General features: G+C 44.8%; 1 protein-coding gene across 3 annotated transcripts; it reads right to left on the reverse strand.

The window, feature by feature from the left end:
• Positions 1 to 26,065: 26,065 nt before the first annotated feature.
• On the reverse strand, positions 26,066 to 113,811 carry LOC143767607 (uncharacterized). 3 transcript variants are annotated; one of them, XM_077256036.1, is made up of 7 exons: positions 113,743 to 113,811; positions 112,570 to 112,719; positions 32,767 to 32,946; positions 32,560 to 32,683; positions 32,379 to 32,476; positions 32,092 to 32,182; positions 26,066 to 30,377 (listed from the first exon to the last, which is right to left on the reverse strand). In XM_077256036.1, exons 2-7 carry the CDS (start codon positions 112,645 to 112,647, stop codon positions 29,356 to 29,358), a joined length of 1,593 nt encoding a protein of 530 aa, XP_077112151.1. In that variant the 5' UTR covers positions 112,648 to 112,719; positions 113,743 to 113,811; the 3' UTR covers positions 26,066 to 29,355. The 3 variants fall into 3 exon arrangements, with proteins under 3 accessions (XP_077112151.1, XP_077112152.1, XP_077112153.1); XM_077256037.1 differs by lacking the exons at positions 112,570 to 112,719; positions 113,743 to 113,811 and adding an exon at positions 49,613 to 52,277; XM_077256038.1 differs by lacking the exons at positions 112,570 to 112,719; positions 113,743 to 113,811 and adding an exon at positions 49,649 to 52,276.
• Positions 113,812 to 144,179: the final 30,368 nt, after the last annotated feature.

Here is a 144,179-nt window from a genome sequence, read left to right on the forward strand (position 1 = left end):
GCATAAATGTCACCAAGGTGTGCTCTCTTACAGTACCACGGCAATGGTGTCATGCCTGTACCGGAGCAGAGAAAATAAATCACATCACGCGATTTATAAATTTAGCAGCCTGTACCCCATCTCTGGGCACTATGTGAGCAGGCGCATACACGCTGCGTGTGCATAATACCGACATGCACACTGATAGTTGCCAGGCAACCCCATACACTACCACCTGGATACCATTTCTTGGCATCTACCCCTATGAATAACAGATAAGATCACTGCACAGTAGACCAGCTCCAGGCTAGTATCAGCACCTCTGGGTATACAGCCTAGCACCCACTAAGTGTGTAATAATTATAGGGGATAATTCAGTAGACTCTTTGCGTGAAACAAGACAACAGGACACAGTTTTATAAGTGGTAAAGTTTATATTATCACATGGTGATTCAAACAGGTGCAGAGAGAAACTCAAGTCCACAACACTTGGTGCAAATGATAAACGCAGCTTAGCAGTCAATAGGAAATTTCACAGGTAGATGCAAACAAACAGAAAGTCTATGAAGCACAGTTATTCTTGAGGAATCTTGAATAGATCCTTGACTTAGTCCAGACACAGATAGATATGCTATAAGGCAGTTAAAATCATAACTTAGCTCAACCAGGGAGGCCCGGTTAATAGTCTCAGGTTTTGCAGAGCAGCAAACAGCTTACATTTCAGTAGTGTAGCGTCGGGTGGTTTCGTCAAAATCAATCTGACAGGTGGGCCCGCCCTTATCAGAGTGTATCAAAGTGTGTAACCCCTCCTCCCCTCCCTTTCAGCCAGCTGTCCCTCCTTGTCTGGCTTTCCCTTTTGATACAGTTTGATATTGTTAATTTGATAATGTATTTTATCCTGGTATATTATGTATGTCTCTATCAAAAGACTACTCAGTCATTATATGTTGTATTAAGTGTACTCTTATTTGCAAGTGTTGCTCAGGGATCTGACCACTGCACATTTAGAATGAACTAGAATATCGTGTTCCATCATCATCCTTCAGGAGCGCATATTGCTGGGAAAAACATTCACAAAGTGTTATCGCCTATGAAAGCACTGTTCAGTGCGCTCATCAGTTCCCAGATCTCTGCAGCAAACTGAGTGGAAAGAGGAATGGAGTGATCCATGGATTGGATCTATACACAGTATATCAAGACACCAAAAAGGTGAGTGGATTCACACTGAGTACACACCTTTGGAAACTAACTACTACACTTAGAAGTCTGCGCTTCCCATTTCTCTCCCTATAATCCCCTCTTGTTTTACATTTAGAATGAAGCAACGACAGCATCATTTTTCAGCATGTCCAGTGGTTGTGTTATGTGTGATAAGGGGCTACATGCTCGGGGTGGTTAACAGATAAAATGCAGATAAAATAGCCACAAGCACAGAGATGCCACACCCTGTACAGATAATGTCCATGCAAGGTGCGGCCAGCTAACCACAGTCAGACTTTGCACTGTTAGCTAATTCTCAACACTGCATGATAGTATAATTCTCAATATTATGAAAAAATTACAGCCACTGTATGAGTTTTAAAAGACTTTATTAAAGTATGTATCAGGCACAATACATTGTATGTGGATTTCAGCATGATATAAAATAACATACAGCAAGGGGCGATGTGCTGCTCAGGGAGCTGACCACTACACATTTAGAATGAAACAGCGATAGCATAATTTTTCAGTGTGTCCAGGGGTTGTGTTATGTGTGATAAGGGGCTACACGCCACACCCTGTACAGATAATGTCCATGCAAAGTGCGGCCAGCTAACCACAGTCACACTTTGCAATGTTAGCTAAATCTCAATACAACTGTGCACAAAGACACATACATTTTTGATGAAAAAGATGACAAGTGTTATAACGGTTCTTTAAAGTTGCTAATTTTGATGCCACAAAATCTGATATGATTCTATCATTTCTTTGCAAGTCAGAAGTGAAATGTTGTAAAAGCTTCTTGAATGGTAACCCGAGCGCTAAATGGTGCAAAACATACATGCAATAATGTCCGCATACACGAGTATACATATCTTGGATTTGGGCGACTTGATAACAATACGAGTCACAATTCTTGTTCAGGAATGTCACAAAATCGCGTGGGAAGATAATATTGTCCGCACGAAACCCATAACTATCAAAAAATATGCCCGTCTTATCATCGCAGAGTACGATTAATACCCAGTGGCATCCAGCTTGATTCGCCGGGTCTGTATTCACGATATATGCCGCGGGTCTCTGAGTCACTCTTTCTTCCGGAAGCAAATCACACGGAAACACACTGGCGAATATGTGGTCTGTATAAAGATCGGCCTTCAGTATCGCTGTAAGCTGCAAACTGTCCATTGTTAATTAAAATCGTACAAGATCTCACGCCTATTACTAATTTCCAGAATGGTGTGGTTGACTGCAAAAACAATCATATTTATCGTGTGGGGTGTCGCTAGCGCAAAGGGGACTTCAGCACGTAGGTTACCTGTTTTAATGAGCGAGAAATGGCCTCCAGGCTCTTGATCAGGCGATAAATCAAAAGCAAATAGAGTGAATCCAGCCATAAATTCTTCACGATCTATCGCCATGGCACAATCAGCCTTTTGCTTACCAGATACATGGGCAAGCGCCATATACTCTCTGATGGCTAAATCATCATTAAAATTAGGATTATAAGGTCTCGTGGGTATCTGCTGGCCGTCCAGATATAAAGCGGCGTGGTTGACGTGGTAGTGGTGGAATTGCAGGGGGTTTTTCGAGTAAGAACCGATGAAGGCCTCATTATCTACAAACCCCAATATAACAGTTTTTGGTATCTGGCCTAGGAAGAGGTTCTCGTGGTTTGTGATCCGTGTCCCTGCGGCAATACTGTACACTTTCAGGCCTGTTCGGTCAATAGCGTACTTGGCGGTTGCAGATAGGAGGGCCTGGCTGTGGCCGATTCAGACAGCCGGAGATACCTGCACTCTTTTCACATAGAGAGCCGCTTGCGAGATTTGCACCTTCAGCGGCTCGGCTTCTGCTGACATGAGGCAGAAAGCATCCTTATTTATTGTTAACTTAACCTTAAGGTCAAGACCATTCAATATTAACTTTGGTTGATTAAATATATTCCCAAAAATGGGCCCCAAGAGGTCGATGGGCTTTGAGCGAGAAGCTGCATTGGCTCTTTTGATAAACCCTGCATTTGCGCCATCCAAGCTCCGGTCATTATGATGGCCCGCAGTGTCTTTATAGAACAAACCGGCTGTAAATTGTGATGACAGCGTCTGCGAGCTGTAATTTAAAAGGGTCTCTATGTACACTCTATAGCTGTAGTGTTTGTCCGATTGTGAGATAAGTCAATTTCCCCGAGTAATATCAACCTGGTTAAAAAGGGTGGCTAGAGGATAGTTTATGAGAGCCACACGGGAGCCATCGGCAACAGCCATATTATCTTGCTTCACGATGCAACAGCTTATGTACAGCAGCGTGTTGTTCAGATCATAATAATAATCGCCGCTCCCAGATATGAAAAATTCCAACGGCCCATTGTCTGACAGAGCCGCAACCGGTTGTACTTCTACAAATAGAGATTTCTCTATACTTGTTTGTGTCGGAGGTACGTCAAAAATATCCAGTTCAGATTTTGCGCACTCTACAGAAGCGTCATGCAGGAAAGCCATGATAACTGATTAGAAGATGTCGTCCGCAGAACGTCTTACTCGTTTCTGACGGGGGCGTCTCTTGGTGGTAGTTTTATTCATGAGCATCGGCGGTAAAGGCGGGCAAGCGCGCCTTTCTTTTTTGTGCTTTTTTTAGCGACATAAATTATCCCAGATCTGTCTTGCTGTCGTTGTGTATTTATCCATTTCATAAGGGCCGTTGAGGCAGTTGTGACGGCGTCCGTCGCGATGTTCCGGACCGCCGTCTTTATGTGTGGTTTTACTAATTCTAGGCCTTTTCTGAAAAGCGGCACGGCGCGGCAAAATAAGCCTTTAAATATCCCGGCCAGGCCAGAGCCATACATGTACTCGCTCCCGCGGAACCCCTCTAGCCCGTGCCCCGACTGGGCAGTATAGTAGCGGGCATAAACAGCGGGATCTCCATACAACCTTTGAGACACCATTTTATTGTGTCAATACTGTCGCGGTCTAAAATGTAATCGCATTATACACTTCTCGTATCTGAATTTAACCGGCGTACCCTGGTCCGACATGACTGTAATGTTTATGGAGTCAAAGTATTGTTTGCACAGCGGTATGTAATCGGGACGTGAATAGCGCACCATGACAATATCGTTATCATCGCCGCTAACTTCTACGGTTTGTAACAGTTGAACGTAACTGTCCCCTACAAGCTGATGTTGAATTATATCACTGTATACAAAAAGCGAATAAAAAACAGCCTTTGAATCGGGGTAAAAGCGGTGATTCCATGGCTTTAAAGCAACGGGTGAGTCATCGACGGTCTGTAGGCCGAAAATAAATTTTAGCTTAGTACCCAGAGCAAACTGTATAGGGGCTGGGTCGGGCAGGATCACCTCTCGCCGTAGCTCATCATACCGTATTCTGTAGGCAGGCGTGGATAAATTCAGCACTTCTATTCCGGCATTGACCACGCCAACCAGCTTATGAATGTTCGAGTAAAACCCTGATTTTATGTGATAATGTTCTAACGGATCGTTGTGTTTAGCCGCGTAGAAGTTCCCTTCAAAAGCCTCAAACGTGTTCCACGTATGGGGGTACTGTATTTCCGTTAACGCCACTTCATAAGCGTCTGAAAGTTGAACGGCCCTCGCTTGGTATTGTAGCTCAATATGGTGTTATCGGGGTAGATTTTGATTGAGGAATTGCTGGGTAATGTGATGAAAAACGAGCCAGCTTCCATGGCTATATATCTGTCAACTCCTAAGCCGGGATCCAACTATTGAATTTTTCGGGGTACCCCAGCCATTTGACAAAGTAGTGACTCACACCCCTGACACGTTTTTTTTTCAAAATCTTTTCTACTCTGTAGACACGATTCTCATTCATAGGTATTTTTTGCAGCTCTTCCTCATAAAATGACCCCTCTACAGCGTCGTCGGCTAAATCACAAATTTTATAAAGAGGTTTATGAAATTTATTGGAGACGCCGGTAATTAAAAAAATCTCTTCGCTGTACGTTTTCTCATAGGACTTGCAGAATGTTCCCTTATAGCGGGAAATTCTGACATGATCTCCAACTTTTAAAGACGGTTTAATCGGTTTATTAGTAACAGTAGAACTGTAAATATTGTGACAGATTTGCATCGCGTTTTGCGAACTCACTTCAGCAGGGCTACAGCGTATGGTTGAGTGATAAGTATTGTTGTAGCTATGCACCAAATCCGGTAAAATATCAATATACCTAAAGGTATTATGCTTCGTAAGATAGCGCCACATAGAGTTTTTAATGTGCGATTAAAGCGCTCCACCATAGCTGCCTTCACATCATTGTTGGTAAAAAAGTGGTGAATATTATGCATATTACATAGATGCTTGAGTTCTGAATTTATAAATTCTTTGCCGCGGTCCGTCTGCAATTTCCTCGGTATGCGCTTATCATTTTGAAATATTAATTCGAACGATCTGGCTACACTCTCACCGGTCTTGTTTGATAAGGCCACGCACCATGCGTATCTCGATAGAGTATCAATCACCGTCATGATGTAATTTACATTATCATTTTCCCTTGAATATTCAATTAAACTTACGAGATCCGCTTGCCACTGCGCATCAATGTCCGAGATGTAAATTTTATTTGTCAAAAATCGTTTTCTAACAGGCTTGTGCAGAGTGTAGGCATCTTGTTTATTCAACCAGGCAGTTACATTAGTTTTCTTTATTCCGTGGTCTCTTGTCTCTCTAAATAATTTGTCAATTCCGCAGAATGACCCGGGGGCTTTAGGTGTAAAATATCGTTTTTCTAATATGTGATCACAGGTATTAGAAGCCATGATTGAATAAATGATTGTGTCTCGATAATCAACAACAGCCTGCTTCTTTCAGAAATTCAGCTGTATACAATTTCAAGTTTTAATCCGGCTATATCATGCTTGAGTTAATACAAGCAATAATTGTCTGTATGGGTGTGTTCTGGGTGTTAACAGAAGGCGTGTGGCGGGGCGTAACTGGGTGTTTCTGGGTGTTAACAGAAGGGCTGATTTCTGCCAGACAGAATAAATACAGCTGTCTGTACCACCACTACACCAAACATCCACCAGAAGTCAGACCAGACTAACAGCAGAGCTATTCTAAATGTAAGTATATACAGAGTGCCGCATTATTCTATTTTGTCTTATTATTCGCAAGTGGCTAATTATATTTAACTATGCATCTCTAAAACCATAATTAAGGATGTTATTTGTTTAATAATTAGTATTATACTGATAGTTAGCTGCATTATTTGTTGTAATAATTTAACCGCATATTTATTATGACATAATTTGTGTAATACAGTAGTTAATAGCTGTTAATACACCCTAATTAGCGTATTCACCGCTTACTTATTACATATGTTTTGCATGACAGGCATATTTATACAGTAGGTGCAAATTTAGTTGCGCTGTATAATATATTTTAACTGTATAACCCGTATTTATCGTAAAATTAATATAGAAAGACTTATCCGTATTACCTATGATTTGCTTAGTATAAACATATTTATACACTAGGCGCAAATTTATACACTAGGCGCAAATTTATTTGTTGGGGTATATAAATGAGTTTGTCTGTTGTGTAAAATTAATATAGATAGCACAAAAATTTACACAGATAGTTTATTTTAGATAGAATCCCAAAATTTTTCGGCTTTTTCCGACCTAGTTGAGGAATCGCTATTAGGTATGTTTCAAGCTTTATATAAACGCATCAGTTAGTGTACCATTCTAAGTAAGAGCTGTTTTGTATATTATTTTTATATTGTTTTATTCTTTCTTGTTTAAGATGAACTTATCAGGACCATCCCCGATGATTTTTTAAACAGCCTCAGCGTGCCTGCTCTGGAATGTGATACAGCTGGAGCTGAGTATAGTAACACTAATGAAGCTGACGCAGCGGTGTGGGATTTGGCGCAAGACATCATAGGTGCGTTGTGTGTCTGTGTGTATATATATATCTTTTAAGTATTTAGACGTGTAAATATATATTAATTCTTTACAGATGTCGACCTGAATATCTTTTAAGTATTTAGACGTGTAAATATATATTAATTCTTTACAGATGTCGACCTGATTCCAGAATCAATTACCTCAGAACACAATCAGATGTCCGCTGAAGACCTGTGGTACCAGACCCCCACACCGAGAAACAGCCCTGTTTCTAGAACCCCTAAAAAACCGCGAGGGCCAGCGAGCAAGAAAGGAAAAGGTAGCAATCGTATGAAAACGCGTTTTTGCACAACCGCTCTGAGAAAATCCAAAGTCCTATATCTTTATTTATAGCTTGTAAACTGAAGCCTAGAAGAATTTTCACAAAAGAGAATATACCGCTGCTAGTGGAGAACCTCACAGAAGCTCCAGAAGCCGCCACGGCAATCATCCACCCCACATCGCTAGTCCGTAAGTGTATATTTTGATATACATGCACAATCTCTGTACAATCAATGATACACATGCTTCTCCAATGAGATCCTAGTTCCACACATATCTGACACATGTATAATCTTTCCTGCAGCTAAAATCAAAGTCATGAGAAAAACACCTCCAGCACCTTTACAGCCGCTACAGCTCTCCAAGAATGGCGCTATACCAGTGTGGACGGCAATACAGACGGCTAATGGAGTTGTTAGAACACCCCCGGTATCGCCGATCTGTGTGGTGCAGGGCGTAGGAAACCCTGTACCGGTGGACCATCGTGAAATACTCCATTCAAGTGCTGGACAGCCATCGACCAGCCATGTGAACGACCCACCGCGATTATGGCCAGAAGTAGTAGAGGCACCCCGAAAACATAAGCGAAAAACAAAGCATATTACAGAGCTACCAACCACATCTAGCGCCGTGGGTACCACAGCTCCGCTGACTGGTGAAGCACTTGATCGCGCGATTGATCAGCTCGCTGATGGTAAGCAATCATCCGTAGAACCGCTCATTATACGTATGGCCCACACTATGCAACCGCCAGCGGCATGTCTAACTGTACCTGCTAATTCCTCTGTGGCCGGCTCCTCAGGAGCCTCTAATTTGGGTGGCACATCTCATGTCTGTGTATCTAACTCTGTTAATGTTAAGAAACGGTTAAAGAGGTCGTTACCATCGACTGTTAAGGCGTGTAAAAAGCCAAGGATTCAGGCGGCATCTACAAATCTGCTGCATGAATCCATCGGCTGGGGCACCGCTGAAATGCCTGTGTTTCAGGAACAGTTCAGCCGCTACTTACGCTACAAACTTTGGGTCCCCAAAATAATGTTTTTTTGTGATACTTTTGAAAAATTATTATCAACACTAATCCCAACACATGCTAATAAGGCCGAACTATATGCACTCCGGAATCTGCAGCTGGATGGCGAGACAACATCTGCAGCTAGCCCATTATGACTGGATATGATCGGCTACGGCCTGCATAAACCACCTAAATCAACACTATCCAGGTATAATAGGGCTAGAGTTATAAAGAGGACTCTAAAATTGTTGGCCAGCGCTAAACGCGCGCTATGAACTAGGAGACGTCGTGGTGTCACGTGTCCTTCAATAGCTCTACAGACTCCCCAGTTATCGTCACAAGAGTCAGATCACCATTCACTTAGCCATGATAACTCTGCAAATGTCCTGCATGCATCTACACAAAATTCACAAGCCTCAAACGCTGGCTTTGTCGCTGGTGGTGATGTGTTGTACCCCGATCATACAGTATTTTTACAACGCATCTATCATCATCAAAGGGCTCTCCACAATTTCAACGGTCATATACATACAAATCATTTTAGATTTGTAAATTTGGAGTTAAGGTTTGAAGGTAGCGATACTTTAGACCCTATTTTCACTACAAAACAAACCAGGGAAGATTTTAATTCTGAATCTTTTTTAAATGCTGTTGCCAGCACACTTCAAAGTAACGCTGAATGCATATCATCCAATTTGCTAAAGCTAGTCGTCACCATCATTAAAAACCGATGCGGTGGTGTAAAACAAAAAAGGCGCTTGAAATCTATAGCGAGAAGTCGGATCATTAAACAAAAGAGGCAATGGCTGTATGATTTTAACAATTACACGACAAATCTGTGTTTGGCTACTAGTGTGTGCGCCCTGATGGATGACACGGATGTCACTGATGCTGTTTTACTGAGCCAGTCTAAAAACATACACACAGCACTGGGCATCCCTGATGATCAATTTGTGAGTTTTAGTGACATCCCGGCATTTGAAAAATATTTGGGGATCACCACTGTACTATAGTCAGGGTGATTGGCGTTACTTTCAGAGCGCCAATACAGCTAATGGTAAAACCGTATTTATATTGTTCCATGATAATCACTACTACGGTATCAAAAATATGAAGGGTTTTATCTGTGCTGATTACTTCTGTGAGCTATGCAATTCAGTGTTTCATCACAAGAACAAGCATTCCTGTCAGTATTTTTGTAAAGCCTGTCAGAGAGAGGATTGTGTAGAAAGCTGTGCTGACCAACAGCCCAGGTGCCCTGTTTGCAGAGTTTATTGCCGCTCGAGCGAGTGCTTGGATTATCACACACAATTGGCTGTAGGCGACCCAGCATTCTGCAGGCTTAAAACATTTTGTGATAAATGCAACTTTTTTGTTCTCAGAAATAGCGAAACTGTGCATAAATGTGATGGTTTGCGCTGTCCTGTATGCCGCATCCGTATAAATTTGATGCCCATCTTTGTTACATGCGTAAGTATGTAGCACAGGATGAATCAGATTGTTATATCTTTTATGATTTTGAATGTATGCAGGAGACAGGCATGCACATCTCGAATTACATTTATGCTACAACGCTGTATGGTCACCCCTCCTGGGAGTTTGGGGGTGATACATGTACACATGCTTTGTACAGTTCTTTACAAGTGGCAAATTTTCGACACGCATGCGAGATCTATAGAGAGCGTATTATGCAAATGACACAGAAAAATGTCAAAAAATACTGTAAGTTTCAAAAGCAAACGATTGTAGTGAGCAGATGTGTTGATCCTTTTCAGCTCCTCACCCTGGCCTCGGTGTGTATGGCAATGTACCAATTTAAATTCCTTCCAAAAAAGACCATCGCCATTTTGCCTGGTGATAATTATCACAAGGCAAAAAAGCACTATTCGTCACCCGCTATACAGTGGCTCATGTATGTAGCCCACTCCGAGAACATCGACATACAGCACGCTTTGAGAGGCGGCGAAAAACAGGTCAGGAAATATTTTCTAGATGGTTATGCCTATGTTAACAGCCAACACACAGCCTTTGAATTTCAGGGTTATTTTTACCACGGTTGTCCCATGTGCTATAATGAAAATGACACGAATAAGGTCACAAACACGTCCTACGGACAGTTATATTACACCTTTTTAGCTAAAAAGCATTACTTACAGTGCTGTGGGTACACAGTAAGAGTTTAAAACAGGTAACCTACGTGTTGAAGTCCGCTTTGCCCTAGCGACACCCCACACGATAAATATGATTGTTTTTGCAGTCAACCACTCCATTCTGGAAATTAATCATAGGCGTGAGATCTTGTACAATTTTAATTAAGTAACGATGGACAGTCTGCAGCTTACAGCGATACTGAAGGCCGATCATTATACAGACCGCATATTCGCCGGTGTGTTTCCGTGTGATTTGCTTCCGGAAGAAAGAGTGACTCAGAGACCCGCGGCATATATCGTGAATACAGACCCGGCGAATCAAGCTGGACGCCATTGGGTATTAATCGTACTCTGCGATGATAAGACGGGCATATTTTTTGATAGTTATGGGTTTCGTGCGGACAATATTATCTTCCCACGCGATTTTGTGACATTCCTGAACAAGAATTGTGACTCGTATTGTTATCAAGACGCCCAAATCCAAGATATGTATAGTCGTGTATGCGGACATTATTGCATATATGTTTGGCACCATTTAGCGCTCGGGTTACCATTCAAGAAGCTTTTACAACATTTCACTTCTGACTTGCAAAGAAATGATAGAATCGTATCAGATTTTGTGGCATCAAAATTAGCAACTTTAAAGAACCGTTATATCACTCGTCATCTTTTTCACCAAAAATGTATGTGTCTTTGTGCACAGTTGTATTGAGATTTAGCTAACATTGCAAAGTGTGACTGTGGTTAGCTGGCCGCACTTTGCATGGACATTATCTGTACAGGGTGTGGCGTGTAGCCCCTTATCACACATAACACAACCCCTGGACACGCTGAAAAATTATGCTATCGCTGTTTCATTCTAAATGTGTAGTGGTCAGCTCCCTGAGCAACACATCGCCCCTTGCTGTATGTTATTGTATATCATGCTGAAATCCACATACAATGTATTGTGTCTGATGCATACTTTAATGAGTCTTTTAAAACTCATACAGTGGCTGTAATTTTTTCATAATATTGAGAATTATACTATCATGCAGTGTTGAGAATTAGCTAACACTGCAAAGTCTGACTGTGGTTAGCTGGCCGCACCTTGCATGGACATTATCTGTACAGAGTGTGGCATCTCTGTGCTTGTGGCTATTTTATCTGTATTTTATCTGTTAACCACCCCGAGCATGTAGCCCCTTATCACACATAACACAACCACTGGACACGCTGAAAAATTATGCTGTCGTTGCTTCATTCTAAATGTGCAGTGGTCAGCTCCCTGAGCAACACTTGCAAATAAGAGTACACTTAATACAACATATAATGACCGAGTAGTCTTTTGATAGAGACATACATAATATACCAGGATAAAATACATGATCAAATTAACAATATCAAACTGTATCAAAAGGGAAAGCCAGAAAAGGAGGGACAGCTGGCTGACAGGGAGGGGAGGAGGGGTTACACACTTTGATACACTCTGATAGGGGCAGGCCCACCTGTCAAATTGAGTTTGACGAAACCACCCGACGCTACACTACTCATGTCCAGCAAATGCAGATGGAAGTAACACGAGCAGCAGATGAAGGAGGATTACTGAACACTGGTGTATGCAGCAGGAACTCTGAGCAGAGTGGTAGAAACTCCAACACAGGTTCACAGGAGCAGATGCAGGTGCAAGGCCAGGGAGTAATCAGGAACTGGATGCAAAGCAGAATAATCTAGCACAGACTGAAGGCTGGGGTGGAGTTTTATAGCAGGAAGACAAGTGCACATGAGACCAAAGACACCATGTTGGAAAAGGGCAGTAATGCACAAAAGGTAAAAAATGTTCAGAGTCCTGACATTACTCCCTCCTTAGAAGCGGCCTCAGGACGATCCTGGACCTGGTTTCTCAGGGAATCTCTGATGAAAACGAGAAATCTTCTATTGGGCATTGATGTTTTCCACAGGTTCCCAAGAGTCTTCCTCAGGGGGATATCCCTGCCATCTTATCAGATATTGGAGCCGATTCCTGCGAATCCTGGAATTAATAATTTCCTCCACCACAAATTGTTCTTGCCCATCAATCACCACAAGCTGCAGAGGTGGCACAACACGTCCCTGTAAGGTATTAGGAGATACAGGCTTTAGTAAAGATACATGAAAAACTGGGTGTACCTTCATTATCCTAGGCAGCTTCAGCCGGCAGGCCACAGAGCTCACAATACCGTTGATCTTGAAAGGGCCAATGAATTTCTGTCCAAGTTTTTGTGAAGGAACGTTTAACTTCAGATTCTTAGTTGCTAACCACACGGAATCTCCTACCTTGAACATGGGTGCAGGTTTACGGAATCTATCAGCCGATCTCTTATAACGTTCTTGAGCCGTGGTCAGGGATTCCTTCAGAACCTCCAGATTTTGTCTCATCGCAGTCAGCCTTTCCTCCTCTGCTGGAACCAGAGAAATAACTGGAGACCTAGGTAAAATACACGGATGATAACCCAGATTGGCAAATAAAGGTGTAAATTTAGAGGAGGCGCTCTAAGAATTATTGTATGAAAATTCGGCTAATGGCAACAACTCCAACCAATCATCCTGGAGATGACTGACATAGCGTCTTGGATATTGTTCCAGCGTCTGGTTGGTACGCTCAGTCTGACCATTTGTCTGGGGATGGTAAGCAGAAGAGAGACAGACATTAATATTGAGTGCAGAGCAAAACCCCTTCCAGAATCTTGAAGTGAACTGTACTCCACGGTCAGAGATGATCTCATCCAGCACCCCATGCAACCAAAAGACATTCTGTATAACCAAGTTCACTGTATCTTTAGCTGAGGGGAGGCCAGCTACTGAACAAAATGAGCAGCTTTAGTCAGGCGATCAACTACCACCATGATTGTATTCATGCCCCCCGATGTAGGCAGCTCCACAATAAAGTCCATTGATATAGACCCCCAAGGGCGGGACGGAACAGGTAATGGTTGTAGAAGACCCGTAGGTGCCACATGAGGAGTCTTGTAACGGGCACATATCTCGCAAGAGAGAACATAGTCCTTGGTATCCTTCAGGCAAGTTGGCCACCAGAAGAATCGGCTCAGGAACTCTTGTGTCTTCTGTACCCCCCTGTGACCAGCCAACTTGGAGTCATGTACCAACTTGAGGATCTGCAGACTTACGACCTCCGGGACGTGGATACGTCGATCTCTGAACCACATGCCACCCTTAAAGACAAGATTAATATCCACAGGTGGGTTGGCCAGAAATACATCACCTTCATAGGCCTCCCTGCACTCCTTCCACAAGTCCTGATCGTGGATAACTCCGATGAAATTGGCATCAGATAGAATGGTCTTGGAAGGGGATCCAGGTACGGAATCCGCAGCATGGATTCGGGATAAAGCATCAGCCTTCCCATTACGATAACCTGGATGGTACAAGATAACAAAGTAAAATTGATTTAAAAATAAGTTCCAACGAGCCTGACGAGGAGAAAGACATCTAGTGGATCTAAGGAACTCTAGATTGCGATGGTCAGTTAGCACTATGATCTGTTGTGCAGCTCCTTGCAGATGATGCCTCCATTCTTTGAAAGCCGCAATAATAGCCAGCAATTCCTTGTCTCCAATGTCGTAATTCTTCTCTGCTGAGGTTAGTCTACGGGAAAAGAAAGCACAAGAATGTAGCAGACTCTTCTCTCCAGTTCTTTGGGAGAGAATAGCCTCCAAAGCATTATCAGAAGCGTCCACTTCCACAATGAAAGGATGTGTTGGATCTGGGTGTAAAAACAGCGGTGCTGATGTGAAACAGATCTTCAGCCGATCAAAAGCCTCTTGAGCCTGTGATGACCACTTAAAGGGTTTTTCCTTCTTTGTCAAGGAAGTAATGGGATGGACAATATCAGAAAAATTTCAAATGAAGCGTCTGTAGAAATTTGCAAAACCAATAAAACGTTGGACCTCCTTAACGTTCTTGGGTGTCAGCCAGTCAAGGATAGCCTGAATCTTACCAGATTCCATGTTCAACCCCTGGGGAGAGATGATATAACCCAAAAACTGTATCTCAGAACGATGGAACTCGCATTTCTCCGGCTTGATATACAGTTGGTTCTCTTTCAGACGTCTTAAAACAGTTTTGACATGTTCTTCATGTTCCTGTAAAGAGTCAGAAAAGATTAGTATATCATCCAAATAGATCACCACAAACTGGTCCAACAAATCTCTGAAGATGTCATTAACAAGGTGTTGAAATGCTGCAGGGGCGTTACAAAGCCCGAAGGGCATCACAAGAGATTCAAAGTGTCCATACCGGCATCTGAATGCTGTCTTCCACTCATCCCCTGGATGAATACGCACCAAATTATAAGCCCCACGAAGATCCAGCTTAGAGAACACCTTAGCATGGCGGACTCTTTCCAGTAATTCGGGAATCAGAGGCAAGGGGTAACGGTTTCGTACGGTTACCTTATTGAGTTCCCGATAGTCAACACAGGGTCTCAGGGTCCCATCCTTCTTTTTTACAAAAAAATGGGTGCCCCTGCTGGTGAGAAAGAAGAACGTATGAAGCCTTTGGCCAGATTTTCATCAATATACTCCTTTAAGGCTTGAAGCTCAGGTGCCGCCAAAGGGTATACGTGACCAAAAGGAATATCTGCCCCAGGAAGCAACTCAATGGAACACTCATAATGCCTGTGTGGAGGAAGCTGATCTGCATTCTTCTTGTCACAGAGGTCAGAGAACTCTTTTTATGCTGGAGGTAAAGAAAATACCTGTACATGTGGTTCCGTAGCCGTGGACTCACGGACAGCTTCTGTTAAAGCTGAGTTGCTCCTTGTTGGAAAGATAGTCTCCTTTGTCTCCCAGTTGATAATTGGGTTCTGAGAACGCAACCAAGGAATGCCTAAAATCACAGGAAAATGAGAAGAAATTAGCAAGAAAGAAAGTTGCTCACGATGATTAGGCTCCAACAAAATTTCAAGGGGTGCGGTCTCCTGATCCACAGGCCCAGAGATTAAAGGTGACCCATCCACTGTTTCCATGGTAAATGGAGAGGCTCTTTGCTGAATTTTAATACCATGTTCCTTGGCAAATGCAATATCCATGAAATTCCCACCTGCACCAGAGTCAATCATAGCTGAACTGGAAATCCACTGTCCTGAACACAGGATCTGAATAGGAAGAGAACAGTGAGAGTTCTTTTCCTTCAGCTCCTTGGGAGGTGAAGTCATAGAAAGTGAATGGAATACAGCATTTAAAGGCAGGCTACATTCAGAGATGTCAGATTCATCATCACAGTTGTCATACTCCCCTATTGCTGCTAGCACCTTGTTAGGCTGTCTAGGACACTTAGGACAATTGATCAAAAAGTGGTCAGACTGGCCGCAGTAGAAACATAGACTTTCACGAAGGTGATGCTCCCAGCGCTCATTGATCTTGCGTCTCTGATCGGAATCAATTTGCATGGGCACCTCCTCCACTTCCCGAGATGTTTTACCTGCAGGCTCTTTGGAATGAAGGGAAAAGTTAGAAATACGGTTATATGCAGCAAATTTCTCCTGCCTATGCTCAGTAAGGCGAATGTCTATGCGCACACAATGCTGTATAAATGTCTCTAGTTCTTGTTGTGACTCCGAGCGAGCTAGTTCATCTTTTATAATACCAGACAGACCCCTTTTAAAAATAGGCAATTGTGCATAACTTTCCCAATTGGTATCTACCGCCAATCTCCTGAATTCAGTGGCATACTCAATAACAGAAAGTTTACCCTGGCGTAAAGACAACAAAGCAGATTCAGCGGTTGCACGGCGATTAGGGTCATCAAACATTAATGCCATAGCGGCCAAGAAATCATCCAAGTCATTTAACTGTGGGTCACGACTCAATCATCGGATTCGCCCAGGCGAGCGCTCGTGAGGTCAGTAGCATTATTACACACAATACTTTGGATCTATCAGTAGGAAAACGGTCAGCATGCACATCAAAATATAGCATACATTGATTCACAAAGCCACGAAATTTGTCACGATTACCATTAAATCTGAATGGGGGCAACTTAGGTGGGCTAACTGGTGGCGGTTGCCCAGAGGGTAAAGTCACTTGTGCAGCTATTTGCGTGCTTATGTCCTGAAAAGCCCATCCATACTGGGACTCTATGCCAGCAAGTTTGTTTTCCTGGGCTGCCATGCGATTGCTTAAGTCCTGCAAAGTTTGTACAAACACTTGTTGATTGTATTCAAAGCTTCCAAACTTCTTTTGCAGACCATCCACATCTTTTTGCAGTGATCTAGTTATGGAAAACACCTGCTCTAATTTGCTCTCTGCAGTCATTGTTCCAGCAGTCTCCTTTTTTTTATGGCTAGATTATCCTGTAAAAATTATAGAGGATAATTCAAGAGACTCTTTGCGTGGAACAAGACACAGTTTTATAAGTGGTAAAGTTTATATTATCACACGGTGATTCAAACAGGTGCAGAGAGAAACTCAAGTCCACAACACTTGGTGCAAATAATAAACGCAGCTTAGCAGTCAATAGGAAACTTCAGAGGTAGATGCAAACAAACAGAAAGTCTATGAAGCACAGTTATTCTTGAGAAAACTTGAATAGATCCTTGACTTAGTCCAGACACAGATAGATATGCTATAAGGCAGTTCAAATCATAACTTAGCTCAATCAGGGAGGCCTGGCTAATAGTCTCAGGTTTTGCAGAGCAGCAAACAGCTTAAATGTCCAGCAAATGCAGATGGAAGTAACACGAGCAGCAGATGAAGGAGGATTACTGGAGACTTGTGTATGCAGCAGGAAGTCTAAGCAGAGTGGCAGAATCTCCAACACAGGTTCACAGGAGCAGATGCAGGTGCAAGGCCAGGGAGTAATCAGGAACTGGATGCAAAGCAGAATAATCTAGCACAGACTGAAGACTGGGGTGGAGTTTTATAGCAGGAAGACAAGTGCACATGAGACCAACGACGCCATGTTGGAAAAGGGCAGTAATGCACAAAAAGTAAAAAATGTTCAGAGTCCTGACAAAGTGATAAGGGATCTATTGGGGATGTAACCAGCCGTTTATTATGGCACCAAGGGCCAAGAACTGTGGGTTATATGTTGATCAGGTTCTTCATCCCTTCGTCACCTCCATCCCGTCATACTTGAGAGATACTTCTGATTTATTACTCAAGTTGGAAGGAGTGCATTTGGGGCAGAATTGTTATGATCCCAGTGGTAGAGGATCTCTGGTATTCCGGCAAGGTCAACAAAAAACATAAGAACTGCTCTAGGGAGGTGGAAACTGGGCTAACCGCATACCTGATCCTAACACAACAACTAGAAGTAGCCGGTGAACATGCCTACGTTGATTCTAGACGTCTCGAGACAGCCGGAGAAGTGATTACCCCTAGAGGGAAAAATAAGACCTCACTTGCCTCCAGAGAAATTGAACCCCAAAGATATAGAAAGCCCCCAACAAATAATAACGGTGAGGCAAGAGGAAAACACAAACGTAGAGATGAACTAGATTCAGCAAAGTGAGGCCCACTAGTCTAGATAGGCATGAAATAGAAAGTGAACTATGCGGTCAGCAGAAAACCCTGCAAAAACATCCACGCTGAATATTTCAAGAACCCCCACACCGACTGACGGTGCGGAGAGGGAATATCAGCACCCTAGAGCTTCCAGCGAGCCAGAAAATCACATATCAAGCAAGCTGGACAAAAACACTGAAAAATGCAAATGATCCAAAGTATTCAAAACGGACTTAGCTTTTCTTGCATGAGACAGACGGAAAGGAATCAGGAGGAAACCTTATAGGACTGGATACAACAATGCCAGGCAAGAGACTGAGTCCAGAGGAGACCTAAATAGGGAACACCCGCTGCTTAATGACCCAGCTGGAGCCCAGGCCTGCAACAAGACATGCCTAACACAGTACCGTCAGTGACCACCAGAGGGAGCCCAGAAACACAGTTCACAACACAGAATGCTTGGTTGGCTTCCATCGATATTGAAGCACTGTACAGCAGTATCCCGCATCAAACAGGGATCAAAGGGGTGAGACACTTTTTACAACAAAGATCGGATACTTGCTGGGAGCACGATTTTGTGCTTACATTACTACAGTATATTCTTACCCATAATGCATTCAATTTTGATGGGAAACACTTCCACCAGCTCAGGGGCACTGCGATGGGGTGTCCCTGTGCCCCATCATATGCCAATATGTTCCTGGGCTCGTGGGATGAGACCATCGTTTTTGGAGGTGACGATAGGTGGTGGCACGAGTATATATCTATCTGGTATAGATATATTGATGACGGTTTTGTGGTGTGGATGGGTTCCAAGGAGGAATTTGAAAAATTCATGATACATCTGAATGTGAATGATGTGGGTCTGAGATTTACCTCTTAAATCAAATATGAAGAACTGGCATTCCTGGATCTGAGAATTGTGAAAGAGGCAAATGGGGGGTTGCTACAAGCATTTATAGGAAACCCACGAGCACCAACAGTTTGCTGCACTGGGAGAGCCACCACCCGGCCTCTCTCAAGAGAGGGATCCCTAAGGGTCAATTCCTTAGATTGAGGGGGAATTGTTCTAGGTATGACATGTTTAAAAGCCAGGCGAGGGACATGTTCAAAAGGTTTTATGAGAAGGGGTACCCTAGACATGTTCTGGATAGAGCCTATGATGTTGCAAAGAAGGCAGATAGACAAGTCTTGTTGCAGAAACGTGTGAGGGATGATTCGGGTGACACTCTGAGGATCATCAGCACATTTGATACGCAGCACCAGGATATTAGGAAGATCTTTACCAAGCACTGGGATGTGCTTAGGTTCGATCCCGACCTTACGGACTTAGTGGGCGAACGCCCCAATATCACGTTTAGAAAGGGTAAATCTATCAGGGACATGCTGGCACACAGCCAGTACCTGAGACCAAAGCCTGGGGACACATGGTTGAACAGGAGACCATGTGGTTTCTTCAAATGCGGTGACTGTAGCTTATGTAAATGGATGAGACCCTGCAAAAGGTTCCAGAGTTCCACCACGGGTAAAGTCTTCTACCAACGTGAATTCTCAAATTGTAAGACAGTGGGTGTGGTGTACTTGGCATCCTGCTCCTGTCCGAGAGACTATGTGGGGAAAACAAAGAGGGAGTTCAGGAGAAGAGTGGGGGAGCATATGGGCAATATCCGTAATAAGAGAGACACCCCACTGGCCAAACACATGCATACTTACCACAGTGGAGATCCAACAGAGGTGAGATTCATGATTATAGAGGTGGTTAAGATGAACCTAAGAGGGGGAAACCATGATAGAATGATCCTGAGTAACCTCGGTCGCTGTGAATTAGGCGGTAATTATAAAAGTGGGTGAACTTTTATTGGCAAGTAGCTATCTATCATTGGATATGACACACATCATCATGGTATCAGGCCTCCTGATGAGCCTAAGCAGGCGAAACGCGTTGAGGCATTAATGAGTAACTCAAGAGATGAGTATTGATGAATTCCACATAGGATGATTTTAGCAGTCTTTTCCGGGCTGTATGTAAAGCTAGTATCAGTTCTTCCTGCAGGGGATATTTATCTTTGATAAATATGTATCAGGTTAAAGAAAAGAAGGATGCCCTTTTGCATTGATGTATGTGGACTGTATAGGTGGTGGAGTTTTCACTATTCCTTTATGTGGGATATTTATGATATATGCATGTAAGCCACCTTCATTGGAACAATACTGTTCATCGATAGAGCGGCATGATCTATCTCTTTCTCATCACATTTCACCATGTGTTCATGCATTGTTTTTATACTCATTGGGGATCTAGTTCTTCCCTAGCACAGATTGCTCTTTGTCTAGTGATAGAGGATCCTCTAGTCCGTGGGTAGAGGCTCTCACTAGTGGCTGCAGGGTGTATCAGGGCCTGTAGGGTCAGTCATCGTGGGGGCACCATAACATTCCCCCTTATGGCGACAACCTCTGCAGCCAGGAAGGGCCTTTTGTAGATTTTGGAGCTAGGGTTGTTTAGTTTTCCCCATTAGGTTTTGGGTATTTTTCTTGTGTTTTGAGTACTTGTTTTGTTTGAGTTCTGCCACTATAGTTTGCCTTGGTTTTTAATAATAAAAAGTGTTTTTATAGTTAGGGTTGTTATATATGATTTTGACAATAGAAAAACAGCACTTAATGTTTGGCACAGAATCGTTTGTTTGCAATTACAGAGGTCAGACATTTCCTGTATTTCTTCACCAAGTTTGCAGACAATGCAGAAGGTATTTTAGCCTACTCCTCAATGCAGATCTTCTTCAGATCTTCGGGGCCATAGCAGGGCAACTGAGTTTCAGCTCTCTCCTAAGAGTTTCTATTAGGTTCAGGTTTGGAGACTGGCTAGGCCACTCCAGGACCTTGAAATGCTCCTTACGGAGCCACTCCTTAGTTGCCCTGACTGTGTGTTTTGGGTAATTTTCATGCTGGAAGACCCAGCCATGATTCATCTTCAATGCTCTTAATGAGGGAATAAGGTTGTTGGCTAAAATCTCACAATATATGACTCCATACATCCTCCCTTTAATACGATGCAGTCTTCCTGTCCCTTTTGCAGAAAAGCAACCCTAAAGTATAATTTTTCCCCCACCATGCTTCACAGGTGGGACAGTGTTCTTGCGGTTGTATTCATTCTCCTTCTTTGTCCGAATACGGTGATTGAAATTGATACCAAACAGTTCTATTTTGGTCTCATCTGACTGACCATGTGACCGTCTCTCATGCCTCCTTTGGATTATCCAGTTGGTCACTGACAAATGTGCTGGCATGAGCAGGGGACCTTGCGTGCCCTGCTGGATCTTAATCAATGACGGCGTACTGTGTTACTAATGGTAATGTTAAAGACTGTGGTCCCATCTCTCTTTAAATCATTGACCAGGTCCTCTCAATCTTGGCTGATTCCTGACCTTTCTCAGAATCATCCTTACCCCACAAGGTGAGATCTTGCATGGGGTCCCAGACCGAGAAAGATTGACAGTCATCTTATGTTTCTTCTGTTTTCTAATAACTGAGCCATCAGTTGTTTCCTTCTCATCAAGCTGCTTGCCTATTGTCCTGTAGCCCATCCCAACCTTGAGCAGGTCTACAATTTAATCCCTGGTGTTATTAGACAGCTCTTTGGTCTTAGCCATTGTGGAGAGGTTGGGAGTGTGATTCTGTGGACAGGTGTCTTTTATACAGGTAACGAGTTCAAACAGGTGCAATTAATGCAGGTAATGAGTGCAGAGTAGGAATGGTTCTTAAAGAAAAACTAAGTTCTGTGAGGGTCAGAACTCTTGCTGATTAGTAGGTGATCAAATACTTATTTCATGAAATAAAATGCATTTTAGTTATTTAACCCCTTAATCCCCAAGGGTGGTTTGCACGCTAATGACCAGGCCAATTTTTACAATTCTGAGCACTGTCCCTTTATGCGGTTAGAACTCTGGAATGCTTCAACGGATCCTGATGATTCTGAGATTGTTTTCTCATGATATATTGTACTTCACGATAGTGGTAAAATTTATTTAATATTATCTGTGTTTATTTGTGAAAAAAACGGAAATTTGGCAACTATTTTGAAAATTTTCCAACTTTGAATTTTTATGCCCTTAAATCACAGTGATATGTCACACAAAATACTTAATAAGTAACATTTCCCACATGTCTACTTTACATCAGCACAATTTTGGAACCAAATTTTTTTTTTGTTAGGGAGTTATAAGGGTTAAAATTTCACCAGCAATTTCTCATTTTTACAACACTAATTATTTTTTAGGGACATCACATTTGAAGTCACTTTGAGGGGTCTATATGATAGAAAATACTCAAGTGTGACACCATTCTAAAAACTGCACTCCTCAAGGTGCTCAAAACCACATTCAAGAATTTGATTAATCCTTCAGGTATTTCACAGGAATTTTTGGGATATTTAAAAAAAAATGAACATTTAACTTTTTTTCACAAAAAATTTACTTCAGCTCCAATTTGTTTTATTTTACCAAGGGTAACAGGAGAAAATAGACCCCAAAAGTTGTTGTACAATTTGTCCTGAGTACGCTGATACCCCATATGTGGGTGTAAACCATTGTTTGGGCGCAGGGCAGAGCTCGGAAGGGAAGGAGCGCCATTTGACTTTTCAATGCAAAATTGACTGGAATTGAGATGGGACGCCATGTTGCGTTTGGAGTGCCCATGATGTGCCTAAACATTGAAACCCCCCACAAGTGACACCATTGTGGAAAGTAGACCCCCTAGGGAACTTATCTAGATGTGTGTTGCGCACTTTGACCTAACAAGTGCTTCACAGAAGTTTATAATGCAGAGCCGTAAAAATAAAAAATCATATTTTTTCACAAAAATGATCTTTTCGCCCCCAGTTTTTTATTTCCCCAAGGGTAAGAGAAGAAATTAGACCACAAAAGTTGTTGTTCAATTTGTCCTGAGTACGACGATACCCCATATGTGGGGGTAAACCACTGTTTGGATGCATAGCAGAGCTCGGAAGGGAAGGAGCGCTATTTTACTTTTCAATGCAAAATTGACTGGAATTAAGATGGGATGCCATGTTTGGAGAGCCCCTGATGTGCCTAAACATTAAAACCCCCCACAAGTGACACCATTTTGGAAAGTAGACCCCCTAAGGAACTTATCTAGATGTGTTTTGAGAGCTTTGAACCCCCAAGTGTTTCACTACAGTTTATAACGCAGAGCCGTGAAAATAAAAATTCTTTTTTTTTTTTACAAAAATGATTTTTTAGCCCCCAGTTTTGTATTTTCACAAGGGTATCCGGATAAATTGGACCCCAAAAGTTGTTGTGCAATTTGTCCTGAGTACGCTGATACCCCACATGTGGGGGGGAACCACTGTTTGGGCGCATGACAGAGCTCGGACGGGAAGGAGCGCCATTTGGAATGCAGACTTAAATGGATTGGTCTGCAGGCGTCACGTTGCATTTGCAGAGCCCCTGATGTACCCAAACAGTACAAACCCCCCAAAATTTTACCCCATATTGGAAACTAGACCCCCCAAGGAACTTATCTAGATGTGTTGTGAGAATTTCCCCACAAAATTTATTTTTTAGCCCCCAGTTTTGTATTTTCCCAAGGGTAGAAGGAGAAATTGGACCCCAAAAGATGATGTCCAATTTGTCCTGAGTACGCCGATACCCCATATGTTGGGGTAAACCCCTGTTTGGGCACACGGGAGAGCTCTGAAGGCAAGGAGCACTGTTTTACTTTTTCAACGCAGAATTGGCTGGAATTGAGATCGGATGCCATGTCCCGTTTGGAGAGCCCCTGATGTGCCTAAACAGTGGAAACCCCCCAATTATAACTGATACCCTAATTCAAACACACCCCTTACCCTAATCCCAACAGTAACCCTAACCACACCTCTAACCCAGACACACCCAACCCTATTCCCAACCATAAATGTAATCCAAACCCTAACCCTATCTTTAGCCCCAACCCTAACTGTAGCCTTAACCCTAGCCCTAACCCTAGCAATAACCCTAGCCCTAACACTAGCCCTAACACTAGCCCTAACACTAGCCCCCAACCCTAGCCCTAACCCTAGCCCTAACCCTAGCCCTAACCCTAACCCTAGCCCTAACCCTAACCCTAATGGGAAAATGGAAATAAATACATTTTTTTTATTTTTGTATTTTTCCCTAACTAAGGGGGTGATGAAAGGGGGTTTGATTTAGTTTTATAGCGGGTTATTTAGCGGATTTTTATGATTGGCAGCCGTCACACACTGAAAGACGCTTTTTATTGCAAAAAATATTTTTTGCGTTACCACATTTTGAGAGCTATAATTTTTCCATATTTGAGTCCACAGAGTCACGTGAGATCTTGTTTTTTGCGGGACGAGTTGACGTTTTTATTGGTAACATTTTCGGGCACGTGACATTTTTTGATCGCTTTTTATTCCAATTTTTGTGAGGCAGAATGATCAAAAACCAGCTATTCATGAATTTCTTTTGGGGGAGGCGTTTATACCGTTCTGCGTTTAGTAAAATGGATAAAGCAGTTTTATTCTTCGGGTCAGTACGATTACAGCGATATCGCATTTATATCATTTTTTTTATGTTTTGGCGCTTTTATACGATAAAAACTATTTTATAGAAAAAATAATTATTTTGGTATCACTTTATTCTCAGGACTATAACTTTTTTATTTTTTTGCTGATGATGCTGTGTCACGGCTTGTTTTTTGCGGGACAAGATGACGTTTTCAGCGGTACCATGGTTATTTATATCTGTCTTTTTGATCGTGTGTTATTCCACTTTTTGTTCGGCGGTATGATAATAAAGCGTTGTTTTTTGCCTCGTTTTTTTTTTTTCTTACGGTGTTTACTGAAGGGGTTAACTAGTGGGGCAGTTTTATAGGTTGGGTCGTTACGGACGCGGCGATACTAAATATGTGTACTTTTATTGTTTTTTTATTTTATTTAGCTAAAGAAATGTATTTATGGGAATAATATATATTTTTTTTCTTTATTTAGGATATATATATATATATTTTTTTACACATGTGGGGAATTTTTTTTTAACTTTTTTACTTTGTCCCAGGGGGGGGACATTACAGATCATTGATCTGACAGTGTGCACAGCACTGTCAGATCGGCGATCTGCTGTGCAGGGCTGCAGGCTTACCAGTGCCTGCTCTGAGCAGGCACTCGGTAAGCCACCTCCCTCCCTGCAGGACCCGGATGCCGCGGCCATCTTGGATCCGGGACCTGCGGTGAGGAAGGAGGCAGGAGACCCTCGGAGCAACGCGATCACATCTCGTTGCTCCGGGGGTCTCAGGGAAGCACGCAGGGAGCCCCCTCCCTGCGCGATGCTTCCCTATACCGCCGGCACAGCGCGATCATGTTTGATCGCGGTGTGCCGGGGGATAATGTGCCGGGGGCGGTCCGTGACCGCTCCTGGCACATAGTGCCGGATGTCAGCTGCGATATGCAGCTGACACCCGGCCGCGATCGGCCGCGCTCCCCCCGTGAGCACGGCCGATCGCGTATGACGTACTATCCCGTCGGTGGTCATACGGGCCCACCCCACCTCGACGGGATAGTACGTCATATGTCAGAAAGGGGTTAAAAAGCGCAAATATCCAAACTGGACTCGCCAGAGCCAGAGAATTGGTCACAACCAAAAACAGAGGAGATCTAATAGAACCAAAACATGAAACAATGAAGCCAGTAAATCAACGTGAAAATAAAAAACCTTATGTCTGTCTCAGATATAGCCCTCAATTTAATGAAATAAAAAGAGTAATTAATGTTTGCCGATATTGTATGAAGATAATACATTAGCAAAAATCCTTGAGACAGGAGTCAATATAGTAGCAAGACGGGCTCCCACCATTGGTAATAGAATATCACCAGGTGCCTTTTCATCAAAACCACCTGTACAAAACTGGCTTCGGACAAAAGATTTTTATAAGTGCGGGATGAATAATTGCAGGACGTGCATTCATGCTAATAAAACAAAAATATTTTCCAATTACAATGAGACACAAAGTTATAATATTAACCAATTTATTAATTGTAATAAGTAATGTAGTATACAAAATTGAATGCACAACATGTCATTTAATATACATAGAATGCACTACGAGAAAACTAAAAATTCAGTTCTCAGAACATTATAGGGACATTATTAATAAAAACAACATTACCCGCAATATTTCAATGGCTTCAAAGCATTTCATAGAATAACATAATGGGAATGTATCATCCCTAAAAATATCAGGTCTGGAACACCTTATAACCTCTAAATGCGGCGGAGATGTAAAAAAGCGCCTATTAACGCGCAAAGCATTTTGGATCTTTAACTTAGGAACAAGGTACCCAAATAGTTTAAATAAGAAAAATGAACTAATGTTTCATTACTGATTGTGCTATGTTTCTTTTTTTTGCTTTTCTCTTTCTTTGAATGTATTTTATTAAAAAACTATATACATTTTAATTACTTATTTATATTGTATGTAAAAACTTATGGTTATGTTGCAATGTATTGTAGCACATAATGATGCAGACGAATGGAGGGTTAAATCACATGTTAACCAAGAACATCCTGATTGGAGGATTGAATTTATAAAAATATCATCAGAAATCAGAAGTTTAGCTGTGAAAAAGATGTAGGATCGAAACGCGTAGCTGGATCATTAGTGCCTGCTCTGTGCATACCATTATCCACAAAGGATTGTGCCTACTATGATATTTTAACTATCGGACAATAAAGAAATTTTATTTTAAGGAGCTTGAACATTTACTCTTTGTATGCTGTGGATCACGCCTAGTCCTGCTGGAGTTCCGAGCACCTGTGGCGGTCAGTGAGCTGGCTAGGGCTTCACGCCCAAATTTTACTTTTTTGTGGCCAATATTTGCAGCCTGCTATGAATATCAGCCCGCAGCTGTCTGCATAGCCTTTACTGGCTATTAAAATAGGGGGACCCCCCAAAAAATAACGTGGGGTCCCCCTATATTTTATAGCCAGAAAGGCTACGCAGACAGCTGCGGGCTGATATTTATAGCCTAGAGGGGCCATGGATATTGGCCCCCCGGCTACAAATACCAGTCCGCAGCCGCCCCAGAAATGGCGCATCTGTAAGATGCGCCAATCCGGCACTTAGCCCTTCTCTTCCCACTCCCGTGTAGCGGTGGGATATGGGGTAATAAGGGGTTAATGTCACCTTGCTATTGTAAGGTGACATTAAGCCCGGTTAATAATAGAGAGGCGTCAATAAGACACCTATCCATTACTAATCCTATAGTATTGAAAGAGTTAAAAAAAAAAAAGTATTTTAATATTCTTAATTTCAAAATTTAAAATAATAAACCAACCGTATACTCACTTTCCGCCGTAGTCCAATTAATAACGAATGTCCCACGATGATCTCCCCTATAGAACAATGACATCGGCTGATGTCACTGCTCTATAGGGACTCCAGTGACATACTGACAGGAGACAATGGCTCCTGCAGTGCATCACTGAGAGGTTACTAGAGTTCAAAGTCTCACTTTATGGCAATTGCTGCGTGGGAAAATTTCTCACACAGCAATGCCAAAAGTGAGACTAGGGACCATTTTTTTACAGCGGCGGAGGAATACAGTGCAGAAGGATACCTTCCTCCCATCATTGTGTTCCTGGAGCCCCTAGAGAGTGGTCACATCAGCTGATGCTGCCGTTCTCCACGGGAGATCCTCGTGGGACACTCATGGATTTCTGCGGATCAGGGAGTATATTGGTTGTTTGTTATTTTAATCTTTTTTACAGATGACACTGGCTTCGGGGATCAAAATGACAAGTGATGGTGAGTATGTACTCTATGTTATATCTACTGTATGTCTATATGTATGTATTGTATGTAATGTATGTAGTAAGTATGTAGTATGTATGTTGTATGTATGTAGTATGTTGTATGCATTTATGTAGTATGTTGTATGTATGTATGTAGTATGTATGTTTTGTTTTTACATTCAACACATTAGCCGGATTATGGGACCACTACTGTCCCATCATTGGCTAATGTGTCAATCACTGCCATTGTAGCAGGCATAGCCCGATGGGACTTGTGGTCCCATTGGACAATGCCTGCACACCGGCACAGACCCCCGGCAGGCCGCACAGACCCCCGAGAGGCCCGTACAGACACCCGGCAGGCCGCACAGACCCCCGGCAGGCCGCACAGATCCCCGGCAGGCCGCAAAGATCCCAGAGAAGCCCGTACAGACCCCAGAGAGGCTCATACAGACCTCCGGCAGGCCGCACAGACCCCAGAGAGGCCCGTACAGACCCCCGGCAGGCCGCACAGACCCCCGGCAGGCCGCACAGACCCCCGGCAGGCTACACAGATCCCCGGCAGGCCACACAGACCCCCGAGAGGCCCGTACAGACCCCCAGCAGGCCCGCACAGACCCCCGGCAGCCCGCACTGACCCCCAAGAGGCCCGTACAGACACCCGGCAGGCCCGCACAGACCCCTCACGGTCCCACACAGTCAGGCAGTCTCCGCCCACGCACCGCCCTCACTCTTCCCCTCTCTGGAACAGGATGTACAAGGACTTATTTTAATTCTGATATTTGTGTCCCATTGACTTGCATTGGTATCGCGTATCGGTATCGGGCATATTTGATATTTTTTGGATATCGGCCGATCCAATCCGATATCGATATTTCCGAATATTGGAAGGTATTGCTCAACACTACTCTCCATTGTTTGTAAGTGGGAAAACTTGCAAAATCGGCAGTGTATCAAATACTTATTTTCTCGACTGTAAAGTCTATTCCAGTACGAGTTATTTTTGATGGTCAACAAAATAAGGTTCTCCATTAATTCCCTCTATGTATGATAATGAATTCTTCTCTCTTTGTAGGATTTTGACTTCTAGTTCCTTATGTTTGGTCCTGTTAAGTTAAAAAACACTTCTATAAACCTCCTATGCCGATGCGTTTCCAGTGGTGTCAGCACTTGCATTTTGTGGGCTCTGGTTGTTATGTAATTTGAGCCTTGCATCCAATTAGCACTGCCTTCACTGTTCTCACCTTCGGAAAAACCGAACTATAAGAAGTCAAAGAGAAGTTGCAGCCCTAGCTTCCTGTTGATGTTAAATACGTCTGAGGGTGGGAACAGTGAAGCTGGGGCTGATTGGGTACAGGGAATGTGTGATGTAACAACCTCATATGAGCCCCAAGAATACGAGTGCCAATACCGCCGGAACAGCACCGGCACAGAAGGTGAATATGGTTTTTTTATTTTAACAAGGCCAAATGATGACAAACCCTTTAAGAAAATGCAATTTCCATTTAAAACATTTCCCACATTAAGAACATGAAAAAGGCTTCTCCCCTGTGTGGGTTCTCTGGTGGTGATCAAGATTTGCTTTCCGGGTAAAACATTTCCCACATTCTGAACATGTATAAGGTTTCTTCCTTGTGTGAATTCGCTGGTGCTTAACCAAATCTGATCTCTGGCTAAAACATTTCCCACATTCTGAACATGAAAAAGGCTTCTCTCCCGTGTGAGTTCTCTGGTGTATAAGAAGATCTGATTTCTGGTTAAAACATTTCCCACATTCTGAACAAGAAAAGGGCTTCTCCCCTGTGTGAGTTCTTTGATGTATAACAAAATGAGATTTCTGGTTAAAACATTTCCCACATTCTGAACATGAAAAAGGCTTCTCTCCCGTGTGAGTTCTCTGGTGTATATGAAGATTTGATTTCTGGTTAAAACATTTCCCACATTCTGAACAAGAAAAAGGCTTCTCCCCTGTGTGAGTTCTTTGATGTATAACAATGTAAGATTTCTTGTTAAAACATTTCCCACATTCTGAACAAGAAAAAGGCTTCTCCCCTGTGTGAGTTCTTTGATGTGTAACAAAGTCAGATTTCTTGTTAAAACATTTCCCACATTCTGAACAAGAAAAAGGCTTCTCCATTGTGTGAGTTCTCTGGTGTATAGCAAGATCTGATTTCTGGTTAAAACATCTCCCACACTTGGAACAAGCAAATCTATTCTCTGCTCTGTGAATTTTTTGATGTTTAGGAAAAGACTTTTCAAGGGGAAAACTATTTCCATATTCTGAACGTGAAAATGGCTTCTTTGCTTTAGGAGCAGTTGGTTTTTTAATGCTTATTTTGCGACATTGATTTTCCTTAGTAGTCGGTAATGAATCAGAAGACATGATCTGTTTGAAAGGATCAGATGACAGAGCTTTGCTGTGAAGGGATGATGGTATATCTGGAGTAATGGAATTCACTTCAGTTGTATCCTGTACGATCTTAACATCATCTGATTTAAAAATTGAAAATGTCAGCTGTTCCTCTGATCTCCTGGTACAGTCATCTGTTAAGAAAAAAACAATTACTATTTTTCAACAAAATATCCTCAAATGTTATACTTTTGAGCATTTCTACTTAAACTGTCTGTAAAAATGGCAAGTTGTGTAAAAATATTGAATCATTCACCAAGAAATTGACAGTTCACAGTAGAATAGAAAACTTTATAGCATGAACCAGTAGAAAGTGGTGTTCAACTTTTTGTTCATTCTGCCTCCCACATATGGAATAAAAAGCAACTAATGTAATGTAGGAGAAATGATGTGTTCCATCTCCTCTGAGACCTGCTCCTATGATGTCTGCTTCTGCCATCAGGCACGGTCTTATTCATTCTGCAGGTGCTGGTAAAGGAGGATACATTGGAACCAGAATCTTTGGGGAGCGTAGACTCTGTCCAGCCACTAAGATTAAGGTGCCTGCGACTTGTGAGAACTATCCAGTCTGGCAGTTTGGGTGTGTGTGCTGTCCAACTGAAGTAATATGCTCCCTGCTTCAGCCAATTAGAAAGCACCACACCCTATTAAAGCTTGCAGCATATTGCCGGAAGCTGCCAGATGCAGCCTTGTTTCCTCTGGTTCAGTGCTCTGTGCTCAGCTCCCGGCTTATGTATTTGTTTCCTGTTGTGACCCTGGTCCATTTACTGACTACACTTGCGTCTTCTGATTTTGTATTTTCTCTGCCTTCCCGATCGTGACCAGACAATTTGACTAATGTTGTTGCCATCTCATACTACAGAAAAGCAAGTATCAACGCGGCCCAACCTAGGGGTCTGTGTGTAAGTCCAGATGCATGTAGAGGGGTTAAAGGGTGATGGGCAAAACTATGACTATACACTATAACACATACTGAAATGATCAAGCTGAACAGTCTTTTAAGTATAAAAAATTAGTAACTAATGGTGAAACATCTCTGGGGTAATTAGAGTATGAGGCTCTGTGGCTCTTGGCAATATAAACTATCATAAAGGCCAATATTTTCTATCACATGAGTTTAAAGAAGAAATATTAGACTTTTAAAGAACTATTTATATTAGTGCAAAGCTGAGGTGTCATAAATATAGATATACAGCCATGAACCAAGCACAGCTTAGAGATATATGGCATAGGTGTAATGATTTTTATGTAGTTTATCACAATCCTTCTTGAAGTTATTCGGTTTTAAAAGAAATTGAAAAGGCAGGATAAAGGGAAATTCTGTTGTTATTGTACAGAAATTCACACTTGGCCCTCACTGCACACTTAATGTTATTGATCATAAAAGTAAAGTTTGGCCAGAAAGACTGGACCTGGTCTTGTAGGGACCATATGAGCACATTCAGTAGCACAGAAGAGAGAGAAGATAGATTCATCCAACAAGATATCAGGGATCTACAAAGCTAACAGCATCTTTACCCTCTGTTTTCTCTTACAGGTCCCAACTTGTCACCACATTCTATGTACACTGTCATTTTACTTTGTAATTTACAGATCTGGACAGGTAACGGTCAGCGTCTCCTAATTCCAGGGGGTAGATAGATCCTCAAGGTTGTAAGTTCTATAGAGAAGGGCTCTCAATACCCAAAGTCATTTGAACAGTTTTGGGTGGAGGAGAATGTTGTGGTCTAAAAGAAAAATGGTGATCACACGATTGTAATACGGCTGGACTACACCACCGATAAAGCAGCCACAGACTGTGACTGAGAAGAATCTGTGACTTCTCTGCATTTAGTGGTTACTACTAACCTGGGTAGTCATATGTAGCAATCTCCTCCTTACAACGCTCATCACCCCTCACATATGTCTCTATAGTATTAATATGGGTCAGATCTTCACTCTGAAACAAATATTGTAAAAGTCACAGACGGATGGAGAAGTTACATCTATGATCAGCTCTAAACCTGCCATCTCCACCGTTCTCATTACACAAGTATAAAACATATAATACTGGTGGATAAAGCAACACTCAGCACGAAACCTTCACAGCCGCCTACACATCATAGTGGAGATCTCATGACACCTTCTCCATCTACCTGATGATCCTGAGGAACATTGGGATCTCCTTGATTACAGTCCTGTGGAAGAACAGGACGGGGACATATCTCTGTTGTTATCTTCTTTCCGGATAGATCTGGAGGAAACACATACAGGGACAGAATTCATTCCTTACATACAGATAATTATAGGCCATGTGTATTTAGTCCTGTCTATTACCTGGTGATGTGAGGGGCTGGGGAACCTCCATTATGATGTCCTTGTATATATCTTTGTGTTCTTCTAAATACTCCCACTCCTCCATGGAGAAATAGACAGCGACATCCTGACACCTTATAAGAACCTGACACATACAATGATACCATCATCTCCCAGATCTCTTCATAGCGTTATTGTATAATATACCAGCATTCCCAGCAGTGTCACCTCTCCTGTCAGCAGCTCAATCATCTTGTAAGTGAGTTGTAGGATCTTCTGGTCATTGATGTCCTCATGTATCAGGGGGTGAGGTGGAGGCCCCATGATTGGGCTCAGGGATCTTCCCCACTGCTCAGATACAGGGTCCGGACAGCGCTCACTAGAGGTCTTCTTCACCACTGTGTAATCCTGGTTATGGAGAGACACATTAATAAATCTCACTACAGACATTTCCAGAGTCCTCATCTCTCCAGTTCTGTTCATCTGTTATTTCTATAGATAAGAATGATGTAATGCAGACCTGGGCAAAGTGCTGCCTGTGGGCCACATCAGACCCTGTGGCTGTCTCAGTCCGGCCCGCTGACAGAGACAGCTGTGGGGCTGGAAACCAGGAGGTCCACCATGCCGTCCACTTGCTGTCTCCATCTACACTGACTTCTTTGGTGGAGGAGTGGCCTCTGGCCACTTCCTTCACCAATTAGCATGTGAAACAGCTGACGCGATGATGTCATTTCTTCACATCAGCTGTGTACTGTGGAGAGTCAGTGCACAGGAGGCAGGGAGAGAAGCAGAAGGGAATAGGACTGAGGTATGTAGTATTTTTTCTTTTTCATGTGTATGGGATGTTTGGGTGGGCATGGGGGTGACATGCTGCATATGAAGAGGCTATAGTGGTGACATGTTGCACATGGAGAGGCTATGGGGTTGGCATGCTGCACATGGGGAGGCTAATGACCTCCGGTTAGCATCCTCAATAATCAGAACCTCCCACTCCCGTCTCCAAGACTTTACACGTGCTGCGCCGATTCTTTGGAATGCACTACCTAGGTTAATACGATTAATCCCCAATCCCCACAGTTTTAAGCGTGCCCTAAAAATGCATTTGTTCAGACTGGCCTACCGCGTCAACGCACTAACCTAATTATCCCTGTGTGGCCTATTAAAAATAGAAAAAAAAAACAAAAACACATAATCAGGTTCCTTGCATCGTGTTCTCATACACTTTATGCAGTTAATAGCCCTCTGTGTCTGTACTGCTACATACTTAGGCAGTTAACTGGTTCATGCAGCTTTACATGAACACCCGATCCTTACACTATGGCTGGTCCAAATAACTAAAGCAATTGTTACCATCCACCTCTCGTGTCTCCCCTTTTCCTCATAGTTTGTAAGCTTGCGAGCAGGGCCCTCATTCCTCCTGGTATCTGTTTTGAACTGTGATTTCTGTTATGCTGTAATGTCTATTGTCTGTACAAGTCCCCTCTATAAGTTGTAAAGCGCTGCGGAATATGTTGGCGCTATATAAATAAAAATTATTATTATTATTATACGGGACTCATTCAGTATATGAGGAGGCTGTGTGGGGCTCATGCAGTATATAGGGAGGTTGTGGGAGCCTCATGCAGTATATAGGGAGGATGTGGGGGCCTTATACAGTATATAGGGAGGCTGTGAGGGCCTCATGCAGTATATATGGAGGCTATGTGGCGCTCATGCAGTATATAGGTAAGCTGTGTGTGACTCATGCAGTATATATAGGGAGGCTGTGTGGGACTCATGCAGTATACATAGGAAGGCTGTGTGGGGCTCATGCAGAGTATAAAGGGAGTGTGTGCGTGTGGCTCATGCAGTGTATATAGGGAGGCTGTGTGGGGCTCATACAGTATATAAAGGGAGGCTTTATGAGGCTCATGCAGTATATATAGGGAGCAAAGCCGGACTAGCCATCTGGCAAAAGCCAGATGGGCTTGTCCGGGTGTGACAAAAACCAAAACAATTATAAAGTGAGGTCTTATATCGAGTAGAAAAAAACAAAACAGAAAAAGAATATGAGTTTCCTAATAATTCTTAAAGGGAACCTGTCACCTGAATTTGGCGGGTCCGGTTTTGGGTCAAATGGGCGGTGTTTTCGGGTCTTTTATTAACCCTTTTTGTCCCGCTGGCCACATACTGATCGCGAAATTGTCTTGCCGTTGATTCGCTTTCCTGCAGTTAATGCGTGCACAAAGCAATCTTGCCTTGCGCACGCGCAGTATGCTTTGCCAAACTGCGGGCAAAGACGAAAACCATTAGTGCGCATGCGCCGGCGCACTATGTCCCGGAAGTATTTCGCTGTGTTCCGGGACATATTGAACATTGGACATAGTGAATATTCACTGACTGTAATGAGCGGTCCCACGTGACCGCTCACACAGGAGACGCTGCAGCGCTGCGAGGAGAGAGGAGACATCGCGGGAGCTGGGTGAGTATTTCTTCTGCAATGGGCCGGGCGGCGCACTGGGGGGGGGGAAGCGGGGGGCAGATGCAAACTTTAGGGGGAGGCGGGGGGCACATACAAACTTTATTTAAAAAAAAAACAAAAAACTTGATCTTTCATCTCTTCTCTCCAGCGAGGGAGAAGAGATGAATTCCGCCTTCAGCACCACAGCGGGGGGACAGCGCTTAGTGTAGCGCTGTCTCTCCTGCACGGTCCGTGTGGTCCTCAGGCGACACACACACGGGCAGCACACGGATGCTGCACGTGTGCCATACTGATCTGCCACGTGAGCACATGGACATGGATATCTCCGGTACCGTTTTTTTCCGCTAACGGAAATATCAGGACGTGTGAAAGAGGCCTGAGACAGCTTTCTGAAATTGTCAAGGACTGGGATGCCCCACTACCTCCTGATAAGGAACCAAAATGGGAAACCTGGAAGCAGTCTTTGTGAGCCTTGGATAAAATCTATATACCGAGATGCTACGCTGTAAACTCACTTGCTGCTAGCACTAGGACGGAACTCCATGTGTTCTCGGATGCATCCACGGAGGCCATTGCAGCTGTTGCCTACCTGAAGGTGACGAGATCCGATAATCAAGATCACGTTGGCTAAGTTGGCTCCCAAGCCTGACCACACCATTCCCAGGCTCGAACTCTGTGGGGCTGTGCTTGCAGTAGAACTTGCAGACTTTATTCGGCATGAGCTGGACACTCACATAGATGACGTACAATAATAAAGTAACAGTAAAGTTGTCTTAGGTTACATCTACAACCAAACAAGGAGCTTCTACGTGTACGTCAGTAACCACATTGAGAGAATAAGGTCTTCCAAACCTGAACAGTGGCACTATATCCCGGTTCCCTGAAAAATGCCCACAAGAAAATTGCACACAGGAAAAATGCCCACAGGAAAAATGCCCACAGGAAAATTCCCCACACGGAAAATTGCCAATTACAGCATCACAAAAGTTTCAGATCTATATTTCAGGTGCAAGGTGAGGATGTTCACATAATATGTGATCAACTTGTGATTTACAGTTGACCTAGTGCAAAACTGCAAAAATGATGATCTGTGGTTTGCAGCAGTCTGTCATTCTCAGCAGTAGAGAGATCTAGTCTGCTCTCATCTTGCACGGATTCTGCCTTACTCCTCCCACCAGCCCCAAACAGCAGCACATGCAGAAACAGCAGCAGTGGGATCCAGAGGAGCCATCACTGCTATCAGTACCCACAAAAGTATCACTGCTGCTGGCAGAGATAGTTGGTCCTGGAAGCCCAGAAGGCACAGCAGAAAGGTAAGATTCTGTCACTTGTACCACTTTGTGTTCTTGCTGAGAATGCATACCTCCCAACCATCCCGGACCCAGCGGGACTGTCCCGATTTTGACAGTCAGCCCCGCGATCCCGGGCGGGACATTAGTTGTCCCACACTGGTTGGGAGGTGTGTATATCACCCGGTTAGCTCCCTGAGCCCCTGCACCCGCAGAGCAGCATATTGGCTGCTCTGTGCACACAGGACCTGTGATGAAGTCACAGGATGGGAGGAGTCAGGGGGTCACATGATCGGGAGACCTCCATGTACAGGACTCTGCTGGTTGTCATGGCGCTGGAGGAAGGTAAGCGTATGTGTGAGGTCAGGAGGTGTTTACAGTGTGGATGTAGCAGAGCCGTGTGTGTACGAGATGTATGGAGCGGAGCAGCATGTGAAACGTGTATGGAGCGGAGTCTTCTGTTTAACAGGTGTGCGGAGCAGAGCCACGTGTGTACGAGGTGTACAGAACAGAGCCATGTGTGTACAAGGTATACGGAGTGGAGCAGCGTGTGCAATATGTATGGAGCGGAGCCGTGTGTGTATGAGGTGTATGGAGCGGAGCCATGTGTGTACGAGGTGTACGGAGTGGAGCCGTGTGTGTACGAGATGTATGGAGAGGAGCCGTGTGTGGATAACGTGTATGGAGCGGAGTCGTGTGTGTACGAGGTGTATGGAGCGGAGTCGCATGTGTCCCTCTTTCCCTTTCTCAAGTTGGGAGGTATGGAATGTATGATATGCTTTTGCAGTGGAGTCCGATGGGCCCCAGTGCGAAATTTGGCCCTTCCCCCACACACACACGTTGGTCAGATGTACGGGCCCCTGTAGTGTTCAAAATTCTATAAAGACATATGAATTGCCCCCCTCCCCCTTCATTATGTAGTAATGTCCCCCATACTGGTATATATGCCCATCATCCTATAATCTCCCCTATGATTCTATATTATTCTCCTGCCCTGCAGAGCATCTCAGCTATAATTCTATATTATTCTCCTGATATGCAGAGCATCTCACCTATAATTCTATATTATTCTCCTGCCCTGCAGAGTATCTCACCTATAATTCTATACTATCCCCCTGTCCTGCAGAGCATCTCACCTATTATTCTATATTATTCTCCTGCCCTGCAGAGCATCTCACCTGTAATTCTATACTATTCTCCTGATCTGCAGAGCATCTCCCCTATAATTCTATATTATTCTCCTGCCCTGCAGAGCATCTCACCTATAATTCTATATTATTTTCCTGCCCTGCAGAGCATGTCACCTATAATTCTATATTATTCTCCTGCCCTGCAGAGCATCTCACATATACTTGCATACTATCCCCCTGTCCTGCAGAGCATTTAGCCTATAGCTCTATGCTATTCTCTTTTCTGCGGAGCATCTCACCTATAACTCTCTACTGTTTTCCTGTGGGTATTCATGTCTGTGGGCACTTTTCACATATCATGTGAACACCTTGCATCTGAAATATCATAGATCTGAAACTTTGTGATGATGCAATTGGCAATTTTCCATGTGGGGAATTTTCATGTGGGGAATTTTCATGTGGGGAATTTTCCTGTGGGCATTTTTCTGGTCACCCTATATCCCATCTGATCTTAATCCAGCCGACCATGCCACTAGACCTATGTCTATAAATTCCTTTGCTAACTCTTCTTGGCTTTCAGGTTCAAAGTTTCTGCTGGAACAGAAGGGAAGTGAGTGTTTCCAGGAAGTCTTCAGCATCCAGGATCCAGATGATGATCCAGAAGTCCGCTCCGAGGTCAGTGCTCTGGCCACGAACGCTAAACCAACATCCACCCTCGGTTGTCAGCGCTTCGAACGCTTCTCCAATTGGATGAAACTCATCAAGACTATCGCAAGGTTAGTCCAAATTGCGAGATCTTATCACAATTCACATGGAAACAAAGACTGTCATGGTTGGCACGTCTGCCAAAAAAACTCTCTGCTGAGGACATTTCTCCCTGCGAGTCACTTATAATGCTTTATGTCCAGCAGTGTATTCAGTACCGAATGGGAATGCTTATACCACAAACAGCAGATCCCTCTGAAAAGCCCCATTGCCCATTTGAATCCACTAATGGACAACTGCGGTTTGCTGAGAGTCGGTGGTCGATTTAAACGAGCCAAGCTAGAGTTTTCAGAGCAACATCCTTGCATCATTCCCAGTAGACATCACATCACCGATCTACTGATTCGGCACTTTCATGAAAAAAACGAACACCAAGGCACGCAGATCACAGAGGGCACGTTACGGTCTGCAGGACTTTGTATCATAGGCATGAAAAGACGTGTAGCGGGATCAATACATCGCTGTGTGCAATGTCGCAAAACTAGAGGAAAACAGGTGCATCAGCAAATAGCCGACCTACCCTTCGACAGTCTGAGTTCCAAACCGCCTTTCACCTACATTGGCCTAGACGTCTTTGGGCCATGGATGGTATCTGCACGCAGGACTCGTGGAGGTCATACCAACAGCAAATGTTGGGCCGTACTATTCACTTGCATGAGTATCCGTGCCATTCACATAGAAGTGATAGAATCTATGGACACATCCAGCCTGATTAACGCTCTTCGGCGGTTTCTAGAGATCAGAGGAACAGTGAAACAATTAAGGTCTGACCGCGGAAGCACATCGGTGCATGTCGAGAGCTGGATAGTGACATCAAGCCAATTCAGGATCAACTGGCAGAAAGAGGTTGCACCTAGATCTACAATCCTCCGCATAGTTCTCACATGGGAGGTTCCTGGGAAAGGATGATTGGGATCTCACGCAACATCTTGAACTCTATGCTTATGGACATAAACTCTTCAAGACTTACGCATGAGACCTTGGTTACTCTTCTGGCTGAAGTTTCTGCCATAATCAACTCAAGACCCCTTGTCCCAGTGTCAATGGATCCTGAAATGCCAACTATTCTTACGCCGGCTACTCTTCTTACCCAAAAGATTGGAAACGCGCTAACAGTCAGTGGAGAGTTTACTCACGCAAACTCCTACCAGAAGCAGTGGAAACGCGTACAGTACCTCGCTGATTACTTCTGGAACCGGTGGAAAAAGGAGTACCTTGTGGTTCTGCAAGGAAGAAAATGGCGACAGAGTAAACCGAACTTGAAAGAAGGAGATATCGTATTAATGAAGGAACAACAAGCTCAAAGGATTGACTGGCCTATGGGAATCATAACAAAGTGTCTTGACCAAGTTCTAATAATGTTTTTGGATATTACGTTATAGATTTAAATTTTTTCAATAAATTCTTTGGAGGCATGTAATATAGCATGTAGGGGGATTGGGATTGTGGTATCCGCACTCTGTGTCCAAGGCTTCTGGACATCTCTCCACCAATTAATTATTAAAGATAATGTCGCCGCAGTATGGTACTTTTGAGGATCTGGGGCTCCCATGCCCCCCCTAGACTTGGGAAGTGATAGCGTCGCATAATTGATTCTGGGCCTAGAATCACTCCAGATATACCTTCCAAACATCGAGCGTACCCTTGAGAAGAATGCATTGGGGACGGTTATTGGTAACATTCTGGAAATATAACTGAATTTAGGGAGTATAAATCCTTTCAGAAGATTCTTCCTTCCTATCCATGAGATGTAAGGGGCTCTCCAAGATTTCATCAACTCCATGGTATTATTAAGAAGTGGAGTGTAGATAAGTGAGATGAGTAAATGCCAGTGCGGACTCACATTAATTCCTAAGTATTTGATGAATTTCGAGTTCCATTTTATTGGAAATTTAGTTGTGATGCCTCGGATGATTTTTTGCTCTACGTTTATGCTCATTGCTTCCGATTTGTCTAAATTTATTTTAAAATTGGAGAGAGTCCCAAACTTCTCGAACAAACCTTAGGCTACGTTCACATTTGCGGTCAGCGCCGCAGCGTCGGGCGCCGCAGCGTCGCCGCATGCGTCATGCGCCCCTATATTTAACATGGGGGCGCATGGACATGCGTTGTGCTGCGTTTTGCGCTGCATGGCCGCAAGCGTTGGACGCAAGAAACGCATCAAGTTGCATTTTTTTTGCGTCCAACTTTCGGCCAAAAAGGACGCATGCGGCGCAAAACGCAGCGTTTTAGCGTGCGTTTTGCCGCGTTTTTGTTTGCGTTGTGCGCTGCGGCGCCGACGCTGCGGCGCACAACGCAAATGTGAACGTAGCCTAACACTGCTGGCATCTCTCTATCAGGGCTGGTTAGAGTTAGTAGTAAGTCATCGGCAAAGGCCGCTACTGTATGGGTTGATCCTTCCACTTGAACTCCCACTATTTCTGGGTGCTGTCTTATATTCTGGATTACAGTTTCGATCAACAGGACAAACAGTGTAGGGGACAAGGGACAACCCTGTCGCGTGCCATTCTTAATTTCAAAGGGGGCGGAAAGATCTCCGTTTACCCTCACTTTTGCGGTAGGGGAATTATACATTTGAAAAATAGCTTTTATTAGGATCGGTGGGAAGCCAAAGCGTCCCAACGTCTCCTGCATGAATGTCCAGTCCACCCTGTCGAACGCCTTCTCAGCGTCTGTCCCCAGCAGAACCAATGGTTTGCTGTGAGTGATAGCATGTTGCATTAGATAGAGTATTTTCAAAGAATTGTCTCTTCCTTCTCTGCCCCTCACAAAACCTGTTTGCTCTGGCAAAACCAATGAGTCTAGTATCAGGTTGATTCGATTGGCGATCATTTTTGCAAACAATTTAAGATCATTGTTTAGAAGAGAAATCGGCCTGTAGTTGCTGCACACTTTGGGGTCCTTTCCCTCCTTGTGTATTAGAGAGATATGGGCCTCTAATGTTTGTTTGGGAAAGGGTGCTCCTTCTAGTGTTTTATTGAACAATTTGAGAAGAAGGGGGCTGAGGATCTCCTGGAAGGTTTTGTAATAAGAGCTTGGGAGTCCATCAGGCCCTGGACTTTTACCCATTGGACAGCTCGACAGGGCGGACGGGAGTTCACTTAGCCCAAAGGGGACCGCCAAATCAGTCCCTCACTGAGGGACGGGAGTTTTAGTGATTCAAGGAATAAGTTGATCTCGACTTTACGTTTAGTTAATTGGTCGACAGTTTCACCCTGGCATATATTATATAAGTCGGCATAATAATCTCTGAAGGCAGAGGCAATTTCTTCGGGGTTTTTATTGAGTATATTAACCCCTTCACCCCCAAGGGTGGTTTGCACGTTAATGACCGGGCCAATTTTTACAATTCTGACCACTGTCCCTTTATGAGGCTATTATAACTCTGGAATGCTTTGACGGATCTTGGCGATTCAGACATTGTTTTCTCGTGACATATTGTACTTCATGTTAGTGGTAAAATTTATTCGATATAACTTGCGTTTATTTGTGAAAAAAATGGAAATTTGGCGAAAATTTAGAAAATTTTGTAATTTTCCAACTTTGAATTTTTATGCCCTTAAAGGGAACCTGTCACCACGTTTTTGGAAGATGGGATAAAAATAGCGTTAGATAGGGGCAGAGGTGGGCATTACATTAGTGTGTTTGTTATGCGTTTATTACCCACCTAAGTTGCCGAAATACGTTTGCAAAGTCTCCGTTTTCGCCTGTCAATCAGGCTGGTCTGGTCAAAAGGGCGTTGTCTTCCCCCAGATTTTGCGTAGTTTTCCGTTGGTGGCGTAGTGGTGTGCGCATGCCCAAGGTCCCGAATCCTCTGCCAGGGGATTTAAAAGAGCGCGCTGTTCGTTTTCATTGGTGATCGGTGGGCGCGGCCATCTTCCTTTGGCCGCGCGTGCGCAGAAGCGGCGCTCTGCTGGCCGCGGCTTCAGGAAAATGGCCGCCGCGATATCCATCTGCGCACGCGCGGCATCCCGCGGCCATTTTCCTGAAGCCGCGGCCAGCAGAGCGCCGCTTCTGCGCACGCGCGGCCAAAGGAAGATGGCCGCGCCCACCGATCACCAATGAAAACGAACAGCGCGCTCTTTTAAATCCCCTGGCAGAGGATTCCGGACTTTGGGCATGCGCACACCACTACGCCACCAACGGAAAACTACGCAAAATCTGGGGGAAGACAAGACGCCCTTTTGACCAGACCAGCCTGATTGACAGGCGAAAACGGAGACTTTGCAAACGTATTTCGGCAACTTAGGTGGGTAATAAACGCATAACAAACACACTAATGTAATGCCCACCTCTGCCCCTATTTAACGCTATTTTTATCCCATCTTCCAAAAACGTGGTGACAGGTTCCCTTTAAATCACAGACATATGTCACGCAAAATACTTAATAAGTAACATTTCCCACATGTCTACTTTACATCAGTACAATTTTGGAACCAAAATTTTTTTTTGTGACGGAGTTATAAGGGTTAAAAGTTGACCAGCAATTTCTCATTTTTACAACACCATTTTTTTTTAGGGACCACATCTCATTTGAAGTCATTTTGAGGGGTCTATATGATAGAAAATACCCAAGTGTGACACCATTCTAAAAACTGCACCCCTCACGGTGCTCAAAACCACATTCAAGAAGTTTATTAACCCTTCAGGTGTTTCACAAGAATTTTTGGAATGTTTAAATAAAAATGAACAATTAATTTTTTTCACACAAAATTTATTTCAGCTCCAATTTGTTTTATTTTACCAAGGGTAACAGGAGAAAATGGACCCCAAAAGTTGTTGTACAATTTGTCCTGAGTACGCTGATACCCCATATGTGGGGGTAAACCACTGTTTGGGCGTATGGCAGAGCTTGGAAGGAAAGGAGCGCCATTTGACTTTTCAATGCAAAATTGACTGGAATTGAGATGGGACGCCATGTTGCGTTTGGAGAGCCCCTGATGTGCCTAAACACTGAAACCCCCTACAAGTGACACCATTTTGGAAAGTAGACCCCCTAAGGAACTTATCTTGATGTGTGGTGAGCACTTTGACCCACCAAGTGCTTCACAGAAGTTTATAATGCAGAGCCGTAAAAATAAAAAATCATATTTTTTCACAAAAATGATCTTTTTGCCCCCAATTTTTTATTTTCCCAAGGGTAAGAGAAGAAATTGGACCCCAAAAAATGTTGTGCAATTTGTCCTGAGTACGATCATACCCCATATGTGGGTGTAAACCATTGTTTGGGCGCATGGCAGAGCTTGGAAGGGAAGGAGCGCCATTTGACTTTTCAATGCAAAATTGACTGGAATTGAGATGGGACGCCATGTTGCGTTTGGAGAGCCCCTGATGTGCCTAAACATTGAAACTCCCTACAAGTGACACCATTTTGGAAAGTAGACCCCCTAAGGAACTTATCTAGATGTGTTTTGAGAGCTTTGAACCCCCAAGTGTTTCACTACAGATTATAACGCAGAGCCGTGAAAATAATTTTTTTTTTTTTTCTCAAAAATGATTTTTTAGCCCCCAGCTTTGTATTTTTACAAGGGTAACAGAATAAATTGGACCCCAAAATTTGTTTTCCAATTTGTCCTGAGTACGCTGATACCCCATATGTGGGGGGGAACCACTGTTTGGGCGCATGACAGAGCTCGGAAGGGAAGAAGCGCCATTTGGAATGCAGACTTAAATGGATTGGTCAGCAGCCGTCACGTTGCATTTGCAGAGCCCCTGATGTACCCAAACAGTACAAACCCCCAACAAGTGACCCCATATTGGAAACTAGACCTCCCAAGGAACTTATCTAGATGTGTTGTGAGAACTTTGAACCCCCAAGTGTTTCACTACAGTTTATAAGCCGTGAAAATAAAACATCTTTTTTTTCCCACAAAAATGATTTTTAGCCCCCCAAATTTTTATTTTCCTAAGGATAACAAGAGAACTTGGACCCCAGAAGTTGTTGTTCAATTTGTTCCGAGTACGCTGATAACACATATGTTGGGGTAAACCCCTTTTTGGGCGCACGGGAGAGCTCGGAAGGGAAGGAGCACTGTTTTACTTTTTCAACGCAGAATTGGCTGGAATTGAGATTGGACGCCATGTCGCGCTTGGAGAGCCCCTGATGTGCCTGGACAGTGGAAACTCCCCAATTCTACCTGAAACCCTAACCCAAACACACCCCTAACCCTAATCCCAACGGTAACCCTAACCACACCCCTAGCCCTGACACACCCATAATTCTAATCCCAACCCTAATCCAAACGTAAATGTAATCCAAACCCTAACCCTAACTTTAGCCCCAACCCTAACTTTAGCCCCAACCCTAACTTTACCTCCAACCCTAGCCCTAACCCTACCCCTAACCCTAAACGTGACTGAAATACGTGGCACTGAAATACGTGGCACTTAAATACGTGGCACTTAAATACGTGGCACTGAAATATGTGATACGTGGCACTTAAATACGTGGCACTGAAACACGTGGCACTGAAATACGTGATACGTGGCACTGAAATACGTGGCACTGAAATACGTGGCACTGAAATACGTGGCACTTAAATACGTGGCACTTAAATACGTGGCACTGAAATATGTGATACGTGGCACTTAAATACGTGGCACTGAAACACGTTGCACTGAAATACGTGATACGTGGCACTGAAACACGTGGCACTGAAATACGTGATACGTGGCACTGAAATACGTGGCACTGAAATACGTGGCACTGAAATACGTGCAACTGAAATACGTGGTACTAAAATACGTGCAACTGAAATACGTGGTACTAAAATATGTGGCACTGAAATACGTGATACGTGGCACTGAAATACGTGATACGTGGCACTGAAATACGTGGCACTGAAATACGTGGCACTGAAATACGTGGCACTGAAATACGTGGCACTGAAATACGTGGCACTGAAATATGTGATACGTGGCACTTAAATACGTGGCACTGAAACACGTGGCACTGAAATACGTGATACGTGGCACTGAAACACGTGGCACTGAAATACGTGATACGTGGCACTGAAATACGTGGCACTGAAATACGTGGCACTGAAATACGTGGCACTGAAATACGTGCAACTGAAATACGTGGTACTAAAATACGTGCAACTGAAATATGTGGTACTAAAATATGTGGCACTGAAATACGTGATACGTGGCACTGAAATACGTGGCACTGAAACACGTGGCACTGAATTACGTGATACGTGGCACTGAAATACGTGGCACTGAAATACGTGGCACTGAAATACGTGGCACTGAAATACGTGGCACTATGACTGTCAGAAAATGTTCATTAAACGGTTAGGGGTGAGGTTAGGGGTAGAGTTAGGGTTAGGGTTTGGATCCCTTTATCACCTTGATGGTGGTGGGTGGCTTTTCAGTGTGTTTTCTGTTTTTTTTCGATAAAAATGCATGCGTTTTTAACGCAAACAAACGCATGTGCTTAAAAACGCAAGAAAATACTGCAGGTTGTATTTCTGAAAATGAACGCATGCAGAAAAAAAACGCATGCGTTTAAAAACGCGACCAAACGCGTACAAAAAAAAAGCATGCGTTTTCAATGTTAAATATAGGGAAAAAACGCATGCGTTTTTTTGTGCAAAAACGCTGCAGACAAAAACGCAAGTGTGAAACCAGCGACGCTTTTTATAGCAAAAAAGTTTTTGCGTCTCCACATTTTGAGACCTATAATTTTTCCACATTTTGCTCCACAGAGTCATGTGAGGTCTTGTTTTTTGCGGGACGAGTTGACGTTTTTATTGGTAACATTTTCGGACACGTGACCGTTTTTGATCGCTTTTTATTCCGATTTTTGTGAGGCAGAATGACCAAAAACCTGCTATTCATGAATTTCTTTTGGGGGAGGCGTTTATACCGTTCCGCGTTTGGTAAAATGGATAAAGCAGTTTTATTCGTCGGGTCAGTACGATTACAGCGATATCTCATTTATATCATTTTTTTTATGTTTTGGTGCTTTTATACGATAAAAACTATTTTATAGAAAAAATAATTATTTTGGTATCGCTTTATTCTCAGGACTATAACTTTTTTATTTTTTTGCTGATGATGCTGTATGGTGGCTTGTTTTTTTGCGGGACAAGATGACGTTTTCAGCGGTACCATGGATATTTATATCAGTCTTTTTGATCGCGTGTTATTCCACTTTTTGTTCGGCGGTATGGTAATAAAGCGTTGTTTTTTGCCTCGTTTTTTTTTTTTTCTTACGGTGTTTACTGAAGGGGTTAACTAGTGGGGCAGTTTTATAGGTTGGGTCGTTACGGACGCGGCGATACTAAATATGTGTACTTTTATTGTTTTGTTTTTTTTTATTTAGATAAAGAAATGTATTTATGGGAATAATATATATTTTTTTTTATTATTTATTTAGGAATTTTTTTATTTTTTTTTTACACATGTGGAAAAATTTTTTTTTTACTTTTTTACTTTGTCCCAGGGGGGGACAATACAGATCATTGATCTGGCAGTGTGCACAACACTCTGCCAGATCGACGATCTGCTGTGCAGGGCTGCAGGCTTTCCAAGTGTCTGCTCTGAGCAGACACTCGGTAAGCCACCTCCTTCCCTGCAGGACCCGGATGCCGCGGCCATCTTAGATCCGGGACCTTCAGCCAGGAAGGAGGTAGGAGACCCTCGCAGCAACGCGATCACATCGCATTGCTCCGGGGGTCTCAGGGAAGCCCGCAGGGAGCCCCCTCCCAGCGCGATGCTTCCCTATACCGCCGGTACACTGCGATCATGTTTGATCGCGGTGTGCCGGGGGTTAATGTGCCGGGGGCGGTCCGTGACCGCTCCTGGCACATAGTGCCGGATGTCAGCTGCGATATGCAGCTGACACCCGGCCGCGATCGGCCGCGCTCCCCCCGTGAGCGCGGCCGATCGCGTATGACGTACTATCCCGTCGGTGGTCATACGGGCCCACCCCACCTCGACGGGATAGTACGTCTGATGTCAGGAAGGGGTTAATGCTCTTGCCTTCCGTTTTTTGATCATAGTTACCATAAACCTAGACATTTTATCTCCGTGTGGGAACATTTTATTTTTCCATCTAGTGTATATTTTAAGCGAGTCTTGGTTTAAAAGGTCTTTCAAAGCTGGTCTTTTCTTTGAGAGTGATGTTAGTATTTGGGGGTCTAGTGATAATTTGTGGTTTTGTTCCAGCTCCTGAATCTCTTTATAAAGGGCTTTAACCTCCGTTTGCTTTGTTTTATTTTTATATGAGAACAAGGAGATCATCTCTGCTCTTATGACAGCCTTATGGGCTTCCCATACCGTTGCAAAGGGAATGGTGTCACTGTCATTAATGTAAAAGAATTCCTTTAGTTTTTTTAGTATCTTGTCTCTGGATTGTTTATCGGTCAATAAAGTCTCATTCAATCTCCACACATGGCCTGTGACCAATCAGTATTTTGCTGATAAGTATCGAGTGGTCTGAGTGAACATTTGGGGTTATTTGAATGTCTTTCAGAAGTGAAAACATCTGCAGTGGAATAAAAAAATAATCAATACGACTGTAAGACATTTGTGTTTGGGAAAAGTGCATATAATCCTTGGAGGTAGTGTGGAAGCACCTCCAGGCATCTATTAATTGGTGAAAATTAAGAATCGAGTCAATTCATCTGAAAGCTTTTTTGGTGATATTAGATCTCCCAGTGGAAGAGTCCATTACAGGTTCTAGTGGAGTATTGAAGTCTCTTCCAATTATTAATGCTCCTTCGACAAAACTATCCACTTCCTTCATTGTTTTAGCTAGCCAAATATCTTGTTTTGTGTTGGGTGTGTAGACATTGCCTATTGTGATTAATTTATGTGTGATTAAGCCCTTAACAAAGATGTACCTGCCCTCTTTGTCTCCAAGAGTCTAGCAGCTGGAAAGGGGTATGTTTAGATATAGCTATCGCCACTCCCTTAGATTTCCTGGATGTCGAGAAAGAATGAAACCATGTATTATAATAATGTTTTTCGAAACTGGGGGATTTGTCCTGGATACAGTGAGTTTCTTGTAATAAGATAATATCTACCGTATATACTCGAGTATAAGCCGAGATTTTCAGCCCAAATTTTTGGCCTGAAAGTACCCCTCTCGGCTTATACTCGAGTCATGATCGGTGGTGGGGGCGGCGGGTGAGGACTGTCATATACTCACCTAGTTCCGGCGTTCCTGTCGCTCCCCCTGCCCGTCCCACGGTCTCCGGGTGCCGCAGCTCTTCCCCTGGTCAGCGGTCACGTGGGACCGCTCATTAGAGAAATGAATATGGACTCCACTCCCATAGGGGTGGAGCCGCCTATTCATTTCTCTAATGACGGTGCCGGTGACCGCTGATAGAGGAAGAGGCTGCGGCACCGAAGACCAGCTGTCCGGGGGAAGGAGCGGGATGCCGGGAGCAGGTAAGTATTACATATTCACCTGTCCTCTTTCCACACACCGGGCGCCGCGCCATCTTCCCGGCGTCTCTCCGCACTGATTGTGCAGGTCAGAGGGCGCGATGACGCATATAGTGTGCGCGCCGCCCTCTGCCTGATCAGTCAGTGCGGAGAGACGCCGGGACGGAACGCCGAGGAGCTGCAAGCAAGAGAGGTGAGTATGTGTTTTTTTTTTTATTGCAGCAGCAGCAGCACTGTATATGTGGCACAGATTTATGTGGAGCATCTATGGGGCAATGGTGCAGAGCACTGTATATATGGCACAGGCACAGCTTTATGTGGAGCATCTATGGGGCAACGGTGCAGAGCACTGTATATATGGCACAGATTTATGTGGAGCATCTATGGGGCAACGGTGCAGAGCACTGTATATATGGCACAGATTTATGTGGAGTATCTATGGGGCAACGGTGCAGAGCATTGTATATATGGCACAGATTTATGTGGAATATCTATGGGGCAACGGTGCAGAGCATTGTATATATGGCACAGCTTTATGTGGAGCATTTATGGGGCCATAATCAAAGGTGCAGAGCATTATATATGGCACAGCTATCTATGGGGCCATAATCAAAGGTGCAGAGCATTCTATATGGCACAGCTATCTATGGGGCCATAATCAAAGGTGCAGAGCATTATATATGGCACAGCTTTCTATGGAGCATCTATGGGGCCATAATAAACTGTGCAGAGCATTATATATGGGGCAGCTTTATGTGGAGCGCCTATGGGGCCATACTGAACGGTGCAGAGCATTATATATGGCACAGCTTTATGTGGAGCATCTATGGGGCCATAATGAACGGTATGGAGTATCTATTTTTAATTTTGAAATTCACCGGTACCTGCTGCATTTTCCACCCTAGGCTTATACTCGAGTCAATAAGTTTTCCCAGTTTTTTTGTGGCAAAATTAGGGGGGTCGGCTTATACTCGGGTCGGCTTATACTCGAGTATATACGGTACTCCCAATTTCTTAATGTGTGATAGTACCTGGGCTCTCTTGATCGGCGCGTTTAGGCCTCTTACGTTGTATGAAGCGATGGTTGTCTCCTGAGTGTGATCAGTCATTCTGAATCTGGATGTGGCTCGGTCTCCATTGCTTATATAGGTTTGTTCGCCGGCAGGGATGGGGGGAGGGTAGGAGGGTGAGAAATTGAAAAAGAGAGGTGAAGAAACAGTAACATTATAACAAAAACAGGGGCTAAGCGCCCAGTACCATATATTAGAACCATTAGGCTTTTTAGGTTATACCAAGCTGGAAATTAAGTCTAAGAAGCGATAATAGACAACGAACATGACATTCAAATAATCTATTTATCCTCTAAAAGCGGAGATTATTAAACTATCTTTTAGAAGCAATCTACACTTATATCAATAACGATTTTAAAGTGGTCCAGAAACTTTTTTTTTTTTTTTTTTTAGAGTAGTTAAACATTCGAATGTATAAATTGGATAATCATTTGTAGTCACTGAACCACTTTCGGGACTACGGCAACTAAAGGGAAGTATCTTCGTTCAAGATCTTTGTTTCAAAAAGTAGGAAGGTGGGAGTTATCAAGGCATTGCGAAAATTCATCGCTGAGATTTCGTTTGGCGCTTTTTAGGTCGTTGTCCCTTCGGATTCTCTGTAGTGTTCCAGGGCTCATTGTCCGGGAGGTTCGGGAGGAGAAGATCATTACGAATTGTCCTCAGATCTGGAAGGTGGTCCAAATGAATGTCTAGTTCCTCGCAAACTCAGCTGACGTCCGAAGATGTTCTAATTGTGAACTTATTCCCATTAGCAGTTATGAGTATACCAAATGGGAATAGCCAGCGAAAAAGGAAGCGCCGTTCCTTGAGGACGTCTGTCAGAGGCCTCAGAAGGTATCTTTTGGTAAGGGTTGATGGTGCGAGGTCTTGAAAAATTTGGATTTTTGAGGTTTTGTATGTCAGAGTTTCTTGAGATCTGGCATTTCTAATGATTTTTTCTTTCACTCGGAAGTCCATAATCTTGCAAATGATATCTCTTGGTCGCTCCGAGGTTTTAGGTTTTGGTTTTAATGCTCTATGAGCCCTCTCCAAGACCAGAGTCTCATCCCTACTTAGTTCCGCCAGCGGGAGGAAGAGCTCCTGGAGGATAGCGGGGACATCCTCCCGGTCAGGGGCCTCTGGAATGCCCCTCACTCTCAAGTTGTTTCTTCTGTTTCTGTTCTCTATATCCTCCATGGCGGTGCAAAGGTTGTTAAGATAGTCCTCATGTTGTTGAATACCTGAGGAGAGAGCTTTAGCATAAGTTGTGAGTTTCGCCTGGGTTTCCTCTAGTTCTTCCACTCTGTTACTGATAAGTTGTATGTCCTTCTTAATTTCAGAGAGATCTTTAGATAAAGGTGCCAGAGCAGTAGTTAGAATATTCTTAAGGAAACCTCTAGATATTGGTTTGTCGGAATCTTCAGGATCAGACGGGCTTCCTCCCCATTCACCAGATCCCGAATCCTCCTGTGCATCTTTGTTACATGGTGAATTTTGTTTAGAACCTCCAGTTTTAGTGATACATTTTTCCATGTTATTGTTTGGAGGTGGTCCGCCGTGATCCGTGGAAAGGCCAATTTTAACCATATTTTCTTTAAAAGAGTCTCCCTTTTTTTTTTTTAAATTATAATTTTTTAAAGTGTTCTTCCTGCTTGGGCCCTAGTCTCCACTAGATGGGGTAGTTGCTGCAATTTTAGCTCCTTTTATGTTGAGACATATGATAAAAGTGTGATAGAAATATATATATCATGTAGATCTCACTTGCATGTATACTCCTCTATAATTATATATATATACTCATATATACTCACAGCTAATATATACATTATAATCAATGGTTTAAAATGGCTGACAAACTGATATAAGCCAGACCAACAGTATGGGGCTTTCCAAGCAAAAATAGGAACTTGGGTCAGATGTCCTGAAATAATGTCTAGAATATCGCTGAATCTTGCTGAAATGGCAGATCAACAGTGTCAGATGTATTAAGTGCTGACCAGATGTCTCAACTTTGTCCTAAATGCCGAGAGCTACATTTTAGTTGCCTAATCAGCAGTCATATGTGCATTAATCACAATATTCCATATATGTTTAGATAACCAATGACAGAGGAGCTACACAATATGGTAATTAACTAACCACCCCTGACAACCCCTAACCACTCCTTTCTATATGCAATTTATAAAACTATGTATGTACAATAAAGTTTCAGTATTGATGGAATGTTGTTCTGTCACAATTGTGTACAGTCCATTCTTGATGAGCGCTCAAAATACTCAGTCTTATTGGGAGCGGCCACAGCACACACAGGGATAAATTTATCCAAACCCAAATTTTCCATAACATAATGGCGCCCAACAAGGGGCATGGATGAAACGCACGGGATCCTACTGACCGGAGATACGGAGGTGTTGGCCATGGCCTTGGTGCACGGGACAGAGACTGCGCAGCTCCATAAGTAAGGTAAGAAAATGTTATCATCTTACCTGAAAGTCCCCTGTGCCCAGTCCGGGTCTATACCTCTTGCCGGTCAGGTGTGGTCACCACCGCATTTCCCAGGTAGTGTAAAAAGTCCAAGCCCGTATCCACGTATCCAAACCCTGGGAGGTGTCTGCTGTGTGCCGTGTATGTGTTCTGTGTTTGTGTAAGATCCGGGAGAAGGAAAAGTGACTTTTGTTTGTGGTGGCAGGGTAACAGACAGCAGGAGGTCAAATCGCTGAATAAGCTATCACAGATTCCCGTGCAATAGGAGAGACAGGAGGTCTCGGGACAGGCAGTCCCATGTTCCAGGCTCGGATGGTGATAGCTTTGAGGGCTGCCACTGATTCCCGTAGCCGGCGGCCAGTCAGGACGACCGGAGCGGAGGGTGGTTTTCCCGGCATATGTGTGCCCAGTGCGATTGATAGTTGTCTGTTCCCAGAACGGCCTGCACGTGCCACAGAATAATAAAGAGGGCAATCGATTCTCCCGGACGTGTATTTGTTGGTTAATGTCACGTATTGTCAAGAATTGCCGTTTTAAGAACATATGTAAGAGAAAGTTTTTTCTTTTCTTTCTCTCTCTTCTACGAACTTCCTCTTTCTCCGCACTGTTTAGCAGAGAGATATGCATTTTAAATCACACTGTCACATTTGTTTTTTTTTCTTTTTTTTTCTTCTGCAGATGCTACTATGTGTAGCTATTTGTGAAGAAGTGAAACAAATTGTATCTATCATTTTTGATGCGACATACGTGTTTTCAGATACGTTATTATAGTGACAAAAACTTCATCTGCAAGACCAATACTTCAAATTGCCCTGAAAGTGGATGGCGTTGTCGGATCTTTTCTTCTGCACACTGGTGCAGCCAGAAGTGTGATGAGACCTGTGGAACTCGCTGATCCCACCTGCCTATCAGAATCCTCTATGCCTCGCATGGTCATTGATGGTCAAGTCAGACATTCTCAGCTTACAAAGCCACTGAGCGTGTGCACTCAGCCAGGACACACTATCCTGTTCCAGTTTGTGGTGTCAAGCACCTGCCCACTCAACCTACTGGGGACAGACCTACTGCAGAAGATGAAGGCAACCACAGTGTTCCAGGAAGATGGGACAGTGACACTTTCTTCATCCCTGACCCAAGAAGAATGATGCTGGTGGCCCTACAAGAACCTTTAGCAACTGATGTGGCCTACCCAAGGAGGTACTGGACGTAGTACCAGAAAGTCTATGGTCTAAGGGACCCCAGGACGTGAGAAAACCTCAAGTTGCCCCAGTACGGGTGTCACTCAAGCCATGTACCCCGTACCCTCGTAAGGCCCAGGCCAGGCCTAGAGTCAAGCTGCCTCTGACCAACTGAAGGTCTACCTGGAAATAGGAATCATTGTTCCTTGCACATCGCCTTGCAATCCTCTGCTTTCCCCATCAAGAAAAAGACAGTAAAATGAGAGTCAGCCAAGTTCATAATGGTACATGACCTGAGAGCTGTGAATGACGCCACAATGTTTGAAACTCCAATTGTGTCGGATCCACACACATGCTGCTCATGAATGTACCTGCCACAGCAAAAGTGTTCACAGTGACCGACCTGGCTAATGCTTTCTCCAGTGTTCCCCTTCATCCAGAGGATCAGTTCCTGTTTGCCTTAACGCACCAGGGGGGACACCACACATGGACAGTGATGCCACAGTAGGCCCAGAACAGCCCTTCACAGTTCACCAAAGCAATGTCCACAGTTCTCACCAACTGGGTCACAGAACATGCAGAAGTAACCCTGCTACAATACGTGGACAATCTACTCCTTTGTGCAGTTGGCTTTGACACGTGTAAAGCCCATCTCTTGTATCTCCTACTCTACCTGGCGGAGCAGCATCGCAAAGTCTCAAAGAATAAAGTCCAGTGGTGTCTGAAGCAAGTTACATTCCAGAGACACTATTGCTCAACAGGCGAAACACCTGACAGATGACCGGAAGACCACAGTGGAGAAGATGGTTCCTCCAACAACTCCAAAAGGTGCTACAGGCCTTCTTTGGTCTAGTTTCGTATTGCAGAGCCTGGATCCCTGATGCTTCAGTCCTAATGCAGCCTCTGTGTGAATACATCAGTGTGACCCCGTTCCTCCTGACAGATGCAGCCTTCAGCTCGTTCAAGAAGTTAAAAGGCGCAGTAGTCTCAGCGCCAGCACTAGGCCTATCTGACTACGAGAAGCCATTCCGTCTCTACTTGATGAGAAAAGAAGGCCTTGCTACTGGAGTCCTGACACAGCTTCAGGGGGGAAAGCAGAGACTTTTGGACTACTTTTCACTTCTTCCCGCATGAGAGCAGCAGTTGTAGCACACGCCCTCCTGGACAGGACTACTGACAATATTGGAAAAACCATTGGAAATCCTGGATCTGTATGGCATCTCAGCAATCCTCAACCAAACCCAGCCAAAATATCTCTCCACCACCAGGCATCTTCGCCTCCAGTGCGCTCTACTCCTGCCCAACAATGTCACCATCTCCAGATGCACAGTCCTCAACCCGTCCACTCTACTCCCACTCCCAAGGGGGGATACAGATATGGATCCTCAGATAAAAAGTCTGATCAAAATGATACCTTCTGCAGGGATCTGAATTTGCCCTGGACGGATGACCATGATTACTTCAGTATCGTGCAACAGGAAACAGCAGGACTAACCAATGTGGCAGAAGAGCCGCTGACCAACCCAGAGTTGATCCTCTACGTAGATGGCTCCAGATTTGCAGATGATTCCACATGGGATGTGCAGTGACCAGCAATCAAGAGATCCTGTGGTCCAGAAGTCTGCCGCCTAGTCTGTCAGCCCAGGAAGCAGAACTGATAGCGCTGATGAAGGCCTACCAGATGGCAGAAGACAAGACTGAGAAAATGTATACCGATTCAAGGTACTCGCATGGCATAGCACACGACTTCGGACCCATCTGGGCTGCAAGGGACTTCATCACAGCAAGCGGAACAACCGTGAAGCATCATGGAGCCATTAAGGACCTGCTGAACGCACTTCAACTCCCAAAAGTGGTGGCAGTATTAAAAGTCAAAGCGCATGGAAAACTAAACACAGTAGAGGCATCAGGCAACAACATGGCGGATATGGCAGCCAAAGAAGCAGTCAAGGGAAGACAATATGGAAAAGTGGAAGAGGTCGTAGAGCCGGACGGCTACTACAGGACGGCTGAAGACAGGAAACCTGACAAGATGACATCCTGGGATTTGCTCAAAAAAGCTGCAAGAGCAAGCCCCAAAGGACAAGAAGGAATGCTGGATGCAGAAGTGAGCAACACATGAAGAAGGAAGAGTATACGCAATGGACTACAAACCCTGTTTACCCCGAAGCATGTACCCTATGGTGGTCCAGTGGGCACATGGGCCCACACACAGATTAAAGACACAGATGAATGATCCAATGGGGGCTTACTGGTTCACTCCAGGGATTCCCACCCTAACAGCCAAGTTCACTAGCAGCTGTCTGACCTGCAGCAAATGCAGCCCTGGAAGAATAGAGAAAGTTCCCACCCATCGTCTTGCCAGATCACTGCACCCCTTCCAAAGGATCCAGATAGATCACATCCAGATGCCGCCAAGTGGAGGTTTCGAATATGCCCTTGTGGTCATGGACGTGTTCTCAGGATGGCCAGAAGCTTTCCCAGTGAGGAACCAGTCAGCAAAGACTACTGCAGAGAAGCTACTCTCAGAGACGAGATATGCAGCTATGGGGTCCCAGAAGTGATAGAGAGTGACCAGGGACCCGCATTCACAGCAAATCTCACACGAGAGATCTAGTCAGCAGTAGGGTCAGACTTAGGCCTACACACTCCCAATCACACTACTTAGTGTAAGGCACACTTCCAGAGGCCCAGAAAAGCTATGAAATTTTGTTTGGGTCTAGTCCCAGGTTAGGGGTATCCTTTCCCTCAGCAGCTGACTATGTAATATGCTACTTTGTCTGCTTATGTAATTGAACTCACCAAGAAACTTGCTAACATCCATTCTCGAGATTTTTTCTTCATTGCCAGATCCAGATTCAGTGTCCGGTACGCAGTCCTTGAAGCCAGGAGACTGGGTATTGGTGAAAAAGTTTGTAAGGAGAACACCACTCGATCCCAGATCTGATGGTCCTGTCTAAGTGCTGCAGATGGCACCAATCTCTGTGAAACTGGAGGAGAGACCCACTTGGATCCACGCATCGCATTTCAAGAAAGCTCCCCAACCAGAGGACGACACCCAAGCCAGAATGATGTTGTGGATGCCCTGCCTGACCGAACAGATGACCTACCTGATAAAGAATACACTACACTTGCTTTTGACTAAGAGACTGATTGAAACGAACCCCCGGTAGGGACAGATCTTCTGACAGCCCATTTGCAAAAAGTCTGTACGGAGTGAGGCGTAGGCGTTAGGCTTACGTCAGTTCACCGACAGCACAAAAGAGTTGCAGCGCTTTGGGACAGGAGGCTAGGATTAGGGCAAGTGATATCTATGGGGGGCTTGTGATAGAAATATATACAGGTCCTTCTCAAAAAATTAGCATATAGTGTTAAATTTCATTATTTACCATAATGTAATGATTACAATTAAACTTTCATATATTATAGATTCATTATCCACCAACTGAAATTTGTCAGGTCTTTTATTGTTTTAATACTGATGATTTTGGCATACAACTCCTGATAACCCAAAAAACCTGTCTCAATAAATTAGCATATTTCACCCGTCCAATCAAATAAAAGTGTTTTTTAATAACAAACCAAAAAACCAACAAATAATAATGTTCAGTTATGCACTCAATACTTGGTCGGGAATCCTTTGGCAGAAATGACTGCTTCAATGCGGCGTGGCATGGAGGCAATCAGCCTGTGACACTGCTGAGATGTTATGGAGGCCCAGGATGCTTCAATAGCGGCCTTAAGCTCATCCAGAGTGTTGGGTCTTGCGTCTCTCAACTTTCTCTTCACAATATCCCACAGATTCTCTATGGGGTTCAGGTCAGGAGAGTTGGCAGGCCAATTGAGCACAGTAATACCATGGACAGTAAACCATTTACCAGTGTTTTTGGCACTGTGAGCAGGTGCCAGGTCGTGCTGAAAAATGAAATCTTCATCTCCATAAAGCATTTCAGCCGATGGAAGCATGAAGTGCTCCAAAATCTCCTGATAGCTAGCTGCATTGACCCTGCCCTTGATGAAACACAGTGGACCAACACCAGCAGCTGACATGGCACCCCACACCATCACTGACTGTGGGTACTTGACACTGGACTTCAGGCATTTTGGCATTTCCTTCTCCCCGGTCTTCCTCCAGACTCTGGCACCTTGATTTCCAAATGACATGCAAAATTTGCTTTCATCAGAAAAAAGTACTTGGGACCACTTAGCAACAGTCCAGTGCTGCTTCTCTGTAGCCCAGGTCAGGCGCTTCTGCCGCTGTTTATGGTTCAAAAGTGGCTTTACCTGGGGAATGCGGCACCTGTAGCCCATTTCCTGCACACGCCTGTGCACGGTGGCTCTGGATGTTTCCACACCAGACTCAGTCCACTGCTTCCTGTCATGATCTCTGCAGGCAGAGATCATAGCAAGCCTATAGAGGGACAAGCTCTCGGAAGATGGAACTATACTGACCATGAACTAAGCCTGCCGCGCAACTAGAAATAGCCAGGTAGCATTTCCTATTTATAGCTAGATGCCCAGCTCTGGCCTAAGACCTAAATAGCTAGCAGAGGGAAATATAAGACCTGGCTCACCTCTAGAGAAATATTCCAAAGAAGACAGTAGCCCCCCACATATAATGACGGTGAGTTCAGATGAAACAACAAACGCAGCAGGAAAATAGTCTTAGCAAATTTGAGGTCCGCTTACTAGATAGCAGAAGACAGATAGTGTTTTTCTGCTGACCATGAAAGTATACTAACAAAACACCATCCAGAGATTACCTTAAACTCTGGCATTAACTCATAACGCCAGAGTAGCAATCCCTGATCAACGAGAGCTTTCCAGACACAGTAACAAAACTTCAGCTGTGAACTGGAACAAATAGGCAAAACAAAACATGGACAAAAGTCCAACTTATCTAGTAGTAGTCTAGAAGCAGGAACAAGCACTGAGAGGCATCAGATAACATTGTTGACCGGCAAGAAACCACCAGAGAAATGAGCTTAAATAGCGACACCCACTACTGATGGAACCAGGTGAAACAGGAAAGAGGATGACAAGTCCAATTCCACAAGCGGCCACCGGGGGAGCCCAGAATCCAAATTCACAACAGTACCCCCCCCTCAAGGAGGGGGCACCGAACCCTCACCAGATCCACCAGGGCGACCAGGATGAGCCCTATGGAAGGCACGAACAAGATCAGAAGCATGAACATCAGATGCATTGACCCAAGAATTATCCTCCTGGCCGTAACCCTTCCAGTTGACCAGATACTGGAGTCTCCGTCTGGAAACACGAGAGTCCAAAATTTTCTCCACAACGTACTCCAACTCACCCTCAACCAACACCGGAGCAGGAGGCTCAACTGAAGGTACCACAGGTACCTCATACCTGCGCAATAACGACCGATGAAAAACGTTATGAATGGAAAAGGACGCAGGGAGGTCCAAACGGAAAGAAACAGGATTAAGAATCTCCAATATTCTATAAGGGCCGATGAACCGAGGTTTAAACTTAGGAGAAGAGACCCTCATAGGGACAAAACGAGAAGACAACCACACCAAATCTCCAACACAAAGCCGAGAACCAACACGACGATGACGGTTGGCAAAACGCTGAGTCTTCTCCTGGGACAACTTCAAATTGTCCATAACCTGCCCCCAGATGTGATGCAATCTCTCCACCACCGCATCCACTCCAGGACAATCCGAGGATTCCACCTGACCGGAGGAAAATCGAGGGTGAAACCCCGAATTACAGAAAAACGGGGACACCAAGGTGGAAGAGCTGGCCCGATTATTGAGGGCGAACTCTGCCAATGGCAAAAAAGCAACCCAATCATCCTGGTCAGCAGAGACAAAACACCTCAGATATGTCTCCAGGGTCTGATTAGTCCGCTCGGTCTGGCCATTAGTCTGAGGGTGAAAAGCAGATGAAAAAGACAAATCTATGCCCATCCTAGCACAGAATGCCCGCCAAAATCTAGACACAAATTGAGTACCTCTGTCAGAAACAATATTCTCAGGAATACCGTGCAATCGTACAACATTCTGAAAAAACAGAGGAACCAACTCAGAAGAAGAAGGCAACTTGGGCAGAGGAACCAAATGGACCATTTTAGAGAAACGGTCACAGACCACCCAGATGACAGACATCTTCTGGGAAACAGGCAGATCTGAAATAAAATCCATCGAGATGTGTGTCCAAGGCCTCTTAGGAATAGGCAAGGGCAACAGCAGTCCGCTAGCCCGAGAACTACAAGACTTGGCCCGAGCACAAACGTCACATGACTGCACAAAGACTCGCACATCTCGTGACAGGGAAGGCCACCAGAAGGATCTTGCCACCAAATCCCTGGTACCAAAAATTCCGGGATGACCTGCCAATGCAGAAGAATGCACCTCAGAGATGACTCTGCTGGTCCAATCATCCGGAACAAACAGTCTATCAGGCGGACAACGATCCGGTCTATCCGCCTGAAACTCTTGCAAGGACCGCCGCAGATCAGGAGAAACGGCCGACAAAATTACTCCCTCCCTAAGGATACCTGTGGGTTCAGAATTACCAGGAGAGTCCGGGTCAAAACTCCTAGAAAGGGCATCTGCCTTAACATTCTTAGAACCCGGTAGGTATGACACCACAAAATTAAAGCGAGAAAAAAATAAAGACCAGCGCGCCTGTCTAGGATTCAGGCGTCTGGCAGTCTCAAGATAAATCAAATTTTTGTGGTCAGTCAATACCACCACCTGATGCCTAGCCCCCTCGAGCCAATGGCGCCACTCCTCAAACGCCCACTTCATGGCCAAAAGCTCCCGATTCCCAACATCATAATTCCGCTCTGCGGGCGAAAATTTGCGAGAAAAGAAGGCACAAGGCCTAATGACGGAGCAGTCGGAACCTTTCTGCGACAACACTGCCCCAGCTCCGATCTCCGAAGCGTCAACCTCAACCTGAAAAGGCAGATTCACATCAGGCTGACGCAACACAGGGGCAGAGGCAAAACGGCGCTTAAGCTCCTGAAAGGCCTCTACAGCATGAGGGGACCAATTAGCAACATCAGCGCCTTGTCTGGTCAAATCAGTCAGTGGTTTAACGACATCCGAAAAACCAGCAATAAATCGGCGGTAAAAGTTGGCAAAGCCCAAAAATCTCTGAAGACCCTTAAGAGAGGAGGGCTGAGTCCAGTCACAAATAGCTTGCACCTTGACGGGATCCATCTCAATGGAAGAGGGAGAAAAAATATACCCCAAAAAGGAAATTTTCTGGACCCCAAAAACGCACTTAGACCCCTTCACACATAAAGAATTAGACCGCAGAACCTGAAAAACTCTCCTGACCTGCTGGACATGAGAGTCCCAGTCATCAGAAAAAATCAGAATATCATCCAGATATATTATCATAAATTTATCCAGAAAATCGCGGAAAATATCATGCATAAAAGACTGGAAAACTGAAGGGGCATTAGAAAGACCAAAAGGCATGACCAAATACTCAAAGTGGCCCTCGGGCGTATTAAATGCGGTCTTCCACTCATCCCCCTGCCTGATCCGCACCAAATTATACGCCCCACGAAGATCAATTTTAGAGAACCACTTAGCACCCTCTATACGAGCAAACAAATCAGTAAGCAATGGCAATGGGTATTGATACTTAACAGTGATCTTATTCAGAAGCCGATAATCAATACATGGTCTCAAAGAGCCGTCTTTTTTTGAGACAAAGAAAAACCCAGCTCCCAAGGGAGAAGAAGATGGACGAATATGTCCCTTTTCCAAAGACTCCTTTATATATTCCCGCATAGCAGCATGTTCCGGCACAGACAGATTAAACAAACGACCCTTGGGATATTTACAACCCGGTATCAAATCTATGGCACAATCGCACTCACGGTGCGGAGGTAACGACCCAAGCTTGGGTTCGTCAAAGACGTCTTGATAATCAGAGAGGAACTCAGGGACTTCAGAGGGAATGGACGACGAAATAGAAACCAAAGGTAAGTCCCCATGAATACCCTTACATCCCCAGCTCAACACAGACATTGCTCTCCAGTCCAAGACTGGGTTGTGAGACTGCAACCATGGCAATCCCAGTACCAAATCGTCATGTAAATTATACAGCACCAGGAAACGAATAATCTCCTGGTGATCCGGATTGATACGCATGGTTACTTGTGTCCAGTATTGTGGTTTATTATTAGCCAATGGGGTGGAGTCAATCCCCTTCAGAGGAATAAGAGTCTCCAAAGGCTCTAAATCAAAACCACAACGATTGGCAAAGGACCAATCCATAAGACTCAGAGCGGCGCCAGAGTCAACATAGGCGTCCGTGGCAATGGATGACAAAGAGCAAATCAGGGTTACAGACAAAATAAACTTAGACTGAATGGTGCCAATGGAAACAGACTTATCAAGCTTCTTAGTACGCCTAGAGCATGCTGATATAACATGAGTAGAATCCCCACAATAGAAACACAATCCATTCTTCCGTCTAAAATTCTGTCGCTCGCTCCTGGACAGAATTCTATCACACTGCATACTTTCTGGCGTCTTTTCCATAGACACCGCCAGATGGTGCACCGGTTTGTGCTCCCGCAGACGCCTATCAATCTGAATAGCCATTGTCATGGACTCATTCAGACCTGCAGGCACAGGGAACCCCACCATAACATCCTTAACGGCATCAGAGAGACCTTCTCTGAAAGTTGCCGCCAAGGCGCACTCATTCCACTGAGTAAGCACAGACCATTTACGGAATTTTTGGCAGAAAACTTCAGCTTCGTCTTGCCCCTGAGATAGTGCCATCAAAGTTTTTTCTGCCTGAAGTTCCAAATGAGGTTCCTCATAAAGCAAGCCCAAGGCCAGAAAAAACGCATCCACATTGCGTAACGCAGGATCCCCTGCTGGCAATGAGAAGGCCCAATCTTGAGGGTCACCCCTGAGCAAGGAAATCACAATCCTAACCTGCTGAGCAGGGTCTCCAGCTGAACGAGACTTCAGGGACAAATAAAGCTTACAATTATTTCGGAAATTCTGGAAGCTAGCTCTATGCCCTGTGAAGAACTCCGGCAAAGGAATTCTCGGCTCAGATACCGGAGCATGTACCACAAAATCTTGTAAATTTTGTACTTTCGTGATGAGATTATTCAAACCCGCAGTTACACTCTGGAGATCCATTATTGTCAGGTGCAGACAGAGCCATACAGAGATTAGGAGGAGAGAGAGAAAAAAGACTGCAGCAAGGCAGACTGGAGGAAAAAAAAAAAAAAAAAAAATTCCAGCAGACTTCTTATAACTCTCCTTTCTCAACCTGGGTCTTTAACACTTTAGTGGCCGGTCAAACTGTCATGATCTCTGCAGGCAGAGATCATAGCAAGCCTATAGAGGGACAAGCTCTCGGAAGATGGAACTATACTGACCATGAACTAAGCCTGCCGCGCAACTAGAAATAGCCAGGTAGCATTTCCTATTTATAGCTAGATGCCCAGCTCTGGCCTAAGACCTAAATAGCTAGCAGAGGGAAATATAAGACCTGGCTCACCTCTAGAGAAATATTCCAAAGAAGACAGTAGCCCCCCACATATAATGACGGTGAGTTCAGATGAAACAACAAACGCAGCAGGAAAATAGTCTTAGCAAATTTGAGGTCCGCTTACTAGATAGCAGAAGACAGATAGTATACTTTCATGGTCAGCAGAAAAACACTAACAAAACACCATCCAGAGATTACCTTAAACTCTGGCATTAACTCATAACGCCAGAGTAGCAATCCCTGATCAACGAGAGCTTTCCAGACACAGTAACAAAACTTCAGCTGTGAACTGGAACAAATAGGCAAAACAAAACATGGACAAAAGTCCAACTTATCTAGTAGTAGTCTAGAAGCAGGAACAAGCACTGAGAGGCATCAGATAACATTGTTGACCGGCAAGAAACCACCAGAGAAATGAGCTTAAATAGCGACACCCACTACTGATGGAACCAGGTGAAACAGGAAAGAGGATGACAAGTCCAATTCCACAAGCGGCCACCGGGGGAGCCCAGAATCCAAATTCACAACAGCTTCCTCAGCAATCTTCCTCAGGGTCCGGTCACCTCTTCTCGTTGTACAGCGTTTTCTGCCATATTTTTTCCTTCCAACAGACTTACCATTGAGGTGCCTTGATACAGCACTCTGGGAACAGCCTATTTGTTGAGAAATTTCTTTCTGGGTCTTACCCTCTTGCTTGAGGGTGTCAATGATGGCCTTCTTTACATCTGTCAGGTCGCTAGTCTTACCCATGATGGGGGTTTTGAGTAATGAACCAGGCAGGGAGTTTTTAAAAGCCTCAGGTATCTTTTGCATGTATTTAGAGTTAATTAGTTGATTCAGAAGATTAGGGTAATAGGTCGTTTAGAGAACCTTTTCTTGATATGCTAATTTATTGAGACAGGTTTTTTGGGTTATCAGGAGTTGTATGCCAAAATCATCAGTATTAAAACAATAAAAGACCTGACAAATTTCAGTTGGTGGATAATGAATCTATAATATATGAAAGTTTAATTGTAATCATTACATTATGGTAAATAATGAAATTTAACACTATATGCTAATTTTTTGAGAAGGACCTGTATATCATGTAGATCTCACTTGCATGTATACTCCTCTATAATTATATATATACTCATATATACTCACAGCTAATATATACACTATAATCAATGGTTTAAAATGGCTGACAAACTGATATAAGCCAGACCAACAGTATGGGGCTTTCCAAGCAAAAATAGGAACTTGGGTCAGATGTCCTGAAATAATGTCTAGAATATCGCTGAATCTTGCTGAAATGGCAGATCAACAGTGTCAGATGTATTAAGTGCTGACCAGATGTCTCAACTTTGTCCTAAATGCCGAGAGCTACATTTTAGTTGCCTAATCTGCAGTCATATATTCCATATATGTTTAGATAACCAATGACAGAGGAGCTACACAATATGGTAATTAACTAACCACCCCTGACAACCCCTAACCACTCCTTTCTATATGCAATTTATAAAACTATGTATGTACAATAAAGTTTCAGTATTGATGGAATGTTGTTCTGTCACAATTGTGTACAGTCCATTCTTGATGAGCGCTCAAAATACTCAGTCTTATTGGGAGCGGCCACAGCACACATAGGGATAAATTTATCCAAACCCAAATTTTCCATAACAAAAGAATATAGATTTTAGAGGAGAATGTGAATCTTTTTTCTGTACATGTCGGGATATTATATTACTTATAATTAGTTATCATATAGAAATCCAGAGTGATGCACGCTGTAGAGGTTTACAATAGACTGTTGCAGCCAGATAGATTAGTAGACCGTTCAGGTCATTCTGTGTTTCGTTGATGACAGTTTATATAATTGTAATTAACTGTGCCTTAGGATTGGATAAAGTTATTAAGCCCTGATAGGTAGTGTGATGTAAGTCAGAGCTCAAGAACTTCTGAATGGGGTGTGAGATGGTATGTTATGATTTATATCTATAGTACAGCTTCTCTGGCCTTATCTCCCCTTCTTTTTAGTATAAGGGCAGCTTGGGGAGAGCTCAAGATGGCGTCGATGTCTCTTACCTTACAGCTATAATATATAGCTGCCGTCGCCTGCTAATTTGATAAGGGCCTGTAATCCTGAACTCCTGTGAGGCTCTTTCCGGGCACACTTGTGCTTCTTCAGCGCTCCCTCCTTCAGTGCCGAGGGACCATGGGAACCCCGTCCGGCAATCTTTCCGCCGCAGCCGGCACACACAGACCTCAATGGCGGGCGAGGAGATGAGAGTACCCACTGCATTGATAACGTTCAGGGTCCGGTCGGCGCGGCCTCCTCAGCCGGAGTTCTCGCGGCTGATAGTGGGACTCCTCACCTCACTCTGAGGTATGTTGTTCTTCCGCGTTGTCTGCTGCACAGGGGGAGGCGGGGAAGAAGGCGCCGGCATCCTGTCTCGCACACCACTCCAGGGACCGACTCCTGCAGGGCCTCCGCGATGTGGGCTTCTTAGGGGTGGTAGATCCCTTCTGGGAGTCTTAGTGGGCTCCGGAGGCCTTTTAGCTTGTATCCAGGGCCCTGTGGTGGCAAAATCTTTAGACGAGGCAGGAGCTCCGTGCCACACATCCTGCTTCATCAGCGGCCATCTTGGATCTCTTCTGTTTTTGGTTTCTGATTTAAAGTTTTCAAAGCTATTTTTTTTTCCTTTTGTCCCACGGTTTTATGGCCTTGTTCAGCATTGGTTGTTTACCCTGCATAGTAACGCCTGCTCTGGCCTTATGCTAATTAGTTGATTGCTGATTGTGACTATTTGGTTTCTGATGCTAGCAGTCATTTCATTTCATATATATTTAGTCTGGCTGGGATAAGATGCGTGCGGGTTCGCGTGTGCAACAGATTTTAAGTGCAACAGTTTAAAGTGCTTGGCAGTTAGACAATGGCATTGAAGCTGATGTTCCTGTGCTGTTCCATGTATGTTGTTATATTTTACTCTGTATTTTGCTCTGCTGCCACCCAGTGGCCTTTTTCCGTATGGCAGCTTGTTATTCATTTATTCTTGTGGGCATGTCTTTACTTCCGGTTCAGGGGTCAAGTCGTCTCTTCCTCTGGCAGCCATTTCATTTTCAGTTTACTTTCTGTTGTGAGAGGACACGCTTTAAGCGGGCTTAGGAAGGCATCAGTCTTTCGACCTCTTTTGTTGCTCACACGTGCAGTCATACTTGGTGCTACATCTTACTGTACCTTGTCTACACCTGCATTTTTGGAGAAAGTACTGTATTACCAGTTATACGCTGTATGTCCAGATTTCCAAATAAACAAGTCTGGATTGCACAATCCCTGGTGTGCATCATCTCTCCGGACGCTGAACAGCATTGGCCCTGTCTGCCTCACGAGGAGGAAAACACTGAAGGTACGAAATCTCTCTCACACAACCCTTATTAGTCAACTACACCTCCATTCGCCTCATGTGCGGACAGAACAGTTCCTCTCTTCTCTTCTCACACAGGTATTTTATCCATCCATCCATTTGTGTGCTGACTGCAAGTCTGAACTGAACACCATATTTAGCAAGCTATGCACATGGTATTTTATCCATCACTCCTGTGTTTTTCTTTTTTTTCTGTTTTTGGTTTCGGATTTAAAGTTTTCAAAGCTATTTTTTTTCCTTTTCTCCCACTGTTTTATGGCCTTGTTCAGCATTGGTTGTTTACCCTGCATAGTAACACCTGCTCTGGCCTTATGCTAATTAGTTGATTGCTGATTGTGACCATTTGGTTTCTGATGCTAGCAGTCATTTCATTTAGTATATATTTAGTCTGCCTGGGATAGGATGCGTGCGGGTTCGCGTGTGCAACAGTTTAAAGTGCTTGGCAGTTAGACAATGGCAGTTGGACAGGGCAGGAGACAGGTAAGGTGTTTAAGTTTTTCAAAAAATCATGCTTCCTGGTCAGTCATACTACATTATGCATTGATCATATCAATCTGCTTCTTATTTGTTTTTACTTCTGCTTTCTCACAACTCGCCTGCCCTTTAACACATTCTGGGCACTCTCTCTATATCCACCCCTCCCTTCACCCCTCTCCAATGTATAACTCTGAGGCTCTACTGACATTTCTTACCCACTCCAAACCAGCCACTACCGTCATGCAGCACTCAAAACGTTCATACAAATCATCCCACCACCTGCTCTTTCTGTTTTTTCTCCTTCTACTAGTTGCAGGTGACATCTCCCCAAACCCTGGGCCTCCCTCCACCAGCATACATTACTCTTCTCCAGCTGCATATAGAAACCCTGCTAATCTTATTAACATTCTGTGCATGCCTTCTCCTATCGCTTTCCACTGTGCTCTCTGGAATGCACGGTCGGTGTGTAACAAACTAACTTACATTCACGATCTTTTCCTAATTCCCTTAACCTTCTGGCTATTACAGAAACCTGGATCCAGCACTCAGACACCACCGCCGCTGCCGCACTCTCATTTGGTGGGCTGAAATTTTCACATACCACCAGACCTGAGAACAGGCAGGGTGGAGGTGTTGGTTTGCTCCTTTCATCACAATGTGCTTTCCAGGTCATCCCCCCGGTTCCCTCATTCCCATTTCCTTCCTTTGAAGTCCACGCCATCAGACTCTTAAAGCCCTTCTCCTTGCAGATGGCGGTTGTTTATCGCCCTCCAGGCTCCTCCCGCCAGTTTCTAGACCACTTTGCCACCTGGCTTACTCACTTTCTATCCTATGACATCCCCGCCCTCATCATGGGAGACTTTAACATCCCATAAATGATCCCCTCTCCCAATCTGCTTCTCATCTTCTTTCTCTAACTTCTTCATTCGGCCTCTCACAGTTTACTAAATCTACGCATGAGGACAGGAATACTCTGGACCTGGTTTTCTCCCATCCCGGCTCGCTGCACAACTTAACTAACTCCCTTCTCCCGCTCTCGGATCACAACCTCCTTTCCTTCTCTGTCAAGAATTGTCTCCTCACCCAGGACACCCCCACTTACCACACTTATCGGAATACACGTACCATTAATACCCAGCAGCTTGTGGACAATCTCCACACATCTCTAGCCCCCATCTCCTTCCTCTCCTGTCCAGACTTAGCATTGTCACACTTCGATAATACACTGAAGAATGCCCAAGATGAAGCAGCACCTTCTACACGCAGAAAAACCCGACACAGACAATGGCAGCCCTGGCACACTATGCAAGCATGCTTTCTTCAGCATTGCTCAAGGTGTGCAGAGCGGCAGTGGAGAAAATCTCTCTTAGCAGAAGACTTCATCCACTATAAGTTCATGCTATAAGTTCATGCTCAAAACCTATAACTCTGCCCTTTATCTGTCCAAACAATCCTACTTCACCACCCTAATCACCTCACTATTCAACAACGCAAAACGACTTTTTGAAACCTTAAACTCCCTACTGAAACCTAAAGTACAGGCCCCATCACCAACCTCAGCAGTGAGGATCTGGCCACTTATTTCTTAGAAAAAAATCAACCAAATCCATCAGAATATCTCAGCGCAATCTCGTCAATGCCTGGATCCCCTTCCCTGCCGCACCTTAAGCTCACTAGACATCTTTGAGCCTGTTTCAGAAGAAGTTTCCAAGCTCCTCGCTTCTGCTCGGCCTACAACCTGTAACAGTGACCCCATTCCTTCACATATCCTGCAGTCTCTCTCACCAGTGGTCACCACTCACCTGACTAAAATATTTAACCTCTCTCTTTCTTCAGGTATCTTTCCCTCCTCATTTAAACATGCCATCATAACACCTTTACTTAAAAAGCCATCCCTGGACCAGAACTGCACTGCTAACTACAGACCTGTCTCTAACCTTTCCTTCATCGCTAAACTCCTGGTACGCTTGGTCCACTCCCGTCTAATCCACTATCTCTCGGATAACTCTCTTCTCGACCCCTTACAATCTGGTTTCCACTCTTTACACTCCACTGAAACTGCCCTCACTAAAGTCTCTAATGATCTAATAACAGCTAAATCCAAAGGTCATTGCTCTCTGCTGATTCTCCTGGATCTCTCTGCCTCATTTGACATTTTGGATCACCAGCTCCTCCTCACTAGGGTTGAGCGACCTTTAGTTTTTTTGGGTCGAGTCAGGTTTTGTGAAACCCGACTGTCTTAAAAGTCGAGTCGAGTGAAATCGGCCGACCACAGTGAAAAGTCGGGTTTCGGCCGAAACACGAAACCCAGTGAAGATATTCTTTTTTTTTTTTCTTCTCTCTCTCTCTCTCTCTCTCTCTCTCTCTCTCTCCCCCTCCGTCCCAGAACAGAAAATTTCGTATTGCACATTCCAAATCGCTACTGCGCACAAGCGTTAACATGACGATAGGCGTTCACTCCCCTAACACCTATGTCATCACTCTGCCCACGCCCATTCATTGGCTGAAAAAATGGCGCTAATCGCGTCATACGAAATGCGACTTTGGCGCCAAGATCGCGTACCGCATGGCCGACCCCACACAGGGATCGGGTCGGGTTTCATGAGACGCCGACTTTGCCAAAAGTCGGCGACTTATGAAAATGAACGACCCGTTTCGCTCAACCCTACTCCTCACTATGCTCCGCTCTATAGGCCTCAAGGACACAGCCCTCTCCTGGTTCTCCTCCTACCTCTCTGACTGCTCCTTCACTGTATCCTTTGCCGGCTCCTCTTCCTCTCCTCGTCCCCTTGCTATCGGGGTTCCGCAAGGCTCAGTCCTAGGCCCCCTCCTCTTCTCTTTACACAGCCCCTATTGGACAAACAATCAGCAGATTTGGGTTCCAGTATCATCTCTATGCTGATGACACCCAATTATACACTTCTTCCCCCGACATCACCTCTACCCTAATTCAAAATACCAAGGATTGTCTGTCTGCTGTCTCTAACATCATGTCCTCCCTCTACCTGAAACTAAATCTCTCCAAAACAGAACTTCTTGTGTTTCTCCCTTCTACTAACCTCACTCTACCCAACATCGAAGTTACCCTGGAGGTTCAAGCATAACTCCCAAGCAGCAAGCCCGCTGTCTTGGGTTCATATTCAACACCGAACTTTCCTTTACTCCCTATATCCGATCACTCGCTCTTGTCACCTGCATCTTAAAAACATCTCCAGAATCCGACCTTTTCTCATATTTCTGTCCAGCCGCTTCACTGATGCCTCCATCTTGTGCCAGTCATTACACTGGCTACCCATTCGCTACAGGGTCTAGTATAAACTCATCTCTCTCACCCACTAAGCTCTCCACAGTTCTGCACCGCCTTATATCTCCTCTCTCATCTCTGTCTATCGCCCCACACGTGCCCTCCATTCCTCAAATGACCTAAGAATAACATCCCCTGTAATCCAAACCGCACACCTCCATCTCCAAGACTTCTCTCGTGCTGCGCCAGCTCTCTGGAATGCACTTCCCCAGACGATCAGACTGATACCTAGCCTCAACCTATTCAAGCGCACTTTGAAAACCCATCTCTTCAAACAAGCCTACCACATCAACTACTCAGTAAACTAACTTTGCCCTGTTCCCTCCTTCCAAATATTACTCTGAATCTGCACCCCACTATTCATCTGTCTCCACACCCTCCATACACATAACTGCACTTAATAATAATAATAATTTTATTTATATAGCGCCAACATATCTCGCAGCGCTTTACAACTTACAGAGGGGACTTATACAGACAATAGACATTACAGCATAACAGAAATCACAGTTCAAGACAGATACCAGGAGGAGTGAGGGCCCTGCTCGCAAGCTTACAACCTATGAGGAAAAGGGGAGACACGAGAGGTGGATGGTAACAATTGCTTTAGTTATTTGGACCAGCCATAGTGTAAGGCTCGGGTGTTCAAATATAGCTGCATGAACCAGTTAACTGCCTAAGTATGTAACAGTACAGACACAGAGGCTATTAACTGCATAAAGTGTATGAGAACATGATGCGAGGAACTTGATTATGTTTTTTTTTATTAATAGGCCACACAGGGATAATTAGGTTAATGCGTTGAGGCGGTAGGCCAATCTGAACAAATGATTTTTTAGGGCACGCTTAAAACTGTGGAGATTGGGCGCCGCACGTGTAAAGTCTTGGAGACGGGAGTGGGAGGTTCTGATTATTGAGGATGCTAACCTGAGGTCATTAGCGGAGCGGAGGGCACGGGTAGGTTGGTAGACTGAGACCAGAGAGGAGATGTATGGTGGTGCTGAGCCATGGAATGCTTTGTGGATGAGAGTAGTAGTTTTGTACTGGATTCTGGAGTGGATGGGTAGCCAGTGTAATGACTGGCACAAGGTAGAGGCATCGGTGTAACGGTTGGCAAGGAATATGATCCTGGCAGCAGAATTCAGGACAGACTGGAGCGGGGAGAGTTTGGTAAGAGGTAGGCCGATTAGTAGAGAGTTACAATAGTCCAGACGAGAATGAATACAGTAAGTGAGACAGTAAGAGTTTTTGCAGAGTCGAAAGTAAGAAAAGAGCGAATTCTAGAAATGTTTTTGAGATGCAGATAAGAAGAGCGAGCCAGTGATCGGATGTGGGGGGTGAATGAAAGCTCGGAATCGAGGATGACTCCAAGGCAGCGGGCATGTTGCTTTCGAGTAATGGTGGAGCCGCACACGGAGATGGCAATGTCAGACAAAGGTAGGTTAGTAGATGGAGAGAACACGAGGAGTTCAGTTTTTGACATGTTCAGTTTCAGATAGAGGGAGGACATGATGTTAGAGACAGCGGTAAGACAATCACTAGTGTTTTCTAAAAAGGTCAGCGTGATAACAGGAGAAGAGGTGTATAATTGGGTGTCGTCAGCATAGAGATGGTACTGGAAACCAAATCTACTGATTGTTTGTCCAATAGGGGCAGTATACAAAGAGAAGAGGAGGAGGCCTAGGACTGATCCTTGAGGAACCCCAACAGTAAGGGGAAGGTGAGAGGAGGAGGAACCAGCAAAACATACAGTGAAGGATCGGTCAGAGAGATAGGAGGAGAACCAAGAGAGAACGGTGTCCTTGAGGCCGATGGAGCGGAGCATAGTGAGGAGGTGCTGATGATCCACAGTGTCGAATGCTGCGGAGAGATCCAAGAGAATTAGCATGGAGTAGTGACCATTAGATTTAGCTGTTAGTAGGTCATTAGAGACTTTAGTGAGTGCAGTTTCAGTAGAGTGTAAAGAGCGGAAGCCAGATTGAAGAGGGTCGAGAAGAGAGTTATCTGAGAGATAGCGGGTAAGACGGGAGTGGACCAGGCATTCGAGGAGTTTAGAGATGAAGGGAAGATTAGAGACAGGTCTATAATTAGCGGCACAATTTTGATCGAGGGATGGCTTTTTAAGTAATGGATGTATGATGGCATGCTTAAATGAGGAGGGAAAAATACCGGAAGTGAGGGAAAGGTTGAATATTTTTGTTAGGTGAGAGGTGACAGCCGGGGAAAGGGACTGGAGGAGATGCGACGGAATGGGGTCACTGGTGCAAGTGGTCAGGCGAGAAGATGCAAGGAGCCTGCTTACTTCTTCTTCTGTAACTGGTTCAAAGTCAGAGAGTGAACTAGATGCAGTGGGGGAGGGAGGACAGTGCTTGGTATGAAGAGATTGGGAAATGATTTCCTGTCGAATGTGGTCAATTTTTTCTTTGAAGTAATTGGCCAGATCGTCAGCGCGGAGATCTGTGGTTGGGGCCTGCTCTCTTGGGTTGAGTAGGGACCGGAAAGTGTCAAAGAGACGTTTAGGGATATTGGACAGTGAGGTGATGAGGGTGTTGAAATAGGTTTGTTTGGAGAGGTGAAGGGCAGAGTTGTATGTTTTTAACATGAACTTATAATGGATGAAATCTTCGGGCAGATTAGATTTTCTCCACAGACGTTCGGCGCACCTGGAGCACCGCTGCAGGAAACGTGTTTACAGCGTGTGCCACGGTTGTCGCCGTCTGTGCCGAGTTGTTCTATGTATAGGAGGTGCAGCTTCATCCAGGGCACTTTGCAGGGTTTCATTGTAATGCTTCAGAGCAGAATCAGGACATGAGATGGAGGAGATTGGGGCCAATGAGGACTGCAAGTTCTTCATAAGTTTCTGGGTGTTAATGGCCTGTATGTTTCTATAAGTGTGGAAAGTGGGGGTGACCTGAGCGGGATGGCAGTTCTTGATAGAGAATGAAAGAAGGTTGTGGTCAGAGAGAGGGAGAGGGGAGTTTGTGAAATCATCCAGTGAGCAAACCCGGGAGAAGACCAAGTCAAGAGAGTTTCCATCTTCATGCCTTGGAGAGTTAGTATACTGCGAGAGGCTGAAAAAGGAGGTTAGAGATAAAAGGTGAGAAGCAGATGGGGAGAGGGGAGAAGCAATGGGGATATTGAAATCACCCATGATGAGGGTGGGGGTGTCACAGGAGAGAAAGTGTGGAAGCCAGGTGGCAAAGTGATCCAGGAACTGGTGAGAGGGGCCGGGAGGACGGTACACCACCACCACTCGCATGGAGAAGGGGACGTAGAGTCTGACAGCATGGACCTCAAAGGAAGGTAATACAAGTGAGGGTACTTGGGGGATAACTCGGAAGGTACATTTGGGTGAAAAAAGCAGACCAGCGCCTCCACCTGCTCTGTTGTCTGATTTTGGGGTATGAGAAAAGTGTAGTCCACCAAATGAGAGAGCAGCAGCAGCAGCGGTGGTGTCTGATTGCTGGATCCAGGTTTCAGTAAGAGCCAGGAGATTAAGAGAATTAGAAAGGAAGAAGTCATGAATGAAGGTGAGTTTATTACACACAGAGCGAGAATTCCAAAGGGCACAATTCAAAGTGACAGAAGGCATGCATGGAATATTAATGAGGTTAGAGGGGTTTCTGGGGGTAGCAGTTTGGAGGTTTGACTGGCTATAACATGGGGGGCCGGGGTTTGGAGAGATGTCTCCAGCCACTAGGAGAAGGAGGATGGAAAGAGTGATCAGATGGTTGAGTGATTTGTGAGAGCGTCTCTTGTGTTGGATGGTGGGACTTTGTGGATCTGCGCTGTTAAGCAATGTGAACAGAGCATGAGTGCTATACATAGGAGAGGCAAGGACAGAGGGGCCGATATGGATGGGGTGTAAAGAGTTTATGCAAGGGCGGTGAATGTGAGTGAATGCAGCAGCCAGGATATAGATTATACAGATACATATGGTGAGTATTTGCTCTGTTTCAAGTGAATAGGGAATAGATTTAGATTGTCTTACCTGTCTCCTGCCCTGTCTAACTGCCATGTTATAACTGCTGAATACTTAGAAAAAAGATACTTTGAATAAAAGTACACGAATAATGGTGCACGAATGCACCCCTGCATGCACCCCTGCATGCACTTGATACTTGACTATTTCACTTAAACACACGGGCTGATGACCGGATCATGCAGCTTTGTATGAAAATCCCTATTTATTATAATTGCCAGACCTGAAATAACAAGCACTTTTCACTTATTGTGTCCCCTCATTTCCTTGTAGATTGTAAGCTTGCAAGCTGGGACCTCACTCCTAATGTCACTGTTTAAATTGTCTTAACTCATACCGAATTTATTGTTTGTACATGTCCCCGCTTAATTGTAAAGTGCTGCGGAATATGTTGGCGCTATATAAAATATTATTATTATTACACAGCCTGGAGGTCTGTTTGGGGTCATTTGAAAAACATTTGAAAAAACTGACCGTCACATCCAAACATAGATCAAGTGTGAACAGGTGCTGAACCTTAGAGTCACCAACTCCTATACAGTCAAGCAAAAAAGGCAGCACACTGCAGCGCTAACACATGAAAAAATGAAACACAGAAATTGAACTGCATTACTGCACTAAAAATATGAAAAATGAGAGCGTTTAGCGCATAAAAAAGGCCAATTTTATGTGTACCTGGTAGCCACTTTACGGCATCTCTCTTATACCAGGTCCTGCGCTATCCTTCCTCGCTGAGAATAAACGTCTCCATGTGAATGGGCACCTATGAAAACCTCTCATGAGACTAACATTCTCCTTCTCTGTGGAGGGGTACTGGACCTGCTGCAATTAAGACACTTGTGACTAGGAGGCGGAGTGCTCAGTCAGAAGGCTAGACAATACATTTGAAAAAACTGACCGTCACATCCAAACATAGATCAAGTGTGAACAGGTGCTGAACCTTAGAGTCACCAACTCCTATACAGTCAAGCAAAAAAGGCAGCACACTGCAGCGCTAACACATGAAAAAATGAAACACAGAAATTGAACTGCATTACTGCACTAAAAATATGAAAAATGAGAGCATTTAGCGCATAAAAAAGGCCAATTTTATGTGTACCTGGTAGCCACTTTACGGCATCTCTCTGTTGTCCTGTTGAAAAATAAATGATGGTTTAACTAAACGCAAACCGGATGGAATAACAAACCGCTGCAGATCCTGTGGTAGCCATGTTGGTTCAGTATGCCTTCAATTTTGAATAAATCCCCAACAGTGTCACCAGCAAAGCACCCCACACATCACACCTCCTCCTCAATGCTTCACGGTGGGAACCAGGCATGTAGAGTCCATCTGTTCACCTTTTCTGCATCGCACAAAGACACAGTGGTTGGAACCAAAAATCTCAAATTTGGACTCATCAGAACAAAGCACAGATTTCCACTGGTCTAATGTCCATTCCTTGTGTTCTTTAGCCCAAACAAGTCTCTTCTGCTTTTTGCCTGTCCTTAGCAGTGGATTCCTAGCAGCTATTTTACCATGAAGGCCTGCTGCACAAAGTCGCCTCTTAACAGTTGTTGTAGAGATGTGTCTGCTGCTAGAACTCTGTGTGGCATTGACCTGGTCTCTAATCTGAGCTCCTGTTAACCTGAGGCTGATGACTCGGATAAACTTATCCTCAGAAGCAGAGGTGACTCTTGGTCTTCCTTTCCTGGGGCGGTCCTCACTTGAGCCAGTTTCTTTGTAGTGCTTGATGGTTTTGCAACTGCACTTGGGGACACTTTCAAAGTTTTCACAAATTTTTGGACTGGCTGACCTTCATATCTTAAAGTAATGATGGCCACTCGTTTTTCTTTACTTAGAATTTGTATTATGGCAAGAAAAAAGCAGCTAAGTCTTTTCAGTAGGACTATCAACTGTGTATCCACCAGACTTCTGCTCAACACAACTGATGGTCCCAACCCCATTTATAAGGCAAGAAATCGCACTTATAAAACCTGACAGGGCACACCTGTGAAGTGAAAACCATTTTCGGTGACTACCTCTTGAAGCTCATCAAGAGAATGCCAAGAGTGTGCAAAGCAGTCATCAAAGCAAAAGGTGGCTACTTTGAAGAACCTAGAATATAAGACATATTTTCAGTTGTTTCACACTTTTTTGTTAAGTATATAATTCCACATGTGTTAATTCATAGTTTTGATGCCTTCAGTGTGAATTTACAGTTTTCATAGTCATGAAAATACAGAAAAATCTTTAACTGAGGTGTGTTCAAACTTTTGGTCTGTACTGTGTGTATATATATATATATATATATATATATATATATATACATACATATATATATATATATATATATATATATATATATATATATATACACAATATATATATATATATTATATATATATGTATATATATATTTGTCTAAGGTCCACATCCGTCTGTTTGTCACAGAAATCCCGCGTCACTGATTGGTCGTGGCCGGCTGGGCGCGACTAATCAGTGACAGGCACAGTCCGGCTGCGAATTGGCCCCTCCCTACTCCCCTCCAGTCAGCGCCCACATAGCTTTTAGCAGTCCGTTAATTGGACTGCGTTACACCGCAGCATGCAGCATAACGCAGTATAATGCAGTCCGTTAATGCTGCCATTAACCCTGTTACCGATGTGCATTTCCGAGTCCGTCACCTGTTAGGACCCCAATGGCAGAGGGTCTCAGGAATAAATACCAAGTCTGCAAACACAAAAACCAGCTCATAGGGCAGTGGTAACTGGGCTGACCATATATCTAATCCTAGCACCACAAATAGAAGTAGCCGGTGAACGTGCCTACGTTGGTTCTAGACGTCTCGCGCCAGCCGGAGAACTAACTAACCCTAGAAGGGAAAAGAAAGACCTTTCTTGCCTCCAGAGAAAAGACCCCAAAAGTTGGATACAAGCCCCCAACAAATAATAACGGTGAGGTAAGAGGAAAGACAAACATAAGAATGAGCTAGGTATTTAGCAAAGAGAGGCCCACTAGCTAATAGCAGAATATAGTAAGATGACTTATATGGTCAGCAAAAACCCTATTAAATATCCACGCTGGATATTCAAGAACCCCCGAACCGACTAACGGCCGGGGGGAGAACACCAGCCCCCTAGAGCTTCCAGCAAGGTCAGAAATCACATTTAGTACAAGCTGGACAAAAATAGGAGCAAAGCAAATAACTCAAAAAACAAAGAAGCAGGACTTAGCTTAATTTTGCAAGAGCCAGGACCAGCAGACAGGAGCAACAGAAGGATCTGATTACAACGATGCCAGGCACTGGACTAAGGATCCAAGAAGTTTATATAGCGACACCCCTGGACTAATGACCCAGGTGAGTGCCAAACTGAAGAAAGAAAATCCCAGAGTCATATCACTAGTGACCACAAGAGGGAGCCAAAAAGTCTAATTCACAACAGTACCCCCCCCTTAAGGAGGGGTCACCGAACCCTCACCAAGACCACCAGGGCGATCAGGATGAGCAGCGTGAAAGGCACGAACTAAATCGGCCGCATGCACATCAGAGGCAACCACCCAGGAATTATCCTCCTGACCATAGCCCTTCCACTTGACCAGATACTGAAGCCTCCGCCTGGAGAGACGAGAATCCAAGATCTTCTCCACCACGTACTCTGTTGTGAATTTGCTTTTTGCTCCCTCTAGTGGTTACTAGTTTTTTGACTCTGGTTTTTCTGTCATTCCTTTTATCCGCACCTGGGTCGTTAGTTAGGGGTGTTGCTATTTAAGCTCCCTGGACCTTCAGTTCAATGCCTGGCAACGTAGTTATCAGAGCTAATCTGCTGTGCTCTTGTCTACTGATCCTGGTTCCGGTTATATCAGCTAAGTCTGCTTTTTGCTATTTGTTTTGGTTTAGTATTTTTTTGTCCAGCTTGTTCCTAATCTGTATCCTGACCTTTGCTGGAAGCTTTAGGGGGCTGGTGTTCTCCCCCCGGACCGTTAGACGGTTCGGGGGTTCTTGAATTTCCAGTGTGGATTTTGACAGGGTTTTTGTTGACCATATAAGTTACCTTTCTTTATTCTGCTATCAGTAAGCGGGCCTCTCTGTGCTAAACCTGGTTCATTTCTGTGTTTGTCATTTCCTCTTACCTCACCGTTATTATTGGTGGGGGGCTTCTATCCTGCTTTGGGGTCCCTTCTCTGGAGGCAAGAGAGGTCTTTGTTTTCCTCTACTAGGGGTAGTTAGATTCTCCGGCTGGCGCGTGTCATCTAGAATCAACGTAGGAATGATCCCCGGCTACTTCTAGTGTTGGCGTTAGGAGTAGATATATGGTCAACCCAGTTACCACTGCCCTATGAGCTGGATTTTTGTATTCTGCAGACTTCCACGTTCCTCTGAGACCCTCGCCATTGGGGTCATAACAGTTTGCCAGGCCAGTATTAAATGTTTAATGCATTGCAGAAGAGGGATTATAAGAAAGAAGATTCTGAGTTTTTTTTTTTTTTTTTTCTCTTTCTCCTTCCCCTTTACCTCAGAGTGGCTATGCTTGCTGCAGACATGAATGTCCAGACTTTGATTACAAGTGTGGACCAGCTGGCTACTCGTGTGCAGGGCATACAAGACTATGTTATCAGAAATCCTAGGTCAGAACCTAAGATACCGATTCCTGAACTGTTTTCCGGAGACAGGTTTAAGTTTAGGAATTTCAAGAATAATTGTAAATTGTTTTTGTCCCTGAGACCCTGTTCATCTGGAGACTCCGCTCAGCAAGTAAAAATTGTTATTTCGTTCTTACGGGGCGACCCTCAAGATTGGGCTTTTTCGCTGGCGCCGGGAGATCCGGCATTGGCTGATATTGATGCGTTTTTTCTGGCGCTCGGTTTACTTTATGAGGAACCCAATCTTGAGATTCAGGCAGAAAAGGCCTTGCTGGCTATGTCTCAGGGGCAGGACGAGGCTGAAGTGTATTGCCAAAAATTTCGGAAATGGTCCGTGCTGACACATTGGAACGAGTGTGCACTGGCCGCTAATTTTAGAAATGGCCTTTCTGATGCCATTAAGAATGTTATGGTGGGTTTTCCCATTCCCACAGGTCTGAATGATACTATGGCACTGGCTATTCAAATTGACCGGCGGTTGCGGGAGCGCAAAACCGCAAATTCCCTCATGGTGTTGTCTGAACAGACACCTGATTTAATGCAATGTGATAGAATCCTGACTAGAGATGAGCGGAAAATTCATAGACGCCGGAATGGCTTGTGCTACTACTGTGGTGATTCTACACATGTTATCTCAGCATGCTCTAAACGTATAGCTAAGGTTGTTAGTCCTGTCACCGTTGGTAATTTGCAACCTAAATTTATTCTGTCTGTAACTTTGATTTGCTCACTGTCGTCTTATCCTGTCATGGCGTTTGTAGATTCAGGTGCTGCCCTGAGTCTTATGGATCTGTCATTTGCTAAGCACTGTGGTTTTACTCTTGAACCATTAGAAAATCCTATTCCTCTTAGGGGTATTGATGCTACGCCATTGGCAGCAAATAAACCGCAGTATTGGACACAGGTTACCATGTGCATGACTCCTGAACACCGCGAGGTGATACGTTTCCTGGTTTTGCATAAAATGCATGATTTGGTGGTTTTAGGGCTGCCATGGTTACAGACCCATAATCCCGTCCTGGACTGGAAGGCTATGTCAGTGTCAAGTTGGGGCTGTCGTGGTATTCATGGGGATTCCCTGCCTGTGTCTATTGCTTCTTCTACGCCTTCGGAAGTTCCGGAGTATTTGTCTGATTATCAGGATGTCTTTAGCGAGTCCAGGTCCAGTGCATTGCCTCCTCATAGGGACTGTGACTGTGCTATAGATTTGATCCCAGGCAGTAAATTTCCTAAGGGAAGACTGTTTAATCTGTCGGTACCTGAACATACCGCTATGCGTTCATATATCAAGGAGTCTCTGGAGAAAGGACATATTCGTCCGTCTTCTTCCCCTCTTGGTGCGGGATTCTTTTTTGTGGCAAAGAAGGACGGATCTTTGAGACCTTGTATTGATTATCGGCTTTTAAATAAGATCACTGTCAAATTTCAGTATCCTTTGCCGCTGTTGTCTGACTTGTTTGCCCGGATTAAAGGTGCCAAGTGGTTCACCAAGATAGACCTTTGTGGTGCGTACAACCTTGTGCGCATTAAGCAAGGTGATGAATGGAAAACCGCATTCAATACGCCCGAAGGTCATTTTGAGTACTTGGTGATGCCTTTTGGGCTCTCCAATGCGCCTTCAGTTTTTCAGTCCTTTATGCATGACATTTTCCGGAAGTATCTGGATAAATTTTTGATTGTTTATCTGGATGATATTTTGGTTTTTTCTGATAATTGGGACTCGCATGTGGAGCAGGTCAGGTTGGTCTTTAAAATTCTGCGTGAAAATTCTTTGTTTGTCAAGGGCTCAAAGTGTCTCTTTGGTGTACAGAAGGTTCCCTTTTTGGGGTTCATTTTTTCCCCTTCTGCTGTGGAGATGGACCCAGTCAAGGTCCGAGCTATTCTTGATTGGACTCAGCCCTCGTCAGTTAAGAGTCTTCAGAAGTTCTTGGGTTTCGCTAACTTCTACCGTCGTTTTATCGCTAATTTTTCTAGCATTGTGAAACCTTTGACGGATATGACCAAGAAGGGCTCCGATGTAGCTAACTGGGCTCCTGCTGCCGTGGAGGCTTTCCAGGAGTTGAAACGCCGGTTTACTTCGGCGCCTGTTTTGTGCCAGCCCGATGTCTCACTTCCCTTTCAGGTTGAGGTGGATGCTTCAGAGATTGGAGCAGGGGCCGTTTTGTCGCAGAGAGGCCCTGGTTGCTCTGTTATGAAACCTTGTGCCTTTTTCTCTAGGAAGTTTTCGCCTGCCGAGCGAAATTATGATGTGGGCAATCGGGAGTTGTTGGCCATGAAATGGGCTTTTGAGGAGTGGCGTCATTGGCTCGAGGGTGCTAAGCATCGTGTGGTGGTCTTGACTGATCACAAAAATCTGATGTATCTCGAGTCTGCTAAACGCCTTAATCCGAGACAGGCCCGCTGGTCATTGTTTTTCTCCCGCTTTGATTTTGTTGTCTCGTATTTACCAGGTTCAAAGAATGTGAAGGCCGATGCTCTTTCTAGGAGCTTTGTGCCTGATGCTCCTGGAGTCGCTGATCCTGTTGGTATTCTTAAGGATGGAGTTATCTTGTCAGCTATTTCTCCGGATCTGCGACGTGTGTTGCAGAGATTTCAGGCTGATAGGCCTGAGTCTTGTCCACCTGACAGATTGTTTGTGCCTGATAAGTGGACCAGCAGAGTCATTTCCGAGGTTCATTCCTCGGTGTTGGCAGGTCACCCGGGAATTTTTGGCACCAGAGATCTGGTGGCCAGGTCCTTTTGGTGGCCTTCCTTGTCAAGGGATGTGCGGTCATTTGTGCAGTCCTGTGGGACTTGTGCTCGAGCTAAGCCTTGCTGTTCTCGTGCCAGCGGTTTGCTCTTGCCCTTGCCTGTCCCGAAGAGACCTTGGACACATATCTCCATGGATTTCATTTCTGATCTTCCGCTATCTCAGGGCATGTCTGTTATCTGGGTGATATGTGATCGCTTCTCCAAGATGGTCCATTTGGTTCCTTTGCCTAAGCTGCCTTCCTCTTCCGAGCTGGTTCCTGTGTTTTTCCAGAACGTGGTTCGTTTGCACGGCATCCCTGAGAATATTGTGTCAGACAGAGGATCCCAGTTCGTTTCCAGGTTCTGGCGATCCTTTTGTAGTAGGATGGGCATTGATTTGTCGTTTTCGTCTGCTTTCCATCCTCAGACTAATGGACAGACGGAGCGAACCAATCAGACTTTGGAGGCTTATTTGAGGTGTTTTGTCTCTGCTGATCAGGACGATTGGGTGACATTCTTGCCGTTGGCTGAGTTTGCCCTTAATAATCGGGCTAGTTCCGCCACCTTGGTTTCGCCTTTTTTCTGCAACTCTGGTTTCCATCCTCGCTTTTCTTCGGGTCATGTGGAGCCTTCTGACTGTCCTGGGGTGGATTCTGTGGTGCATAGGTTGCAGCGGATCTGGAATCATGTGGTGGACAACTTGAAGTTGTCACAGGAGAGGGCTCAGCGCTTTGCCAACCGCCGCCGCGGTGTGGGTCCCCGACTACGCGTTGGGGATTTGGTATGGCTTTCTTCCCGCTTTGTTCCTATGAAGGTCTCCTCTCCCAAATTTAAACCTCGTTTTATTGGTCCTTACAAGATATTGGAAATCCTTAATCCTGTATCTTTTCGTCTGGATCTTCCTGTGTCGTTTGCTATTCACAATGTATTTCATAGGTCCTTGTTGCGGCGGTACATTGTGCCTGTAGTTCCTTCTGCTGAGCCTCCTGGTCCGGTGTTGGTTGAGGGCGAGTTGGAGTACGTGGTGGAGAAGATCTTGGATTCTCGCCTCTCCAGGCGGAGGCTTCAGTACCTGGTCAAGTGGAAGGGCTATGGTCAGGAGGATAATTCCTGGGTGGTCGCCTCCGATGTTCATGCGGCCGATTTAGTTCGTGCCTTTCATGCCGCTCATCCTGATCGCCCTGGTGGTCGTGGTGAGGGTTCGGTGACCCCTCACTAAGGGGGGGGTACTGTTGTGAATTTGCTTTTTGCTCCCTCTAGTGGTTACTAGTTTTTTGACTCTGGTTTTTCTGTCATTCCTTTTATCCGCACCTGGGTCGTTAGTTAGGGGTGTTGCTATTTAAGCTCCCTGGACCTTCAGTTCAATGCCTGGCAACGTAGTTATCAGAGCTAATCTGCTGTGCTCTTGTCTACTGATCCTGGTTCCGGTTATATCAGCTAAGTCTGCTTTTTGCTTTTTGCTATTTGTTTTGGTTTAGTATTTTTTTGTCCAGCTTGTTCCTAATCTGTATCCTGACCTTTGCTGGAAGCTCTAGGGGGCTGGTGTTCTCCCCCCGGACCGTTAGACGGTTCGGGGGTTCTTGAATTTCCAGTGTGGATTTTGACAGGGTTTTTGTTGACCATATAAGTTACCTTTCTTTATTCTGCTATCAGTAAGCGGGCCTCTCTGTGCTAAACCTGGTTCATTTCTGTGTTTGTCATTTCCTCTTACCTCACCGTTATTATTTGTGGGGGGCTTCTATCCTGCTTTGGGGTCCCTTCTCTGGAGGCAAGAGAGGTCTTTGTTTTCCTCTACTAGGGGTAGTTAGATTCTCCGGCTGGCGCGTGTCATCTAGAATCAACGTAGGAATGATCCCCGGCTACTTCTAGTGTTGGCGTTAGGAGTAGATATATGGTCAACCCAGTTACCACTGCCCTATGAGCTGGATTTTTGTATTCTGCAGACTTCCACGTTCCTCTGAGACCCTCGCCATTGGGGTCATAACAGTACTCCAACTCGCCCTCAACCAACACCGGAGCAGGAGGCTCAACAGAAGGAACCACAGGTACAACGTACCGCCGCAACAAAGACCTATGGAACACGTTGTGAATGGCAAACGACACCGGAAGATCCAAGCGAAAGGACACAGGATTAAGGATTTCCAATATCTTGTAAGGACTGATGAATCGAGGCTTAAATTTAGGAGAGGAGACCTTCATAGGAACAAATCGGGAAGACAGCCACACCAAATCCCCAACACGAAGTCGGGGACCCACACCGCGGCGGCGGTTGGCAAAACGCTGAGCCTTCTCCTGTGAAACTTTAAGTTGTCCACCACATGATTCCAGATCTGCCGCAACCTATCCACCACAGAATCTACCCCAGGACAGTCAGAAGGCTCCACATGTCCCGAGGAAAAACGAGGATGGAAACCAGAGTTGCAGAAAAATGGCGAAACCAATGTAGCGGAACTAGCCCGATTATTAAGGGCAAACTCAGCCAACGGCAAGAAGGTCACCCAATCATCCTGATCCGCAGAAACAAAACACCTCAAATAAGCCTCCAGAGTCTGATTAGTTCGCTCCGTTTGTCCATTAGTCTGAGGATGAAAGGCAGACGAAAACAACAAATCAATGCCCATCCTAGCACAAAAAGATCGCCAGAACCTGGAAACAAACTGGGATCCTCTGTCAGACACAATATTCTCAGGAATGCCGTGTAAACGAACCACATTCTGAAAGAACACAGGAACCAGATCGGAAGAGGAAGGCAGCTTAGGCAAGGGTACCAAATGGACCATCTTAGAAAAGCGATCACATACCACCCAGATGACAGACATGCCCTGAGACACCGGGAGATCTGAAATGAAATCCATGGAAATGTGCGTCCAAGGCCTCTTCGGGACAGGCAAGGGCAAGAGCAACCCGCTGGCACGAGAACAGCAAGGCTTAGCTCGAGCACAAGTCCCACAGGACTGCACAAACGACCGCACATCCCGTGACAAGGAAGGCCACCAAAAGGACCTAGCCACCAGATCTCTGGTGCCAAAAATTCCCGGATGCCCTGCCAACACCGAGGAATGAACCTCGGAAATGACTCTGCTGGTCCACTTATCAGGAACAAACAGTCTGTCAGGTGGACAAGAGTCAGGTCTACCAGCCTGAAATCTCTGCAACACACGTCGCAAATCCAGAGAAAAAGGCACAAGGTCTCATCACAGAGCAACCAGGACCTCTCTTGTTGTGAAATTGGATTTTGGGCTCCCCCGGTGGCCACTGGTGGAATTGAACTGGTGTGCATCATCCCCTCTGTTCACCTGTTTCCATCAGGATGTGGGAGTCGCTATTTAGCCTTGCTCCTCTGTCACTTCCATGCCGGTCAACATTGTAATCAGAAGCCTTTCTGTGCATGTTCCTGCTACTAGACAACTCCCAGCTAAGTTGGACTTTAGTCCTCGTTTGTTTTTGCATTTTGTTCCAGTTCACAGCTGTAGTTTCGTTTCTGTGTCTGGAAAGCTCTTGTGATCTGAAATTGCCACTCTGATGTTATGAGTTAATACTAGAGTCTTAAAGTAATTTCAGGATGGTGTTTTGACAGGGTTTTCAGCTGACCATGAAAGTGCCCTTTCTGTCTTTCTGCTATCTAGTAAGCGGACCTCAATTTTGCTAAACCTATTTTCATACTACGTTTGTCTTTTTCATCTATAATCACCGCCAATATATGTGGGGGCCTCTGTCTGCCTTTCGGGGAAATTTCTCTAGAGGTGAGCCAGGACTATATTTTCCTCTGTCAGGATTAGTTAGTCCTCCGGCCGGCGCTGGGCGTCTAGGGATAAAACGTAGGCAAACGCTACCCGGCTACTGTTAGTTGTGCGGCAGGTTTAGTTCATGGTCAGTTTAGTTTCCATCCTTCCAAGAGCTAGTTCTCATGTTTGCTGGGCTATGTTCTCTTGCCATTGAGAACCATAACACTCTCTGCGACAAAACGGCCCCTGCCCCAATCTCAGAAGCATCCACTTCAACCTGAAAGGGAAGTGAGACATCAGGCTGGCACAAAACAGGCGCCGAAGTAAACCGGCGCTTCAACTCCTAGAAAGCCTCCACGGCTGCAGGAGCCCAGTTAGCAACATCAGAACCTTTCTTGGTCATATCCGTCAAAGGTTTAACAATGCTAGAAAAATTAGCAATAAAACGACGGTAGAAGTTAGCAAAACCCAAGAACTTCTGAAGACTCTTAACTGACGTGGGCTGAGTCCAATCATGAATAGCTCGGACCTTGACTGGGTCCATCTCCACCGCAGAAGGGGAAAAAATAAACCCCAAAAAGGGAACCTTCTGTACTCCAAAGAGACACTTTGAGCCCTTAACAAACAAAGCATTCTCACGCAAAACCTGAAACACCAACCTGACCTGCTCTACATGCGAGTCCCAGTCATCAGAAAAAAACAGAATATCATCCAGATAAACGATCATAAATTTATCCAGATACTTCCGGAAAATATCATGCATAAAGGACTGAAACACTGAAGGAGCATTAGAGAGCCCAAAAGGCATCACCAAATACTCAAAATTACCTTCGGGCGTATTAAACGCGGTTTTCCATTCATCTCCTCGCTTAATGCACACAAGGTTGTACGCACCACGAAGATCTATCTTGGTGAACCACTTGGCACCTTTAATTCGGGCAAACAAGTCCGACAACAGAGGCAAAGGATACTGAAATTTAACAGTGATTTTATTCAAAAGCCGATAGTCAATACAAGGTCTCAAAGATCCGTCCTTCTTGGCCACAAAAAAGAATCCCGCACCAAGAGGGGAAGAGGATGGACGAATATGCCCCTTCTCCAGAGATTCCTTGATGTACGAACGCATTGCGGTATGCTCAGGTACAGACAGATTAAATAGTCTTCCCTTAGGAAATTTGCTACCTGGAATCAAATCTATGGCACAGTCACAGTCCCTATGAGGAGGAAGAGCACTGGACCTGGACTCGCTGAACACGTCCTGATAATCAGACAAATACTCCGGAACTTCCGAAGGAGTAGAGGAAGCAATAAACACCGGCGGGGAATCACCATGAATACCCTGACAGCCCCAACTTGACACAGACATTGCCTTCCAATCCAAGACTGGATTATGAGTCTGTAACCATGGCAAACCCAAAACAACCAAATCATGCATTTTATGCAGAACAAGAAAACGAATCACCTCCCGATGTTCAGGAGTCATGCACATGGCTACCTGTGTCCAAAACTGCGGTTTATTTTCCGCCAATGGCGTGGCATCAATACCCCTCAGAGGGATAGGATTAACCAACGGCTCAAGAACAAAACCACAGCGCTTGGCAAATGACAGATCCATAAGACTCAGGGCAGCACCTGAATCCACAAACGCCATAACAGGGTAAGAAGACAATGAGCAAATTAAAGTCACAGACAAAATAAATTTAGGTTGCAAATTACCAATGGCGACAGGACTAACAACCCTTGTTAGGCGTTTAGAGCATGCTGATATAACATGTGTAGAATCACCACAGTAAAAACACAACCCATTCTGACGTCTATGATTTTTCCGCTCATTTCTGGTCTGAATTCTGTCACATTGCATCAAATCAGGTGCTTGTTTAGACAACACCACCAGAGGATTAGCGGTTTTGCGCTCCCGCAAACGCCGGTCAATTTGAATAGCCAGCGCCATGGAATCATTCAGACTTGTAGGAATGGAGAAACCCACCATCACATTCTTAATGGCTTCAGAAAGGCCATTTCTGAAATTTGCGGCCAGAGCACACTCATTCCACTGAGTCAGCACGGACCATTTCCGAATTTTTTGGCAATACACTTTAGCTTCATCCTGGCCCTGAGAAATAGCCAGCAAGGCTTTTTCTGCCTGAACCTCAAGATTGGGTTCCTCGTAAAGCAATCCGAGCGCCAGAAAAAACGCATCAATATTCGCCAATGCCGGATCTCCTGGCGCTAGCGAGAAAGCCCAATCCTGAGGGTCACCCCGTAAAAAAGAGATAACAATTTTAACTTGCTGAGCTGAGTCTCCAGATGAACGGGGTCTCAGAGATAGAAACAATTTACAATTATTCCTGAAATTCCTAAACTTAAATCGGTCTCCAGAAAACAGTTCAGGAATAGGTATTTTAGGTTCAGACATAGCACTACTGGTAACAAAATTTTGTATGCCTTGCACACGAGCAGCAAGCTGGTCAACACTTGTAATCAAGGTCTGGACATTCATGTCTGCAGCAAGCTCAAGCCACTCAGAGGTAAAGGGGAGGAAGAGAGGAAAGAAAAAAAAAAAAAAAAACTCAGAATTTCCTTTCTTATTATCCCACTTCTGCAATGCATTAAACATTCAATGTGGGCCTGGCATACTGTTAGGACCCCAATGGCAGAGGGTCTCAGGAATAAATACCAAGTCTGCAAACACAAAAACCAGCTCATAGGGCAGTGGTAACTGGGCTGACCATATATCTAATCCTAGCTGTTGTGAAATTGGATTTTGGGCTCCCCCGGTGGCCACTGGTGGAACTGAACTTGTGTGCATCATCCTCTCTGTTCACCTGTTCCCATCAGGATGTGGGAGTCGCTATTTAGCCTTGCTCCTCTGTCACTTCCATGCCGGTCAACATTGTAATCAGAAGCCTTTCTGTGCATGTTCCTGCTGCTAGACAACTCCCAGCTAAGTTGGACTTTTGTCCTTGTTTGTTTTTGCATTTTGTTCCAGTTCACAGCTGTTGTTTCGTTTCTGTGTCTGGAAAGCTCTTGTGATCTGAAATTGCCACTCTGATGTTATGAGTTAATACTAGAGTCTTAAAGTAATTTCAGGATGGTGTTTTGATAGGGTTTTCAGCTGACCATGAAAGTGCCCTTTCTGTCTTCCTGCTATCTAGTAAGCGGACCTCGATTTTGCTAAACCTATTTTCATACTACGTTTGTCATTTTCATCTAAAATCACCGCCAATATATGTGGGGGCCTCTGTCTGCCTTTCGGGGAAATTTCTCTAGAGGTGAGCCAGGACTGTATTTTCCTCTGCCAGGATTAGTTAGTCCTCCGGCTGGCGCTGGGCGTCTAGGGATAAAACGTAGGCACGCTACCCAGCTACTATTAGTTGTGCGGCAGGTTTAGTTCATGGTCAGTTTTAGTTTCCATCCTTCCAAGAGCTAGTTCTTATGTATGCTGGGCTATGTTCTCTTGCCTTTGAGAACCATAACACCTAGCACCACAAATAGAAGTAGCCGGGGAACGTGCCTACGTTGGTTCTAGACGTCTCGCGCCAGCCGGAGAACTAACTAACCCTAGAAGGGAAAAGAAAGACCTTTCTTGCCTCCAGAGAAAAGACCCCAAAAGTTGGATACAAGCCCTCAACAAATAATAACGGTGAGGTAAGAGGAAAAGACAAACATAAGAATGAGCTAGGTATTTAGCAAAGAGAGGCCCACTAGCTAATAGCAGAATATAGTAAGATGACTTATATGGTCAGCAAAAACCCTATTAAATATCCACGCTGGATATTCAAGAACCCCCGAACCGACTAACGGCCGGGGGGAGAACACCAGCCCCCTAGAGCTTCCAGCAAGGTCAGAAATCACATTTAGTACAAGCTGGACAAAAATAGGAGCAAAGCAAATAACTCAAAAAACAAAGAAGCAGGACTTAGCTTAATTTTGCAAGAGCCAGGACCAGCAGACAGGAGCAACAGAAGGATCTGATTACAACGATGCCAGGCACTGGACTAAGGATCCAGGAAGTTTATATAGCGACACCCCTGGACTAATGACCCAGGTGAGTGCCAAACTGAAGAAAGAAAATCCTAGAGTCATATCACTAGTGACCACAAGAGGGAGCCAAAAAGTCTAATTCACAACAGTCACCGCTTTTGACAAGTGTTACCAACTCGGGCGCGACCAATCAGTGAAGCGTGGTTGAAATCCCGCGTCAATTCATGGCCGGACAGCGCCTGTCGCTGACTGGTGTGGTATGTAAACACTGCTTCGGTGATAGGCCACGACCAATTACCGACAGGCGCGGGACAGGCCCAGTCCGGCCACAAATTGGTGCGGTATTTCAACCACGCTTCGCTGATTGGACGCGCCCGCCGGCCGCGACCAATCAGCGATATTGGCGTAGAATTTAACCCTCACTCAGAGTGCGAGGTAGTTCACTCACGTTTACTGAATAAGTTCTGTCAGTCACAGTGCCACAAAGTTCAGTCACGTTTAATGAACATTTTCTGTCAGTCACAGTGCCACGTAGTTCAGTCACGTTCACTGTATACGTTCTGTCAGTCACAGCGCACTGAACAGTACGCTGTCACGATTTACTCTTTCTGTCTTATAATGGGTCGTAAGCGAAAATACGCCAATGAGGATGACAGAAAAGCAGCAGCACCAAGGCAACAACAACGTTGAGAGCAACAGACACTTCAACAATCTGCTGCTAGACAAGCCCAGAATGCAGAATATCACAGACAACGTCGCCAACAGGAGACACCACAACAAACTGCCACACGACAGATAGAAGTAGCTGATTCACAGAGACATCGTCGGGAACAGGAGACACCACAAAAAACTGCCGCCAAACAAGCCCAGGATGCGAAATCTAACAGACCACGTCGCCAACAGGAGACACCACAACAAACTGTCGTACGACAGGAACAACACGATCACCAAATTAATAAAAAACGAATGCTCTACAAACTAAGGCAAGCCAAGGAGAATATTCAACAACTTGCACGTTGCATAACAGACAATGAAACTACAATTATTGAACACTACTGTGGGAATATGAATGCAGTTTGCTCTAAATGCGACTCTCTGAATTTCATTGATGAAAAACCATCTGACAATCAGTTTACTCAATGCTGCCAAAAAGGAAAAGTTATGCTACCGAGACCTCAGTACTCAGATTTGTTTGAGCAGTTGATGAAAGGAACGCATCAACACAGTAGAAATTTTATGGAAAATATCAGAAGCATCAACAGTTCTCATGCATTTGCTTCATTTGGTGCCAACATTGCACCGCCCCCTGGATTCGGACTGTATTGTTTTAAAATTCACGGCCAGATCTACCACCGCACTGGAACACTTCACCCAGAAATAGGACAACCACCAAAATTTGCACAATTACACATCCTTGATACAAATGAGGCTACAGAACAAAGGATGAACGTGAAAGAAAACGAAAAGTGTGATGCTGAACTAATGAACCAAATTGCCATACATTTACAACAAATCAGCCCATTTGCTGCCGTATATCGCATGATAAAAGACGTTGAAGCTGAGGAGGAACAGAGGGCTATACAAAATGGTACTGAAATGCCTTCTATTGTCATGGCCATTAAACAAGAACATAATCCCGAATTTTACAACAAACCACATGTAAGTGAGGTCGCATTTGTTTTTCAAAACGATGACTGAGAGCCTCCTTTTCAAAGGGATCCATCTTAAGCCAGACCAAAACAACCCTTTGGTTCCTAAGACACAACGAATTAGCATTTTGCACAGCAACCTTGATGCTCTTCTGTATCCACTATTCTTTCCAAGAGGTGATCAAGGGTGGCATGAAAACCTAAACCAGCAAGGAACTTCAAGAAGAAGAATTACACAACTGCAGTACTACAGTTTTCTTCTGTCTGTTCGAAATTACTTCAATCCTATTTTAAATGGTGGGAAACTGACACAACAGTACTTAGTTGATGCATATGTTAAAATTGAAGCTAATCATCTAAATTTCATATGAATGAACCAAAAACAACTTAAAGTTGAAGACTAATGCGCTCTTCAAGAACATTTGCAAAAACAATCAATTCAAAAGGGAATTCCAATTGGAAAAACAGTAATTCTTCCGTCACCGTTTGAAGGTAGCCTCCGCAACATGCAACAGCATTATCAAGATGCAATGGTAACAGTAACAAAGTATGGAAGACCTGACATTTTTGTGACAATGACCTGTAATTTTAAAAGGCCGGAAATTATCAAAAATCTAGAACCCTGGCAACAAGTTGAACACAGGACAGACTTAGTCGCATGCGTTTTTCGACTGTAACTCAGCAGCCTTTTGAAAGACATCAAAAATGGGCTTTTTGGAACAGTCATAGAGTTTCAGAAACAAGGTCTCCCACATGTGCATATACTAATTATTTTAGACGTGGATTCCAAGTTTCGTACGGAGGAAGAAATCGACAACATAGTGTGGGCTGAAATTCCTAACCAAGAAAAGTATCCTGAACTGTATAATATTGTAGTCTCTCATATTGTTCATGGCCCATGCGGTGTAGCAAATCCAAAAACTCCATGCATAGAAAACGGAAAAAGTGTACAAAAGGGTTTCCAAAGGAGTTGAAACAGCACACTGTTAAAGACTTGGATGGCTACCCATCCTACCGGTGACATCACATTGATAACATTGTTTGCAACCAAAAAATTATAAATAACTCATGGATAGTCCCATACAACCCGTTCTTATCAACTGTCACATCAACGTATAAATCTGTGCTTCATTAATAAAAAGTGTAAAATCTCTTTTCAAGTACATCTACAAGGGGCATGATAAAGCTAACATTGAAATACAAAAGAAAACAGTCAATCACGATGAATCATCAACTTTTGTTGACCAAATTATATGGGAGTTCTCCAGAAGCTGCTTGGATGATATTTGCGTTTCCAATACCTTCACAGTCCCATGCCATTATACGTTTAGCTATTTATTTACCAAATCAACAGCAGCTTTATTTCTTTGAAGATGCTCAAGTCACAGATGTCTCATAAACTTTAAGTACGACGTCAACATTAATGGAATGGTTTTTGCTGAACCAACATGATGAAAACGCAAGGCAGTATTTGTATCGAGCGATTCCAGAGGATTATGTTTGGTATAAAACTTGGAATCCAAGACAACGAGGAGTTAGCAGAATAATTGGATGCATGTATACTGTTAGTGTCAAGGATCAAGAAAGATATTGCCTTCAGCTGTTACTACTGCATGTCAAAGGAGCTACAAGTTATGACGATTTGAAAACAGTTAACGGAGTATTGCACGATACATTTAAAGCTGCAGCTTTGACTTTAGGACTTCTATTGGATGATACTGTGTGGAGACTTACTTTAGAAGACGCAGTTACCCTACATATGCCTAAGCAACTTAGTGAATTGTTTGCCTACATCTGCGTATTTGGACCGCCTACAAATCTGGCTCAACTTTGGACAAATTTCAAAGAACATATAATCGAGGATTACTGCTTAAGTCTTCACGACAGAAGTGGAAATTGTCAAAAATGCCATGCAAGATGTCCAAAATGTCTTACTACTGCATGGAAAAACTTTTTCAGACTTTAGTTTGCCACAGCCTGCAATTCAAGTTCAACAAGTTCCACAGTATGATGAAGCTTACAAATTATTGCTGGCAACAGAGAAGAGAAACTCCTTAAATGAACAACAGATTGCATATGACACTATTGTGAGCGTTATAGAAAACCAAGCAGATGCAAGGCCAAAATGTTTCGTTATTGACGGTCCAGGAGGGAGCGGTAAAACATACCTCTATGAAGTTTAAATGCATCACGTTAGAGGGTTGGGAAAAGTCGTATTGCCATCTGCTACAACAGGTATTGCAGCAAACCTTTTACGAGGAGGTCGCACTATCCATTCACTCTTTGGGATACCAGTTCCAGTCAACTAAATCTCTATTTCCAGAATAAAACACATTTGCAGGAAGACAGTTAAACAACGCAAGTCTTTTGATACTTGACGAGAGCACCATGGCACCCAAATATGCATTGAGCTTAATTGACAGACTTCTGCGTGAAGTAATGACTACAAATGTTGCTGAAAAAAATTAAATTCCGTTTGGAGGTAAAGTTTTTGTCATTGGCGTAGATTTTAGGCAATGCCTTCCAGTCATACCAAATGAAACAAGAACAGATGTTATCGAGTCCAGCTTAAAATTGGCTGACCTTTGGAAACAGTTTAATAAACTCCAACTAATTAACCACATGAGATCTTCTGACCCAGAGTATAGCAACTGGCTTCTTAAACTTGGTAACGGTGAACTTAGCAACGAATACAACCTTCGAGAAGACATTATTGAAATACCAGAAGACATGTTGTGCACTGACTTCATCGTAAGTGATGTTTTTGGATGATGCATTGAAATTGATGTGAACGACCAAAGCAGTGTTGAGAGGGCCTCTTCCCATGCAATTCTCTGTCCCTAGAATGATGGCATGGCTCTGCTAAATTCCCGTGTGATGGATAGAATACGGAGAGTATAAGTTGTACAAAAGTGATGATTCAGTGGATGTAGACAATGAAGGTGAACAAGAGCATTATCCAGTTGAATTTTTAAATAGTCTTACGCCATCAGGAATGCCATCCCACAGACTACAACTCAAAGTTGGAACAATCGTAATGTTGCTGCAGAATCTAAATGCAAAAAAAGGTCTATGTAATGGAACTCACCTTATTGTTACTGGACTCCATTCTCACATAATTCAAGCAAGAGTGAGCACTGGATCAGCAAAAGGAGACGAAGTGTTCATTCTACGCATTGATTTATGTCCTTCGGACACCGGTCTTCCTTTTAGGCTTCAGCGTCGACAGTTTCCAGTAAAACCAGCTTTTCCCATGACAATAAACAAGTCACAAGGTCAAACTCTACACCGTGTTGGCATACATCTACCTCAGCCCATTTTTGGTCATGGACAACTCTACGTTGCATTTTCAAGAGTTAAAATGAGATTCAACGTCAAGGTGCAAGTTCTTCCTACCCCTTTACAAGGAAAGTTTCTTATAGGTAGTCAAAAGGTATTCACAAGAAATGTGGTGTACAAAAATATTTTGGGTTGATATTGTTATTAAATATATTATAGTCTCGATGTACATCTTTTGTCCGATGATTTATTTAAATACAGCTAGATATTCATGTAATGGTTTATATATTTTGATGATCTGTTTAATAATTTCATTCAATTGTATTAAGTTCGAAGAGTAATAAAATTTAATGATAATGTATATATTTTGCGTGGAAAATCCTGTGTATTCATTGCATTATTCTTAAATCTTCATAAATAAACTACATACAAATTCTAGAATACCCGATGCATTAGAATCGTGCACCATCTAGTAAGTCATAATCAGTTGTTTATTTCATATCGTGACCCAGTTATATAGATCCCAAAATCTATGTTCATCTGACACTTAAAGAAAGAAAAAAAAAAGCGCATATCATATGTACAAAATTGTACATAAATGTACATATAAATAGTGTTGAGCATTCCAATACCGCAAGTATCGGGTATCGGCCGATATTTGCGGTATCGGAATTCCGATACCAAGTTCTGATACTTTCAGTATATTGGATACCGGAATCAGAAGTTCCCATACTGCAAAGTCCCAGTTTCATTTAATTCAGCCAATGAGGAATGATTAGAAGTGTGTGCACATCCTGCACATCCTGTTCTGCATGGTAGGCATGTAACTACTGGCATGGCTGTGATTGGTTGCTCAAATGATGTCATGATGGACTATAAAAGTCGCCGCCGCCATTTTGGGATCACTCTGCTGTGAATTCAGTTAGGGACAGGACGCTGTGTTCTGACTGAGGGCCAGTTTTGAAATAGCGATTTGTTTCATTGTTCTTTACCCAGGCTAATTTAGCAACCGCTGTGCGAGAACCTTGTTTTTGCCTTGCAGCGCTGTTCACAGCTGTCTGCACGGTCTGTGTGTGAGTGCAGCTCACTCTGTAGTCTGTACGCAGCCACAGCCGGTTGTAGTCAGCTCAGGGTGCGTCACTGCCTCATACTGCTGAATCCATTGACCTTTATTGCAATGAATGCGGCCTGCTGCACATTTTTTCAAATGTATCCTATTAGTGGCTTTCCATCCCTATATTGCTAGATTGTGGAAAAACACTATATAGGATTAGATAGAGGAGCTTTTCTTTATCTTGCAGCGCCGTTCACGGCTGTCTGCACCGTCTCTGTGTGACTGCAGCTCACTCTGTAGTCTGTTCTGCGAAACAAACAAAAAGTTTACAAAGTACACCAAACACTTTACAGTTGTGTAGGCCACATTAGCTCATACTAAAGTGTAGTCCACACTTTATAAAATTAGTGTTTCTTATACCTGTTAGCAGCTGTTCAGGAATAAGCACACTAAGCCCTTAGTACTTTTCTGCCTATCTTTATCAGTCTACCAAGATGGAGAAGGCAGGGAGTAAGGCACGTGGGCGTGGAGGTGGAGCAGGGAGAGGACTTGGGGATTCTGTGCCTGCTGCGGGCACCGGTGACTCATCATCCCCCAGTTTTAGCAGGGAACAGTCCCTCATGCGCAGCTTTGTAGGAGCTCGCCATACCCCGCTGCTGCGGGACGAACAAATTGAAGCCGTTGTCGGATGGATGGCAGCTAGCGCATCGACTTCAATTAGTGCCACATCCCCTCAGGCACAGAGCACTGAAGAGCACCCATCTGTCTCTTCAGCACCTGCCAAATTGCCCAGGCAGTCAGAGAACCAAGGACAGGAGCCATCTCTACTTCTGTTCTCTGAATCTCTTGGCTTGGAAATAAGAGGCCAGCCAAGCAGCATTCTAGAATCAGAAGAAGAGGCAGTATGCAGTGATGCCCAACAGCTTTGTCTCTCTGAATCTGAAGAGGCGGGTGGGCCAGTGCCTCCGGTCAGCACACCTCAGTACGCATCAGATGATGAGACTCAGGTGCCACTTTTTGGTGCGTACTGTGCTGCTGAGACTACCCAGGAGAAGCAGTTGTTGGAAGAGGGTAGTGTAGATAATCCTTGACCCATCATGGAGTGAGGTACAGGAAGGTGGTGGGAGCAGCTCTGAGGAAGAGATTCCCCGAACTGCCCAAAAAGGAGGGAGAGGGAGGGGGAAGACTGCGCTGCCTGTAGCCTCCACTTCAGCACCCATTAGGAGCATGCCTCTTCCAAAAGCCAAAACGGGTGCTCCCAAGACTTGCAGTGCCTGGTCCTTTTTTGACACAGTTGCAGCTGACATTTGCTTAGTCAAATGCAAGCGGTGTCATCAGAAAGTCAAAAGAGGGAAAAGTGTTAGCAACCTCAATACCACAAATATGTGGAAACATGTGCGGACCAAACACGCGGTGGAGTTACAAAAACACACTGAAGACCTAGGCCAACCTATAGCGGGACCTACCACCTCTTCAGCTTGTGTTGGAGCCTCTTCCTCCAGCTCACACACACCTGGTTTGGCTTCCTCGCAGGATCGCCATGGAAGAACCTCTGGCACTGTTGTCCTGAGACCCAGTGTAATTCCACCCACAGCACCACGTTCCCAGTCATCCTCACACTCCCAGCCCACTCTACAGCCATCGGTAGCACAGGCATGGGAGAAAAGGCGGCCATTCTCAGCAAACCACCCACGAGCACAGGCTCTGAATGCTGGCATTGCAAAACTACTGTCCCTTGAAATGCTGTCATTCAGGCTGGTGGAGACTGACAGCTTCCGTAACTTGATGGCATTGGCAGTCCCACAATACAACGTGCCCAGCCGCTTTTATTTCAGCAGGCAAGCCGCCCCTGCCCTGCAAAAGCATGTGGAGGGAAACATTAAACATGTGCTACTAAACGCCGTCAGTAGCAAGGTCCACCTCACCACCGATGCGTGGACCAGTCACCACGGACAGGGACGATACCTTTCCCTCACTGCCCATTGGGTAAATGTTGTGGAGCCGGGTACAGATCGTGAGAGTGGTGCTCTACGTGTTCTGCCAACTCCAAGGATTGCAGGAATCCAGTCTGTACACATTGCCTCCTCCTCATACTCCAGTTCCTCTGAATCATCGCTGCAGGAGCTGTCATGGTCCACCTCCACATGGACCCGTGAACACTTACCTATTACGACCGATATGAGCACAGCCGTGGCCAAACGTCAACAGGCCGTATTGAAATTTCTTTGGGGAATCGAAGCCACACAGCGCAGGAGCTATGGAATGCCATCAAGCAGGAGAGCAACGTGTGATTTGTGCCAGCGTATCTCCAGCCAGGCATGGTAGTGTGTGACAATGGCCAAAATCTGGTGGCAGCTCTGGGCCTAGGCAACCTCACTCACATCCCATGTCTGGCACATGGTCGTGCAGAGTTTTTTGAGGGACTATCCGGATCTTGATGCACTGCTGCACAAGGTCCGCCTAGAGTGTGCTCACTTGCAGCGTTCCAGCATGGCAAGATCGCGCATTGCAGCTCTGCAGCGCCGATTCCGCCTTCCGGAACATCGCATCATATGTGACCTACCCACCAGGTGGAATTCAACGATACATATGTTGGAGCGGTTGTGTGAGCAGCAGCCAGCAGTAATGGAGTAGCAGCTGCATCAGGCGCAAAGAAGTCGCACTGCGCACCGTTCAGACTTCACAACCAATGAGAGGGCCACTATGAAGGACATCTGCCAGGTTTTGCCTTCGATGATTCAAAGCGGATGGCGAGTGCAGATGATGCACTAGTCAGCATGACTGTCCCCCTTATCTGCCTGCTTGAAAGAACACTGCAAGCGCTAAGGGATGAGGTGGTGGAAGAGGTGGAGGATGAGGAGTCAGAAATGCCATCTGCTTCTGGACAGTCTGTGCGACGTGGTTCCTCACAAAGGCCTAGGCAGGGGACACTTTGTGAGGAGGATGAGGAGGAGTCAATGGAGGAGGAAGACATCCGTCCAGAGGAGGGAGTTACACAAATCTCCAGTAGTCAGTATGTAGAGCAAGGGTGGGGTGATGTAGAACAGGCAGAGATCACGCCTCAAGCAGGGGACAGCATTTCTTGGCCAGTTGGCAGTCTGCAGCACATGGTTGATTTCATGCTGCAGTGCCTGAGAAACGACCGCCACATCGCCCAGATTCTCAATACGGCTGATTATTGGGTGTACACCCTCCTAGATCTGCGCTACCGGGACAACTTACAAAGCCTCATAACACCATTGCAGCGGGAGCGTAAAATGCGGGAGTACCAAGACACACTGATGCAGTCCATCATCTCCTCCAGTCCAATCGAGACAAGTGCTGCTAGTGCTTTACAAAGCAGCTCAGTTGGTCGAGGCAGTGGAGGAAGCTCTGCACAAAGAGGGAGCAGAAGCAGTGCCTCAGCACAAGGCAAGACCAGTATGGCAAAGTTTTGTGTGCCTGCCACTAATGTCTACACCATCACAGACGGGTCCAGTCAGCATGAGGCCACGTTTCCATCAGATGGTGACAGACTACATGTCTTGCCCTCTAAGTGTACTCCCAGACGGTTCTTCTCCCTTCAAGTTTTGGGTCTCTAAGCTGGATACATGGCCAGAGCTTAGCCAGTATGCATTGGAGGTGCTGGCTTGCCCTGCTGCTAGTGTATTATCGGAACGCGTCTTTAGTGCCACAGGTGGTGTACTAACAGACCGTCGCATGCGACTATCCTCCGATAACATTGACCGGCTTACTTTTCTGAAAATGAACAAGGCCTGGATCTCGCAGGAATTTGCCACTCCTCATCCAGATTAAATAATTGGTTGGCAACAGTATACAGGTCTCCTATTGTGTTCATGTTTCTATCACCTGAACTGTAATCCCTGGGCTCCAACACCGCCAGTTGGTGCACGGAAGTGCTGTCTGCACAGAGAAAAACACTCGCTCCTGTGTTAGTGGGGTTCAGTAATGCCAGCTACTCCCCTGCTGTGTGTGCGGCAATAACTCATGTCTGCTCCTCCTGCTGTAATCCATGGGCTCTAACACCACCAGTTGGTGCTCGGAAGTGCTGTCCGCACAGAGAAAAACACTCGTTCCTGTGTTAGTGGGGTTCAGTAACGCCAGCTGCTCCCTTGCTGTGTGTGCGGCAATAACACAAGTCTGCTCCTCCTGCTGTCCCTGGGCTCTAACACCGCCAGTTGGTGCCCGGAAGTGCTGTATGCACAGACAACACTTGCTGCCGTGTTATTAGGGTTCAGTAACGCCAGCTGCTCCCCTGCTGTGTATCCGGCAATTTATCCTGCTACCTCCACACAAAGACTGCAACAGATATTAAACTTGCTCCAATTAGGCCTCGGCCTACACTATGCTTCTAGCATTCACCCTGGGTTCCAACACCGCCAGTTGCCACTCGGAAGTGCTGTCCACACAGTCAACAGTTGCTCCTGTTATTGGGGTTCAGTAACGCCTGCTATTCCCCTGCTGTGTGCGCGGCAATTATTACACTCAGTTTCTAGCATTGACCCTGGGCTCCAACACCGCCAGTTGGTGCCCGGAAGTGCTGTATGCACAGTCAACACTTGCTGCCGTGTTATTGGGGTTCAGTAACGCCAGCTGCTCCCCTGCTGTGTATTTGGCAATTTCTCCTGCTCCCTCCACACAAAGACTGCAACAGATATTAAACTTGCTCCAATTAGGCCTCGGCCTACACTATGCTTCTAGCATTCACCCTGGGCTCCAACACCGCCAGTTGCCACTCGGAAGTGCTGTCCACACAGTCAACAGTTGCTCCTGTTATTGGGGTTCAGTAACGCCTGCTATTCCCCTGCTGTGTGCGCGGCAATTATTACACTCAGTTTCTAGCATTGACCCTGGGCTCCAACACTGCCAGTTGGTGCCCGGAAGTGCTGTATGCACAGTCAACACTTGCTGCCGTGTTATTGGGGTTCAGTAACGCCAGCTGCTCCCCTGCTGTGTATTTGGCAATTTCTCCTGCTCCCTCCACACAAAGACTGCAACAGAAATTAAACTTGCTCCAATTAGGCCTCGGCCTACACTATGCTTCTAGCATTGACCCTGGGCTCCAACACCGCCAGGTGCTGCTCAGAAGAGTCTTTGGCACGGGTTCTCCTTCCTGCCCAGCCCGGTTCCAGCACGCCAGCTGTTTCCGTGTAGTGTCAAGGTCACTTTGCCTCCAAATACGTTGTCCTGTCGTGTTGCGGTCGGGTTAGCCGACTCTATGGTGTCTGCAGTTTAGGTGCGTCCTATGTGGGCTATGGGAACTGGCAATCAAGGCTGGTTCCGCAGTGCCAATAGGACAAGCTCCCCCTGTAGGACTGTGGGTTTTAGGTAACTACGACCGGCTTGCGGCCTAACTATTTTTTTTTGTCATGTGGACCTTCTGCTGCCTATCTGAGTTCCAGCACCATTAGCTGGTTCTTAGGAAGACAATCTTGAATAGGTCCCCCTGGTTCCAGTACCGTCAGCTGGTTCCAGGCTGAGCCTTTGGCTTAGGTGCCTCCTTCTGGGTATCCGAGTTCCACCAACGTCAGGTGGTCCTTGGTAGTGCTTTCTGGCATGGGTACCTCCTGCTTAGTAACCAAATTACAGTACCGTCAGCTGGTCCTCGGTAGTTCCATTGGCTCTTCTACCTCCGGGTAGCCATCCGGGTTCCAGTACCGTCAGCTGGTTCTCGGCAGTTCCTCAGCCTTCTTGTACCTTCTGCTACATTTCCAAGTTCAAGACCCTAAAGATGACGACCCTGAAGACCGAGAAGTAGAAGAACAAGAAGCTGCAGAACAAAAAGCTGAAGAACATTAAGCATAAGGGTACCGTCACACATTGAAATTTTCATCGCTGCGACGGCACGATCCGTGACGTCGCAGCGATCGTATGATCATCGCTCCAGCGTCGTAGACTGCGGTCACACGTTGCAATCACGGCGCTGGAGCGATGCCGAAGTCCCCGGGTAACCAGGGTAAACATCGGGTAACTAAGCGCAGGGCCGCGCTTAGTAACCCGATGTTTACCCTGGTTACCAGCGTAAACGTAAAAAAACAAACCGTACATGCTCACCCGTCGGTGTCCTTCAGGTCCCTTGCAGTCTGCTTCCTGCTCTGAGTGCAGCCGTACACTGAGAGCAGAGCGCAGCACCGCTGTGATCTGCTCTCACTTTCCGGCCGGCACTCAGAGCAGGAAGCAGACTGCAACGGACCTGAAGGACACCGACGGGTGAGCATGTACGGTTTGTTTTTTTACGTTTACGCTGGTAACCAGGGTAAACATCGGGTTACTAAGCGCGGCCCTGCGCTTAGTTACCCGATGTTTACCCTGGTTACAAGCGAAGACATCGCTGGATCGCTGTCACACACAACGATCCAGCGATGTCAGCGGGTGATCAAGCGACGAAAGAAAGTTCCATACGATCTGCTACGACGTACGATTCTCAGCAGGATCCCTGATCGCTGCTGCGTGTCAGACACTGCGATATCGTAACGATATCGCTAGAACGTCACGAATCGTAACGTCGTAGCGATGGAAATTTCAATGTGTGACGGTACCCTAAGACTAAAAATCAGAGCAAAAGATATTATCTAAATTATAAGCAGAAGAAGACTAAGCAGTGTATGGGGGGTGAGTCCGTTCCTCCTCGTGGTGCCCCTGGAAAAAACCTGCTGCTGCAGGCCAAACTCAACACGGACAAATGCTGTTGTAAATCCTTTGTGACAGGCATAATGGAAGGTGTAATCTTCAAACTATTATTGATAACTACAGGAATGCCTGTCACAAATAAGAATATGATGAAGAAGAATATGAAGAAGATGAAGAAGTAGAATATGAATAAGAATAATAGTTGAATAAGAAGAATATGAAGAATGTAAAAAAAAAAAGAATAGCAAGAAAGTGAAGAAGATGAATAAGGTGAAGAAGAAGTTGATGAAAAAGATGCTGCTGCTGAGGATGATGAAGAAGAAAGTGTGGGAGAAGTAAAAAAGAAGGTGAAGAGCATGGAAGTAGTGAAACATAAATATCTGACAAAATATAAAACATTTTAACATAGTCAATATCTTGGTAACTCCGAACGTCTTAAAAAAAAAAAATTAATTCCTGCTATTCCATTTGATTGGTCGAAACCTCTATGCTTTTAATGTCTCCTCCACCTCCCCCAATACATCCTACATTATTCTTAGTTGTTTTCCTTCATGTGGAATTAACCTACAAGGAAAGAAAGGGTTTATTTTAATTCTGAAATTTTTGTCCCATTGACTTGCATTGGTATCGGGTATCGGTATCGGCGATATCCGATATTTTTTGGATATCGGCCGATCCAATCTGATACCGATATTTCCGAATATCGGAAGGTATTGCTCAACACTACATATCAATGACCACCATTCTCCAATCCAAATTAATAACAGAGATTTCACACTAAGGTTGCATGCTAACTTCACAATAGGAGCACAAAATATCCAATGTAGCTATCAGTGCATATAAATAGGCGCAAGCATGCATATCTCATATTAGAGCCAAAATAAAATGATTTAGTACTCATCTTGTGACATATGGTAGGTATAGAGCATATCAACTGAAGCCTAATCCATCATCTGGGGGAAACACGTTGGGACACTGGAAGTTGCAGTCTCTGATGGATTGAGCTTCAGTATTACAATCTTTGGGACCTCATATTACACCATACATCTATATTAGTCACGCTGTCCGGTCCCAGCGACTTCTGAAATATTGATCTCTTTGGCCGCTCTCCCACCATATTGTTTCTTTACTACTAGTGGTAAGTGAGCACTAAAATGCTCTGGCGCTCCTTGCTCGGGTCGAGCAAATTGGAATGCTTGTGTGCTCGACCCGAATAACGAGCCCAATGTAATTCTATGGGAAACTTGAGCATTTTTCCGGTGGCCCCCAGCGGTCTGCAGAGGGACTAGAAATTGTGGAAATCGAAAGGAACAGTGTTCATATACATGGAAACAGCATGGGGAAGACCCCTGGAGGCATTTCTGACTCCCAGGTCACTGCTGTGAACAATGTTGTCAGAGTCTTACGAAGGGTTGTGGAGACGGAGTAGTGGAGTCGGAGCCCATTTTGGTGGAGTCGGAGTCTGTATAAAATGGACTGACTCCGACTCCTAAAATATATAATAAATTGGGTACTGTAGTTCAATGCAGTTTGTGGGGAATATTTTTTTCAGAAGAATTTAGGAAATGTCTGTCCTATTCCTGATCTAAGGTCATTTTATCTGAGAAGAATCTGTGCTGCAGTTTATGTTCAAAATAAGTAGTGAAGGGGGCGTGGCTATGTAGCTGAAGAAGCAGGAAGCACCTAAGGAGAGCTCCAAGTATCCTGATTTGATTTTGCCTTAAAATAGTGCATATAACTGAGCGGAAATAAGCCAAACCTGAGCCCCATATACTAGGGAGCCCTGTGGACCTCCCGGGAGACCGCTGCGGTGATTTGTGGAGCCGGGAGCAACGGGAGCTGAAACGGGCAGGAGGCCCCCCGCGTGTAACGGCGACCATTTCTGGAGCACACGCCGAGAGATACGGAGCGTGGCGCTGCTTCCGACTGGAGCCTCGGACCCTCTGTCGCGCTAGAAACGGCGGTGACCGGCATCGCTGGTGAGAGCAGCGAGATACCTGCACGCGGGGAGGAGGAGGGCATACGGAGCGCGGTGCTGTTCCTTACCGGAGCTGGGTCCCTCTCTCATCCCAGAGGAGACGGCGGTGGACGGTGCCGGTGGATGCGGTGAGGTGCCTGCATGCGGGAGCGGTGGGGGCTGGCGCTCCGGACGACTGCAGCGATAATCTAAAGCGGCGGGAGCTGCGGAGACAGACACTAAGAGGGCCCACGTGCAGCGACGGCCATCTTGGGCGCGCGCGTTCTGGAGTACAGGACGCGGCGCCATCATTTTCTACTGGGACCAGATCCTTCTTTCGCTGGAGCCGACGGAGACAGGACCACAGTGGTAAGAACGCGGACCGGTGTGCAGAGACTGGGAGACCTGAAGGGGATAGCGGTGCATGAGGGGAGCAGTGCCCATTAATATAGCGCGCTTCCTGACAGCAGAGGGAGCGGCGCCATTCAAATCTGCGGTGCTGTTTGGGGGATAACTAATTTTTCCAAAACATTAGAGGGGTGGTACGGTGAGCGCCCTGCAATATTGGGCCCTGTGCCCCCCCTGTCGTACAGCCGCCTCATTAACGGCACCATAATATTGGGAGTTAACCCCTTCACCGCTGTTCCCCCTATATTCATAAACTGAGTACCTGTCCAGTCACATTGGACCTAAGGAACCACCCAGACAACTACTCTGTGACTCTCATTATTTGTCAAGTTTACGGAGACTTGGAGCGCAGCTCAGCACTATATATATAGGACCTAGGATCGGAGGTTCGATCCATTTAACACCATAACATTAGGACATAGCCTATCTACAATCACTTTTGCGGTTACTTTGTGGGATCCCCCCTTGTGTATACCCACCATGCAGCATCCTAGAGGAGCGACAGCGGCTGAAAAGCTTAAAAAATTTGCCAAAGATGACTCTCATGATAATGTACGCAACCTCAGAAAGAACCCTACATCATCTCAACGCAGGGGTCGCCCCTCTGATGGTACTGGGGAGGGGGAGGAGGAAGAATTGACTCTTAAACAGGCATCGGAGCAGTTGATGCAGGCCATCTCCCTCACTAGATCATCTCTTACTGAGAAAATAGAGGATGTACATACGGAGGTGGGCCGCCTGCGACATGACATGCAAACTATGAGGGGACGTATTTCTGAGGTTGAAACAAGGGTATCCCACATAGAGGACACTGTCGCTCCAATGGAGGCCAAACTGGCTAAAGCTACTGGATCCGTAAATGCATGGAAGCAAAAGGCAGATGATTTGGAAAATAGGCTACGTCGCAATAATATCCGAATTATAGGTCTTCCAGAGCGGTCGGAGGGTCAGCAACCTGAACAATTCTTAGAGAAATGGCTCAAATCTTCATTGGGGAATGAATTCTCCTCAACATTTTCGGTAGAGAGGGCCCATAGGGTGCCGACGAGGTCTTTGCCTCCCGGGGCCCCGCCGCGACCTCTCCTGGCACGCCTCCTTAATTGCGGGGACAGGGATGCCATCCTCCGCTTGGCGCGGCAGAAGGGCCTTATCAAATTCGACAATGCCACCATATCAATTTTTCCAGATTTTTCTATGGAACTTCAAAAGCAGCGGGCACGATTTCTGGATGTTAAGAAACAACTCAGGGATAAGAACATCGTCTACTCTATGCTCTATCCGGCCCGGCTCCGTGTCGTGCACAATGGCTCTTCCTTATTCTTCACAGACCCCGCGGAGGCAATTGAATGGATGCGGTCTCACGGGGGTCCGAACGTGGAAGATCCCTAACCTAGACTTCTTGATTAAAGGCAACACACCTAGAGCTTTCCGTAAGGATGTGGGAGGAAAAATCAACAATACCGGACACTGTATCCAGTGAGGGTATCCCCTTTTCAATCTGACTGTGGGAGAATGGAAATACTCTCCCCTACTGTTCAAGTTTTTTTGTTTCTTTTGGTTATATGTACCAGTTTTGATTGTTTATTAAGTAAGACTGCCGCTGATACTAACTCTTTGTCCTGTATGATACTGATGGACTGCACCCGAATAATAATGTTATGCATTAACTTTTTCTTTAAAAGTAAACATGGGGGCTGAAATTATATGTATGACATGGAATATACGAGGTATCAAAACCCCTAGAAAGAAAATTAAGGTATTTTCCCAGATAAAAAGGTGCCACCCCCACATTGTAGCACTGCTAGAAACACACTTAACAAGAGATACGGCTAGATGTGTGCAAAAACCATGGGTACAATGGGCCTTGCATGCCTTCCACACCAGTTATTCCAGAGGGGTCTCTTTACTGATACACAAGGAGGTCAGATGGGAGTCCAAGGAGGCGAGACGTGATCCCGAGGGCCGCTTTGTCTTTGTGCATGCATTCATCAACTCACGAGAGTATGTGTTGTTATGTATATATAACCCCCCCCCTGCCAACATGTCAATTCTTCGTATGGCTCTAGGCTTCTCCTTAAAATATCCGGAAGCAAATGTTATCTGCATGGGAGACTTTAACTTAGTCATGGATCAATCTATGGACAGATTGAGACTGGATGACGTAGCATCAGGAGACACTTTACCTCAACCCCCCTCTCAATTGGCACTATTTATGGATGGTAGTGGTTGGCTGGATTTATGGAGAATGGGTCACCCGGGGGTCAAGGGGTACACTTGCCACTCATCTACTAGACAGTCACTATCTCGAATAGACTATATATTTGGGTCGAGTGGATTGGCATTATGGATGGATAGCATTGAACATGGTAGTCGAGGGATCTCAGATCACAGCCCAATTATTCTTAAACTCAAATTTGGACAATCCAATAATAATAGTAAGTCCTGGAAATTGAACCCCTTCTGGTTAAAATTAATAGACACTAGCGATAGGACGATTGATCAGCTGAATAGTTTCATTCTAACACACTCGGAACTCCAAAACCTCGGTTTATTTTGGGACACCCTGAAGGCATACTTGAGGGGATGTCTGTCCTCCACTATCTCCTATATTAAGAGGGTAACGGCGAAAGAGGATGAGGAGATGGAACAAAGATTAAAAGAATCAGAGGCCACTTACATAGCCAACCAATCCAGCAGTAATAGAATTGAATGGCTTACTTCCCAGAGACTATATACCCAACATACAGATGTTAAGTCAAAGCGCAAATTATTTTTCACTCGCCAAGCCTATTTTGAACTAGGAAATCAGGCCAGTACACTTTTGGCCTTCTTGGTACGCCAACACAATACCTCCAATACAATATTGCAGATCCGGGTGTCTGATGGTTCTTTAGTATCCTCTACTGAAGGAATACTTCAGGGCTTCTATGATTATTATACCTCGTTATATAAATCTAGCAGTGGTTCTGGTATTGATGAATGCTTAGATTATTTATCAGATATTACATTCCCCTCGCTGAGCCCATCCCAGCAAGCCCTTATGGAGGCTGAATTTACCCTGGAGGAGGTAGAACATGCTATGACAGATATGGCAACTGGAAAGGCCCCGGGACCTGATGGATTTCCCATTGAGTTCTATAGGAAATATCGTGACAAACTGGCACCTATACTGCTGAAAGTCCTCAAAGGAATATGGGAGGGGGAATCTGTACCCGAAACGTTTTATGATGCTAATATTGTTGTACTCAGGAAGGAGGGGAAGGATCCTCTGGATTGTGGATCATATAGACCAATCTCCCTAGTGAACGTAGATTATAAAATTTTCACCAAAATCCTAGCCACTAGATTGAATAAGATCATATTAGACCTCATACACCCGGATCAAACCGGTTTTATGCCTGGGAAAAATACTTCTATCAACATCAGACGGGTACAGTCGGTCATACAATATAGTTCTCTGGAGCCAGACAATAAGTGGGCATTGGCTTCGCTAGATGCAGCCAAGGCTTTTGACTCCCTCGAATGGCCCTTCTTGATTGCATGTTTACAGAAGTATGGGTTTGGGAATAAATTTTTGAGAGGGATAGGTACATTATATGCGAAACCTAGGGCACGAATGGTGGTAAATGGCTCAATGTCTGCACCGTTTTCTTTGCACAGAGGAACTCGACAGGGGTGCCCTCTCTCCCCAGCTTTATTCGCCTTGGCGATAGAGGCCTTGGCAATACGAATGAGGTCCTCTGTAGACATTAAAGGGATACATATCGCTGATAGGGTGGACGTCATCGGTCTATATGCTGATGATATGGTGGTGTTTATGGATCAAACGGAGGACACTTTACCGAAAGTAATAACGATGATAGATAGATTCAGCAAATTTTCTGGCCTTTATATAAATTGGGAAAAGTCTGCCCTGATGCCTCTCTCCCATACTCCAATGTCCTACCTTGACACCCTCTCGCTGCTACCCGTTGTCTCCAAGTTTAAATATCTAGGAATATATATGTCCCAGAATAGTCACCTAGACTTGCATCTTAATATATTTCCGCTACTAGATGTGGTCAAATCCAAATTTGCTACCTGGGATAAACTGCCATTATCTGTAGCTGGACGTATTAATCTCATAAAGATGATTTTGCTCCCAAAGCTGAGCTACTGTTTTCAACACAGTGCGGTTATAATACCTAAATTCTTTTTTACAACCCTAAATTCCCTTACTACATCTTTCATATGGGGAAAGGCTAGGCCTAAACTTAAGTTATCCACCCTGCAAAGACCCAAACAAGGGGGTGGGGCGGCCCTGCCTGACTTCTACCTACCGTATATACTCGAGTATAAGCCGACCCGAGTATAAGCCGACCCCCCTAATTTTGCCACAAAAAACTGGGAAAACTTATTGACTCGAGTATAAGCCTAGGGTGGAAAATGCAGCAGGTACCGGTGAATTTCAAAATTAGAAATAGATACTCCATACCATTCATTATGGCCCCATAGATGCTCCACATAAAGCTGTGCCATATATACAATGCTCTGCACTGTTCATTATGGCCCCATAGATACTCCACATAAAGCTGTGCCATATATACAATGCTCTGCACCGTTGCCCCATAGATACTCCACATAAAGCTGTGCCATATATACAATGCTCTGCACCGTTGCCCCATAGATAGCTGTGCCATATATATATATATGCTCTGCACCATTGCCCCATAGCTGTGCCATATAGTGCTCTGCACCGTTGCCCCATAGCTCTGCCATATAGTGCTCTGCACCGTTGCCCCATAGCTGTGCCATATATATAGTGCTCTGCACCGTTGCCCCATAGCTGTGCCATATATATAGTGCTCTGCACCGTTGCCCCATAGCTGTGCCATATATAGTGCTCTGCACCGTTGCCCCATAGCTGTGCCATATATATAGTGCTCTGCACCATTGCCCCATAGCTGTGCCATATAGTGCTCTGCACCGTTGTCCCATAGCTGTGCCATATAGTGCTCTGCACCATTGCCCCATAGCTGTGCCATATAGTGCTCTGCACCATTGCCCCATAGCTGTGCCATATAGTGCTCTGCACCATTGCCCCATAGCTGTGCCATATAGTGCTCTGCACCGTTGTCCCATAGCTGTGCCATATAGTGCTCTGCACCGTTGTCCCATAGCTGTGCCATATAGTGCTCTGCACCGTTGCCCCATAGCTGTGCCATATAGTGCTCTGCACCGTTGCCCCATAGCTCTGCCATATAGTGCTCTGCACCGTTGCCCCATAGCTGTGCCATATAGTGCTCTGCACCGTCCATTATTGCCCCATAGCTGTGCCATATAGTGCTCTGCACTGTTGCCCCATAGCTCTGCCATATAGTGCTCTGCACCGTTGCCCCATAGCTGTGCCATATAGTGCTCTGCACCGTTGCCCCATAGCTGTGCCATATAGTGCTCTGCACTGTTGCCCCATAGCTGTGCCATATAGTGCTCTGCACCATTGCCCCATAGATGCTCCACATAAATATGTGCTGCTGCTGCCGCTGCAATAAAAAAAACAAAAACACATACTCACCTGTCTTGCTTGCAGCTCCTCGGCGCCATCTTCCCGGCGTCTCTCCGCACTGACTGATCAGGCAGAGGGCGGCGCGCACACTATATGCGTCATCGCGCCCTCTGCCTGCAGTCAGTGCAGAGAGACGCCGGGAAGATGGCGCCGACGCCCGGCGTGTGGAACCAGGACAGGTGAATATGCAATACTTACCTGCTCCCGGCGTCCCGCTCCTTCCCCCTGCCTGTCTTCAGTGCCGCAGCCTCTTTCTCTGTCAGCGGTCACCGGCACCGCTTCATTAGAGAAATGAATAGGCGGCTCCGCCCCTATGGGGGGCGGAGCAGCCTATTCATTTCTCTAATGAGCGGTCCCACGTGACCGCTCAGGGGAAGAGGCTGCGGCACCCGGAGACCGTGGGACGTGCAGGGGGGGCGACAGGAGCCCCGGAAGCAGGTAAGTATATGACAGTGCTCACCCGCCGACCCCACCACCGATCATGACTCGAGTATAAGCCGAGGGGGCACTTTCAGCCCAAAAATTTGGGCTGAAAATCTCGGCTTATACTCGAGTATATACGGTATATTACCTTGCTGGTCAGGCTAAAATGTTGAATATGTGGATGCCCGGGAAAACTCTGCCTAACTCTGAAAACCATATTCTGTACTCAGCCAAAATTGATTGTCCGCTGGGATTTTTGGAGATGGAGAGAACTACTGTTCCTCATTTACTACCTTTGCTACGGTTGGCACGATCGATATGGAGGCAAATTAAAAAGGTAACGGGATTTGCTAATATAGCAGCTGAAATGCCATTGTGGAATAATGGTTATTTTCCGGTATTACTGGGCCATCCGTCCACTGAATTTTGGATATCGTATGGTGTCCTTACAGTAAGAAACCTACATGATCAGGGGATTTTTGTTTCCTTCGAGCAGTTACAAAATACCTATAACATACCAAAATCTCAATTTTTCCGTTACTTGCAACTAAGGTCAGCCTTCCAGTCACATATGCGGAGTGTGGGTATGGGTCGAGCTATCTCAGATTTACCGTTAATAGGTATCCTTAATTCGCAGGGTCCCCAGGGACTTATCTCTTCTTTGTATACCTATCTGTTATCCATGGGTGAGGGATCTACCATAGATTCAATCAAGGGGAAATGGGGACGGCTTCTGCCAGATATACTAGAAGAGGAATGGGATGAAATTTTGGAATCTCCAACTAAAGTCTCCCCATCAGTTAATAATAGGATGACCCAACTATATATCATATATCAATCCTATTTGACCCCGATCCGTCTCTTTAAAATGGGTCGTCTACACTCAGCAGACTGCTTGAGATGCCATTCTAGCAATGCAGATTTCATCCACATGATATGGGAATGTCCTATTGTCTCCCAATATTGGAACGAGATAACGACATTATTGGCATCACTGGTATCGATCCCTATTCCACTTGAACCCCTGGTGTGCTTATTTGGAGTATGGGAGGCAGAGACTTGGGATCATCATACGGGAATTTTTCTGAGGGAGACGTTGTTTTTGGCACGAAAGGTGTTGGCTCTGAGATGGATGGGTGGTTCTTGTCCAACTCTTAGAGCATGGGTGGACTTGGTGAATTCCATTATTCCGTATGAGCGGACACTGTACCAGAATAGAGGTAATCCAGCTAAATTTGAGAAGATATGGGGAAGATGGAACTCCTCCTGTCATACTGTTTAGGTTAAATAACTTAACAAATATACAAGGAAAGGGTGTAAGATTACAGACATTGTCTACTCACAGGGTAGAATTCATCTAGAACTCTTCTTTAAGCGGCAGCATGTTAGTTTTAGAGGTTTTATCAGAAGTTAATGTAGTTAAAGTTTGAATAGGATATGAACAAATGATTGACATGCATTGCTTGTAACCTTTATAATATTCCAAACATGGCTATATGTGGTACTTCTTTGTATCTAATGGATAATGATGAATATAAGCAAATGTATGTATGGTTCATGCTGTAATCAATAAACGAATTTAAAAAAAAATAAGTAGTGAAGCTCCTCCTCTACAGATAAGGTGAAAAAATAAACACACAGGGAAGGAATGCCTGCATTCATCTCAGAACTTCAAGAGAACAGGAAAGCAGGATTAAGGTAAGTACTTCTTAAATCATATCTAAACTTTCAATAAACTGTGCAGAAATCAATAGTCCAGTATATGTTGTCTCTCTATGCTTTATGTTTTAGTTTCTTTTTCCTCTTAGCTCCTGTTTGGAGGAATTAGCTGCTTTGATGACTTACATACACTATATATTGAATATAAGGGGAAAAACTGTTTTCTAACATATCAAATGTGGAAATACAGTAACAGGATCGATGAGGACATATATATTTGTGTGTGTGTGTTGTGGAATATGATTCAGCACAAACATAATACTTCCCTCCTCCCCTCTTCAGGGAGGCTGTGTGGGGTTCAGGTTGTATATACGGAGGCTGTGTGGGGCTCATGTCGCATATGGGGAAGGCTGTGTGGGGCTCATGCTATATACAAAAACGCTGCATTTTTGCTGCAGTTTTATCGCGGATTTACCGCGTTTTTTCTGCGGTTTTCACTGCAGTTTTAAAACTGCGGTTTTCCATAGGAGCAGCTGTAAAACCGCTGTGGAATCCGCAGAAAGAAGTGACATGCTGCAAAATGTAAACCGCTGCGGATCCGCAGTGTTTTCCGCATCGAGTGCACATACCCTTAGAGTATATAATGGGCTGTTGGAGGACGTATATGATATACAGAAGGGGCTGTACTCGAGTTCAAATGATATATAGGGGATGTCAGCATGTTTAATTCCGCTCAATCTTAAAGTGATACAATTAATATTAAGATAAATATCAATAATATAATAATTATAATATATTGATATTAATATTGAGTAGAATTAATTTCAGTCTGTAGGTTCGACCCTCCACAACAGTCATGATCTCTCATGTGGCCCCTCAGGGAAAATTAATTGTCCACCCCTGATGTAATGTGACATCATCAGAATCTCTCACCTCTCCAGTAAGCCGGAAGAGGATCTCTAGGGTGAGGTGTAATATCCTCTCCGCCATCTTGTCTCTGTCCATATTCATCCTTGATGGGTAAATCAGGAAAATTCTCTTCTATAGAAGAACTTCACTGAGAGGATCCGATATTGTAGAGACCTGAATGAGAAGAAGATGAGCCGATGTAATATCATAAAATCCTGTGTAATAATACAATTACTGGAGATAATAAGGGAAACATATGAGGAGATTTATTATTTTACAGTATTTAGTTTTCTTCTTTACATCTACTAATAAAACCTATATATTTAGGCCACAGACAACAAGCAGTTTCTTCCTCGGAGTCGGCAGCTGAATACGTTTCTTATAGACTCGTCTTCCATAACGCTAATTCTCGTCTCATTTACCGACACTGGAATCGGCATTAGCAATACTGCAGGAGATATTCATTACACGTGACAGGAGAAATAACTACTTCATGATGAGGACGACATCTTCATCTTCTACTACGGCTCTAGAAACAGATTTGTCCAGTGTCCGTCACTGACTCCATCACCACCAGCCGTCTATATGAAGGTTTCCCGTCTTCCCCGCACTGTAATCTTCTATCACGTTAGATCTCAGCTCTGATTCACACACAGAAGTTTGAGGCTTTTATAAAAGATTGTTTGTAAGAACAACAAGACAGGAGTCATATAATGCCACAGTCTCCATGTATAGGGTTTTACATTCTGGATGTGATGGGTTTTTTTTTTAGCATTTTCTTGTACGCTTCCGTATACTACATGAAAAAAAAAACAGTACTGGGGGACTATTATACTGTGTGGGGGTCCCGTACTATGAGAGTAATACAGGTTTCCTTGTTTCCCGTCTTTCATAGTTGGGTCGTTTGCATCTATTAACGTAAAAGGAACAAAACCATTGTGATTCTTATAAGGAGACAACACAAACCCCCTAAATATAACATTTTATAACAACCCCACAATCTGTGACTCTTCAGGGTAAATCGCTCTCTCACCATTGGATTAGAGCTGATACTATGAAGCTAAAGTGACTAAACAGACTTTCTGTCACCTCCATAAAGGGGCACTTTTCTGTGTTTGTCGGAACTGTCCGAGGATTATTAGAGGAGATAGTTTCCCCCCAATTAGAAGGGACACCTGTGGGTATTGGGGTCTTTACCTGCTACAGTTATGGTGTGGACCCTCCACCCGCAGAGCTGCACTCCACATATATGGCTTTTCTGTGCGCACAGGACCTGTGATGAGGTCACAGGAGGGGAGGAGTCAGGGGTCACATGATCAGGGGTCACATGATCAGGGGCCTCAGTAAGTGTGTGCAGGACTCTGCTGTGCTGGGTTCAGAGGTGTAGCTAGGGTTTTGGTTGGGGGGGGGAAGGGCTGGAGCTTCTGAGTGGGCCCTAACCAGGTAACCCTGACTACAACTGGGTGACACACCATAATAGTGGAGGAGAACCTCAGCAGATGACCGCGCTGTTACTGAGAATAATATACTGTATATATATTATACTATACAAAGACCCACATGGATATTACCGCCATATGGTCAGTGGTAGATACCAGTCCTACAGGACATATAAGAGATCACAGCACAGTTACAGATGGTGACTTACCGCTGATGATCTTTCTGATAGAATCGTCACTTTTCCCGTCTTTTCCATCTGGCCCAGACCGACATGACGACTTCTCTAGCCAGGACTCGGCTGCAGAGAATACAACAAAGACACATTTCACTTCTCATATTCCAGCCATCACCATCTATCTCCAACCTGCACAACCTCCTCATCCTGCGGATACCCCAATACTGAGCCGCTGCTGCCGTATGTGTCCCTATTACTGCCCCTGATACCCCAATACTGAGCCGCTGCTGCCATATGTGTCCCTATTACTGCACCTGATACCCCAATACTGAGCCGCTGCTGCCGTATGTGTCCCTATTACTGCCCCTGATACCCCAATACTGAGCCGCTACTGCCATATGTGTCCCTATTACTGCACCTGATACCCCAATACTGAGCAGCTGCTGCCGTATGTGTCCCTATTACTGCACCTGATACCCCAATACTGAGCCGCTGCTGCCATATGTGTCCCTATTACTGCACCTGATACCCCAATACTGAGCCGCTGCTGCCGTATGTGACCCTATTACTGCCCCTGATACCCCAATACTGAGCCGCTGCTGCCATATGTGTCCCTATTACTGCACCTGATACCCCAATACTGAGCCGCTGCTGCCATATGTGTCCCTATTACTGCACCTGCTGTGTGGTTCTCTGTGCCTTCTAAATTCTAAAGCAAACATCTATAATATAGTAATGTGGGTGCAAGTGCCCTAGAAAATAGTGCTCACATTTCCCCTAGAAAGTAATATTCCTCCTGTGTGCCCGTTTGACAGTCATAGTAACCTGAATTCCCCTATAACAATAAGTCCCCTTTTTATATTTAATAATGTCCCGAATCTCCACCTTGTACAGCTCCCCTATAGAGTATAATGCCCCGTCACTAGGGTTGAGCGACTTTTATTTTTATAGGATCGGGTCGGGTTTCACGAAACCCGACTTTCTCAAAAGTCGGGTCGAGTGAAATCGGCCGATCCTATAAAAAAGTCAGGGTCAGCCGAAACACGAAACCCAATGCAGTGCAATGGGATACTATGGTTCCCAGGGTCTGAAGGAGAGGAAACTGTCCTTCAGGCCCTGGGATCCATATTAATGTGTAAAATAAAGAATTAAAATAAAAAATATTGATATACTCCCCTCTCCGACGCAGCCTGGACCTTACCGCTGGTAACCGGCAGCCTAGGAATTTAGGACCTGAGAATTACGTCACGGCTTGTGATTGGTCGCGTGGCGGTCACATGGGCGGCCGCGACCAATCACAAAGCCGTGACGTCATCTAAGGCCCTGAACGCGCTCATTTTAAGCAAAGAAGGCTGCCGGTTACCAGCGGTAAGGTCCAGGCTGCGTCGGAGAGGTGAGTATATCAATATTTTTTATTTTAATTCTTTATTTTACACTTAAATGTGGATTCCGATACCGATTTCCGATATCGCAAACATATCAGAAATCGGTGTCGGAATTCCGATACCAGATTCAGAAGATCGCCGACCTCATGGCCGACCCCACACAGGGGTCGGGTTTCATGAAACCCGACTTTGCCAAAAGTCGGCGACTTCTGAAAATGGCCGACCTGTTTCGCTCAACCCTACCCGTCACTGTATATGTACTGACTAGTGATGAGCGAGTGTACTCATTGCTTGGGTTTTCCCGAGCACGCTCGGGTGACCTACAAGTATTTGTTAGTGTTCGGAGATTTAGTTTTCATCGCCACAGTTGAATAATTTACAGCTATTAGCCAGGCTGAGTACATGTGGGGGTTGCCTGGTTGCTAGGTAATCCCCACATGTAATCAAGCTGGCTAATAGCTGTAAATCATGCTGCTGAGGCAATGAAAACTTAATCTCTGAGCAGTCATAAATACTCGGAGACCACCCGAGCAACGAGTACACTCGCTCATCACTAGTACTGACCTCTTCCCATAGGTAGACTCAATAGTATAATGAACTCCCCATAGGCAGACTCTAATATTATGCAGCACCCCATTGGCAGACACTATATAGTATAATGCAGCCCCCTATAGGCAGAATCAAAAGTATAATGTAGTCCCCCACAGGAAGATTCTATATAGTATAATTCAGCCCCTCCATAGTAAGACTCTATAGTATAATGCAGCCCCTCCATAGGCAGACTCTAGTATAATGCAGCCCTCCATAGCCAGACTCTATAGTATAATGTAGTCCCCCATAGGAAGATTCTATATAGTATAATTCAGCCCCTCCATAGTAAGACTCTATAGTATAATGCAGCCCCTCCATAGGCAGACTCTAGTATAATGCAGCCCTCCATAGGCAGACTCTAGTATAATGCAGCCCTCCATAGGCAGACTCCATAGTATAATGTAGTCCCCCACAGGAAGATTCTATATAGTATAATTCAGCCCCTCCATAGTAAGACTCTAGTATAATGCAGCCCTCCATAGGCAGACTCTATAGTATAATGTAGCCCCCCATAGGCAGACTCTAATATGATGCAGCCCCCATAGGCAGACTCTATAGTATAATGAAGCCCCCATAGGCAGACTCAAATATAATGCGGCCCCACAAAGACATGCTGTACATGGGGAGGCTATGGGGGCGACATGCAGTATATATAGGGAGGCTTTGGGGCTTCATGCAGATGCGATGTGTCCTGTATATAGGATGGGAGAGTCTCCACCAGTGGCTTCAAGAAAACATCGATTGTACTGCAAAGAAATTCAGACAAACCCCCATTCCCTGATACTATTGGTCTGCCTGGTGGGTCAATGGGATTTTTTTGCAATTTTGAAAGGAGGTAGAAGGTTGGGAGCCTAGGGGATGTAGAGTTTTAATTTTGTCTAGTGTCTTTTTAGCGATGATATTTGATGTTTTCTTCATAGGCTTTTTCTAGAATCTCAATTAATTGGTCTTGGAAACTGGTTAAAGGATTAGAACTCATCTTCTTATAGCAAGAAGCATCGTTAAAATGTTATTCGCCTGTGCCTCATATAAATCATTGGGCCATATAACTAAGTTCCCTACTTTATCTGATGACGTTATTGTTATCCCAGGGTGGTGTTGAAGTTCAGTCATGGCCGCTCTCTCTTTTCTATTTAGATTTGATTCTCATTTGAGGCTATTGGGTAAAGATTCTATGTCTTTGGTAACCATCTTAGTGAATATTTCCACTGATGAGCATATGCGCAATGGTGGAAAGTTCTTTGATTTTTGCCACAAATGGTCTGGGAACTTACCATCTTTGAAATATATATTTGTTAAACTATAAGATTTCCTCATATATACAAATATTGATCAAGGGAATGGATATTCTCTATTCTGTTTTTTTGTCCTGATGGGTGGAGAGTGTGTGGGAATAGGGAAATGATTTGAAAATGCAAGAATGTTTAATTTTTCATAATATATTTCACTTCGTTTTGTACCATAAGTTTAACTGAGTAATTTAATAAACTTTTGGTCTGTGGTACCACCTCTTTTAATTTAATTGCACTGTCACTTTAATAGATTATACCCTTGCACAGCTCCTTGATTATTCATGGATCTTTCTTTCATTATATTTTATACTCTTTGTTCATCTTATATTCAGTGGTACTGTCTCTTTCACATAATGTCACTGTTGCACTGTTTTATAATTTTTTATGGACCCTCTCACCATATTTTCACATTTTATGTTTGCAATAATGCCCCTTTTGCACAACGCTACTTCCACACGGCTCTATAATTACCTATAGATTCTCACTTCACAATCACTATACTCCACTGGGATACTTAACCCCTTTCTGCCATCTGACGTACTATCCCCTCGAGGTGACCTGGGACTTAACAGGACTGGATAATATGTCATAGGTGATCGGCAGCGCTCACGGGGGGAGCGCGGCCGATTGCTGCCAGGTGTCAGCTGATTATTACAGCTGACATCCGGCACTATGTGCCTGGAGCAGTCACGGACAGCTCCCGGCACATTAACACCAGGAACACTGCGATCAAACATAATCACAGCGTTCCGGTGGCATAGGGAAGCATCGCACAGGGAGGGGGCTCCCTGCGTGTTCCGTGAGACCCTTGCAACAACATGATGTGATCGCGTCGTTACGAGCGACTACTCCCTGCAGGTGCCAGATCAAAGATGGCTGCAGGGCTCTGTCCGGGTCCTGCAGGGAGGTGGCTTGAAAGCGCCTGAACAGAGCAGGTGCCGGCAAGCCTGCAGCACTGCCTGTCAGATTGCTGATCTGACACAGTGCACTGCAAAGTGTCAGATCAGCGATCTGACACTACATAGTGATGTCCCACCCTGGGACAAAGTAAAAAAGTTAAAAATAAAAATATTTACATGTAAAAAATAAAAAATCCTAAATAAAGAAAAAAAAATATTGTTCCAATAAATACATTTCTTTATCTAAATAATAAAAAAAATTATAAAAGTACACATATTTAGTATTGCCGCTAAACCCTAAAATTAGGGTTAGGGTTGGGGCTAAAGTTAGGGTTAGGGTTTGGATTGCATAAACGGTTGGAATTAGGGTTGGGATTAGGGTTAGGGGTGTGTCAGGGTTAGGGGTGTGGTTAGGGTTATGGTTGGGATTAGGCTTAGGGGTGTGTTGGAGTTAGGGGTGTGGTTAGGGTTGGGATTAGGGTTAGGGGTGTATTGGTGTTAGGGTTTCAGTTGGAATTGGGGAGTTCCCACTGTTTAGGCACATCAGGGGCTCTCCAAACGCGACATGGCGTCAGATCTCAATTCCAGTCAATTTTGCATTGAAAAGTCAAACAGCGCTTCTTCCCTTCTGAGCTCTGCCCTGCGTCCAAACAGTGATTTACCCCCACATATGGGGTATCAGCGTACTTAGAACAAATTGCACAACAACCTTTGGGGTCCAATTTCTTCTGTTACCCTTGGAAAAATAAAACATTGGGGGCGAAAACATCATTTTTGTGAAAAAGTATGATTTTTTATTTTGACAGCTCTACATTATAAACTTCTGTGAAGGACTTATTGGGTCAAAGTGCTCACGACACATCTAGATAAGTTCCTTAGGGGGTCTACTTTCCAAAATGGTCACTTGTGGGGGGTTTCAATGTTTAGGCATATCAGGGGCTCTCCAATCGCGACATGGGTGTCCTATCTCAATTCCAGTAAATTTTGCATTGAAAAGTCAAAAGGCGCTCCTTCCGTTCTGAGCTCTGCCATGCGCCCAAACAGTAGTTTATCCCCACATATGGGGTATCAGCATACTCAGCACAATTTATCCAACAAGTTTTGGTGTCCAATTTCTCCAGTTACCCTTGGTAAAATAAACAAACTGGAGCTGAAGTACATGTTTTGTAAAAAGTTAAATGTAAATTTTTTTCTAAACATTACAAAAATTCCTGTGAAACACCTGAAGGGTTAATAAACTTCTTGAATGTGGTTTTGAGCACCTTGAGGGGTGCATTTTTTAGAATGGTGTCACACTTGGGTATTTTCTATCATTTGGCCCCTCAAAATGACTTCAAATGAGATGTGGTCCCCAAAAAAATGGTCTTGTAAAAATGAGAAATTTCTGGTCAACTTTTAACCCTTATAACTCATTGAATTTTTCTGCATTTTTCAGCCAGCGTTCAGTTGTGGGTTGGGGGAGGAATCCTGCAGGCAGAATGTCACACAATTCACGGCAGGTGTCTCCAACAATCCCAGAAAGAGTGGACACCCCAATCCGAAATTGAAAATGTAGAGATCTAAAGGTCTCTCCGGTAGCCAGGAATCTGTGGAAAAGAAAATGGGAAAAAAAATCAGTATATGGCTTTTAGAACAATAATATTAATTACAGGTGTTTATTTTTCAAAATTACGTACCTTAAGGTCACCAACAGACGTTCCTCAGCAAGAATTGCTCTACGTAGCTGTGTATGCTGCCTGGTGATGGATCCTCGGACACATAGCAGCAATTCTAGGAAGCTCTGTTGAGACATTCTCGGGTACTCAAAAACTTTTGTGGGTTTTCACGAAGCTCGGTGTACAAAGAGTGGTAGGCTCAACGGCTCTCTCGGACTTCAACAATGGGGTGTTGCCAATAGCGGCGACGACGTCTTCTCCGTCTTTCTCTCCTCCTTTGTTCCTCACAAGCCAAAGCAAAAGCCAAATTCAATGATAAATTCAGATTCAAATTGAAGCTCTCCACCCTAAGATCCATCTTGCAGAAGGATACAGCATCAAAAGATGAGGATTTCATCTGTGCAGTGTCTCTATATATAGAAATCCCATGAGACACGCCCATTGTGTGTGTCTTGTGTCAATGAAATTCTTCTGGAAAATCATTGTCCTATTGAACGCATGAGCATAAACAACGCAAATGCATGCAAAAGTGCATACAAACACATGCATATACAGGATTTTTTTGCCGTCATGCGTAAGATCATGCGGATAAAAAATGCTGCATAAACATGTGTTTGCATGCATTTTGGCATGCATTTGCGCATGCAGATGATACGCTGCACACAGAAAAGCTAATGTGAACCTAGCCTCTGCAGCACTTTTAACTTTATATATAGCCTTGTGAATTATGCACTTGCACTTTATATTAGACTCCTAAATACTATGTGTTTATGATTATATAGCTTTGTGGCATGGAATTTATGGGTAGATTAAACCTGGATAGTGCAATATTGAATATTTTGCCCTAATATGAAGGCTCTATACAGGATGCACTCACAGTTTTTGTAAGTAAGCCACTATTGTTTTTTCTGCTTGAATTCATAACATTATTTTAATATAACTCAATAAAATCATTTACTTTAAACACATGTTTTTGTGCAATGGATCCTCTTTTCCCCTAAAAATAATCATTTATTTGGGAATGTGTTTGATATGATATCCAAATTGGAGGTAGTTTTTTGCTTTATCAAAAAATTTGTGGACTGTGTTTCAAATGCATTATATTATAGTCTGCCTATGGGGGCTGCATTATATAACATAGAGTCTGCCTATGGGGACGGCATTATACTATAGAGTCTGTCTATGGGGAGTGCATTATACTTTAGAGTCTGCCTATGGGTAGTGCATTATACTATAGAGTCTGCCTATGGAGGGCTGCTGTTATGACCCCAATGGCGAGGGTCTCAGAGAAATCAGCAAGTCTGCGAAGTACAAAAATCCAGCTCATAGGGCAGTGGTAACTGGGTTGACCATATATCTACTCCTAACGCCAACACTAGAAGTAGCCGGGGAACATGCCTACGTTGGTCGCTAGATGTCTCGCGCCAGCCGGAGATCTAACTACCCCTAGAAGAGGAAAACAAAGACCTCTCTTGCCTCCAGAGAAAAGACCCCAAAAGTAGGATACAAGCCCCCCACAAATAATAACGGTGAGGTAAGAGGAAATGACAAACACAGAGATGAACTAGGTTTAGCAAAGAGAGGCCCACTTACTAATAGCAGAATGTAGTAAGATAACTTATATGGTCAACAAAAACCCTATCAAAAATCCACGCTGGAGATTCAAGAACCCCCGAACCGTCTAACGGCCCGGGGGGAGAACACCAGCCACCCTAGAGCTTCCAGCAAGGTCAGGATACAGATTATATACAAGCTGGACAAAAATGCAAACAAAAACAAATAGCAAAAAGCAAGAAAGCAGACTTAGCTTAATCAAGCAGGAACCAGGATCAGAAGACAAGAGCACTACAGATTAGCTCTGATATCAACGTTGCCAGGCATTGAACTGAAGGTCCAGGGAGCTTATATAGCAACACCCCTGACCTAACGACCCAGGTGAGCATACAAGGGATGACAGACATACCCAGAGTCAAATCACTAGTAGCCACTAGAGGGAGCCAAAAGGTAAATTCACAACAGTACTTCCCCCTTAGTGAGGGGTCACCGAACCCTCACCAAGACCACCAGGGCGATTAGGATGAGCGGCGTGAAAGGCACGAACTAATTCGGCCGCATGCACATCAGAGGCGACCACCCAGGAATTATCCTCCTGACCATAGCCCTTCCACTTGACCAGGTACTGAAGCCTCCGCCTGGAGAGACGAGAATCTAAGATCTTCTCCACCACGTACTCCAACTCGCCCTCAACCAACACCGGAGCAGGAGGCTCAGCAAAAGGAACCACAGGCACAACGTACCGCCGCAACAAGGACCTATGAAATACGTTGTGAATGGCAAACGACACCGGAAGATCCAGGCGAAAGGATACAGGATTAAGGATCTCCAATATCTTGTAAGGACCAATGAATCGAGGCTTAAATTTGGGAGAGGAGACCTTCATAGGAACAAATCGAGAAGACAGCCATACCAAATCCCCAACACGAAGTCGGGGACCCACACCGCGGCGGCGGTTGGCAAAACGCTGAGCCTTCTCCTGTGACAACTTCAAGTTGTCCACCACATGATTCCAGATCCGCTGCAACCTATCCACCACAGAATCCACCCCAGGACAGTCAGAAGGCTCCACATGTCCCGAGGAAAAACGAGGATGGAAACCAGAGTTGCAGAAAAATGGCGAAACCAAGGTGGCAGAACTAGCCCGATTATTAAGGGCAAATTCAGCCAACGGCAAGAAGGTCACCCAATCATCCTGATCAGAAGAGACAAAACACCTCAAATACGCCTCCAGAGTCTGATTAGTTCGTTCCGTTTGTCCGTTAGTCTGTGGATGAAAGGCGGACGAAAATGACAAATCAATGCCCATCCTACCACAAAAGGATCGCCAGAACCTGGAAACAAACTGGGATCCTCTGTCCGACACAATATTCTCAGGAATGCCGTGCAAACGAACCACGTTCTGGAAGAACACAGGAACCAGATCAGAAGAGGAAGGCAGCTTAGGCAAAGGAACCAGATGGACCATCTTGGAGAAACGATCACATATCACCCAGATGACAGACATGCCCTGAGACACCGGAAGATCCGAAATGAAATCCATAGAGATGTGTGTCCAAGGTCTCTTCGGGACAGGCAAGGGCAAGAGCAACCCGCTGGCACGAGAACAGCAAGGCTTAGCTCGAGCACAAGTACCACAGGACTGCACAAATGACCGCACATCCCTTGACAAGGAAGGCCACCAAAAGGACCTGGCCACCAGATCTCTGGTGCCAAAAATTCCCGGGTGCCCTGCCAACACTGAGGAATGAACCTCGGAAATGACTCTGCTGGTCCATTTAGCAGGCACAAACAATCTGTCAGGTGGACAAGAGTCAGGCCTACCAGCCTGAAATCTCTGCAACACACGTCGCAGATCTGGAGAAATAGCTGACAAGATAACTCCTTCCTTAAGAATACCCACAGGTTCAGCGACTCCAGGAGCATCAGGCACAAAGCTCCTAGACAGAGCATCGGCCTTCACATTCTTAGAACCTGGTAAATACGAGACCACAAAGTCAAAACGGGAGAAAAACAATGACCAGCGGGCCTGTCTAGGATTCAGGCGTTTAGCAGACTCGAGGTACATCAGATTTTTGTGATCAGTCAAGACCACCACACGATGCTTAGCACCCTCGAGCCAATGACGCCACTCCTCAAATGCCCACTTCATGGCCAACAACTCCCGATTGCCCACATCATAATTTCGCTCTGCCGGCGAAAACTTCCTAGAGAAAAAGGCACAAGGTCTCATAGTAGAGCAACCAGGGCCACTCTGCGACAAAACGGCCCCTGCCCCAATCTCCGAAGCATCCACCTCAACCTGAAAGGGAAGTGAGACATCAGGCTGGCACAAAACAGGCGCCGAAGTAAACTGGCGTTTCAACTCCTGGAAAGCCTCCACGGCAGCAGGAGCCCAGTTAGCCACATCAGAGCCTTTCTTGGTCATATCCGTCAACGGTTTAACAACGCTAGAAAAATTAGCGATAAAACGACGGTAGAAGTTAGCAAAACCCAAGAACTTCTGAAGACTCTTAACTGACGAGGGTTGAGTCCAATCATGAATAGCTCGGACCTTGACTGGGTCCATCTCCACAGCAGAAGGGGAAAAAATGAACCCTAAAAAGGGAACCTTCTGTACACCAAAGAGACACTTTGAGCCTTTAACAAACAAAGAATTTTCACGCAAAATCTTGAAAACCATCCTGACCTGCTCCACATGCGAGTCCCAATCATCAGAAAAAACCAGAATATCATCCAGATAAACGATCAAAAATTTATCCAGATACTTCCGGAAAATGTCATGCATAAAGGACTGAAAAACTGAAGGTGCATTAGAGAGCCCAAATGGCATCACCAAGTACTCAAAATGACCTTCGGGCGTATTGAATGCGGTTTTCCATTCATCTCCTTGCTTAATGCGCACAAGGTTGTACGCACCACAAAGGTCTATCTTGGTGAACCACTTGGCACCTTTAATCCGGGCAAACAAGTCAGACAACAGCGGCAAAGGATACTGAAATTTGACAGTGATCTTATTTAAAAGCCGATAGTCAATACAAGGCCTCAAAGATCCGTCCTTTTTGGCCACAAAAAAGAATCCCGCACCAAGAGGGGAAGAAGAAGGACGGATATGCCCCTTCTCCAGAGACTCCTTGATATATGAACGCATCGCGGTATGTTCAGGTACCGACAGATTAAACAGTCTTCCCTTAGGAAACTTACTGCCTGGAATCAAATCTATTGCACAGTCACATTCCCTATGAGGAGGCAATGCACTTGACCTAGACTCGCTGAAGACATCCTGATAATCAGACAAATAAGCCGGAACTTCCGAAGGCGTAGAAGTAGCAATAGACACGGGCAAGGAATCTCCATGAATTCCATGACAGCCCCAACTTGACACTGACATTGCCTTCCAGTCCAAGACTGGATTATGGGTCTGTAACCATGGCAAACCCAAAACAACCAAATCATGCATCTTATGCAGAACAAGAAAACGTATCACCTCCCGATGTTCAGGAGTCATGCACATGGTAACCTGTGTCCAAAACTGCGGTTTATTTTCTGCCAATGGCGTAGCATCAATACCCCTAAGAGGGATAGGATTTTCTAATGGCTCAAGAACAAAACCGCAGCGCTTGGCAAATGACAGATCCATAAGACTCAGGGCAGCACCTGAATCTACAAACGCCATGACAGGATACGATGACAGTGAGCAAATCAAAGTTACAGATAGAATAAACTTAGGTTGCAAATTACCAATGGCGACAGGACTAACAACCTTAGTAAGACGCTTAGAGCATGCTGAGATAACATGTGTAGAATCACCACAGTAGTAACACAAGCCATTCTGGCGTCTATGAATTTTCCGCTCATTTCTAGTCAGGATTCTATCACATTGCATTAAATCAGGTGCCTGTTCAGATAACACCATGAGGGAATTTGCGGTTTTGCGCTCCCGCAACCGCCGGTCAATTTGAATTGCCAGGGCCATGGAATCATTCAGACCTGTGGGAATGGGAAAACCCACCATCACATTCTTAATGGCTTCAGAAAGGCCATTTCTAAAATTTGCAGCCAATGCACACTCGTTCCACTGGGTCAGCACGGACCATTTCCGAAATTTTTGGCAATACACTTCAGCCTCGTCCTGGCCCTGAGACATAGCCAGCAAGGCTTTTTCTGCCTGAATCTCAAGATTGGGTTCCTCATAAAGCAAACCGAGCGCCAGAAAAAACGCATCAATATCAGCCAATGCCGGATCTCCTGGCGCCAGCGAGAAAGCCCAATCCTGAGGGTCGCCCCGTAAAAAAGAAATATCAATTTTCACTTGCTGAGCGGAGTCTCCAGAGGAACAGGGGTCTCAGGGACAAAAACAATTTACAATTATTCCTGAAATTTCTAAACTTAAATCGGTCTCCGGAAAACAGTTCAGGAATCGGTATCTTAGGTTCTGACATAGGATTTCTGGTAACATAATCTTGTATGCCCTGCACACGAGCAGCAAGCTGGTCCACACTTGTAATCAAGGTCTGGACATTCATGTCTGCAGCAATCACAAGCCACTCAGAGGTAAAGGGGAAAAGAAAAAAAAATGAGAGAGAGAAAAAAAAAACCTCAGAACTTTCTTTCTTATAATCCCGCTTCTGCAATGCATTTAACATTTAATACTGGCCTGGCAAACTGTTATGACCCCAATGGCGAGGGTCTCAGAGAAATCAGCAAGTCTGCGAAGTACAAAAATCCAGCTCATAGGGCAGTGGTAACTGGGTTGACCATATATCTACTCCTAACGCCAACACTAGAAGTAGCCGGGGAACATGCCTACGTTGGTCGTTAGATGTCTCGCGCCAGCCGGAGATCTAACTACCCCTAGAAGAGGAAAACAAAGACCCCAAAAGTAGGATACAAGCCCCCCACAAATAATAACGGTGAGGTAAGAGGAAATGACAAACACAGAGATGAACTAGGTTTAGCAAAGAGAGGCCCACTTACTAATAGCAGAATGTAGTAAGATAACTTATATGGTCAACAAAAACCCTATCAAAAATCCACGCTGGAGATTCAAGAACCCCCGAACCGTCTAACGGCCCGGGGGCCGGGGGGAGAACACCAGCCACCCTAGAGCTTCCAGCAAGGTCAGGATACAGATTATATACAAGCTGGACAAAAATGCAAACAAAAACAAATAGCAAAAAGCAAGAAAGCAGACTTAGCTTAATCAAGCAGGAACCAGGATCAGAAGACAAGAGCACTACAAATTAGCTCTGATATCAACGTTGCCAGGCATTGAACTGAAGGTCCAGGGAGCTTATATAGCAACACCCCTGACCTAACGACCCAGGTGAGCATACAAGGGATGACAGACATACCCAGAGTCAAATCACTAGTAGCCACTAGAGGGAGCCAAAAGGTAAATTCACAACAGGCTGCATTATATAACATAGAGTCTGCCTATGGGAGTGATTATATTAGGGGCTGCATTATGCTACAGAGCAGTTTCTGACCTTAAGAGCCACATTCAGCTCTGAGAGAGGGTCGCAAGCCACATCCAGCCTTGAGAGGGTTGTGAGCCACATTCATTTCTTGCCCCCACACAATAGTGGCAACTGAAGCCCCCATTACAGACATAATGGTAACCAAACCTTTTCCACAAAAGTCACCCCAAAGCAGTCTACAAATATCCAGGGGTTCCTACAATACACCCATTCAGTTTTCTCCTCTAAAGCACTCCCAAGACACTGTCACATCCAGCTTCAAGCACCTCCTCTGACAGTTGGTGTCATCTTGTCTCCAGTGTACCATACTTAAATGATTATATAAACTTGATTCCAGCTCGCCCAGTTGCTCTATGCTCATCCACCTGGGGCTCAGTTATCAGCCTCGCCCTGGCCTCACATCAAGGAAAATAGAAAAAATTGTAGTCCGGCTCAACAGGACTAGACTTTCCTTTTCTTTTTCAAAAGAAAATATAGTGCATACAAAATAAAAATTTACATGGAAATGATGCGTTTTGACTGCACTAGGCAGTCTTACTCATGACACACGTCAATTTTTTCTATACTTAAATTATCTCAAAAACCTTAAGACCTGTATATGTGCATCCAGATCTGCTCTTCAGATGTGCTCTTCATACCTGTTTGCTTGACCTGGAGATAATGCAGACAGCCACGACCCACAATTCATGAGACCGCGAGCCAAGTGTGGCTCCAAACCTACAGGTTGGGGACCCCTGCTATAGAGGCTGCCTATGGGAGTGCATTGCACTATAAAGTCTGTCTATGGGGGGCTGTATTATATTAGTCTACCTATGTGGGCTGCATTATATTAGAGTTTGCCTATGGGGGGTACATTATACTATAGAGTCTGCCTATTGGGGTGCATTATACTATAGAGTCTGCATTATGTTAGTCTGCTTATGGGGGCTGCATTATATTAGAGTCTGCTTATAGGGGGATGCATTATAATAGAGTCTGCCTATGGAGGGCCGCATTATATTACAGTCTGCCTATGGGGGGCTGCATTATACTATGGAGTTCTTGATTACAGTCACTAAACACGCCAGTCCACCTCTGACTGCTTGCTGTGGGCGACTGCACCGTGTCAATGTTCAACTTTTCTAGATTTCATAGTACACGATATCCATCAGTTTACAGTCACTAAACACGCCAGTCCTTCTCTTGAGACCATTTTCCGTGGGCGAATGCACCACCATGTTAATGTTCTACTCACAGCTTTACACAGTACATGATATCCTCCGGGTGGCTGCTGGGAACCATATCCTCCAGTTTACAGTCACTAAACATGAAACAACTAAACCCATACAGATATATATAGGAAGATGAAGAGATCCCAACATGATAAAGGCAATTTTTATTGTAAAATAATTTATATATATATATATATATATATATATATATATATAGATACATAAAAAAGCAACAAATGCCGTGGGGGACATCAGAAGTACACCAAAAGGACAATATGTGTGAGGGAATGAATTGCTAACACAATCAGTAATTTAGCTCGCATGGTATGCGATGCGTTGCATCTGTGTAGCAGCTATGGATATAGCAAGAATGATGAAAAAAAAACAACTAATGCTGTAGAGATCAATATATAGCTAAAAATGACCATAAGGTAGCAATAAAACATACCCTTCAACAGATAAAGGAGAATCCTAAGTTATATATATTGTTTTAATAGGATATAACATCCATGAATAAACCCCCAAAGCAAGGTAACTCAAGGGGCAAAATAAATTCAATCTCACACTATAGATATTCCCATATGATATAGAGGTAAATGCAAAATGGGATACAATGATCCAAATAAATATGATCTCATCATATGTATCAATACATGGCAACATAAACCAAGGGATTCATTACCTAAGTAACGGTGGTGGTGCTCGTGGTGTCCCCTCACCCCGATGTGTGTTTCGGTCCCCGGAAGAAGCAGGAAGTGAAACGAGGCTTACGTATTATTCTTCAAACTTACCCTGACAGGTTCCATGCTCCAATCAAAGTGTCTGGGTTCTGTCCCCCCCCTCTGAAAACACACTTCTCCTCCCCTATCAGACCATCTGTTGTGCTGTTCCCTATATTTTTGGAACTTAATATCTCGTATCTCTCACTATATTTTATATGAGATTTATATCCCATCAGATCATTTATTGTCATTCTTATTTGATATTGTTTCTCATTGATTGGGCATATTATTTATATGGCCCATAAATCTATTATTCAGCTCTTCCAAATCACCTTCCCAAGTATAAAGTGCGTGTTTTGTACGTTTGTAATAAAGGAGACACACAATATTGTAAAAGTTTTAAAAGATTTTATGGTTCAGAAAATAATTACATCTCAGAATGATTCAGTAACAGATTTTATGTAGACACAAGACAATCCAATAATATAAAACATATTACAACTGCAATTAATAATATACATCATTACAATTCTTACAGAATAATATGGAGCGTTACAATCCAGGTATATTATTTATCCTACACATCACTTACATCGTGAGCCTCATGGATTGTAGGATCAGTAGAGACCTTTTGTTAGGTAGCAGAGTTCCTTGTGTGATATCTAATGATGGAGAGTTTAAAGATTGAATTGTAGAGAGATATTCAACTTTGCCATTGCCGGCATAAATGAATCCCAGCCCTGAAGTAGATTCCTGCTGGTCAGGGCTCTGTGTTGTATTACGTACCAAATCTGGCATGTTAGATCCTGGTATTACAGATCCTTGGAAAATAAATTTGCTTTTATACTTCCAAGCTGCAACACTTTTATTCTGCAGTAATCTGTTTAGTAAAAATTCATCCTTCTTTTTATATCGCTGGTTTACATGGCTGACAATTCCAGTGACCTCTTGATTTTTATCAGGGTCTGAATTTGGCAGTTGTTGGTGATCAGATTCAGGAGCTGACGAGATGTAAAGTTGCTGATTCCTTTGCATCATACTAAGCATGAACCAAGTATCTGTAGTATGGCATTATACGTTTTAATTTTCATGTCATCGGGGATGTCACAGCTTTGTAAAATCTCACTAATCTCATCATCAAGGCGACGAATAACACCCTGTCATATGTTATCTGTATTGGGGGGTCTTAGTATGATTAGATCCTGTTTGGGGACTAGATACATTTTCTCTGTATGCTCCATTATTTGCCTGTGAGGACACTTGTTATTGGTATTGCAAAACCTAAAAGGCCCTATAAACCCTCCGGTCTGCTTTAGTAGACACTTGTTTTTCTTTATGGACGGTGATCTATCACTCAGGGTTCTTCTAGCTTTACACCATTTCTATAGTATACTTTAAGTCGCTCTTTCAGTGGAATTCGGTCTTTCAAGGTGTTTAAAGCAACCTCCCCTATGGCTGTAATTAAATCTTTGATAGATTTTCTGACATTGGGGGTTCCCTTCACCAGCGTTATTAAGAAAGCCCAGTTATGGCAGAGTCTCTCGGACATCTTTACAACACTGTGTACACAGTGTACAATGTCTGATTCCGTGTGAAATTGACTTTTTTGAAGCATTTTCTGTGGAATGCCCGGGTAAAAAAGAAATTACAAATTCAAATACCATGTTATCATTTTTGTAAATCATTTCTAAAGCCCTGTAGCACCTTATTGAAGGGCAAAACCTGGTGAAGGCACTGGATATTGATTTTCAACAGCTGCTCTGTATTTTCTACTGAAATGTCTCATGTCTAGATAAAATCTGCTGGGAAGGTAGACTCATTGCTAATATAAAATACAGGGAATTGGGAAGGGAAATTGGAAGAGCTGAATAAATTATTGTGGCTCATAAATAATAGGATTAATCAATGACAATAATCAATGACAATCACGCTATCAAATTAAAACGACAAATAAATAATGGGATATCAAACTCCTATAAAATACAGGGAGCAGCACAACAGATGGTCTGACGGGGGAGGGGGTGTGTGTGTGGAGAGGGGGGCAGAACACACATTTTGTGATACATTTTGATAGCGGCGTGGCACCTGTCAGATTATATTTGACAAGTAATATGTAAGCTTAACTACTAAAGTGTTTTGTCCACTGAAGCCCTTCGTACAGTATGATGATCCCCACAGCCCCCATACAGTATAATGTCCCTCATAACCACCCCATACAATTTGATGGTCACCACAACCCCCAACATAGTATAATGTACACAATAGACCTCCACACAGTATAATGTCCACCAAACATAGTATAATGTACACCATAGACCTCCACACAGCATAATGTCCACCACAGCCACCCCACAAAGTATGATGTTCACCACAACCACCCTAAGCAGTAAGATGGTCCCCCATAGCCATCCTACACAGTAAGATAGATCCCTCACACACTATGAAGATCCCCATAACCCCAATACTGTATGACGTTCCACCACAGCCTCCTATATAGTATCATGGTCCATATAGCAGCCCAATATATAGTATGATGGTCCACCTAACAGCCCTCCATATAGTATGATGGCTCCTTCAACAGCCAAATATATTGTATTATGGTCCCCCAACACTCTAATTTTTTATGATGGTCCACCTCACAGCTCCTTATACACTGTTCAAAAAAAATAAAGGGAACACTTAAGCAACAGAATATAACTTCAAGTAAATCAAACTTCTGTGAAATCAAACTGTTCACTTAGGAAGCAACACTGTTTGACAATCAATTTCACATGCTCTTGTGCAAATGCAATAGACAACAGATGGAAATTATTGGCAATTATCAAGACACACTCAAGTTTACTGAGTAGTTGATGTGGTAGGATTGTTTGAAGAGATGGGTTTTTTGAAGCGCGCTTGAACAGGTTGGGGCTAGTTATCAGTCTGATCATCTGGGGAAGTGCATTCCAGAGAGCTGGTGCAGCACGAGAGAAGTCTTGGAGACTGAAGGCCCTGTCACACATAGCGAGATCGCTAGCGAGATCGCTGCTGAGTCACAAGTTTTGTGACGCAACAGCGACCTCAGTAGCGATCTCGCTATGTGTGACACGTACCAGCGACCAGGCCCCTGCTGTGAGATCGCTGGTCGTGTCGGAATGGCCTGGGCCGTTTTTTGGTCGTTGAGGTCCCGCTGACATCGCTGAATTGGTGTGTGTGACACCGATCCAGCGATGTCTTCACTGGTAACCAGGGTAAACATCGGGTTACTAAGCGCAGGGCCGCGCTTAGTAACCCGATGTTTACCCTGGTTACCAGCGTAAATGTAAAAAAAAACAAACAGTACATACTCACCATCTGATGTCCGTCAGGTCCCTTGCCGTCTGCTTCCCGCTCTGACTGAGCGCCGCAAAGTGAAAGTGAAAGTACAGCACAGTGGTGACGTCACCACTGCGCTCTGCTCTCACTGTACGGTGGCACTCAGTCAGAGCAGGAAGCAGACGGCAAGGGACCTGACGGACATCAGATGGTGAGTATGTACTGTTTGTTTTTTTGGTAAGCAGGGTAAACATTGGGTTACTAAGCGCGGCCCTGCGCTTAGTAACCCGATGTTTACCCTGGTTACCTGGGTGCTGCAGGGGGACTTCGGCATCGTTGAAGACAGTTTCAACGATGCCGAAGTCGTTCCCCTGATCGTTGGTCGCTGGAGAGAGCTGTCTGTGTGACAGCTCCCCAGCGACCACACAGCGACTTACCAACGATCACGGCCAGGTCGTATCGCTGGTCGTGATCGTTGGTAAATCGCTATGTGTGACGGGGCCTTGAGGTGCGAGGTTCGGATTACAGGGGATGTTAGTCTTAGGTCATTTGTAGAACGGAGAGCATGTGTAGGGCGATAGACAGAGATGAGAGAGGAGATATAAGGCGGTGCAGAACTGTGGAGAGCTTTGTGTGTAAGAGTTTATACTGGACCCTGTAGCGAATGGGTAGCCAGTGTAATGACTGGCACAAGATGGAGGCATCAGTGAAGCGGCTGGACAGAAATATGACCCTGGCTGCTGCATTCAAGATGGATTGGGGAGGAGAAAGTTTGGTAAGAGGAAGACCGATCAGAAGAGAGTTGCAGTAGTCCAGACGAGAATGAATAAGAGCGACAGTAAGAGTCTTAGCAGTTTCAAAGGTGAGAAAAGGTCGGATTCTGGAGATGTTTTTGAGATGCAGGTGACAAGAGCGAGTGAGTGCTTGGATATAGGGAGTAAAGGAAAGTTTGGTGTCGAATATGACCCCAAGACAGCGGGCATGCTGCTTGGGAGTTATGGTTGAACCCTCCAGGGTAATTTCGATGTTGGGTAGAGTGAGGTTCGTAGAAGGGAGAAACACAAGAAGTTGCGTTTTGGAGAGATTTAGTTTCAGATAGAGGGAGGACTTGATGTTAGAGACAGCAGACAGACAATCCTTGATATTTTTAATTAGGGTAGGGGTGATGTCAGGGGAAGAAGTGTATAATTGGGTGTCATCAGCATAGAGATAGTACTGGAATACTGATTGTTTGTCCAATAGGGGCCGTGTGTAGAGAGAAGAGGAGGGGGCCTAGGACTGAGCCCTGTGGAACCCCGATAGTAAGGGGACGAGGAGAGGAAGAGGAGCCGGCAAAAGATACAGTGAAGGAGCGGTCAGAGAGGTAGGAGAAGAACCAGGAGAGGGCTGTGTCCTTGAGGCCTATGTAGCGGAACATAGTGAGAAGGAGCTGGTGATCCACAGTGTCAAATGCGGCAGAGAGATCCAGGAGAATCAGCAGAGAGCAATGACCTTTGGATTTAGCTGTTATTAGATCATTAGAGACTTTAGTGAGGGCAGTTTCAGTGGAGTGTAAAGAGTGGAAACCAGATTGTAAGGGGTCGAGAAGAGAGTTATCCGAGAGATAGCGGGTTAGACGGGAGTGGACCAAGCGTTCCAGGAGTTTAGAGATGAAGGAAAGGTTAGAGACAGGTTTGTAGTTAGCAGTGCAGTTCTGGTCCAGGGATGGCTTTTTAAGTAAAGGGGTTATGATGGCATGTTTAAATGAGGAGGGAAAGATACCTGAAGAAAGAGAGAGGTTAAATATTTTAGTCAGGTTGAGTGGTGACCACAGGTGAGAGAGACTGCAGGAGATGTGAAGGAATGGGGTCACTGTTGCAGGTTGTAGGCCGAGCAGAAGCGAGCTTGGAAACTTCTTCTTCTGAAACAGGCTCAAAGATGTCTAGTGAGCTTGAGGTGCAGCAGGGAAGGGGATCCAGGCACTGAGTACATTGGGCTCAGATATCCTGGTGGATGTGGTTGATTTTTTCTAGGAAATAAGTGGCCAGATCCTCACCACTGAGACTGGTGATGGGGGCCTGTACTTTAGGTTTCAGGAGGGAGTTTAAGGTTTCAAAAAGTTGATTTGGGTTGTTGGATAGTGAGGTGATGAGGGTGGTGAAGTAGGATTGTTTGGCCAGATAAAGGGCAAAGTTATAGGTTTTGAGCATGAACTTATAGTGGATGAAGTCTTCTGCTAAGAGAGATTTTCTCCACTGCCGCTCTGCACACCTTGAGCAACGCTGGAGAAAGCGTGTTTGCATGTGTGCCAGGGCTGCCGTTGTCTGTGTCGGGTCTTTCTGCGTGTAGAAGGTTCTTCAGTGTATTATTGAAGTGTGACAATGCTAAATCTGGACAGGAGAGGGAGGAGAAGGGGGCTAGAGATGTGTGGAGATTGTCCATAAGCTGCTGGGTATTAATGGAACCGATAAGGGTGGTAAGTGGGGGTGTCCCGAGTGAGGAGACAATTCTTGACAATTCTTGACAGAGAAGGAAAGAAGGTTGTGGTCCGAAAGCGGGAGAGAGGAGTTAGTAAAGTCGTGCAGCGATCCGGGACGGGAGAAAACCAGGTCCAGAGTATTCCCGTCCTCATGGGTAGGAGAATTAGTAAACTGTGAGAGGCTAAATGAAGAAGTTAGAGAAAGAAGATGAGAGGCAGATTGGGAGAGGGGATCATTGATGGGGATGTTAAAGTCTCCCATGATGAGGGTAGAGAGGTCACAGGATAGAAAGTGAGTAATCCAGGTGGCAAAGTGGTCTAGAAACAGGCGGGAGGAGCCAGGAGGCAATAAACAACCGCCACCCACAAGGAGAAGGGCTTAAAGAGTCTGATGGCATGGACTTTAAAGGAAGGAAATGTGAGTGAGGGAACCGGGGGGATGACCTGGAAAGCACATTGTGATGAAAGGAGCAAACCAACATCCCCACACTGTCTGTTCTCAGGTCTGGTGGTATGTAAAAATTTCAGCCCACCAAACGAGAGAGCAGCAGCGGCGGTGGTGTCTGAGTGTTGGATCCAGGTTTCTGTAATAGCCAGAAGGTTAAGGGAATTAGAGAGGAAAAGATCGTGAATGTAAGTTAGTTTGTTACACACAGAACGTGCATTTCAGAGAGCACAGTGGAAAGCGATAGGAGAAGGCATGCACTGAATGTTAATAAGATTAGCAGGGTTTCTATATGCAGCTGGAGGAGAGTTATGTATGCTGGTGGAGGGAGGCCCAGGGTTGGGGGAGATGTCTCCTGCAACTAGTAAAAGGAGAAAAAACAGAAAGAGCAGGTGGTGGGATGATTTGTATGAATGTTTTGAGTGCTGCTTGGAGGTAGTGGCTGGTTTGGAGTGGGTAAGAAATGTCAGTAGAGCCTCAGAGTTATACATGGGAGAGGGGAGAAGGGAGGGGTGGATATAGAGTGAGTGACCAGAATGTGTTAAAGGGCGGGTGAGTTGTGAGAAAGCAGAAGTAAAAACAAATAAGAAGCAGATTGATATGATCAATGCATAATGTAGTATGACTGACCAAGAAGCATGATTGTTTGAAAAACTTATGCACCTTGCCTGTCTCCTGCCCAACTGCCATTGTCTAACTGCGAAGTACTTGCTCCTGTTGCACTTAATATCTGTTGCACACGCGACCCCGCACGCGTGCTATCCCAGCCAGACTGAATATATATGAAATGAAATGACTGCTAGCATCAGAAACCAAATGGCCAAAATCAGCAATTAACCAATTAGCATAAGGCCAGAGCAGGCGTTACTATGCAGGGTAAACAACCAATGCTGAACAAGGCCATAAAACAGTGGGAAAAAGGAAGAAGAGAAAAAAAAATAGCTTTGAACACTTTAAATCAGAAACCAAACACAGAAAGAAAAAAGAAAAATAAGCATCACAGGAGTGATGGATTAAAATACCATGAGCGAAGCTTGCTAGATCTGGTACTGTTCACACTTGCAGTCAGCACACAAATGGATGATAGATTAAAATACCTGTGTGAAGAAGAGAGAAGAGAGGAACATCAGCTTCAATGCCACTGTCTAACTGCCAAGCACTTGATCCTGTTGCACTTAATATCTGTTGCACACGCGACCCCGCACGCAGGCTATCCCAGCCACACAGGGAAGGTGCCACAATTTTGTTTTTGTATTAAAAATGATTGTTTATATAAACAATTATTTTTAACACAATTTTTTTTTTTTAACTTTAATATCTTTTTATTATTAATTATTTTTGCAGCCACTGGGTGCCGCCATTTTCCTTTGCAGGAGTGTAAGAGTCCCAGCACGACACTTACACTCTGCAAATACGGCAGCCCTGGGCTTAGGACTCAGCGGTCGGCGTCCGACCTCATAGCTATCATTGAGCTGCTCCCTGCTGTGATCTGGCCACGCCCCCTGGGCTGTCTCCACATCACCGCAGAGGCAGGAGGTCGGTGCCATCTTTCTTCAGCCCACAGTGTATCTGTGAGTTCCAGTATGACTTGAGAGCTGCGAGAGCTGGGCTGTTATAGGAGGGACAGCTCCATCTGTCTCCCCTTTCACACTGTCAGCGGCCGTTCCCTGTCCTTTGCTATGCTGCCTGGTGCCCTGGCTCTAATCCAGTGTTCCCCAACTCCGGTCCTCAAGAGCCACCAACAGGTCATGTTTTGAGAATTTCCTTAGTATTGCACAGGTCATTGAATGCTTGCCTGTCCAGGTGATGCAATTACCACCTGAGCAATAGTAAGGAAATCCTGAAAACATTACCTGTTGGTGGCTCTTGAGGACCAGACTTGGGGAACACTGCGTCTAATCTCTAGAATCGCTAGAGAGGATGAAGTGCTGCTGTCTGATGTCCTCTTATCAGGAGCTGCAGAGGTAACATGGGGGAGGGGAAGGCTCTCAGTGCTGCTCCGACCCTGCCTCACTGTAGCTCCTCACAGGACATCAGACCATGTATCTATCACTATACTGTGCGAGCCGTGTATCTAATCCTCTCCTGTGTGATATTGTCTGCTGAGCCGTGTATCTAATCCTATCCTGTATGATACTGTCTGCTGTGCCGTGAATCTAATCCTATCCTGTGTTACTGTCTGCTGAGCCATGTATCTAATCCTATCCTGTATGATACTGTCTGCTGCGCCGTGTATCTAATCCTATCCTGTATGATACTGTCTGCTGCGCCATGTATCAAATCCTATCCTGTGTTACTGTCTGCTGAGCCATGTATCTAATCCTATCATGTGTGATACTGTCTGCTGCGCTGTATATCTAATCCTATCCTGTGTGATACTATGCTGAGCTGTGTATCTAATCCTATCCTGTGTGATACTGTGCTGACCTGTGTATCTAATCCTCCTGTGGAATACTGACTGCTGAGACGTGTATCTAATCCTCCAGTGTGATACTGTGCTGACCTGTGTATCTAATCCTCCTGTGGAATACTGACTGCTGAGCCGTGTATCTAATCCTCCAGTGTGATACTGACTGCTGAGCTGTGTATCTAATTCGCTCCTGTGTGATACTGTCTGCTGAGACGTGTATCTAATAAGTATCTCCTGTGTGATACTGACTGCTGAGACGTGTATCTAATAATCCTCTCCTGTGTGATACGGTCTGAGCCGTGTATCTAATCCTATCCTGTGTGATACTGTCTGGTGTACCGTGTATCTAATCCTCTCCTATGCACTCCTCTCCCCCCTGCATGTCTTTCCCCATTGCACATACAACTCAATGCCTGCGATAACAGGAGCTGCAGGGGTCATGCTGTATTATGGCATTATGTGTGATCTATATGACAGTATTATGTGATCTGTATGGTGGTATTATGCTTGATCAGTATAGAGAGAATTATATGGTGGTATTGTGTGTGATCTATATGGCGGTATTATGTGAGATCTATGTGGCGGCATTGTGAGAAGTATGTGGCGGTATTGTGTGATCTATATGGCAGTATTATGTGAGAACACTGGCAGCATTATGTGTGATCTATATGGCGGTATTATGTGAGAACACTGGTGGTATTATGTGTGATCTATATGGTGGTATTATGTGAGAACACTATGGCAGTATTATCTTCAGAAAGGGGACCCATTCTATGGTGGTCCTGGCTGAGCAGCTGCACACGGGTCTGGGGTAATAGAGGGGGCAGCATGACCTCCAGTTAGGTGCCTTCAGGGGAGGGCTGGTGAGGCAGCTGAAGCGAGGCGTCTCATTTTTATCGTTACTATATGGCTACATTTCCTTCCCAGCGTCACCCCGGACTTCGCCTGTCGCCTCGCTTTCACACATCGCCAGGACTGGATGGAGAAGACAGGATCTGAGGAGGGGAATGGGGTCTTTGCATGCAAAGTCTGGATCAGAACAGGCCATCAATCCGCAGAAATGTTTCCTGGATTTCTGTGGAGCAGACAAGCAGACGGTCCATCTATGTGTCCAAAAGACAGCGCTCTATGTACAATCCGTGGCTGCTCAGCACACTGAACAGGATGCCCCCCATAGACCAGCACACTGCTCTCCTGAAATACCCTGTGCTGCTGTCACCCTGCTCCCTCCACCATATATCTCCCAGAATCCTTGCTGCCTGCCATCCTCGGTGACAGTCTACTTGTCAGTATAAGGCTGCCGTCACACTAGCGTTGGTACGGGGCCGTCGCCATGTTGTGAAAATAATGAACGGGGGCAGCAGATGCAGTTTTTCAACGCATCCGCTACCCCATTATGATGTCCGGGGAGGAGGGGGCGGACACGACGCACAAAAAAAGTTACATGTAACTTTTTTTGTGCTGACGGTCCGCCAAAACACGACCATATGTCGCAATGCGTCGCTAATGAAAGTCTATGGGGAAAAAAATGCATCCTGAAGACAACTTTGCAGGATGCGTTTTTTCTCCAAAACGACACATTGCGACGTCCGCGAAAAGACGCTAGTGTGAAAGTAGCCTAACTCTGCAGTCACCAACAAAATGGCTGCTCACTGGGTTCCTGAATATCATCCTCTCTTATCCCTTAGCAAACACCAGAAGGGGAGGAGAGGAGACATCACACACGTCAGCAGACTCCGCCCATAATTACTGCAGTGCTGTCATGTGAGCTAGTTGTACACTAGGTTTTTGTGAAATTTCAGCAGCTGCTCCCTCAAGTGTTTAAAAGTGGAAATTCCAAAACTTTTTAAATTATTTTTCATATTTTACTAAATTATAAACAAATGCTAATATTTTTAAAGAAAATGTAAACATTAATTCTTTACATTTTTTCAATTGCGGTAAAAAAAATATTTTTGATGGCACGTTCCCTTTAAAAACACCTATTCCCATTTTTGCATTGCAACAAATATTCACCATATGCATTTGTATAATTTATATCCTGGTTGCTACATTCACTCACATCCACTGTCCTTGCACTAAGTCTTTACACTCCATTTATATTGGCCCCTCAGTCCTCTCCTCTCCTATGTATAGCATGTACGCTCTTTTCACATTGCTAAATTGCACAGATCCATTCAGTCCCACTATCCAACACAAGAGACGCTCTCACAAATCACTTAACCATCTGCTCACTTTTTCTATCTTTCTTCTCCTAGTCGCAGGAGATAACTCTCCCAACCCCGGCCCCTCATGTTCTAGCAAGTCGAACCCCCCAACTGCTACACTCAGAAACCCCTCTAATCTTATTAATATTCCCTGCATGCCTTCTGTCTCTTTTAATTGTGCCCTTTGGAATTCTCGCTCAGTGTGTACTAAACTCTCCTTCATCCATGACTTCTTCCTTTCTTATTCTCTTAACCTTCTGGCACTTACTGAAACCTGGATCCAGCAATCAGACACCTCCACTACTGCTGCTCTTTCATATGGTGGGCTACATTTCTCTCAAACCCCAAGATTGGACAACAGAGCAGGTGGAGGCGTTGGTCTGCTTCTATCATCCAAATGTACCTTTCAGGTTATTACTCAAGTATCCTCACTTGTCTTCCCTTCTTTTAAGGTCCATGCTGTCAGACTCTGCATCCCCTTCTCCATACGGGTGGTGGTGGTGTATCGTCCTCCGGGACCCTCCCATCAGTTCCGGGATCTCTTTGCCACCTGGCTTCCACATTTTCTCTCCTGAGACATCCGCACTCTTATCCTGGGAGACTTCAACATCCCCATTGCTTTTCCCCTCTCCCCATCTGCTACTCACCTTTTATCTCTAACCTCCTCATTTGGCCTTTCACAGCTTACTAACTCTCCTATGCATGAAGATGGAAACTCCCTTGTTTTGGTCTTCTCCCGACAATGGTGCTCCAGGTGCGCTGAATGCCTGTGGAGAAAATCCAACCTTCCCAAAGATTTCATCCATTATAAGTTTATGCTTAAAACATTCAACACTGCCTTTCAACATTCACCACTCCACCTAACAAAATTATTCAACCTCTGTCTCTTCCAGTATCTTTCCCTCCTCATTTAAGCATCCCATCATACATCCATTACTTAAATAACCATCCCTCAACCAAAACTGTGCCACTAACTATAGACCTGTCTCTAATCTTCCCTTCATCTCTAAACTCCTCAAACACATGGTCCACTCACGTCTTATCCGCTATCTCTCAGATAACTCTTTTCTTGACCCTCGTCTATCCACTTTCTGCTCTTTATACTCTACTGAAACTACTCTCACTTAAGTCTCTAATGATCTACTAACAGCTAAATCTAATGGTCATTATTCCATGCTAATTCTCCTAGATCTCTCTGCAGCATTCAACACTTTGGATCATCAGCTCCTCCTCACTATTCTCCACTCCATTGGCCTCAAGGACACCGCTCTCTCCTCGTTCTCATCCTACCTCTCTGACCGATCCTTTCCTGCCTGTATCTTTTGTTGGCTCCTCCTCCTCTCATCTTCCCTTTAATGTAGGGGTTCCTCAATGATCAGTCCTAGGACCCCTCCTCTTCTATTTGTATTCTGCCCCTATTGGAAAAACAAGCACTAGATTTGGTTTCCAGTACCATCTCTATGCTGATGACACCCAATTATACACCTCCTCTCCTGAGATCATTCCTGGCTTTTTAGAAAACACCAGTGATTGTCTTATCGCTGTCTCCAACATCATGTTCTCCCTTCTATCTGAAACTGAACCTGTCAAAAAATGAACTCCATGTGTTTCCTCCCTCTATTAACCTACCTATGCCCGACATTGCCATTTCCGTATGTGGTTCTACCATTACTCCCCAGCAACATGCCCACTGTTTTGGGGTTATACTTGATTCAGAGCTTTCATTCACCCCCACATCCGATCACTGGCTCACTCTTGTCATCTGCACCTCAAAAACATTTCTAGAATTCGGCCCTTTCTTTCGACTCTGCAAAAACTGACTGTTTCTCTTATTCATTCTCATCTCGACTATAGTAATTCTCTACTAATCCGTCTTCCTCTTACCAAACTCTCCAGTCTCTAATCTGTCTTTAACGCTGCATCCAGAATCATATTCCTCACCAACCGTTACACTGATGCCTCTACCTTGTGCCAGTCATTACAATGGTTACCCATCCACTCCAGAATTCAGTATAAACTTATTACTCTCACCCATAAAGCACTCCATGGCTCAGCACCACCCTACATCTCCTCCCTCATCTCAGTGTATCACCCTACCCATGCCCTCCATTCTGCTAATGACCTGAGGTTAACGTCCTCAATAATCAGAACCTCCCACTCCCGTATCTAAGACTTTTCATGTGCTGCGCTTATTTTTTGGAATGCACTACCCAGGTTAATTTGATTAATCCCTGTCATGCAGCGCTCGCCCCCGGCTTCTGCAGCTCGCCGGGTGCGCGCGCACGGCGCATTCAGCTCTGCGTGTGCGCACATCTGATTCCTCTGTTGGCACTCCTTCCTGTCCTCTCCGTCATCCTGGAGGACTGTAACCCGGAAGTAGCTCTCATGCTGGTATATAAGCTGCTTCCTGCTGCTCCTCTGTGCCTGATGATCATTTGTGTTTACAAGTGCTTCTGGTCACCTGTGGTCTCTGTGCATTCCTAGCTTTCTGACCTTGGGACTCCTCCTTCCTCTGCAGTACCTGCCTGATTTTCCTGTGTTCCTGCTTTGTTCCTTCAGTTCCTGTTTCTGTGCGGTACCTGCCCGGCTCCTTCACCATTTCCTTGCTCCCGTCAGCCTCTGTGTCTCCATATTGTCTCGTCAGCCTCCGTGTCTCTGTAGTATTCCCATCTTCTCCCTCGTCTCAGTAGTTCCTTGCCATTCCCTCTGTTTCCTCCGCTGTTTCCTTCGGTCCCTGTGTTCCTGCAGTGTACCCTTCTTATCTCAGTCGACCCTCCAGCTTCCGTGGCGATAGTCCCTCACGGGCCTGCCCCTAACGCTCCCTGTATAGGGGGCGGTCCACCTGGTCAGCTCGTCCGAGAGGGGTTCGTCGTCACGGTCCAGTGGGTCCACTCTCCGTTGTCCCTGTTTGAATCCACTCTCTCAAATGGAACTGCACTCGGATGACATCTGAGTGCAGCCCGATTCTTACAGCATCACAGTATCATCAGGCCATGGACCCCGCTGGAGCTTCCGCTACTCAAAAAGACTTACTCTTTTTGCGTGAAAACCAGACTAGGATCATGTCGTTTTTAAAAAATATGGAGTCTCGCCTAGCGGCTTTACAGCTTTCTGATCCTGGTATTGCTCCGCAGTTGGTTGCCCTTCAGCTGGAGCTAGGTCTACAATGGGACACTCAGTCCCATATTTCAAATTTTTTGGCCTCTATTAATGATCGGCTTCTCGCCCTCCAGAATGTGGCCTCTGTCTCCACTCCTGTCTCAGCGCCACAACCCTCACCCCGACTTGCTAGACCTCCTCGGTATGGTGGGGATCCTAAAGCATGCCGCGGCTTTCTTATTCAATGCCAGTTGCATTTTGAATTGTCTCCGCTACTTTATCCCACCGATCGAGCTAAGGTTGTTTTTATAGTATCCCATTTGGAGGGTGAGGCTTTGGCGTGGGTTAATCCCCTCTGGGAGCGTAATGATCCTTTGGTCTCCCAACTCAATCCGTTCCTGGATACCTTCCGCAAGGTTTTTGACGAACCTGGACGTCTGGTCTCTACCACAGAGTCCCTCTTTAACCTTAGCCAGGCCACTCTCTCTGTAGCTCAGTACGCCATCCGTTTCCGGACTCTGTCTTCAGACCTTGGGTGGAATAATGAGGCTTTGGTTGGAGCATTTTGGCGTGGTTTGTCTTCACGGATTAAGGATGAGCTGGCAGGACGGGACACTCCCACCTCTTTGGATGATCTTATCTCCTTGGCCATACGCATTGATCTGCGCTTTCAGGAGCGCACTCGCGAGCTTGCCAGAGAAAAGAGACCTCTTCGCCAGATCACTATTGCTCGAGGGACTTCTTTTTCTCAAACAGCCCCAGTGGTTTCTTCATCTTCTCCTGAACCCATGCAGGTCGATCGCTTTGAGTCTTCCGAGCAGCGCCGCAAGGAGAGACTCGCACAAGGTCTCTGTTTTTACTGCGGTAGTGCCTCTCATCTCTTACACGCCTGTCCTCAGAGGCCGGGAAACGCCTCCGCCTAGGACAGGTAAGAGAGGCCTTCCTAGGTGGTTATGACTCCTCTCCACCTCTGGTTTTGTCTGTTATTCTACATTTAGGTCCCCGTCACTTTTCTCTGGAGGCTTATGTTGATTCAGGAGCGGCTGGGAACTTTGTTCAGCTTGAGGTTGTAAACAGGCTTGGGATACCTGTTAGACCCTTGGAGACTCCTAGACAAATAGCTTCCGTCGATGGTCAGCCTTTGCGGGAGACCGTCAACTTAGTTACGGAGGAAGTTGAACTTCAGATTGGAGCTCTTCATCGTGAGAAACTGGCCTTTTATGTTTTACCTTCATTGTCTCATTCTTTCCTTTTGGGTCTTCCTTGGCTGAGAGATCACGAACCCACTCTGGACTGGCGCACTGGAGATGTTCTACG

This window comes from Ranitomeya variabilis, chromosome 4, assembly GCF_051348905.1.
Source record: "Ranitomeya variabilis isolate aRanVar5 chromosome 4, aRanVar5.hap1, whole genome shotgun sequence".
NCBI lineage: Eukaryota > Metazoa > Chordata > Amphibia > Anura > Dendrobatidae > Ranitomeya > Ranitomeya variabilis.

Coding starts and splice junctions, on each gene's coding strand:
- LOC143767607 (XM_077256036.1), bottom strand. CDS start 112,647: ATGAATATGGACAGAGACAAGATGGCGGAGAGGATATTACACCTCACC. Junction 32,684..32,766: donor TTGAGCTGCTGACAGGAGAG/GTGACACTGCTG, acceptor TGTATGTGTCAG/GTTCTTATAAGGTGTCAGGA. Junction 32,477..32,559: donor CCAGCCCCTCACATCACCAG/GTAATAGACAGG, acceptor TGTTTCCTCCAG/ATCTATCCGGAAAGAAGATA.